Below are 106,220 nucleotides of genomic sequence, written 5' to 3' on the forward strand. Positions count from 1 at the left end.
GTTACTGTGACAACAGTCCCTAAGGCAGGGACTTGGCCTGAGACAATCAGCACTTTGTGAGGCACCTTCCCTGCCTGGTGTGAGGACTCCTTCTAAGGTCAGTTCTCAAGCAGTTTCTTTCCTACTGCCTTGTTTTGGAAGATAAGAGAATTTACTAGCAGACATGGGGGCTATTTCATGCCAGTTGCTCTTTGTGCCCAAGAAGATTTCCAGATATGTTTAATTTACAAGTATAAACACAGCCTTACAGTGGAGAAAGCCTGCCAAGAAATTTGGCAGAGGGAAAAGCTATTTAGGCAGGCAGGGACATTCTAATGCTATCTTCCAACTGACAATCAATGTGTGTTGTCTTATTCTCTTTTCATCTCCCCAGCTTTCATACTTGTTTCTGTTAAAAAAAATCCCAAACAACAAAAAAGTGCTTTCTTTCCTTGTGAGACAGATGCTTGTATTTTAATTTGTAGAAACCTTCCTCTTGCAACCTTTCTTCAATACAGTGGCAGTTTTCTGATCATTATTGATCATGCTGCATCATTAACTAATTAGGCCATCTAAATTTGAAAAATTGGAAATAGCACAGTAATTTAAAATAAATCACACCTAATACACTCAATATAGACAATTTATATAGAGCTATTTTAAAAGTAGAAACTGAATTTGAAAATCATTGTGGGTAAAGGAGGCAATCTCTAACAAAGACTCCAAAATGGGGAGGAGACCAAAGGACTGTTCAATTGCTTTGTCTGTTATTTGATAACTGGGCAGTTAGTGCTTCAAGCAAGCTGCTCCTCAGCCCTCGCTAGTTGAGACTGAGGAAATAACATCTTGTCAGGAAAAATCACCATGTTCTCTATCCCCACCTTAGGTTTTCATTTCCTGTCTAAATTGCTAAATATAAGATGGAGACTGTAAATTCAGACTACTTAATACTACTCTCACAGAATTCAGTGTAAATGGAGTTTTTTGGTAGCAACTGATACCCTCCAGCCAGTCAGAAACACACTGGCTGTGTTATATGTTCTTATAATGTCAGAGCCAGCCCTGGGGGCAAAACATCCCCAAGACAGACACCAAAAAAAGTTGGCTATTTGCTGATTTACTCTTTTATTCTAATAAATGGCCATCCTGTCTTTTTTTTTTTTTTTTTTTAATACAAGTAATTGATTCTCTAACATCAAAAAAAAAAATTCAAAATCATATGATCTGAAAATACGATCTTAATATCTATGGCATACCAGCCATAGTGTTAGTGAACCAAAGTTCTGAGGCAGATAAATGCAGGGAATGCATTACTGTACAAATTTATTGAAAGTATCTTCAGGTATTTAAAGAAGTGAGATAGTACATGTTTATACTATTTGGTTATGTTTATATATTTTCTTCTATAAATGTGTTTTACACATACAAGAGAAGCACAGATGACAGTGGAGAGCTCAAAACAACTTGAGTTAAATTTTAAATCACAGAATTCTAATACTGTACAAACACTTAATCCTTTACACATTTTAAAACATTCTTACAGCACTGAAGATCTATTCCATACAAGCCTGTAAAGTTTGTTATTGTAATTCTTTTACAACAGAGTGCTCTGTAGACAAAATAAATACCCCACACATAACCAACAACTGAAGCTTTAACCTGACACTTATGAGATCCATCCAGTGAAAAGAATGAAACAAAGGCCTGAATAATTTCAACTGACTGAATAAAAGCAAGAATCAGGAATGAAAATTGCATTATTTGAAAAGTCTCTTTGATGAATAAAGTCAGTGTGTAAACTCTGAACAAAACAGGTCACTAATATAAGAGGGATTTTCTCCTAGGGACAAAATTATAACGATCACATGACAAGTTAGTTATTGTTTAATCAGCAGCTGGAAGAAAATCAGGCATTGTAAGAATAACAGCATGGAAGTTTTTATATAATAAGAAGATATAAAACTTAGATTTCAGGTGTACTAACAAATTTTAATTTTGCATTCACAAGCCAAGATTTCTGGCGATTCTTAAAAATCCACTTCAGCACCATCCTAATCATGTGATCACATCATGAGAGTGACCAGACAACAGAAAGAACCAAAAAAACCAGAAGACTTCAAACACATGCTGAACAAAAAAAAAACCAGGTTAGAGCCTGGCAACTTAAAGCTATGAAAATTTGTACAGCTACAAAACAAAACTTACTACCAGTTAGATTATCTGAATTTGTTGTAGTCAAAGATGACTGAAAGAAAGGTTAAAATTTTTATGAGCATTTTAAAACTGAAAGCTTCGAGGATAAGTTAAAGGAGGTGCTCTAATTATACTTGTACAGAACATTGAAGAATAAAAGAGACTTGATCACTGGGTAGAGTTCTTTCGTGCATCTGTAACAATAGATGTTATCTAACCTCTCCCCTCCCTCCACTGTGCTTCAGCACACACAGACGTTCAAGCTTAGAATCATTAGTGGAAAGGGAAATAAAGGCTGGGAAGAAAAACTTGTAGCAATATGAACTCATCCAACACCCCAAAAAAGTGGCCATGAATCATTCAACAGAGTAAGACTGAATGTGCAAGAGGCTAAAGAAGCCAGGAAATAAGGAATAATCTAAATATAAATTATAAGCAAGTGATGGAACTCGAAGACAACACCCAATCATTGTAACTAGAGAGTGTGGAAATTTAATAACAATTTAGAATAAAGAATCCAATACAAAATGGCACAAAAGACAGCACTACAGTAGTCAAAAAAGGGTATTATAAAAATCTGAAGCAGACACTTTGTTACAAAGATGCCAAGATACTGAGGAAGAAAAAGCTATGATGTTTAAGTATGACATTAATACACGTGGGGAGAGAGAAATAACCAAAGAAATGAAGGAAGAAGCAAGAAGTTGAGATTCAAAGACCACGGTACGTAATTATTGCACTCAGAGATAGCCAGATGTGCAGGGTGTGACACGAGATGATGTGAAGGATGCTATGCAATGGAAGGCAAGGCATGCCGAACCAGGAAAATTTAACAATTCCTGAGGAAGCACTTGGAGACACCCGCAGCCAGGGTGATGCCCCGCAGGAGCCGAGAGAAAGACCTGTTCGCACCCTTTTGCGGAGGACTGAGACGCAGAGACCAGCGCTGGCATGCGAGACCCAGGAGCTGCCCACGGGCTGCAGGGACGGCGTTTCCAGGGGCTACAGAAGCACCTACGGCGCCCTCAGCGCGGCTACTCCCTAAAACCACAGCCCCTTCGGTGACCGTCAGCCTCCCTGGAGGCTCCGGGCCCGCACCACCCCTCAGAAAGGGCCCGAGGCCTTCCCCCGTACCGCCTTACTGTGCCTCCCGCGCCGTCTCGCAGGTGCCGAGGTTGGCAGATGAGCGACCGGGCCCGACCCGGCCCCGTTCCCGGCGCTCCCCTCACGCCGCCATGTTGTGTTCCAGTCGCCCCGGCAACCGCGCAAGCGCCGGCCCCGCTGCGCACGGCACGGCCGGGGCGCGCATGCGCAGTGTGCGCGGGGTGCGAGCGAGCCCAGATGCGCGCCCAGGTGCGGGGGAATTGTGGATGTGGCACCCTCGGATAATCTTTTTTTAAGGAAAAGGAAAGACAATCCCAAGGTGAACGGGCAGTCTGGACGAGAGGCATCAGGACTGAAGTCAGGAGAAAGGAGCAGTAACTGAACGAAACGTAATTTCAGTAGTGCGAGATCGCAACCCATTGGCCACCTGCCCAAAACGGACCCCAGACTCAACTGGAAAAAAGAACTGCGCCTGCGGACTAATTAGCATGAGCAGCGAGATGCTGCTAGCAAATAGTGGTTTGAATACTAATTAATAAAAAGTTACGTAGTTGGTAACCAAGGAATGCTGATGCCTTTGTTTGTTAAAAGGTATAGCAAGTGAAAAGTTTTGATGATCGCTGAGCTAGACTTTTGTGGGTTACCATCCAGCTCCCTGCGTTGCGCAGACTAGAATAAAGCCCAGAAATACCTCATCTCGAGGTGTCAATTGGCGCTGCGCACGCGGTAACGAGCCCACGTTCGGGAAAACATCACGGTCCCGACTCCCCGGAGATGACGGGGCTGAGCCGCCCGTGGGTGAGGGGCTAAGGAGAGGATCCCTCAGGACAAGAGATGTGCTCCATAAATCCAGCGGCGGGCCCTGTCTGCTGTCAAGTCTCCCGTGGCCGCAGCAGCGCCTGGGCGGGCTCAGATTCATCCCCGGTGATGGCCTGATCCCTGGCGGATCCTGCGCGCCACTGCGGGATGGGGGGAACAGCCGAACCGCCAGCCCCGCAGAGAGAAGAGCGCGGAAAGAGACCAAGGGGATGTTCTCCTCACCGAGCTGTCTCCAAAATCCTGCATTTTGGAGAGCTGCGTCATCCCCGCCCTATCCCCGCCCTTTGCCTCCCGGTAAACGGACATCCCGTGCCTTAACGTAGCAGAAGAGTTGTCTTTTCTATGCAGCGTATGTAGTGAAAATCAAAATACTAGGAAAAGGTGACTTGTTTGTCCGTGCAAACCAAGATCCTAGTAGTGCGTTAAACAGAATAATAGATGCTTTTAAAGAATGTTCAAATATTTTAACTAAAAGAAACCGGAATCATAGCTTAGTAAACTTGAAGAAGTATTACCCTATTGACTTAGGGGCGAAGTTGTTCCCCATCCCGCGTTATGGTTCCCTACCAGGCACTGCATCTCTGTATAGGCAGGGAACAGTTTTTCGATTTGCTTTTTGGTATTGCTGAGGAGTTAAGAGTGTGTTTCCATGTGCACGGACCCGCCTCCGGCGCTCCCGAGAGCAAGAAGGTTCCTTGCTCAATCTGTCACCCTCGCTCCTCCGGTGAAAGGGTGGAACATTGGCACCAGCCTATCTTTATTTATCCTAGATGGAAGGACGTATTCAGGTGGCCGGTTAGCTCAGTTGGTTAGAGCGTGGTGCTAATAACGCCAAGGTCGCGGGTTCGATCCCCGTACGGGCCACAGGATTTCGCTTTTTCCTTCTCTTCCTTTTCAGTATTTTTTTTCGTTTGTCCGATTTGTCCCAGCGATTCCCACCCACCTCACGCGGTTCTGCTGAGACGCGGTGTGGCCTTTGCACAAGGGCACGGCCGCAGGGCGGGGTGTGTGCTTGTCTGTCTGTCTGTGCGGAGCTCGAGCACCCAGAGCGGCTGCAGCCCGGACCGAGCTTCATCGCCTCCTGCGGCTCATGGAGCCCAGCCGGCCCAGTCAGAGCGCCGACTTCTGTTTCTGCCCGGGCGGCTGCAACGTGCTCGGGTGACGCCTTGGGGCTCTTTCCTGCCGTGTGGGTTTGCCCTTCCCGCGCTCCCCGGCCCGAAACCCCGCCGCTTGAGAGCGAGTGGCGGAGCACACACATGAACGGGTCACGCTGGAGGAGACCGCAACTCGTCCGACGTCCCTGCTAAAGCAGACTTGTCCTACAGCACACGGCACAGGGTTGCGTCCAGATCTTTCTGAGATATCTCCAGCTGAGGGAGACTCCACAATCTCTCTGAGCAACCTGTTCCAGTGCTCAGTAACCTGCACAGTTAAGTTCCTCCGCATGTACAAGTGGAACTTTCTGTTCATCACTTTCTCCCACTTGTCTCATATCCTAGAGATTTGCATCTCCGAGAAGAGCATGAATCCATTCTCTTGGCAGAAGCCCCTTTATTTATACACAGACATGAGTTGTCTCTTCTGAAGGCTGGAAAGGCGCGACTGCTCATCCTTTCCTCGTAAGACAGACGCTCCAGTCCCGCAACCATCCCCCTTTGCCCTCCACTGTCCCCGCTCTAGGAGCCCCTTGTCCCTCTTGTACTGAGACTCGGTACAGACTCGGCCTGAACAGCGGGGAAACCCAACTCACGGTAACTCCGCCCGCGGGTCCCACCTCCAGCCCCACCCGGGGCCAGGAGCTCCGGGCGCACCTCCGCCGGCTTTTGCCCGCGCGAGCCGCCGTCGGCGCCGGGCGGCCCCGCCCTGGGGGGGCGCGGCGGGCGCTGCCGGGGGCGCCATTGGCCCCGCCGCCGGTGCCCCGCGCATCTCCCGCGCCGCCGACACCGCCGGGGGCAGCCGCCGATGCGGCGCCCGCCCGCCCGCGCCTGCCAAGATGGCGGCTCCCGGGGCGGGGGGCGCCGGGGCGCTGCCGCCCCCTCCGCCCGCTGAGGACGAGCCCCCCGGGACCCGCGGGACTCCTCCGGGCGCGACGGCAGCGGGGCGAGAGGAGGGCGGCGGCAGCGGCGCGGAGCTGCTGGCGGTGACGGAGGAGCTGGTGCAGAGCTTGGCCACCCTGGAAGCCGGCGCGGGGGCGGCGAGCGGCACCGTGCTGTACCTGCAGGCGGACGGGAGCGCGGCGGGGGGCGCGGGGCCGAGCGCCGGCGAGCAGCGGCGGCTGCTGGAGAGCCTGGGGCCGCCCTCGCCGCCCCGTCCCGCCGCCGCGCCGCTGGCCCCCGCGGAGCTCCGGCGGGTCATCGAGCAAGTGAGCAAGGCCCAGGAACAGCTGAAGCCGGCGGCGACCGCCGCGCCCCCGCCGCAGCCCTGCCCCGCGGGCGGCATCATGCAGAACGCCGCCCGGCAGCTGCAGAGCGTGGCCCAGCAGGTCGCCCTACAGCAGGGCAGGGCCGCGGCGGCCGCCCGCCTCCTCCCGCAGAAGGTAACCCCGGGGGCTGGCGGGGAGGGAGGTTGCGGCGCTCCGTTGGTGATGAAAGACATGGCTCTGGCGAGTCTAATCCTTTTTAATTGTTTTTATTTTTTTTTTCTTTTTTTTATTTTTTTTTTCTTTTTTCTGTTCTCCTCAGTCACACCTGCCCTTGGGTGTAGACTCCAGTCCCATAGCTCAAAGGCACAGCTTTCAATGTGGTTTAGGAAAACGCGTGGTTGAATGTAGCTAATAGCTGCTGTGGTCAGTGTTTTGGTGTGACAACACGTGCAGCCAAGAGCAGCTTAGAAGAGCTGTTTCATACTGGTTAAGTAGTGATGCACAGGAAGTTAGTGCATGTCTCTTGCAGGTCAGAGTACCTGGATTTTCAACCACGTTTGGGGTGCAGGTTGTGAAGTGATTCATTTGAACTGAGGCAGAAATTTGGATGAGGCAGAGAAACTGTGAGGGAGATGAACAGTAACATCTGATTCTGTGAATCATCACCACAAAGTTTTTGTGAATTGAACACATATTTTAGTATGTCCTGGATGGGGTATTTGTCCTGTTTCATGTAGCAGACAGTTTTTCTGTGTGTGGGGTTTGCTGAAGGGTTATCAATGTGCTTTGGTGATGGCATTGACCCTGCTATTCTAGACAGGCCTGCTGGCAGGAAACAAAACTCTGACATGGCCTCAGAGCAAACTTAATATGCTTTAGCTGAACAGCACTCATACCAGAAAATGCGCAGGAAAGCCCTGCCTTGAAGGAACGGAACCTTTGCTTTGATGCATTAAAATGGAAAGCTAATGATATGCGTCGGTTTTGTCATGTTTTGCTTTAAGGGCATGTGTGTATTATCTTGATAAGTATTGTATTTATTTATTAATACTGTATTTGTGTAACTGCAACTCTTCCTTTTTTCCACAAAAGCAGCTGGAAGCCATTTGCGTCCAAGTTCAGCCAGGACAGATGAAGGAAACTGAAGGGCCAGTGACATCATTGGCACCAATCCAGTCCAAAACTATAACACTGAGTCAGCCAGTTGGTAGGAACTCTAGCATACCAGGACTTGGCATTATTAATCCCCAGATAATTAGGATACAGCCTGTTTCAGGAACTGAGCAGCAGCAGCTATTCCTGCATAGTTCTTCTGAGTCTCTGGTTCAGTTGCTTATGCAGAGGCCTTTGCCATCTCATGGATCAGTGTCTGTGGACAAGATTTCCCCATCTAAGATGGTGAATGGGCAGAGGGCTGCTTGTGCCACAGCATCAGCTTCAAGGTCTTCAAATCCTACTGTGGCTGCAGCCAGTTCAGCAAGTACACTATGCCTTGAAAAAAAGCAAAAAGATGACAAGTTAAAGAAATCCTTGAAGGTGAAAACTCGTTCTGGACGGATTTCACGCCCCCCCAAATACAAAGCTAAAGATTATAAATTCATTAAAATGGAGGATTTGGCTGATGGTCATCAGTCTGATTCTGATGACTACTCTGAGCTGAGTATAGAAGATGATGAAGAAGGAAAAGTGAAGGGAAAGGATGTGTTATTTAGTTCTTCAAATTATAATCTGAAACCCAAAACATTTAAATGTCAGACTTGTGAAAAATCTTACATAGGAAAAGGAGGATTAGCAAGACATTATAAACTTAACCCAGACCATGGACAGCTGGAGACTTCACCTCAGAAAATACCTCTAAATAAGCCTAATGGAAGTGTATTTGTGGAAGAGGAAATGATGAGTCCAGCACATTTGGATTCAATTGCTGTCACTTTAAATCATGAAAAAGCACTAGCTACCAGTCTGGAAGAAACTGTTGATTCAAAGGCTGGAGAACAGGTAAAGTGTTACTCAGAAAAACTGTCAGTTCTGTGGGAAGTAGAATGGCACTTCTGTGGCTGCACAGTCTTGTACTGCTCAGAAATATCCACTGATAGACTACATTAGGCAAATTTTCCATTGAAGTCCTTTAAAAATCAAATTGTCTTTTGCAGTGCTGCAGCAATAGTACTCTTGCACAGACACATACAGCTAAGTGTTTACTGAATGTTCATTTCTTACTGGGTTTCTGACATACAGTTTTTACCTTGTCTGCATAAATTACATTCTTCTCTGCATTTGGATAAGAACACTGTTGTTCAGTTACAGCCTTTAGCATGACAGCAACACATCATCTGCTCTCTCATTTTCTGTTGCTGAAATAATGTCATTGCAGAAAAATCTCTTACTTGGAACCCAACAGTGAACTGCAGCTATTCCTAGAGCAGGTTTTCAAAGTGAGGCTTTGAAACCCTGCACACCAAACATGTGAAATTGGAGTCTCTGGGGTAGAAGCTGCCTCAGGTGAAATTTTTTTCCTGTGATGTTCTAAGCTGGTCACTTCAAAGAAAAGTTTCTCTTTTAATATTGAAATTACTCTTAACATTTTGTAGGAAGAGTTGATGCAGCTGCTGGCTAGGAAAAGGTATTCGTTTAGGCACAGAGGTGTCACATTTATTACTTGTCTTTGTCATTGCTCTCAGGAAAGTAAAAATTTACAGCTTAAAGTGTCAGTACAGCAAACAAACCTTCCCTCATCCTCTAAACTCAGTTATCTCTGGAAAAAGAATCGTAGCATACTGAAGTCTGCTCTCTGAATTACTGTAGTTGTTTGATACAGATAGGAAGCCAATCAAGATCCCCATGCTCAACCCCTAGTCCTATATCAAATTTAGAACTAATTTAGTAATTTAATCCCTGGATAGAACTGACATAAATTTGCCATTTATAGAGCTTTCCTAATCAGTAGAATAGTAGGGAGTTACTGAATGTTGGGATGCAAATGTACAGATTATGCAAAGAAGCCTGATGTACCTCAGCACCTCATTTCTTAAAAGATGCTGGAACATTCTTAGAAATTCCATCTTAGAAGAGAAGATGTTTAAGTAAGAAATCACTGCTTTGAACAGTTAAAAAGTTTTACACTGAAATTATCATGATAAATTAAACATATAAAAGATACTTTGACTTTCTGTGTGATCTTATAACAGAAGCTGCTTCCTAGCTGTGTTCCCAGGGAAGACAGGATTTTGAAATGTGGTAACTGGGCAGTACATTTTGATATCTAATTACTGGGCTTGTCACTGTTCATTGTGTCAAGAGTTTTTGTCTTTCTTACAAAGTCTTCAAGCTTTGACATGGTTACAATGAAACCTAAATTATTATTTGAATATGTTTTACTTGAGTAAAATATGAATATGTTTTAATTAAGTTTTATTTCTACAACCACTTTATTTAAAGAGGATATTTTTTACTTCAAAAATATTAAATGTATTTAACCCACTTAAAACACCTCTTTTATTGTTTATTTAATCTTTTTATTTTGTAAGACATCTTGGGGTTCAAAAATACTAACTTTGCAAATAATGGCATATATGTGTTGCAGAAGTAGCAGTCTTACTAATGTAAGTTATTCCACAACTTTTTTGCAAGTTATGATTGTATCCAGCTTTGCATTTTTTTAATATGCTATTTATTGTTTGTGTAGATGACAATTTTAAAAGTGTCTTCCTCAAAACTGTTTAAAATGTTGAATGAATACTCTTCCTTTTAATTAAGGCTTCAGAATCTGAGGAAAGCAGACACTTGCTGGCAGAACAACCAGATGAAACCAGTTCAGGACATCGGGGACCTGTAAAACCAAAAGGACCTGGAAGACCCAGACGACCAAAGAGACGTGGTCGACCCAGGATGGGTGGAAGATCCAGGTGTTCTGGAAGGCTTAGCAGACCTGGTCAGTCCCCTTCAAAGTCACTTAGTAGTGTGTCAGCAGAACACAATGTATTCAGAAGAAAAGCTAGGTTAAAAGAGGTATGGTTCTCTTCTGCAATTACTTCACAAGTATTTTTCCCCTGCCCTATTTTTCCCCCCTCCTTTTTTTTTTAAAATCACTTATTTTCAATGAATCATTTTCAAAAAATATTTTTTTTTTTCATCCTCATGTATGGATAAGATGAAAGCCTTAGATGGCTTCTAAGAAGAAAACATTGTCTTTTAAGAAAAAAATACTTCCAACAGAACACTGGGAAAAGGGAAAATGGGAACTCAGTTTGGAAAGGGATTTTTGACATGTAGTTATATTATTGCTACCCTTTTTCTGGAGAAGAAGGGTTACTAGCTACTACTACATATCTCCTCCAATACAGAAAAGTAAATAATAACTAAAAAAAAACCCAAAAAAACAAAACAAACCCACAAATAAGGTCTTGGGGTAGGATAGAAGGTGGATTAAAATCCAAGTAACACAATTTGTTCTTTGTTTTCTGTGTGTTGTAGATCCTTTATGGCTAGTAAAGCTACTGAGGTTGCTGTTCTTTCTATGAATTAGCAACATTTGTGGGACTGAGTTTTGTCTGTACATGAATAGTAACTATTCTCAGGTTTTGTAACTTATCCCATTTTGGAGTTAGTTTGCATCTATTCTTAAAGCTGCCTAAACATACAGCATATCTTTCAAAAAAATGTAGTGATATTTTATGTTCTGAAAATGGGGTGCAGAATGTGTGGGCTGCTTTTTCCTAATAATCTCATTCTGGCTTTTGACAGCTAATACAACAATGTGATAATGAAGACTTAATGGAGCTGGCTCTCCCACGTCTTGCAAAGCTTGTTACAGTGTATGAATTTCTGTTGATGAAGGTGAGCTTTTACTTAAAAATATTAAATTATTTGAGGGATACGTCCATTAGTATACACAAAAAGGTTCCTTTAGAGACATAATTGAATTTCCAAGTTAGCATAGTGCACCGTGTAGATGTTCCACACATCACTTCAGTCTTACACAGGCAAAACTCTGGTAGGTCTCAACTCAAAGCCTTGTTTTTTGCTGTCTGATCAGTGGCATTTTCAATATTCCCTAGTCTTTTGACTTGAATGTTTCTATCCTAAAATGTTGAACAGAACAAAATTGACAGATCTTAATTTCATCTTAAAGTATAGCCCTTTTTTTATTCCCCTCTTTTTCCTAGGTGGAAAAAGGATATCCAGCCAAAGCTTACTTTCCAGATGTGTATAGGGAATTTGAAGATTTGCATAACATGGTAAAGAAAATGGCTTATGATCACCTCAGTAATTCTGATTCTGTGCATTGCCAACAGCCTGTTGAAATAAAAGATGCTAAGGTAATAAAGCACTCTGTTTGGAACTATGATTGGTTTGTTTGTTTGCTTGATTTATTTTAGATGCTTTGCATTTTTAATTTTCTCCGATAAGCTTTCTCGTGCAGGTAAATTTATTTGAAAACAACACGATTTTTAATTAGCAAAAATAGGCATTATTGTGAAAGATCCAACAACTTACCAAGAAGAAAAAGAAATACATAAGAGAAGTACAATTCTAATTTGTCAATGGATACAACTAGAAATATAAAAAACAATTCTAGCTGGTACCTGCCTTTCATATCTAGAGTAGTATGAAGCTGCATGTTATTGCAAGCTTTATTTAGCATTAACCACTAATAAAAGTACATCCTGATGTTTGATCAAGGGGGGGTGTGTGTGTCTATATTTAAAATGAGCAACCTTGATTTAAAGAGATAAGTAATTTCATTGCAAAATGAGGGCAAAATGAATACATCCATGCAGTTCACAGTCACAATAACAAATGTGAAAGGTAGTGACTACATTAATAAAATTGCAAACTATTATTCCAGATTCATTGTTAATGGAGCTGTATCTGGAAAGACAGATGGAACCTCTTTCTTGCTTCTCTTCTATGTTCACGTGCATTCTTAATATAGAATGATGCTCTTTAAAAAATAAAAACAAGACCAAACCAAACCCCAAAACAACCTAGCCTTGAGAAGCTGGATAGTAGCACACCCATGTAAGGATGAAGCACAGGAATGGAATTTGAGGAAGGGGGAAAATCCTTAACTGTGCAGAGATACTTAAACAGGAAGACTTAAATGTTTTTAATATGATTGAGAACCTCAATAATCTTTATTAAACACTGCTCTAACTGTCCCTGGATTCTATATATAAGCATAATTTTTTCAAGTTTGCCTCTTTACAGTCACCTTCAGATGAAGGTCATGTGTCAGTGTGAAGGCTAGTAGAAAACATATGAGTCTAAATACTTGCATTGAGCTGAGGTGATTGTCAGGCTAGACATGATGGAGTTCCAGTTCAGTTTTAAGAAAACTAATTTGTATTTCAGCATTTATGTATTCAGATCTGAGAGGCTAACTTTTACTTTTTTCCTTATATCTGTTTTTGAAGGTTGCTGAATCTCTAGGAATCACAGAAATACTCAGTGGAGAACAGAAGATGCAAGGGGCAGGCTTTCATTCCCAATGTGTAATTAAAATGGTTAGTGAGCAAGTGCCTGCAGACGTACTGGGACAAAAACGGTTAGCTGAGGTATGGAACACCTTTGTGAAAATTAACAATGGAGCTAAGACAAATTAAAACTTTCAAAAGTACATAATTATTCCTTATAAAATCATGCTGGTATTATCTGAGTCATGTTAAAGTAAGGCTTTTTTGGTGTTCAGAAATACTGAAAGTACTCTCTGCTGTGGTATTATATAGCAGGGCATATGAACTAAGCACACTAAGTATGTGCTTTGGGATGACACTTGGTGGCATTCAGGACAGAGTATCAAAGACTTACAGGTCTTTGATACAGAGACAAAAGAACTTCTTGAGGTGCTGGTAACTGGGGGCTCCACAGATTCAAACCTGTGTTAGAGGAAATGGCCTAACCTACAGCAGGTTCAGACATTGGAGAAGTGCTAATTGGTGGTGGATAGAGGGGCATGAAAATGGTTTCTTTCTTTCTGACAAATCAGTCAATGAGCTTCATTCTGTTTATAGCTGTAGCAGAGAGCTGTGTTTCATCTCCCTAGAGTTTTGGTGAAATGTGAGGGCTGTGTTTAAAATCTTTACCTCTTAGGAAGACCTTTAGTGCAAATCCTGTTTTCAAGGATTATGAGTTCACTGTCATGATGTTTCCACAGTTATCTTTTCCAATATTGTCAACTGTTACACAGGCAGCAGTTAATCATCTTTTGTATTGACAGAGCTCAGGGGAAGAACTGTTGCCACCAGCCAAAAGGAGCAAGTTAGAAGATGTAACAGAGAATGTGAACAATGCTTATGACAGTCAAGATGAAGTGAAAGAAAAGAGTGAGAATTTGTGTACACTGTTTGAAAAAGATGGTAACCTCTTCAGATTTTCCAGTTCTGTCCATGGAGGAGCTGAACATATCTTGTTCTTCAGGCTACTATGTTTTTTTTCCTTACAGTTTAATTTCTTAACTTGCTTCCCAGGTCCTTCAAAAGCAGCTGTTTAACTGGAAAGGCCTCATGAGGAGGGAGAAGTTACAGATGATGCAGACAGCAGTAGCTCAATCCTGGATGCATGATAATCAGTTATTGATCCTACTTATGAGCATAGTACTGTCCTCTGCTGTGTGCTTCCTGTCTGTCCTCTCCCTCATAACCATTGTGTCAGCTGGGGGAGAGCAGAGGAAGAGGAAGCAGAGTGCACATCCTTCCTCTTGGCCCCAGCCAGCTACAATAGCAGAATTACCAGAACTTTGTGGAACCTGGGGGAAAGGGAGAGCTGGTGTAGGCTGTCCAGTATCCATCACTGGCATACATCTTGTATTGGAATTGAGGCACCATTGTGCACCACAGTCTTAAGGTGGTTGCCTTTCTTTTTATTCCTTCATGTTTCATCCTGCTGCTCTTCAGATTAGCATGGTAACATTATCTAGTAAGTTAACGTCTATCAGTACCATCCACTTTATAAATACATTATTTTGGTATTGCTGTAAGTGGCCTTTGCATGTCTTTCAGTCAATTGTTTTTTCCCTCCCTTTGATTTTCTTTCTCTTAAAAAGCTCTTTGCATGACCATGCTTACTTCTTTCTGCACTGATTTTCTTCTGGGCTATGAATTTTTAAAATTGTTTTGCTTGTGCCTGCTAATAGGGTGTTTGCTAGTCTACATTGCAAAATGTTAAAAATAGTTCTCTCTGCAGTGTTAGGTCTCCTTCTTTTGTGCAGTGGTATCTTTCATAGCAAAAAAAAAAAATCCAAAACCAAACCAACTTACTTGTTCCTTCTGACCTTTAATAATAAAGACTGACTGCTCATAATGCTGCAGCTTAGTAATTATTGTTCACCTACTTTCAGGGTTTGGGACCCTGGTCAGGTCCAGGTCAAGTAACTGGTAGAACACTGCATTTCATGTGGTTTTTATTTTTTCTGGCACAGGACAAAAGTGCTGCTGGGGCTCAGCACAGCTAATTAGTATGTAGTAACCTGATGATATGTCTGAATCCAGCATGAGCTTGATTAGGAATAGAAATTTAAACAGAAATTTAAATGCTTCAATCAACTTACTAAGTAAGTGATAAGGATGAGCAGCTGACAAGTTTGTGGTAAAGTCTTTATCTTTTAATGTTACTGGCTGCATGACAGATGGAAGAGAATTGAGTTTGCCTTTCAGCCCAGGTTGTTTTCAGGATGAACAGAAAAATGCTGCCTCTTAATGTAAGCTTTCTTAATATAAAATACTTGATAAAATACCACTATTCAAAAATTCCTTAAATATTTTTATAGTAACTTTCTCATTGGGAAGTTGTATGAAATTCCTGTAAGGTGCTTCAGGTTGGCTAATTTGGGAAGCAAAGCAATGAAGTAGTCTAGCTTTTCCTCCAAAATTATTGCTGAAAAATAATTTTTATGGCATGTAATATTAGATCACCCAACAAAATAATACTTCTCTCCCCTTTTCAGGTTTTAATCCATTAAATGGAGAAATCCTGCTTTCAGAAGATAGGCATATCACTTGCTGTACAACTGGAAGTACATTACAGGCAACAGAGGAACATAATTCACTTTCTGATTCAGGAGTTAGAATTGATGGTGAAAATTCAGGTACCTTCTCCCAAACTGTGGAAATGAGGATAGAGTATCCCCAGCCTGTGAGCATACAGGGACCAGACGTGGCAGGTGAAGCTTCTGTGCTGCACACTGAAGTCGTGCTGCCTGTCGGAGCAGGCAGCTCGGCTGGGCTGGTTCAGGCACGCTTTGTGAGCAGGAGTGCGGCGGGGGCACCAGCAGCTCCTGAACTCCACAGCTCCATGTCGGAGCCAGCAGTGGCCAGGCACAGCACTGGCCTACCAATGAGTGAAGAAAAGGGTCACAGTCAAAAATACGAACTGCAAGAAGAAAACCCTAATTTTGCAATTAAAGAACATTCTGGGCAACTCCATAATGCTGACATGACTGATGAGATACAGGAACTTGAAAAAGCTTTTTCAACAAATGTAGTGCCAATAAACTACCCCCACAGTGCTCAGGCTGAGTCGCACCAGAACGTTGTCCAGGGAGCCTCCCTGCCCACTCATGGGAACCAGGAAAATACTTTCAAAAACCAGAGTGAATATTCTGGTGTGACAGAGGAAGCACACAAGCTGGCAAATACAGTTACTGTAGATGAAACTGTAGCTTTTGAGATTTCTGATGAGAGCCATGATTTTTTGTCTCAGGGACAGGAACAGATTTTTATTCAGACTTCAGATGGGCTTATCTTGTCTCATCCAGACACCGCTGTTTTGTCTCAGGCGGAAGGCATTGTTATTGTGACTGATTCCAATGGTACTACAATGCACATTCGTACACCCGAAGGGATACCTCTGGAAACAGTGGAAGCACTACTGGCAATGGAAGCAGGTGGCCAAAGTGAAAATATTTTACTCTCGCAAAGTGAATTTGAGCCATAAATTAGAAAACCCTATAAGCTTTCTTCTGGAAAAGACTGATTATAAAATGTATATTTTTCTAATGTGAATACTGAGATAATGGAAATTTAACTTATTTGTAAACTGTTTCTATGCCCTGTACTTTTTATAACTTATGTTTATATAAATCTAGCAGCATTGCAACCAAAAATTCTAGAATTAACATTGTTCTATTTGCTTTATATGTTGGGGATGGGTGGAAAGTGGAAATTTTGTCAACCCTAAAACTTGCACTGTTCCCTTTTGTTACGTAATTCCTTTTCTCTATAGCCATCTAAAAATGCAGTTGTACTGCTGTTCAGCAGTGATGTGCTGTGTACTGGCAAGCTGTATATGGGTAAAATAAAAGCTGTATTAAAAATGTGCATTTTCTGTGCCGCTGAGATTACAAAACACTGTTGTTGCACTTTTGAAAAGCTATCTTGAATATTCATTAGCATCTAGACTTGATGCACATAAATCTGCCTGGAATAATGGGCAGGTTTAAGTATAATCCATAATAAACTTGTGCATTCTGGGAACAATGTGACAGCCTAGCTGATCCTTACTGAAATAATTCACTGAGTTAAGAGACAGAAATAGTTTCAAAGAAGATCTGGTTTTTACTGAACAATTGGAAGTACAATTGAAAGTCTTTAAGTTGCTTGTCTAATGTTCAGCCACACCTTTAAAAATTGCTGTTGACTAGACATAAAAGGGAAGATGCATAAGTAGTGATCTAATTTTCCCTAATGTGGTACCAAATTCTTTTTTCGCTTTAGTCTATCATGGCCTATTTTTGTTAGACTAGTATTACACTTTTCAGATGATGCATCCTTTATCAGTTCTGCACTTCAACCTTCCCAGTAAATCCACAGTGCCTTGTACTGTTTAATCATAATGCAAAGGGACTGTTGCTCTAGGCAGGGAGAAAGCTTGGCAAATTACTTGAATTTTTGTCATACTTTCAGGTGATCCTTGGATCAAGTTATATTTTTGTGGAGACATCCTACCAGCATCTTATCCAAGGCATTGTCTTCTTTCAAGAAGTTTAGCAGGTGAAAAAGAACAGCATTAAATGAGCAGACATTACTGAAAGGTGGTAACAGTTCCTTAAAATGTGTGTCACCTCATTACTGAAGAAATGCAACTACTGGGACAATTGGACAAATCTGCCACGGACAGGAGAGTTGTTCTTAAATCAAGTATCAACACTGATTTTTTTCATAGTATTTATAGTTACTGAAGAAAAACAATAAAATTTAATCTAAACAGAATACAATTAACAGATTAAAAACTGCTCTACTATGTCCCTTTAAGCATAATTGGGTAAGGCTTTTTTATTTGGTGGTTTTTTCTTGGTTGCCTAAGTAGAAGCTGAATTCAGTTACCCAGAATGTTGCCCTTTATGAGTAGTTACAGTGAAAGATACTGTCCATTAATGAGTTATTAATGAGCTACTTGTTCTGGGTTTTTGTCTCTCTTTCTTTAGGAGGTGGTAATTGCCAGAGGATACAGACCTACTTTGTAAGTGAAGGCAGCATTCAAGCAAAGTTCTGCTGGTCTTTCAAAGTCTTTGCAGTGAGCATTTCTTTATGATACTCTTTTGTACTGACTATCTAATAATTATATTTGAGGCTACAAATACAGCAATCAACTGCTTAGAGGCAGAATCAGAAAACGTCTCTGCAATGATTTTGCAGTAATCTTCCAGTGCCCAACAATAATCAATAAGCAAGAGGGTCTGTGATTATGAAGACCCCTTCCTGAAGAGCTCTTTTCCTCTTAAGGAATGACAGCAAACCACAATTTCCACCTGTGCAGAAAATGAAAACTTGCTTCAATTTTGCCTTCCCTATCAATTTGCACATGCTGGGAAATAGAATACACCTACTCTCATCTTAAAAGAACGATTCTATATGTGAACTGATCTCTTCTCCTTGAAAAATATTTTTGAAGTACTGAGATGTTTCCATAGTGACACAGGTCTGGCCCAACTCAGGTGAATTAAGGTGTCTGTTAAACTAAGTGAAACACTTCCACTGAAAAAAAATAACCCAACAAAGCTGTTCCTAACTTTATTCTCCTTGAGTTACAGCAGAATTTCTTTTTAGATGCTGGAATCGTGGACTAAGAATAGACTCTTATTAACTACTAGAAACAACCTCATTGTTCAACAGAGCAACATCTCAAGAAAACTTGCCAATTCATGTCTGTCTGTGCTGTTACTGCAAGAAACAGATATAGTTCCCTTACTAAGCTTATGAGGTTTCAGCTTGGGACTAATTAGGTAACTGACCCTGCTTTTCCTATCAGTACAGAGGGAAGGACACACCTTCAAACCAAAACCATTTGACATCAGTAAGAGTAACCCAAAAACTCACTGAGCCCTATGACAGGGAGCAAACAAGATGGGATACAGCCTTGACTAAAGCAGGTTTTGTTTTATTCAACAGATGCCTTAATGAAACATCTCTTGAAAAAAAAAAATAATTCAAGGGGACAAGATCTTATTATATAATTTCTGTATAATGCTGACTTGTTCTAAACCTTCCCCAGGTGCTGGCTCAGGCACTCAGTGACTCAGGATCACTCTTTTGAGTGTTTTGATGTACCCAACAACACCAGAATCAAAACCAAGCCAGAATTTGCACTGTTGTGTGCAACAACAGCATTTCAAAATCACATACCAAACTATGTGGATCTTTTTGGATTCTTCTTTTTGTGCTTTCCTTTCCTCCACATATAAAGCAACTACAAAACCATTTGCCCTGTTAATTCATGCAAAAAATACCCCATGAAAGATCAAGAAGTGCTGAATTTCTATGGTAAAAGGGACCATACAGGTATTTTAGGCTGTGCAGATTTGGGAGGAAATAACATTTTTTTGCTGTAGCTTCTATATGCATTGAATTCCCCAGACTTACCTCTTTCTGAATATAGAGGACTTAGCCTCTTACCTGTAGCCTCTGTGTTGCCTTTAAAATAGATAAAAACAACCAGAACTAGATTGCCCCAAGCAGAAAAAGGAATATCAGCTGAGACAAAGTAAGGAATATGAATAGAGAAAAATATTTTTAATAAGTTTTACAAAAAAAAATCAACTTACTTGGTAAGCCTTGCAATATGCCAATTCGGTTTTATGTAAGCACCACTAGAAGCCAGCCATGTAACCTTTGGAATTCTAGCACTGCCTGTGTCCTGTTTCCAGCAGCATGGCTTCAAGCAGCAGCATGCTGCTGTTCTCAATGTAAGGCTGGTACAACCATGAGGATAAATACACCATCATCAGATCCTGGTCAGCAGAATGAGCTATGTCTTGTACAATTGTTTGCTTGAGTTGTAGCTCCTTCTTGTACATTTCAGACAGCTTCAGAGAAACCTCATCTGAAATGGATTTAAAAACCAAACACATTGACCAGAACATTTCAGCAATTCTGTAAAAGCTAAATTATACTTGTAATATATGGATCATAAACACCCCCTACCTTACATAAGCTATTCCCCAAATTTAGCTTTTTTTTACAGCATTAATGATGTTTTTACATTAGCTTTGGGATGTATTTTACACACTGCTGATTATGAGTCCACATTTAATAATAGAATAAGCAGTGGTATTGGTTCTCAGGACCCACTGTAAAATTATCAGTTACAGCTATTCCTCAAGTAACTGAAATTTGATTTCAAAATTTGGTAATGCAATACAAGCTTCACATTTTAGAGTCACTCTTGATTTTAGCTAATCTTAAGGATGCCCTCACATGCTGTGATGCACTTCAGCAATGCATGATCACCAATGAGTAATAACAATAGTGGAAAGCAACAGTAAAAAAACCCCAACAGACCAAAACCAAAGTGTTTATTGCAAAAACTGTTACTAGTTATGTTAGTAAAACTGGTAGGGGGGTTAAAATGCATCTGTAATCTTTCACTGTTTGAATTCCTAAAAAATAACCACACAAAGTATTTTAAAAGAGAGACTGATCTTGTGCTTCCAACTTAGCCTGAACTATCATTGCCTTCAGAAGGATTTAGTCTTTCATGGAATAGACAGCATCACTAAATGATTCAGTCACAATGGGTGTTTTGACAGCAGCTGTCTTTGTCATTCTTACTCTTTTAAGCTGGCAGAAACTAATACATAAGATTCCTGCTTAACTGTGGTAGTGAAGTAAGAAGCCGAGCTTCACAGAAGTATGTTTTTCACTTCACAAAGAAGGCAGTTGGTTTGCATGCAATCAGGCTTCCCTTGAATTCTGACAGTTTTAGAACTGGGGTAATACCAGTTGGGAGGCAGTACCTTTTGCCATCAAGTGAACGCTAAAATAATTAATATTAACAGTAGAGTGTAACATTTCTTTACTTGTCTTGATTGACACTGAGATCAGAGGTATTTTTCTTTGGCTGCTTGAGAATTAACTGAGGTATAGCTTGCTATTTGCATTCAAGGATTTAATTTCAGTGTCAAGTAACAAGTCGAGTAGTTAAGCCTGCAGCTTAACACCAGCAAGTTGCAAATACGTCTCTGCCTGCAGAGGATGTGGCTGTTGCTGCTTGGACACTGTATGATGCTGACCAATTTAGTTCTATGCTGTAATTGTTGCATGTCAGACAATGCTTGGCAGTCATCAGCAGTAACCCTTTATAACCAAGTAGTGCTTTTGTGTGTTTATTGATTAGTCACTTGTAAAGGAGACAGCACTCTCTCCCTCTCAGGCAAGACATCCAGATAAGAGGGCTTATTTTTCAGTCATAAATTAGATGACACTGATGACACAATGTAATTAGCTAAGACAATCAATATTTTACTTACAGAAGTATGGTGTGGGCCATGTATGAAAGAAGGGTGCCGTGCAATTCCCAGCTCCGTGGTGGAATGTTTCCAAGTCACAGATTCCTTTAGTAGTCGAAGTAAGCTTTTCCATTTTCATTTGTATTTTTGTCTGAAAATGATGAACATGGAACATTAATGAATATCTCAGGAATATTAGGCTACTATAATCTTAAGCATTTTTTAAAACACACTATTTATGAAGGCTATTTAATATTAACATTTCTAACTCACATTTTTTAACTCCAGACAGGAATCAAAACTGGAATCTATATAAAAACTTAATATGAGATACCCTGAAATTTTGAACACTGTTATGTATGACTCTGTTTTGGACATTCTTTTGTTTCCCCACATGTAGAAATATACTAAAGCCCTCTCATTTTTTCACCTCCCTAATTTTTCCTATAGCAATTTAGCACTGGGGAAAAACATCACACTGGTATAGCACAAGCCCTATCAAGATATTTTCTTACATTACTATATTGAGATGACTTTAATTTCCAAAGATCAGCAGCAGGTGAGAAAAGCAGCTCAAGCTACTTCAGCTGATCTAACAGCTTACTTCAAAAAATAGGTCATTCCATCCATTTCCCTCATGTTCATCTGAGTTCATGAATTCAGGTATGAATATTTACACCAAAATGAAGCTTGCAGGCAGTATCTTTACATCAAGCAGCTAAACCACAGATACACAGATACATCTATGAGCCTGTAAGCTCATGTATAAACTCCTAAGGAATGAAAAATAAATTAGGTCATAGTAGTTATGTTTAGTATCCAATCTAACACTGGCTGCTTAGACTCCTGTTACTCAGGAAGACTAAAAACTTTCATCAATGCATTTGTAGTGTGAACACAAAAGTACACCAAGGGAAAAAAACAGAAAAGAAAATCCCCACATGTTTTCCCCACAGAACAAAATCTGAGGGAAATCTAGCCAGTTTCCTGCTTTTTCTAAATACTGGAAGACTGTATCCTGTCTATATAAAAAACAAGATCTACCATCCTTTTAATGGGCCTCCACTTTGGCAAAGGCTATAAAAGTTATTTTTAATAAGAACTTTAAATTACAGTATCTGGCAGAAAAAAAATTGTTTGCTTCCTGTCAAACTGACAGGTGACATTAATTCCTAGCAAGGTATTCAGAAAAAAAGGTGAGTTACATAATAATTATCTTACTCCACTCTCCAGAGAAAGAGATGTGCACAGCAAATACAGGTAGGCAGGCTAAAAATATGACTGCATTACGTCTTATCAAGACAGCTGCAAGGATATGATGGCAGGTAAAGGACTGCTTTATGCTTTGCTATTTCTTTTGTTTTAAACAGAGGGAATATCCAGGATGAGAAACAGAAAACAGGTGCAGTTTTGGAATGCATTCTTTGTATGATTTGTTTTCAGATCACTTTATAAAAGGGGGAGTAGAACTATAAGCCAAAAGAAGATGTAAAACCAACTTTTAAATTTACCAATCAATCAAATAAATGGTGCACTCTGGATTTATAGTCATTTAGGTTTGAAGCCAAAGAACTATTAATGAAAGCCCCAATTTTCTGTCTACAATAAATACTTCAGGACATTTCCTTGTTACCTGAGCACACCTGGAATTATTTCATATTGACTAAGTCTGAAAAAGGCATATTACCATATGCTTTAAAGTCTCAAGTAATTCTGCACAGCACTTGTCCAGCTCTTCATTGTATTTTGGGGTTGGCTTTTCAGGTTCTGTGGCATTGTTATCACATGTTATCTCCAGTTTATTGTCTTGAAACCTAAAATAGAAACATAAGGTAGCATATAAAACTACATGTAGGTTTACTTGAGCAGATCCTTGTGGTCTGATCCTACAAAATCCCTCATTCACAGGCTGTTCATGAGAATTCCTACATAAAAATAGCACAAAGCATAGCTGGCCATGTGAGCAAATGGGGCTAGTACCATAATAATCAGAGAAAAACAGAACTACTCTACCTTAGAACATGTGCTTAAAAAAACATTTGCATGTGTTAAGATAACTCCTTTTTCCTCTTTACCTTGCCCTGTGCTGGAGGTTATTCTCTCGTGACCAACAAGGTAAGCCCAGGCTCCAGCTGCTCCACAGGACAATCTGGTGTCCCACCACAAACTCACCTTTGTGCAAATTTAAGACAAGATATTTATCTGTGACCCCAGAGCAGCCAATATACAGACACCTGCCCTATCTGGCAGACTTTCCCACACCAGCTGTAAACTCAGAGAGAGAGCTGCTAAAGAGCAAAAGCAACATCTGGCACCATTACAGCAAAATACTCCTCAGCTTGTACCTGTCAGAACTCTGTCAGAAAAACCCTCTTCAGCTGTCAGGGCTCTGGAGAAGCTGCTCAAAGGTTTTTCATTACAGCATTAAAATAAAAGCTCTACCAAAGTGGGTTTTATTTCAGTTTTTCTCTGTTTTTATTTTTTTTATGGTGGTTGTGGTGCGTTATTTTTGTTGGCTCTGTGTTGGTTTTGTTTTAAATGATCACCATTGAAACTTTTGTCTGTCCAAATCACTGATTATTTCTTAAAACCTTCTGAACTTTGAACTTGAGTTTTTTACGCCTCACTGTAAAATATGAAAGAGAATAAGGGAACTCACATGGGCTGAGATTTATGGAATTAGGTTTTAATTTGGTACATTATGTAAGTATTTAAAATATGTTATGTTTGATTATGTAAAATAAACATTTCCCATTTCCTGCAAATATCATTATTATAAGAGTCATTATTTGAATGTAAATAGTTTATGTAACCAAAAAATGCAACTGCTGAGTTTGATCTGAGAGCTAGCTTATCCACTGTGACATGTTCTTTCCCCATCTCCCAAAAGAACTTTCCAGTGAAGAAAGCAGATTAATCTCTCAATAAAAGCAGTATTTATGCTATATTTATTAGTATTAGCATACTTACTGCTCACTGATCCTCATGTTGACTATTTTGTTTGCTGTAGTAAATCCATTATCATTCAGTCTTTCCCATTTCATCATTAAATTATGCCAGTCTGCTGCATTATCTTTAATTTTTCTTGCACTGACAGATAAAACAGGCCTTCTTGGAGTACTATCAGGAGGACTTTTTGCTGTATGAGAAAATAAAGATATTGAAGCCATTTAAAGCATACAGAAACAAATCAGTGCCCAGCATTTGTGTGAAGGATTTCCTGATTTACTGGTAAATATTGGTTAAGTTAAAATGGAATTTACATTAACTGTCTTTGCTCACAAAATCTAATTCCTCTTCTATTGCTATTTGCAAGAAAACCAGGTTATTAAACAAATGCAAGCACATTCTGAGATGTGAAGTTGAAACATGGACAGCAGTGGCTTTGTAGTGCTGGCAGACCTAGTAGTCTTCAGGCATCAAAGGACAGCCAGATGCTGATGCAATGTATGAGAGAGAAATCATGGCAACAATTACTGTGCATGCATGCAGCACTCATGCCATGAACATCAGAATTAATTCACAGCAACACGTGAGCTGCAAGAGCTTGGGGAAAGGCTGGCTCCTGGTGAAGGTGGTGGGTGCTTTACTGCTGAGCACAAAGTCCTCGTTTCATGGTGTCTCCCTGGAAGGCAGACAGCTGTAGGAACCCGCTGCATGTCCTCTGATCACACAAAACAGCCCCACCTTTGCACCGCAGGCCCTGCCCTGGCAGCCAAAGCAGGGCTCAAACCCAAGCCAAATACCCTGCCTGAATGTTTGCTGGCTTCAACTTTTATCCACATAGATGCCTGAAAAGAGTTCATCAAATCAAAAGACGTTAAGTCCACACAAAATCACAGACTGGCTCGGGTTGGGAGGGGCCACAGTGGGTCAGCCGGCCCAACCTTCCTGCAAGCAGGCCCATGCCACAGCACATGGCACAGGATTGCGTCCGGACGGGTCTCGGCTATCTCCAGTGAAGAAGACTCCACAACCTCTCTGGCTCATCTGTTTCAGGGCTCGGTCACTGCATAGTAACGAAGTTCTTCCTCATGTTCGGGTGGAACTCCCTGTGCATCAGTTTCTGCCCGTTGCCTCTGGTCCGGTTGGTTGGCAGAAGAAGTGCCTGGATCGATTCTCTTGACACCCACCCTTTACATATTTATACAGAGATGTGGTAAAACACATGGGGGTCCCCGCTCCACCCGGGGCATCAGCGAGGTACTGCACACGGCGCACATCGGCCTGTGGCAGTAGCTGCCCGGCGGGCTCGCAGAGCACCACGGGCACGTTAAACCCCCTTAATTTGCTGAAAAAACGCCGGGACCCCACCGGTGGCTGCTCTCTGCTACTCTCCCATCCGCCTCCTCCGGCTCCCCCCCTCACTCACCCGCCATGGCGACCCCGCCGCCCCGCGGAAGTTCGCTCACGTCCGGCCCCGCCCAGCCCGGCCCCCGAGCGGCGCAGGCACCGGGGCAGCCGCCGCTCCGCCGCCTCGGGGCTCGGCGACGCCGCTCCCCGCCGCCCTCCCTGAGCCGCCGCCCGCGCCCCGGAGCGGTGAGTGCAGCTGCGGCCCCGCGGAGCCGGCGGGGACCCCTCAGGGCCGGCCCAGTCCCGCTCCCCTCCCCGGGCGCCGCCAGCGGGGCCTGCCGCGGGCGGCGCTCCCGGCCGGTTCCCGGGGCGCGGGTGCTCTCGCTGAGGGGGCTCGGGGCGGGCTCTGGCGGGGGTCGGCGGCTGTCACCGCCCGCGGAGCGGCTGGAGGGGCTGCGTCGCCCTCCCCTGGCCGGGGCTCTGCGTCTGGGCGGTAAATCCGGCATAAGCCGAGGTAAAGCCGGCGGGAAGGCGAGGCAGCCCCGTGGGTGTCCTGCCGGGAGCCCCTGGCTCTGTCCCTCTCTGGCAGGGGCTGCAGCCACACGGGTGTGTAGAAGGCACCTGTTGGGAAGGAGTTTTGAAACACCTGAGTATGTTTCAATAAAATATGCTTAAGAAATACGTATGAGGGAGGGAGGTTAAAGCAAGGGGGAATGGCGTCAAAGTGAAAGAAGGACAGGTTTATGTTAGATACTAGGAATAAATTCTTCGCTGTGATAGTAGCGAGGCGCTGAAACAGGTTGCCCAGAGAAGCTGTGGATTCTCCATCCTTGGAAGTGTTTGTGGTGCACTTGGATGGGGCTCAAAGCAGTCTGGTCTAGTGGAAGGTATCTCTGTCCATGGCAAGAGTGTTGGAATTGATTGATCTTTAGGGTCCCTTCCAACCCAAACCATTCTAGAATTCCGTGAAGATTTCATAGGGTGTCACAAGACCATCAGGATGAATACAGCTGAGTTTTCCCCTCCCTTTAAGGATGTGCAGTGACTGTAGCTTCTCCTTTTCTACCCTTTCCGCCTCTTTCATCTAGATTTTTTGTTTTGTTTTGTTAATTTTTTTTTATTATGTCACAGAGAAACAAAACAAACATCATTTGAACCAAAAATGTAACATTTAATGAATTGTGTAAAGCCAAGTGTTTGTTAATCAGGTCACCATGACCTGTGTGCCAGCTGGTCATTTGCCTGTGTGCAGGACACGTGAAATCAGAGCTCCTTTGGCGGGGTGTGTGTTTGTGTTCTCTGCTCTGCTTGGCAGTATTCTGCTGTGAAAAGCTCTGGAGATGTGACAGTGGGGCAGCCTGCTCTAGGGCTGAATGTGTGAGAAGTATTAGAAAAGAAAACCGCTTTCCTTTTTAGTTGGCAGGATCTAGCTGAGAACAGGGACTGTTGTGTTTAGCTGTGGTCATATGGGAGTTTGTGCTCTGAAGAACTTAAATGCAAGTTTTAATGTCAAAGATTAAAAAAAAACCAAACTGGAGCTGTTGTCCCTCTAGTACAAACAGGACCCTGGGGCTCACAGAAATGCAGTGACAGCTTTAGTTTCCTGCAGTCTATCTGTGGCATATCCTGGCACTGAACCTTTAGCCACTGCCTGTCTGTTGAACCACAGGATTATCTCTCACTTTAGTTGCTTCTGTTATACAGCATTGAGCCTTATTCCTGTTCCTAACACCAGAAAAAAAATAAATTTAGAACTATTTTTTCAAAGCATGGCCTTGAACGCGGTATTTAAGAACTTGTGAAGTCTAAGAGCTGAGTAGGAAGGACTCTGGTGACTGTTTTTGATGTGGTATTTTTCTCCACTTTATCTCTACTGCAGGACAGCTGCTGAGCACAGGCTAATTTTCCCTATACGACTGTTACGTACTTCAGAATAACTGTGGCTGATACAGACTGAACACATGCATCCAGTTCCAAAATCTGCATGAGAAAATAGATTATATCCACTGTTTGCCTTAGATTAATGAGGTAGGAAAAACAGATAACAATTAATCCTAAAGCTGTTACAGACTACATGTGATACATAACTATCATTAGAGAGATTAAATTAAAGACTTTAGGCTCAAAAACAGAGAATTGTGGCATTTGTGCAGATGTTTTGACTGTATAGGCCATATGGGAGATCTTCTAGTCCCTTATACATTTGGTTAGTATAGATAAAATTCCTTAATTAGTAGTATTTTTAATAAAAATATGGTTTTGAGTTTTCACTTATATGTTTCTTTCACAAGCAGTAGAAGTATTTTGTTACTCTATAAACCACTCAGGATGAAACTAATTTGTGTACAGTGTCAAGAAATTAGTGTTCATTGATAAATTTTTCCCTTTTTTTGATTGTACGGGGTGAATAGGTTATAGAGAACAAAATCTTAATTTGTTTTTTTTGACTACTTTGCCATCAGAGATTGTATATAAATTTTACAAAGAGTAAGAACCCTTACCTAACAGCAGTTTTAAATTTACCTTGTATGTGACAAGAAATAATTCCTTCCTCTTTTTTTTTTTTTTTTTTTTTTTGTGGGTGGGAAGAAAAAAAACCTTATTAAACTTTCCTTTTTGCTTCTTTTTAAAATTAAATGTAAACTTCCAAAATATACATCAGGTAGCAGATAGGGTTATTGTAGAGGAAAGAGGAAAAGTCTTTTTCTGCATTATATAAATCTGCATATTTCCATAGCTGGTTATCAGTTACTCTGTTTTTAATGGTTTAGTTGAGCTGGAGAATAAGTGGTGGAAACTAAGAAAGGATGAATTCCAAGGGCTTGGAAGGTTCTCTAGTATCTGTGAGGAGTGTGAGGTGGTTCCAGCTACAAGAGAAGCTTTGGATGGTGACAGGTATAAATTGCAACAAAGGGGACTTAAAAACCAAAATATGTGAAATTCATGAGGCAGTAGCTGGCTAGTGGTAGAAGCTGAGGTTAGACAGAGGTAGATTAGTAAATGTGAGACTCAGGACAAAGACTGGATTTTGTTTTATTAGAGAAAAGAAAGGAAGACCCTTGACTAGTAAAATTACTAAAGTGGCAAAACAGCACATTTAGAACAGCAGAAGAGACTTCAGCAATAGATTCTTTTTATATTTAGTTGACTGTAGATAGAAGGTAGTAAATGCTGAAGGAAGGGGTCGGAGACCTAAAATACAGGATAGGAAGTAGGGGATTTATGAAAATATTGTGGAAGTGTCATGATGCACTAAGGTTATCTGTTAACTTAGTGAATATCTCTGAAAGGAACTCTTCATTCAGAAATAGTTTGGACACATACTAGCTGGTCTTTATGATATTTCATTAAATACACCATGACAGGTTGTAAACATAGGAGAAGAGTGGAATTAATTTCTAAACTCTATCAAGCAGTAAAATTTACCAAAATTAGAAGCATCTAACAACTGGTGCTAATGTAGTTATTGGCAATTTTTGTAGCAGACAAAATATAAGCCTAGTAACAAGTCTTTATTCTTGTGTGCTTGTCTATGATATGCATAGGCAATGTCATGCAAACAGTCCCTTTGGACTTAGTGGAATTTTATATTGACAGCAAGTGTTGCAGGGCCCAAAGTGTGTGTGCTGAATGCTCTTGCACAATAACTGAAATAGTTGGAAAACTGAGGTGCCAGAGCTTTTCACAATAATGGAGATACTAAACTAGAGCAGATTTTTCATTTTTTTTTTAATTTGGTTGATACATACTGCGAGCAGTTTATGAAGCTGCCAAACAAAAAACATTTCCATCCTTAGAGAATGAAAAACTAGATGCAATAGGACATATCACAAATTGCAGTAGGAGTACTTCACAGAATAACTGTGAGCATTTAGAAGCATTTCTGACTTTAATTGGCAGATTTCTGTTTTTTATTTCTCTAAGGAGGTTCTAACTCTGCTGACTCTCAAGAAAATCTTGAATGTTAAGATCTTAAACAACCATAAGAAACTTTCCTGTCTACAGATATCCAAAATTCTTGTCTTGGAAAACTGCAAGACTCCATACCATTCTGTTAATCAGACTTGCTCATGGCAAAATAAAATTCAAGAAGTGAAAGCTTCTTTTCTTTTCCATGTTTCAAAGTCACCCATGAGGAGAAGCAGCAGCTACTGCTGCAAAATGTTCTTGTCAAGGGTGTAGTGATGAGAAAAATTACTGGGTTTAATTAAACTTTTTGAATAGTTTTACATTCCTCATGATCAGCTTTTTCTGAAGGTGCCAGTATGTTTTTATTGTGATGATCTCTGACTATGTTGTAGAAGGCAAACAGACTCTTTGTTTCTGTTATTCTTAGATATTGTCCTCTAAGTATATTTACAGTATTGCTCACAAGCATGAAATTATTTTCTTATCCATTAAAAGAAACCTGGACATATGGTACTTTTTTCCTGTTTTCTCCTTATCTTTCTAAATTCAGTTGCTACATGGATATTTTCCTGTGTCTGTCAAAATAGGAGTTCTTTAGTTTTTACTCTCCCCTTTCTTCCCACATTATTCTAATTTTTTGGTTGTTATTTGAATGTATAGCAGATGTAGCTCCAGCTGAACAGTTTCTCAACTGTGTTTTTTCTTGGGCTATGGGGCATTAAGGAGTGGAGCACAAATGCCAGTCTGTTGCTTTGATCTTGCAGCACTGTCTGACTCAGTGAATATCCCATGCTCTTGGGCACTGGTTGGATTGAGGGTGGAGGCTGCAGAAAGATGAAGAAATACATCACATGGATTGTTCCATGTCAGAGTCCTTATGGCTTATTCACTAGGCAGATGTAAAGAATCACTGCATTTCAACTCTACTTTGACAAGCTTACAGATGCAAGAAAAAGTGGTTATCCCATATTTAGTGGTTATCTTGCATCCTTATGTTAGTTGAATTTAAGGAATACACTTTTTGGTAAGAAAAAGTTTCTTCTAAGAATAGGTTACATTCATTACAAGAGTTTAATTTGCTCTTTCTTTATGCAGAGCAAAATCTGAGAATTTTTTCTTCTTTTTTGCTGAATTGTGGCTGTTAACCTTTTACTCTTTCCACACAAATTAATGACACATGTTTTGCTTTTGTTTTTCAGATTTCCTTACGTGGTCATGTAGATGTGTTTATTTCAGCCTTAAAATTGCTGATGCAAATCCTTGCTATGGCATCTGTGGCTTCACCAGTTATATTTAAGGAATTTTGTCCCTTGTATTATCTCCTCAATGCTATTCCTACAAAGATCCAGAAAGGCTTTCGCTCTATTGTGGTTTACCTCACAGCACTTGATACCAATGGAGACTACATTGCTGTGGGGAGCAGCATTGGAATGCTTTATCTCTACTGCAGACATTTAAACCAGATGAAAAAATATAATTTTGAGGTAAATACTAACTTTTACTGTTGTCTCTTCCAATGAAGCTGTGTTGCTCAGAATTGAGTTCTCTGTTGGTGTCTCATTAACCTGTGAGTTCTTTGTATGGTTTGTTTCAACAGGGGAGGTGTGAATCTATAACTTTTGTAAAGCTATTGAGTTGTTTTGATGATCTGGTTGCTGTTGGTACAGCCTCAGGTCGGGTTGCAGTTTTCCAGCTTGTGTCTTCATTACCTGGAAGGAACAAACAGGTAAATATTTTCATTTGCCTAAATCTCTGGGAGGTCTAGTATGGCCAGCTCTAGTAGAGTGTTACCGTGATTCTTTATAAGAGTGAAACCCAGCCAGTCTTGCCTGATGAAATAGCTGTGAATATGTTTCAGGCTTCGTATGTTAAGCTGATAAAACAATAATATTAAAGCATACTTTGCATTACAAAAGATGTATTTAATCAAATATGTTTCTGAGAGATTTCTCGTGAGTACTAATTGGCTAATCTCTTTGGTGGAGTGGGGTGTGGATTGTTACATGTTTCTGTGCAAAATAAACTTTAGAAGGTCCCGCACTTTTGTACTTCATCTCCAGTTAAACCAGTTAGGAGTCACTGAATAGGCTTTATGCGTCCATTTTCTCTTCAGCTCATTCTTCTCTTGTTTTCTTATTGTTTCACAGCTTCGCAGATTTGATGTTGCTGGCATCCACAAAAGTAGCATTACAGCTTTAGCTTGGAGTCCCAACGGAATGAAATTATTCTCTGGAGATGACAAAGGAAAAATTGTCTACTCTGCATTAGACCTAGACCAGGTGAGCATTTGTTATGGGGACCTTAATTCACATTTGTGCTTTCTGAAAGGATGCTTGTGTGTTTAAATATTTAGCAGTTACTTAATTGCTCAGTGTTATGTGTTTAGTTGGATGACTTTATTGGTATGTGTACACTTGGCCCAGTGTGTGCACACCCTGCAAGGCAACCACTGGATATCCTTCACAACTGCCTTATCTTTTTTAAAAAGTAATGCATTTTAAAAGAAGTAGTGATCTTTCTCATTTTTCATGAAATAACTATCAAATCTTTCTTCAGCTTTCAGCCAGTACCTTCTCTTTTGTTTGGAAGGGGTATTTTTGACTGATGTGGCTCTGTTGGTGAAGTACTTCTCCCAGAATTGTTCAGCATCTCAATCAAGAGTGAAGAATGAAAGTAACATTTAGGTGCTGCTGGCTGACTAGCATGTTACCAGTAAATGGAATTTTTCTCACATCTTGTCAGTTAATAGAGACCTCAGATGTCAACAAAATTAATGCTAACTTGAATTTCTAAATGGGAGAGAAGTTTAAATCACATCTGTCCTGATTTATCTGTGACTGTCTCTCAATTTGATTTGGCAGAAATCGCCAAAAGTAATGATTGTCTTATAAATGTATGAGATGGCAATAGGGAAGAAGGAAGAAAATGTATCCTAAAGTTCCTAAAGTTTCTATTGATTTAAAGAGAAATGTATTAGCTAATATTCCAAGAGAAATTACATTTCATAGTGTGTCACACACAATTTAACTCCTCTCTTGCCTATGTAAATTAAGTCCATATTCATTAAGTGAATTTCATGCAACAGGAGTTCAGAAGCTTTTTGTTTGCTTTGTTTTTTCTCTTGGGTTTATAAATTCCTTTAAAATGTTAGTTACTGCCTTGTATTTTTAGGAGGGTTTGACTCTTGTGAATTATGTATGTCTTTGAAAGGGTATTTGCAACTCCAGCCTTGTATTGGAAGAGCCATCTTCGATTGTCCAGTTGGATTACAACCAGAAGGTGCTGCTTGTCTCTACTTTACAGCGGACTCTGCTTTTTTACACAGAAGAGAAATCCGTCAACCAAGTTGGAACACAGCCCAGAAAAAAGTAACCCTCATAAAATCCTGATGCAGGCTCATCTATTAATTCTTGTGTTTCAAAGTGAATTACAGACAGAGTGATCTAGGCAGTAAAAATTAATACAACACAGCAGTCTGCTCATAAAAAGCTAATTACAATAGCTCTGTGTGATCGAACATGAAATGACAATTATACCTATTTAGAAAGTATATGGTTGCAAGTATCTCACAATCATATTTTCAACACTCTATTAGGCAAAAGTATTTAAGGTGTTTTCTCATTGTTTAAACTGAAAACACTGTCAAACTTCCTCTGCAGTCCCTCTTTGTTTACTGTGACTTGGAGTGAGCAAGCATTGTAATCAAGTCTGGGTGATGGGTGATGCAGTATTTGATATTTGAAAAAGCTTTTGATATTGAAAATTATTTGATACTGAAAAAGCAAGTCATTACCTCTGTTTTTCTTATTCACTGAAGTGAGTTAATTGGGAGAATGTAAGCACTTAAATTTGTGTTGAAGACTAGGAACCTATTGTGTGGCTTTGGCATCTTCTCTTACGTAACCCCTCTTGGGTGAGGAAGAGAGAACCTGGTCATAGAACAGCATGACTGACTCTATCTCTAAGGAGAGGAAATTCACCCTTGAAAGAGGATTTATGATGTATCTTCCAGGGATATGAATAGTAAGAGGAATAGCAAGAGGAATAGTCTTATATGTGAAGGATTTTCTTGGATGATAGTAATGGTGTTCTGTGTATGAGAAATGAAGGGTTTAACAGCTGAGGTCTGTTCCATGCTTCTTGCAAGTAAAGGATGTCAGTTTCTTAGCATTAGTTTGTAGTGTTTTGCTTGTTTTTTATTAATTCTGGGAGAAGGAAGAGTGCATAGTAGGATCTTTTTGAGATGGACAGAGTGGCATTAAGGCTGTGTAGCTTATTAGGAGGAGTCATTTAACTTGCTTAATTTATGTAGTGTCTGACATTGAAAGCTGCGGGGAAACTTGTTATTTGGAATTACTGCTCTTGTCTTACTGTAACTAAATTTGTGCTTCAGACATTTGACTGAATATTTTAATCAAAGACTTTTGATAATTTGTGGTTGTAAATTTGAGCCATTCGTTTTTAAATTGTTTCTAAGTTGAGTATATAGCTTCTAAAAGAAATTCATTTGCATTTTAGCACTGGCAAATTTGGAGCATGTTTTATACCTGGCCTGTGTAAACAAAGTGACTTGACACTATTTGCTGCCAGACCTGGGCTTCGTCTGTGGAAGTCTGATGTTCATGGGACTGTTCAGGCCACATTCATATTAAAAGATGTATTTGCTGGAGGAATAAAAACTTTTGAACTGTATCCTCGTTTGGAACCACCTGACAGAGGAAGTTACAGCTCTCCAGAGAAACACCTTGGGCTTGTCTCATGCTTTTTCCAAGAAGGATGGGTGCTGACCTGGAACGAATACAGCATCTATTTGCTAGACACTGTGAACCAGGTAGATAAATCTTGGGGCTGCATATTTTGTTTCTTCCATGTTGTTGTTCATGCTATGCCATGAGACTGTTTTGGTTATGCATTTTATGGCTGTGATTTAAATCCCTATTTAAAACGAAAAAATGAATATTTATTTTCTCCCTTCTCAAGTTGTCATTGCAATGATATACTCACCAAGTAGCTCAGTATGTTGTCTGTGAAAATTACATATATTTAAAGCTTTCAGTTGAGGTGTTAACATCATAACTAATTCTGATGCTTAGTGAAACATACAGAAACTACAGTCTAGGAATTAATGCAAAAAGATATTTTAGGCCTATAAAATGTGCCTGAAACTATTTATTCTTCTACTACTCTTGGTGTCTGAAAGAGATGTATTATCTTTTATTTGGTATACAGTGAAGTGTTAGCTATTTTGTTGTCTTAAAAATGCATATGAACATGGATGCAAGGTAGTATATTTTTGTCTAAATGGTATTATATGGCACTCTTCTGCCACCAAATTATATATTGCCTAAGGTGTTATATTTAGTTGCCTTTAGTTGAACAAAGAATAGATCTGTTGAATTTAAATTAGTATAAAAATTGAGCTGCATCATGGTTAAAGGGTTCCTTCCTGTTTCTTTTTTTCTATTTTTTTTTATGAAATAAAAATCTTTTACTTGTAACTGTTTATGTTGATTAAAATCCAGCAAATGCTTTTGTTAAGAGTACCATGGTGTGCGAACACTGTGTTAATCTGAAGCTAATTATTTCTTCCTCTCTTGACTCTTAACAGGCTTTGCTTGGTGGCTTGGAGGGATATGGTGATATTGTGTCTGTGTCCTGTACCAACAATGAGATTTTTCTCTTAAAGGGAGATAGAGACATAATAAGAATTTCAAACAGACCTGAAGGACTGTCATCCATAGGTTTGTATAGATTAGTAAGCTTAGTATGTAGAAATTAGTTAATTTAGTATGTATAAAGTAATGTGCACCTCATGGAACGTGGTGCCTGTTGTACTTTTTTAATTTAAAAAACCCCAACAAAACTGAAACAAACCAAACCTCAGACAAAATCCTTCAGATTATTGCAAAAATTTGCCAGGTTCTGTAGAATTACTCATTTGTTCTGATAGGTTATATTTAGAGATCTGTTTTATCTGCTTATCTGAGCTTCTCATTTGGCTGCGGTGAGAATGGGGGCATTAAGAAATTAAATATGCTTGCCTTTTTTGAGAGTGGATCAGCATTAACCTTAGGAGGCATCTCTAATCTGTGCATTTGAGAGCTCATTCTGAACCATGATGCTGAAAGCAGTCTGGATTCCTGATCATGGTTATCCCTTTCGGATCATTCTCAATACCTGAATATGTTGATTCTGTGCCACCTGTCACCAGCCACATTCCAGGGGAAATCTCAGCCTTCCTAGAAAATAAATTGGCAAATAAATCCAAAGAATGCTCACTAAAATTCCAAAAATAATTAAACTGTTTCATACTTGTTGTTATCTGAGTTAAACATTTATGTTACTAGAACTCCTTAAAATGGACTAATGATGCATTTAAATACTCCATCTTAGCTTTGTATTAGCAAAATGCTAATAAATATGCTATGAAGTCTCATTGAATGCTGAAGAACTTAACTTTCTTGTTATTGCATATTGGCAGTAGCTGTAGTCATTTAGGCAGTTCTTTACTCACAAACTTTTTGAGACTGTTTATTATTTTAATCTCGACTTTCTAGTACAGTTTGAAAGGAGCCTTTAGAAGAAGTATATTTTCTTCTGATCACTACAGTGATTTATCTGGTATTTTTCCTTGAATTTTTTTTCAAGCTACTGAATATTTGAATGAAGACACTAAAGATACAGGATGGCACTTCAGTGTGTGATACAATTGGATCTTCCAAGCTGCAGACCTGTGCTGTTCTTTTTACATACATATAAATTCAGAATTTTGCTGATAGAAGCTTGATACAGGGTTTGGGGGAAGTGCTTTCATGTAGATTAATTTGCAGGAAGTTTATAGTGTGTGTGTGTGTGAGCGCACAAGTATTTATTTTTAAATGTTGTTAGCTTAGAATTTATTTATTTATAAATATTCTTTCAATACTCTCTAAAATTATGCTCCTGCTCACTTGATGCTAGTATTTATACTTGAGCTAGTATTTATATTTTTATTTTTCTTTTGGACAATTTCAGATGCGAATTCAAAATTGTCAAATCCTTTAACAGATACGAGTCCTAAATTGCTGACCCCATCATCAGTAGTTTCATCTGTATCATCCAGCCCTTCAGTGGAAACAGAAAAAAAAATGGTTACTTCCCCTTCAGTTACTGGTGATAAAAATGGCACTGCTTCTTCAGTCAAAGATGATCTGGAAACTCCAACACTATCAGAGAAAAGTTCTGATAGAGTGGGAGACTTGAGCAATGAAACCAGGAAAAGGGGCTGCTCTGTAGTAAGTGAATCACGAAGCAGGAGCAGCTCTGTGAACTCTGTGGACAGTGGCTCGAGCTTTATGATGTGTACAGACCAACTTCCAGAAGCTCAGAGAGAAGGTCAACTTTCTTCACAACGGTTCAGCACCATCAGCTCTGAAGATTTTGATCAAGAACTTATTGTAAAGCCAATTAAGGTGAAAAAGAAAAAAAAGAAGAAACAGGGTAGGTCAGGCAGAGCTTTCCCTAACTGCTCATTTGTTAGAGCATGTTACATGAAAGAGTGTGTTCGTCAGGCTTCATGTATACTGTGCTGTTGTGCTTCTGAAATGGTTGAGGGCTTGTGGTGGGCCATTTCTGTTTAAGATTAAAATCTCTTTTTAAAGTGATAAATTGATGAAGTTATTTTAGATCTGTTTGGAGTTTATTTCTTTTGTTTTGCTTTATGTAAACATGCGTTGAGTTCTCATGGGAGCATACAGTGGACTCTGTCCAGTTTTATGTTGGAATTGTGTAATTCCTATTCAGAATATCTGGCAGTGCCTTTCTTAGCCATCCTCTTTAGTCTGATGAAGTAGTTTGAGTACTCAATAATTTTCATTGTTTACTGTATTAAGACTTTTGGGGGCTTTATATGTATCATTTATTATTAAAGTTTTAAAAAATTCAGTATGGTTAAAATATAGATTTAGCTTTGTTCTTCCTCCAGTTCTAAAAATATTTCTTTGGTACTGGGATTGAACAGATTTTATTAAGATTACTTTTCTCCTTTTTTTTCACGTGTGTGTGTGTGATAACAGAAAGTGGGACAAGGAGAAACCACAGCTCTCTGGAAGGCACACCAATTTATGAGCGTCAGCTTTCTGGTGACAGTCCACATTCCTTGAATGCAGACTCCTTTTCCGTGACTTCCAGCATAATGAGTGGCAGCATTGATCATTTGAGTACTGGATCTCCAGATCAGGAAAGTATGTTCAGTATGGAGTCCCATACAATCCTGCAAGAAGATAATGGTTCAGAAACTTTCAGTGTCCTACAGTCTCCTGAGTCAGCAAATGTATTAATTAATGAAGAAAATGGAGATTTGGTTGATTTACAGAAACTTCCAAACAGTGACAGTGGCATGGGTACTTCAGCTATTATAGATACTTTGACATCTGCATCTCCTCTGATGCTCCCAGAAGACTTGACAAGCAGTGTTGGTGGTGAATGTAATGGTGCTGTGGTTTCTGCAAGCAATGAATGCTGTCCAGGAAAGCTGAGCCAGGAGGAGGAGGAGGAGCAGGATTTTCCTACATTGTGTAAAATAGATGAAGACTTGGATAAAATGAAGATGCAGGATACTGAAAAATCTTCTGAAGATCCAGACCTTACAGACCAGATGTTTTTGGAATGTGATAGTATACTTGGTCTCCAGACATCCCTGACACCAAAGGAAAGTGGTGAAGCTGGTGGGGAAGACGAACAGAAGCTCTCTCTAATCCACAGTGCTCTTTCAGACCCTTCTGTGCTCCAGTGTGACATCTCTGACAATGTTCATTCAGATAACTGTTCCATTTCTGGGTGGAATTTTGAAAGTGCAATCAATGCTAAATGTAGTACTAGCACTGCTGAAAGGGTTGCAGACACTCATGAAAGTAAGACTGAAAAATCTGCCTCAAGTGATGAAGAGGATATTTATGGACATGGATTACCATATTCATCCTCGGAGACCAGCATGCCTGAAGTTGGTGCTGTGCCTGGTGCACAGGATGTAGCCAAGATAAGCCTAGATGAAATGGTGCTGTTAAAATCTGATCAGGTATTTCTTTTCTGTTTAATTAAAGTACCTTTAACCTTAAAAAGAAACAGCTTTTCAAAAGAAGCATTCCTGCAATTACTGTCCTTTACATCTTTAGGAGAGAATTTTTTTTTTCACTTGGCAATACACAAGTATAAAGCCAAACAACAGTATGTGTTGTAACTCTTAAAAAATGTGATGTATCTGACTTCAGAATGGGTGATGTGTGCTTGCAATGCAAAGAAGCTGTTCTGGCTGTATTATTCCCAGCTCAACAAAAATGCTGTTAGAAACCCATCCATTAAAGAGTGAACAGTAAAACCCAGTCACGCTCAAATGCTGCTGCTAGTTTGGATCTCCAGTAGTCCAAATTCTACGTGAAGCTGTTCCCAAATTCAGCTGACTTCATGGAGAATTAATGCTAATTATCTCACATGGCTGGCTTCTGCTTAAGGATTGTTTTACCTGTAAATACTCAGAATAAGGATTAGTCTTTGCCCCCTAGCCAGCAGTAAGTACTGTTTAGAACGTTGGCAGTTTCCTTTTTCTTTCCTTCATCGTTATTTTGTGGGTAATCCTCATAGACACTATAAAAAAGAAGTGCTAAAGTTAATTGTAAAATGTGAAAACATTCCAGAATTGCTGTGACTTTTAGCAGAAGTCTTAAGAAGGAAATGCAGTTCTTGTAGGGTGGGAATTTTGTTTCTTTTAGATTTGTAACAGCCTTGTATTGAGATCAACCAAATATTCAATCATAAAGGTTGAGTTATAAGTTGATGGTGTCCCAGCTGCAGCCCAAAGTGCAGAAGGTTTTAGTTTCAGGTTATAGTATTCTTATACTCTGTCATGTCCAGAAAAGCCCCCTGGTAATGTATGCAGTGCTTGAGTTCACCTCATGCAAGTAATCAAAATTTAAGAGGGCAGGCTGAAAACCAAATTTCTGCAAGATGTGGCTCCTCTACCATGCAAGGAGTATTGGAGTTGGATATTCAGCTGTCTCTGCCCTTCAGCTGTCTTGTTCCCTTGGCTCATCACTTCCTAGACAGTGAATAATTTCCTGGACTACCAGCAGACTGTACATTTCTTTGTATTCCTTCTTTGGAGATGGATGGCAGGGTGGAGGAGTTTATTTTTTTGCTAAAACTGTTGTTCTAGCAGTCTCATTGTGCACATACTCCTTAGAGAAAGAACAGTGACAGATGTAGTTTTATTTTACACGAGGCAAATTTATTCATTGTTTAAAGTACTTAAGTTTAGCTTTTTTTTTAAATCAAACCGTGGGAGCTGATCTTATATACCCATTTTCTTATGCAATTTGAAGACACCTGACACTGTTCTGACTCTACAGTTTTTAGTTTGCAGAGAGCTGGATGGGATACTCTGGTCCTGGTTATGGCATCCTGAGCCTGGTTGTCTCAGAAAAATATATTTGGTGCTTGGACTACCGAGGCAGCCTGTACTGCAGTGCCCTTCCTGCAGCTGGGCTGCGCTGGCAGAAGTTTGAGGATGGAGTCCAGCAAGTGGCAGTTTCCCCCTCAGGTGGGTTGGCTTCTGCTTCACTGTTGCCTTGTAAATAGAAAACTTGGATAAACTTGGGCATTTTTCCTTGTTTTTGCTATTTGGTTGTTTATTTCTTGTGTTTGTTGCTTTCTTTTAATATCAGTTATTATTTAATTAGATGAAACTTGTCATTTTTATGGGATTGTAGATACAGTTGAGTGCATATGTAATTTCCACATAGGCAGTTTATTATTTGGTTTTTTTTTCAAATCAATTTCTTCAAGAAACTTAGTTGTTTAGGGCTTGTTTCACATAAAAGTAGTGTGTTGGTTTGGATTTCTTTTTTGCTTTTTTTAAGTGATCACAGTTATATGACTGCATCTTCATTACCTCTGCACCCCATGTTCTAGTTTAAGTGACTGTCTTTTTGACAAGTTCACATTGCATTTTGGGAGGTTTTCAACATTCGTTTGCCTGATTAAAGTTAACTTCAGAAGCAGCAGTTGAGTGGTAGGCAGAGAAGGGCTCCTTGTCTATACAAAACCTTGATTTTTGTTACAGAGCTATAGAAGTTCTTGGCTGTGAGGGTGGTGAGGCACAGGAAGAAGTTGCCCAGAGAAACATGGATTCCCCATCCATGGAAGTGTTCAAGGCCAGGCTGGATGAGGCCTTCAGCAATCTGGTCCAGTGAGAGGTGTCCCTGCCCTGGGAGTGGAGTTGGAACTAGATGATCTTTAAGATCCCTTCCCACCCAAACCATTCTGTGATTCACGGTTTTGAAGTTCCTTTTCTTGCAAATGTAGAATCGGCTTTGTGTATGCGTGGGTTGGTTGATTTGATTTCTTTTTAAATACTGAAGAAAAAAACTTTGAAGTTTTAGTACATTTGAATATGCATTTGTTCTGGATGATTGTGAATGAGGATTATGTTGGATTAAAAATAAGCAGGTTTTGGTTATAAACTTGCGTCACTTTTGGCCTTACAGATTGTTCCAGGACTGGAGTGAAAATACAAAGTTTCTCAGCCATTTTAATTTCTTTGTCTCCTGCCTTGCCACTACTTTTCTTCCCTGTGATCTCTAAAAGCACGTCAATCTTCCCTAATCTCTGTAGGGGAAGACTTTCTGTTATTTTAAGAAGAAAGAAATTTTATTTGATCTGTAGCTGAGCTTTGCTATAGCCAAAACAATTTGAGAGTACTTGTAGTAGGTGAGAGTGTGGGTTCATCCAGCTCAGTATCTTACCCTTTAGAGTGGTCCAACAGCAAGTCCCTGCAGAAGAGTGAAAGGCATGAGCATCTGTCATGTTTGCCCTTGGTAGTTTCAGGCTGCAGTTGTTGGTGGCTCAGATTGCCTGAGCAAAAGGTTGTTTCTCTGCATTTCTTATCCTTCAGTTCCAGGAATTCATCCAGTTTTTCACTGAATCTGTGGAAGTTTCTAGCATCCACAGTTTTCCATGGGTGTATTAATACGGGAGCATGTTAACCACAACATGTCAAAATGGAATTGAATGCAACTTTGTGGAATCATTCAAAGGAAATTAATATGACTGTACAGTTCTGGTAGAAGCCAGCAGTTAAGCTTGGGGTTCCATTTGGTTTTCTTTTTTAAGATATTATTATATATTAGAAGTCAGTTACTGTTCTGGTCTTGCTTTTTTAAAAAAAATTGTAAGAGCTTTTTAAACTTGCATTTTTGTTTAATACTACTGGTTTCTATTAATTTGGGTGTTGCTAGGACATCACCTGTGCCTGTTGCAGTAATTGCTGAGCCCTACTATGTTCTTTCTTTCTCATACAGGGACACTTCTCTGGAAGATTGAACAGAAGACTAACAAAGCTTTTGCTTGTGGAAAAGTAACTATAAAAGGAAAACGGCACTGGTATGAGGCTTTACCCCAGGCTGTATTTGTAGCTCTAAGTGATGACACTGCCTGGATTATCAGAACAAATGGAGATCTGTATCTGCAAACAGGTACCTGAATTAATTGCAGGCTCTTTGAATTTTTGTGGGCTGAGATTATTAGATTTCATGTCTATAGAATGATGGCAATTTTCTATAAACTTTTATCCACAGCCAGGGCACAAGGAAACCTTTTTATCTTGAGAAACACTTGGAAACGGTTGTGAGATTTTGTGTGTTTAAGGGAATGGAAAAGCCAGTTCATGGCCACTTGTTTTGTGTATGCCAAGTGGAGTACATACAGTACAGAGAATACATGGCATGGGGAAAATATGAGATGGATGGAGATAAATGGAGAGGGATTGTGGAAAATATCAGAATAATATCCTTGCTTTGAAAGTGGTATGGTGCACTGAAACAATTCAGTCTTAAGTGGGCAGAATAGGGAAAAGTAGAAGCTTTGTGTTTGGAAAAGCACAGATCTCTAGAAGGTAAGAGTTACCACTTGATAATGACAGGAAGGTATTCTGAGGCAGAAGACTGTGAAGTGCTTTGGAAGTATAGACAAGTGGTATGTGTTTTATGTGACAGAGAAAGCAAAGCCATGGGGGAATGGAATGGGCTGTGGAGCAGGAATCTGGAGCTGCCTTCTTACTGGATGTGAATGAGGTACAAACTGGAAAAAGGGGTAGTGTAGTGGCAAATTTGATGTCATGCCTTAGTTTTGACTTCTTCAGTGAGTAGAAGAGGATGTATTTGGAAGGTGTTATGCAAACAGTGTTCAGGCTAAATGCAAGGAGCTAGGATGAAGGATGGCAGTACTAGTTTTAGAGTTAAGGGAGAGAAATATCAAGGACTCTCAGGTGTGTGGGGCTTGCACATAGAGTTGAATTACTAAGGAAAAATTACCAATAACATGATGAAGGAATTACTGGTGAATGAAGAAGAGGACTGGGTTAAAGGGAAACTATAAGGTGTGCAGAAACAGGACAGCATGTCTGAGTGGCTATCAAAATTCTTATTTACCATTCATTTGATTTTGGCAGTCTTGTATTTTCTCTTTTAGGTTTGGTTACTATAGCACCAGGCAAAAATTTTTTGTGATTAAGAAAACTGTTTCAAGTACACATCACTGTTTCAAAGATACGCTACTAAAATTATTTTTTTAGTTATGTGTAGTAGTCCCAGAGTGATCAAGTGGCTTGCCCATGGTCACATGCATACTGCCAACAGGCATGGGTAGTGGTAACGGAGAGTAAATTTTGGATGCTAATCATACAGGGCTCTGTGGAGGTTTGAATCAATGGTCTTCCCTTTGAGAGAGTGTTTTGATTACATCAGCATACATTCTGCTGTTCTTAGGCTTCCAAATTTGTCTTTTGATGCAAAAAATAAATTCTCAGTATATCTATCTTTCTAATGAGAGGCAGCCAGTGAAAATTGTTTCTCCAAGATCTTTTCATTCCCTTCACTGTCTAGTGTAACATTTGTAACAAAAGTGTGTGCTCACAGTTTTAGAAATGACTGTTCTTGTTAGTCTAGAATATATCATACATGTGAGTCTGTACATACTGGCTTTGGCAGCATGAGGAGGTGAAGCAAAAGCTGTATCTCCTGAGATGCTTCACGTGCAGTTTCATACATGTAAATCAAGCTTCAGTGTAATTATAAAGAAGACATGTTCCTGTAGATTAGATGTAGAAATGTGTGCAAACTGCCTGTAAATCTACCAGAACCTCTCTGTTCCTTTCAGTACTACACACTGTGGCATGCTCTTTTGTAATTGCTCTGCTGTCACAATTCAGATCGGGTTGCTTCTCTCCCTGGCATGTTTTGGGTAAAAGTTCTTCCATTACTGGCTTTTTCTTTGATGCTCTGTCAGCTCTGGTAGAGGTTTTATAAATGGAGATTCCTGGTGCTGACACTAGAGGGAGAAAAGGAACAGAAATGACAGGACAGGACATGCACTGTGGAGGATGTTGAAGGATGTAGTGTCTTATTTTTTAAAATGTAAGGTCAGCAATCTTAGAGGAAATTATTAATAGTTTATAGAAAGAAAAGTCACTCAAGGAAGCTGTGATCAAATGTCAAATGCTAGGATGTCAAGGAGATTCCCTTCTGCATTTTCCTTTATTAAGTTGCTTTATCTCTTTCCTTTTGTTGCAAAAAGCCAAAATTTGTAAAGCAAATTTCCTCATTTTCTGATTTCTAGGCCTGAGTGTGGATCGTCCTTGTGCCCGAGCAGTAAAGGTTGACTGCCCTTATCCACTGTCACAGGTCGCATCCAGAAACAATGTGGTGTGGGCTCTGAGCGAGCAGCGGGCCCTGCTGTACCGGGAGGGAGTGCGCAGCTTTTGTCCTGAAGGAGAGCAGTGGAAGAGTGATATTGTCAGGTAATAACTCCCATGGGACATGACACAAATAATTGTGCTGGAACTCCTCGATGCTTGAAAAAGTATTACCTGAACTCGTGTGTCTATATGCCGCTCTGTGTGTGTGTACATATATCTATTTTAGCTGTCCTTCCTTCCGAGTGAGAAAAAATTTTAAAACGTCTTTATAATGTCTGTTGATGTGACTTTTTTATTAAATATTGCTTCTTTAATCTTTGCCATAATGGTTTTAAGGAGCTCTCTGTTTTTTTTGAGAGGTTTTTTTGTTTGTTTTTTCTTTTCCCTGAGTTAAATGTATGCATTTTCTTGGTCATCCGCACAGCTGGATAACACTTCTGCACTTCCAGCCACAGATTTTTATAAGTATTTTGTGTAGTTGGTATTTAGCTTTGTAGTTGATCCTATGCTCACGGTAGCTCCTTTGTGATAAAGTTAAAAGCACTGAGTCTCTACTGCTGGCTTTGAAAATGTAGAGTTTAGTGTCTCTTGTGACATCAGCCTGGTGCAAGTTTAGGAAGAAATTCAAGTTCGTGTGGTCAGGTGATTTTATCTACTGAATATCCTATTGTGAAACCTCAACTTGTGCTACCTCCCAGCCTGGTATTTGGCTATTGAACAGTCTGAGAAACTACTGTGTCTTTGTTCAAATGTGAAATTTGCTTGTACGTTAATGAGTTCGTTTAATGAAAATACCTGCTTGACCTACACCTTAGGTACATTTCATGTTCTTGAGCTTTGTGTTAAAATTGCAGAAAGCAGTCACTATTTGTTCTTAAATTATCAAGAAAGGTTATCTGAAAGAACTAGCATTGTTTGCTATCTTTTCAGTGTCTGATATGATCACCTAACCCTGCTGACTTTCTGAGCTTGAAAATTGTTTACTTATGCAGGAAACTTACAGTCCTAAATTCAGCATTTATCTTTGTCATATAGTTGAGTTTTCTATTTGTGGTCCCTGAACTGCAGGTATTGTTCTCAGAATGGGTCTGAAGTTGAAGAGATACATTTATGAAGCTGTTTTATCAAAAGCTTAAAGAACACTGCTCTTGATTGGTTATTTACTGAACAAAATGGGGCTTGTTTAGTTTTATTGTTATGTATCCAAGTTTCAAATCTTGAGTGATCTTTGAAGGACTCATGGTTTTTGTTGTAGTTGTTGTTGAATGTTTTTTACTTAAACAAAATATAAAGTACTGAATAACTGAAAATGTAATGTCAAATGTGTCTTTTAGCTCTGCCCCACTGGATTTCAACCGTGTTAAACTATCAGTGTTTTAATACTTTCCTTAAAATACCATTAACATAAATTTGAATTCAGGTTTTTAACATTTTTACTTGTTTGCATTTCCAGTGAAATGCAAGCTTTGGAACCAGTGTGCATAACCCTTGGTGATCAGCAGACATTATGGGCTTTGGATATCCATGGCAATCTCTGGTTCAGGACTGGTATAGTTTCAAAGAAACCACAAGGAGATGATAACCATTGGTGGCAAGTAGGCATTTTTTTATTTTGCTTTCAGTTTAGTCTTTTGCCTTGGGTTCATTATTTTGTTGTTTTCCCACAAGATGCTAAAAAAAAAATAAAATCCATTAATTGCTTGATATTTTATAGTACACCTGCTTCAGTATATTTAAAACTTCCGTGTGGCTATGGCTGAAATCTTCTTTTTGTGTCTGCTATAAAGAGGGGATGAAAACCATCCCATGGTCATCCAGAGCAGCATTGCAGAAGCTTTCAAGAACACAAGAAATGCTCTGCCAGGTCATAGGACATGCTGTTGAGTCAGAGCATCTAGTCTGGCGGCTGAATGCAACCTCTTCTCTTCCAGTGCCCATCTTTTTACTTAGCTAGAGAAAATAAATAATAAGTCACCATGAAAAATAATTGTGTTTCACATTTTTCCATTCAGTTGAGGTTTCTTTGAACCATGTGGAGCTGCTTGCTTCAGCCACAGTTCATGTGGGTGAAGCCAACTCGGTTACTTCAAGTACTGTCTGGTATTGATTGGGAATTCCTTACTCTTGTTTCTCCAGCTTTTCTTGTTTTCTTCAGAGACAGAAGTGGGGAAGAAGAGACTACAAAAACAGTCTTACAGAAAATTTGTCTATATGCCTACCTTCGTTACCTTGGAGTTTTGGTCCATGTGCATGTATAATCCCTTTTTGCATGTGGGCATCATGAGTAGCTTGGCTTTGAGGTTATTGGCAAACTGCTGCTCTTTTTGTGCTCTTAGGCATTTCATCCCATTCTAGGTGTTGCCAACCTAGATGGCAATTGCTTATTTAGATGCAGTTGCTTATTTAGACCTCCTTCTGCACTGTGAATTAAAGTGTCCATGAGGTAGTTGCAAATGAGTATTGCATTCAAGTTTTTTTGTCATGTGGTTTGAATTGCTGCACTATGCAAGTTTCTCTTTTCCTTTGGGAAACTGAAAATTCACCTCCTCGATTGTAGAGCTTGGCATGTTTTTAGAGGGAGACATCCTAAAAAAAAGGGCTGTCTTAAAATGCAGGTTTCTAAATGGATTGTTGGATAGAAGGAAGTTGTAAGGTGGCGTTTAATACTGATTGTGGCTTATTAGCAAGACAATTACTCTAAATGTACTATTTTTATTTTTCCCTTCCTACACTTTGAATATTTCTAAAAAAGCTTCTGGAGAAAGATTGTGCAGATCACTCCACAGCTTAACTAATTATCAAGAGCACTTTTTTTCTTTTTCCCCCAGGTAAGCATCACTGATTATGTAGTGTTTGACCAGTGCAGCCTGTTCCAGACCATAATCCAGGCAACTCACACTGTGGCAACAGCAGCTCAGGCACCTGTGGAGAAGGTGGCTGACAAACTTCGAATGGCATTTTGGTCACAGCAGCTTCAGTGTCAACCCAGCCTCCTTGGAGTTAATGGCAGTGGAGTCTGGATCTCTTCAGGCAAAAACGAATTCCATGTAGCAAAGGGAAACTTAATAGGTTGGTGTGCTTTTGCATCTTAATTTTTTAAAGTTAAGAATATTAAACAGAAGGAAATAACTAACTTCAGCTCTATCACCATAGAAATTACCCATGTCAAGTCAGGGCAGCTTTAACTTTTTTAAAAATTAAATTAAATGATTCATTAGCATTTGGTCTTAAATACTTTCTCATTTAAAGGGAAATATTTTTCATGGAAAAGTCATTGTCAACCAGTGAACTGTGCAAAAGTTACTGCTTTTAACACCTACATGTGTCTCTTCTCTGGGATATGAAGACAAGCTTAAGATGCTGATCCTGTTTATCTTGCACAGTGGAGTTTGGCTCACGATCAGTGTGACAATCTATGTTATGGTTTTACAGTGCTAATAGAGGGATTGCTTTATTTCGCTTACTACAGTTCTCAAAATAGAATTCTGATTTTCTAATTTCTGATAAACACTAACAATACATCTAGGATATTGTTTCACCTCATCACCAAATTGGTCCTTTGTTGAAGACCATTAATATTCTCCTTTATCCTCTTCTGCATTCCCAGTTTTCTCTCTGTGTGTTTACATAGGTGTCAGGAGGAGGCTCCCACTCCCCACAACAGTTTCTTGAAAGATTTTCATAGAAAATCTTGTCTAAAATATATTTAATAATTAATTGATGGCAATATAATTTCTTTTAAATTTTAAATAACAAATTTTAACAGAAAACTAAGTTTCTTATTAATACCACTCGTTCTTTCTTTGAAGGCACGTATTGGAATAATATTGTGCCTCGTGGTACTGCTTCTGCCACAAAATGGATTTTTGTGTTGGCTTCCCCAGCTTCATCTAAAGAAGGTTGGTAAAACAACAGTGCAGGCATATAATATCTGATTTTTAAACAGAACAGAGTGTAAGTAATTAAATAGGCTGCATTACTTCAGATTTTGGTTGTCTTTTCTGTTTGCAGGGATCTAAAGTAGTTGAAGTAGGATGGAAATACATCTATAAAACTACTGGAGATTAAAATAATGTATTATTCATTCTTAACTATGGTGGGGAGTGGCATATGACAGAGAAATGGGTGATCCTCAGGAGCAGCAACTTCCTAAACTGCCAGAACATGAATTGCCAGAATTTGTAATTGAAGGTTTCAGAGCATGCTTTGCTGAAATGCCTGTACTAACCAAGTGCTTCTCCTGTCAGTGCAGTTACTGCAGCAAAATTGCCCATTATTGGTAAAAGTGAGACCCTGTCAGGGAATTGAACTGCTGGTTACAATAGCTAACAATTGCATTTTCCAAGTACACTGGCATTAGTAGCAAAAATGTGTTTTAGAGCTGAAAAAGAATGCTGCTTTTCAAAGGCTATTATCAAGGATAAAAAAGAGCAGAATAATAAAGAGAGGTGATAGTGCACTGTTGCATGTGTCTTCTCTCTATTAGTTCCTTCAAATGAAACATTTCTTCAAATGAGATCACTTACTACTTCCTTTATTTGAGAAATGGAGTATTTCAGTGCCTAAATAAGGGCTTAGGATGTGTATTTGTACTTCAAAGCCTTATCCTATGAACATAGCCAAGAAGCTTTAGTTTTGCCTTCAAATGTAGTGATCATTTTTTTCAGAAAAAGTAGATGTGTAAGCTTTCTCAGAGTGGATTAGGAATTATTTTAATAACAGAAGTGTCCTTTCCATAGGAAGCTTTTTGTGGCTGTGCCAAAGCAACAAGGATCTGTTTTGTGTCAGTGATCAGAATCCTCATTTTCGTCCTTCTACGGTGCAGCTGCCACCGGAGGCTGAAATGGTGCACTACTCTGCCTGCCAGGATGCCATTTGGGGCTTGGATAGTCTCGGGCAGATATTTATCAGAACACTTTCCTCCAGCTGCCCAACAGGGATGCATTGGACCAAACTGGATCTCTCCCAGCTAGGTATGACATTTCTATTGAGTAGACAGTCTCTTAGCACACCATGTTTTCCAGAAATATCTTCCGTTTACTGATGCAGAATGTAACATTTACTGGATTAAATAGTACCTATTGGCAGGTGATTGTTAAACAACAGGAACAGATGTGGCTTTCAAAGAGTGTTCTGTTTAGCCTTTTCCTGGAGACAACAAGTTTCCTGTTTGCAAGATACTTTGTGTGTGTTCAGTGCATTTTGCAGTTGGTCAGTCTGAGGTGGTTCAGCCTGACACGGTGCTGTGCAGGAGCTCCAGAAACTTTAACTGGTCTGGCTCTTGTACCTCAGTGCAGCTGTAATCACCTGGTCTAGGGCACAAAGGTCTGAATTCTATGGTTAAACTCATTTATAGCAAAGTCATCAAAGCATCCTGTCAAGGAATAATTACGCTCCAAGAATTGCACCATTCATGAGTGATGCAGCTGATAACACTCATGTTCATATTGATTGTGATGTAATAATTAAGTGTAATGCTTAGAATGTGATGCTGGTTAGCTACTCTTTTCGTTTGCTTAGGTGGTTGACCATGATTTGATCATTGAAATGTAGTTACAGTTTGGAGTTTGGCTCTGGGGTATTTATAAATCAGGTTATTTTCCAGCTTCATGAGTAATATTCTAATCAAATTTATTTAATAGTCTGACAGTTAGAACATTCTTACCTTTGTGCTAATCTGCATTCCTGTTTCAGGTGAAGATAAAAGAAATTGAGATTATGCACCATTCTCTCACTATTTTAAAAATAATTCAACTGGTTTGCAGTTTTCCCATTTTTTATGGCAATGTTCATAACTGGTCTGAGAACCAGCAATTTTAACTTAAGGTTTAAGGAAAGGCAAACACAGCTGACAGAGTTTAAGCCTCATGTACAATTTTATTGTATAGTTTATAATACTTGATAGAAAAATTCTAAAATGTGTCTTTTAAAATTAACCTGTTTGTCAGTTGTATGCCAGTTATTTTTCAGACCTGATGAATTGGTTCCAAATCACTCATCGTACCATTATTTAAACACTGATTGATGCCTTTTACTGACCTCCAGGATAGATTTGGCCACTTCGTCCTTCTCATGTTCCTTAGTGTCATTTGAAACTCTTCTCATGAACCACTGCTTTCCAGCAGTTTAGACAGTAACTGTTTAACTGAAAATATAAATAACTTCTAGCCATTGTCTGAAAATCTCAAAAGAATTCATACAGGAAATCAGTGTAATTGGTGTTAGCTGACTGTAATACCTGGCCTGTAGCTGACTGTAATACCTTCAGCAGTTCAGAAATTCGGCCTTTACAGTATTCAGCTGTTCCTGTCAGCTCTGTGGCCCATGGTGGCATAGAAGAGATTTGGGGTCAGGAAATACTCAAACACTCCGCTGTACCTGTCACTGTGGATTAACACTGAAATGTGAAAATGTTTTAGGCATTTTCTCTCCATTAATTGCATGTGGTACATCACTGCTTAACAAGTGCATATCCATGGCTATAATAGAAAAGCCTTTATTTGTTTTAATGGGGCTGAAGAATTTGGAGACCTATTGTTACTGTTCAAGTATATGTTTAAGTTTACTCCAGAAACATTAGGACTATAAGTGCGGAGAGCAGGAAGGGTGGGAGCAATTTTCTGTAAAATGCAGTTCAGAATTCTGTATGGAAGTGGTGGGGTTTACCAGCATTAAGATTGAAATATTATATAGATCTTGCCTTTTACGTTATGTACTGGGAATAGCACCCAGTAGATTATTTTGATTAGTGTTCCAGTATCACCATCAAGATTTCTAAACACAGTAGGAATGACCTTTAGGCTTTAACAATAAACAATGCTGCTGGTTCATGCTACTTGCTCTAAAACAGTTAGTGAATGTGGTTAACATGACCTTCTCCTAAGATACAAACAGTAAGTGGGAGGAGGGAGAAACCCCAAAACATTTACATAAGGTCTGTGTTTTTGAATATCAAATTGTACTGTAGACGTAAATAATACCAGCTATGCCGAGTAGGTGATATGTGATTCCGTGTTTGAGTGCCTGATACTTGTCTGGATCAGAACACTTCAACAGCTGAGGTATCATGTGACAAAGCCATTACTTTGAGTCATACTTCATTAGAAGGAATAATGAGGTTTTAAGTAAGATTTTGGCTTTGCAGCTCAAAGTCAAGCCTCTGTCTACAAAAGAAAGTTGCTATAGATGTTCTCATCCCAAGGAGTAGAAGTTTTTGTTTGTCATTTTGATTTTTATATGAAGCTGTCTGGTTAAAGGAAATTTTGGGATGAAATAGGTTGATTTCTGTTCCTGTGATTCAGGAGGCTAAATAATTTTGGTTAATGAGTTCTGTTTACCACTACAGATGATTAAAAGATAAAGCTATGTTGTCCTGTTGTTTCCTGTTCTTTTCCCCAGCAAGCCCTAACAATTGGGAATATTGCATTCTGCAGAAATAAATACTTGGTATTTGCACTCTGTGGGATAAAATTCCATGCCTCTCTTTAAGGAATGCTGTGTCTGATGCACTTTACAAGGATTAGTTGCCAAATTTCACATCCCTGAAAACAGAACTATTACCAAGAATGGGATATCCCAAGCAGCACTGGCATGTTCAGTTAACCAGCAAGGCCTATTTTTAGAGTCTTCAGTTTGGAGTCTGACCAAAGTAGTCCTTCTGTAGTGGATCTGTACAGCTTGAGTCCTGCTTTCTTTGGAACTTGTTTTCCATTAATTACATAGCTTTGTTTTGTGCAACATGAGGTTAAAAAAGGAAATCAAATGTTAGATATATTACATCACATGGCTATTTTAAAATGAATGTGAAAGAGTAAGAGTTTCAGTGGACAGTTAACTAGCAGTTCTTTTTTAAGTCTAAAATACCAGGTGTGCATCTCTACTGTCTTTGCAGGAATCTAGACTAAACTCAAACACAAACCATACTAAAATTCCAACACACACTAATTTAGCAGCTTTGTTTTTATAGTGCTGACAGGGTTAAAATACTGCTGCCACATTTGAGACTGGTGTAATAAATATGTACAGTGGTGAATATAAATCCATTTGAAAATTAGTTCCTTTATTTACAGATGTGACACTGGTATGTTAACACTGAAATGCATAACCCATATGCTCCCGTATTTTTGAAATGCTGGCGTTAGGAATGTTCTTTGCTGACTGTATTAGCAGATCAACACCTTTATAAGTCTCCAGGCATGGCCAGCTACAGAGAAGAGTTCATGTTAGGTCATGTGAAAGTTTGTCTAGGCGCTGATAACAATTGTCACAGAATGGTTCCCTGCTTGAATTTGGGTATTGTAATAGTGTATTTATAACATGCTTTAGAAATTGCACTCTCCTATGAATCCTATGACTAAAACATTTATTTTTAGATTTGGAAGAGAAATTTCTCACATATGCACTACCTGTTAGTTTTGTTCATTGTATCCAGCAATTTTTTTTATTCTCTCACAAGTTGTATTAACTTCTAATCATTTCTATGCAACTGTGTTTAAAGCTTGTTTAATACAATGAAGTCTAAATACGAGTTCTGATTATTAGCTGAATTTGAAAGGAATATGCCAGGTTGCTAATAATCTCTTTGTTATTAGGTGGTGTAAAGCTGATCAGTTTGACCTGTGGAAATCAGCATGTTTGGGCCTGTGACACCAATGGTGGCATTTATTTCCGCGTAGGAACTCAACCTCTTAACCCAAGTTTGATGCTTCCCGCGTGGATAATGATTGAGCCACCTATACAGGTAAAATGTTGATTACAATTCTTGTAACCCGGTGGTTTAGCTCTATGCTAAACAGTAAAACAGTAATTTTAGAATTCATGGAAAACAGTAGAGCCAGGTTTTATAGTAGAGTGTAGCACTGAGCTATGCCCTGAGTACCTTCTGTGTGCTGAGCAAGAGGCTGGATGGGCAAACAGCACAGAGCAGAGGGTGTGGGAAGGCTCTGCTTAAGTGGCATGGTGCTGAAGTGCCTGCCTCCCTCTTCCTCTGTCCTCACCCTTCTGAGTCTGGGATGCTTGCTAAGGTGCTCTGCCTGAATTCAGGGACTTTCCCTGTCATGCAGTGCTTTGTAACCATGCAGTAGAAATGCAGCTCTTCTCCCTTGTTACCAGAATGGGCAAACTTTATATCCTTTCTGTGTGCCAGCTGGGAGGATTGGAGTTGAAGGAAGCTGTCTAAAGTAACCTGGAAGCATATTTGGAAAATACAGAAAACTGTCAAAATCTGTTTCTCTAGGGTCTATTTGTTGTTTGGTTTTTGGTTGTTTTCTTTTTTAATCTCTCCTTAAACCATGGTGTTTGCTTTCATTGCTGCTCTAATACTTTTCAAGTTAATCCATGAAATGGGAGTAATTTCTGTTGTGGGTTGGGACTGCTCTAATGGAGCTGACCTCTGACTACTGATTTCATTCTTTACTCCTTGGCATGAAATCACTTGAACTGAACTGTCTGCTGGTCTAGCACAGTAGCACTGTATATGCTTGCATACTTGATTGACATTTTATGATGTCACAGCACTTCTCTTAAAGATTTTGAAATGCATGATACTTTCAAATGTATACATTAAGAAATAGAAGTAAATCTGTAGCAGTAGATTTGCAATAATTTATTTGGTTTTTACATAATTCGCTTTTAGTTCTACTTATCTCTCATCAGCCAGTTGTTGGCTCATGTGTATCTCTGGGTGTAACAGCAAAGAAGGGCAGGGGAGCAGAGAAATGAAAACTGCAGATATGCATCCCAGCAATTAACACAGCACTGGTTGAATGACTAATTCTGTACTGGGAATGTGGTTTTGGAGAAATGGTACCTTGTTTTGCAGAAATAGGTGCCGATACCACTTGCAAAAAGGACTTGATTATGGTCCTCGTTCTAGATGTGCTGCAGGTGGGTCTTTGTGATGTAATCTCTAACACATTGTCACTGCTAACAAAGGGGGCAGGGCAGCCTGGAAGAGGAGACTGAAGGTGTCAGTAAAGGCAGTATTCCTAAAAAAAAGAGGAAGAAACATTCTATTTAAACTGAGTTTACCAAGAGACAGAGAATTGAACTTGTGTAGTATCTTCTTACCAAAGGTCTATCCAGGATAATAGCCCAAAAAGCTGTTTCTCTATGCTATTTTCTCTGTACTAAGTGATTCTCTACTTCTCCACTGAAGTTGATTAAACTACTCAATACAGAGCTGTTTACAGGAGTTGGGATTTGCTGTGGCTCATGATTTGGCAATGACTTCATTATGTAGAAAGTGAACAAGGTTGAAAATCAAATTATTTCCCATTATCTTATCAACAGACCTGGGTGATGTTGCCTTCCAAAAATTATAACCTGATACCCAGAGCAGTGTCATTCCCTTTCCTGTTATCTTGCCAACTCCTGACATGGCAAATTTAATGAGTCAATATGAAAGGGCAAGAATTCAGACACTGCTTGCAGAGAAGATGAAAATATATGCATTACATGCTTGTTTTGAGACAATTCCAGCATGTTGAAACAAGTCATTAAAGGAGCAACCTTTCATGTTTTTGCAGAGGCTTAATGCAAAATAAGAAAATATGTGAATTTTAAAAGTATTTCCAAATGCTAATTTAGTGTTTGGAAAACAAATATAACATGATGTCTGAAGAGTGAATTGTTAAGTGAATAATATTTGCTTATTAGGAACACCTTACTGTTATCTGTCCCTTAATTTACTTTGACACAGTTCATGCTGCTTTGCTCTTATGTTCAGAACAACAGAAATATTGTAAGAAGTATTTGCGAATGATTCAGCCATTTTCTGTTTGAAGAAGGAAATCAAAATTGCTTTTCACTTGCTTCAAGTACAGGAGCACCCTCAAATAATGTAATTTAAAACCAACTATGGATATTTCATTCCCTAGTAAATGTCAGAGCCAGTATGACTTGCCTCTCCCAGATCTCATGACTCAGGAGCAGCTTGTGAGCAGCTGTGGACTCTGCTTGTATGGTGTCACTTCTCCTTAAAGGAGTGCTACAGTTGCACAGCATTCGTCTTTGCATAACTTCACAAAGGTATTCAGAGACTGCAGTTTTGATGAGATTTTGCTCATGCTAAAATGAGTGAATATAATTTAAGTTCAGTCTCTGGCTCTGTGATGCTGTATTTTTTCTTAAATCAAGACTAAATCCATTCTTGTTTATTACTTTTCCCTCTGTACCTCCCTACTAAAGCATCTCTTGAAATGAAGAATAACATTTAATGTTTTCTGCCCTTTTTTATTTTATCCAGTACTTCAGAAGTGGTTGATAACATCATTAGAGTATCTTGAGCAGTAGTAGTTTATATATAGCTGTTTTCTGTGATTCATCAATTTGGTTCTGCAGTCTTAGAAGTAAAATAATTACGACGTTAAGAAGCTTTTTGGAAGCTGCTTCAAGAACATTGGCAAAACTGATCAAAATGCTTTGATGAAATTATTTTATACCAGGAAATACAAAATGTTTTTCCATTGTATTGTTAACATGAAGGATAAAACTATCATCTATTGAAATATATCTCAAAATACATATATATTTTTACATATATAAAAAAATTATTTAAAAATTGGCAGGAAATACAAGTATTAATTATATAGATAATATAGAATATCTTTTTTATATGTGTATATCTTTGTTATGACTTAATGCTTTTCCAATTTCTGGCCTAAAGGAACAATAACTAAAAACAATAGAAAATTAATATAGATTATAATACTAATTTTGATTATGAAAGAGTAGAGCTTGATCAAAAGGTAAAAATCTTTAAATTGCTTTCAAAGGTCCCCCCCAAGTTGAACTGTTTGAAAATTGTTTTTTTTAACATTTTAATTTTGATTTCTGGTACCTTCTGAAAAAGATGCTGAGACAAAATACGATCTTGAGAAATTTTTATTTCCCACAGTTTAAAAACTGGCCTTAAAAAAACACTTTCTCAGATTTACATTAAGGCATCTATCAGATAAACAACTTTATCTGACAAAATTGAAGGAAACAGAACAAATATTTGTAATGAGTGTAATCATCTACTCATTGTAAACAGCCTTACTCTAAAAATAGATTGAGACATTTTATTTTCACTTTAATTGCTGCTCTTTGCTCATTTGTAACCAAATTTCATAGAGAGTAGAATTGAAAAAGTGATGTTATTAAATCCAGAGGTCTGTTTAAATATCCATGTAGCTTATCTGAACTATGAAGTACAAGGGGTTTGTTTAAGGAAATGTTTGGCTACTGCATAAAGCTTCAATTGATCATTTGTAGTTCCCAGGGTCTCAGCAGATGAGCACTGGTTGACTTAGTTTACCATAAAATTGTCATGTGTATTTCGTGTGTTTCAAGTTAGAAAAACTTTTGATTTGCTGTTCTTCCCATAAACAGCCTGGTAATTGTGTCTCTGTAAGCTTGATATCATAGGTGAGAGAAATTCTTATAGGTAGTAGAAATTCTTACTGATGTAGGAGGAGCTATTTTTTTCTTGTACACAGACTTCCAAAAAACTAAATCAAGGCTGAATGACTCTGAAAGCATATACAAAAATTATTAAAACTATGAAGCAAATGGTAGTCTAAAAATACCATTTAAAATTTAGGCAAATTATCTGTAATTCTGAAAAATCAATACAGGATAGATTTTACTTCTTTTCAATACCTTACACTGAACATATCTCAAGAAAAGGTAAGGAGTTGGTTGTACTTTACAGATGAGTGTTGACTTGGTAGAAATGGTTGTCATCATCTTTGTTTTATTTCCTTTATTTAGATAATATTGTGCTTATTACAGAACACTTAATGTGGATCTGGGGACTTTGTTCTTCCTCATCTGCCTTGCTTTTGCATTTCTCAGTGAGATTTCTGTTATTGTTAAGGCCAGTTCTGCATTAAGTGGTACTTAGAGGAGGAAGTGGTGAGCAGTCCTCAAGATTTTGCCATTAAGCTGAAATATTATTCAAGAATTGAATATTTAGAGGGGAAGGAAGTTTTTCTGTTGAAAATGCTTTATAACTTTTACTTTAGAATCACCTATGCTACTTTTGAGCATCCTTGTCATGGAAGTCTCTGTTTTTTCCAATGCAATATCCACATGCCTGTTCTTTCCAAGTCCAGTGGTTTTCACTAGCACAGACCAGCTTGCATTACTCAGCCATTGCACAGACACCTTCTGAGTTACCATGAGTTCTGCTTTGGGGTGCTAAGATGAGATTCAGAGGTAGTATCTTTAATTATCCTAAGTCTGCTAAGGTTGGAAAAGTAATACACTCATTAGGCCTGGTTCTCTCTAGACCAGACTAACTAGTCTGTTGTTCTATATATCTTCACTCGTGTGAAGCCTCTGAAGACATTAATAGGGAGAAGATTTTCCTGGAGGACTGCACTTTTCAAGATGATGTAGAGAAAAGCTGTTTGCCAGTAGTAAGAGCAGCTGTCTCAAGGTGGGTTGCAAATAAGTATAGGAGATCAAAGCTTCTGCAGCTGTGTCTTTTGTTTAGCTGATTTAGAATGCCATAATGTTTAAGTTCAAGTCTGCGCTATTCTTCACAGGCATGCCTATCTTAAGTAATTGTAAGTTACATAAAAGGTGCTTTTAGAGGCTGAAAAAATGTAATTTCAGCATTTGTTCTGAAGTTGCCTCATGCTGATTCCATTGCTGAGCATAGTGCTTATTATCTTCCTCCTTGTTGCCATTTAAGAAAACTGCTGTCACTATATTTCACTGTATTTTGCTGCTTTGGAGTTTTAGACTTCTGATACTTGTTTTAAGGCACTGCTATCACCATGTTCAGAAAAGTGTGTGTGTGGCCTGTCATGGGAGATAGCAATTGTTATCAGCACCAGAAGCTCCAGATCACAGACAGTGCTCAAAGTGGAGTACACCCAGAAAATTCAATGGGCAATCCTCCCATGTCTTTCTAAAATTTGATCTAAGGGTGGTGTATTTGCTTTTTCGTGAGACTGGCTTACATTTGAAACAACAGTTGTGGGAAAGAGAACCATCAGTTTTCATAGTACAGTTTGGTCATTACTTGGAACTTCCTCATACCTGCAACTCTTCTAATATTCCCATATTTTGGTTACTTAACACAGAGTTAGATATTTAATTATTCTTCAGAGAGATGAAGAAATATATTTAACATTCAGTTAGACAAATAAAGTAACCACAACTATCATTCAGTTTTGAGAGTTTTTCAAGTCATTCTATTCAAAAATAAAAGCACCATGGTATAAAAATTCATGGGTAGAGAATGATCATCATGATTTAGCAAGTATGAGCTGTGGTTGCACAGAGTAAGGAGACACCCTATCTGCTGGACACATCAGATCCTTTGAGCTTGAGTTAGGAGCTTGAAGGCTCCTCCCTATAACCCCCCAAAAATGCTGTCTCTCCTTGGTAAGATATTTAAGTTTTAAAACTAAAGAGGGGCATTTTAGAGGCATAGACTGTGTGAGAGGTTGTTTTGCTGATGCTCATTAAAGGTGTGTTTATGAAAAAAATAAAAGCCTTGGTTACTCAGAGCTTTGCTTATACAAGGTTTTTACTACATAGTGTTAAATTATGTTCTGTTTCCTGGGAATTTGCACTTAGTGTTTATTTAACACACATTTCTGTAAATAATTAATTCTTATTCTCCTAACAGTTTGGTTCTTCAGTATGTTATCAAAAATACCTGTAGTGGTAATTACAGAGGGCTTATCTCCTACATTACAGTTTATAATCTTAGTTATAAAACAATGTGACCAGAAAACCGTTGGGAAAACCTGAGTAGGCCTGAAGTTTGTACAGTCTCTAAATTATATATATATATATATATAGTCTCTAAATTTAAATTATATATTTTTTTAATTGCATCTAAGGAAAGTTGTACTAAGTATTTTTAAAATATTTTATGGTTCTGTTAAGAACATGTTGAGATGTTGCACGGGTTTGATCTTTTCTGTGATTTGGTACCGTATGTTGTTGTCTTTCCCATGTTTCTGCAAAAAAACCAACATTGGAATAAAAAATTTAGAGCTAACAGAAGGGAGAGTCAAAGATTTGCTCCTTGGCTTTGCTTTGTCTTCCAGATTGTGCTAGTCATAGACAGCACAGTAGATATCTGCTTAGTTGGAAATACCCAGCTAAGGCCTTTGTCCCTTTTATTCACTAAAGGCAGAAAGTGGGGCAAAGGGTCCTGTTGTTGTTTTAAGGCTTCTGGGGAAAAGAATGCTCCAGTTACAGACAATAAATAATAATTAATTTTTTTTTTTTACACTTTAATGTCAGCTTTACTGAAGAACACGTGGCATCAAGGAAGACCAAACACACCAAACACAGATTCATCTTTCCTGTTCCTATATATTGTCTTGAACTTCTCTGCAGAGAAGAAAACAGCACTTAATTTAGCTGGCTAATGCTGAAAGGGCTTTATAACCTTCATTTAAATGGACCTCAGAAAATAATATATAAATAGGCCTATGTAATAATATGTAAATATGTATTGGGGGAGAGTCTCTCTGAGTTGCATTCTTTGTTTGTTATCCTCATTAGGAGGGTCTGGATGCTGTTAGTCATTAAAACAGTCAGATTAGTCTGATACACTCATAATTCTCAAGAGTGTGAGAAGTAATCCCTGATGTGACCTTCTTACAGCCTGGCCTGGACCAGCTGAAGGTGTTTCTGATTTGCCTTTTGAAGGCAAGGAGAACTTTTGTGCTGAATGTAGCCACCAACCTGTTACAAAAATGATTCGGCTGGGACAGATTGATAATGTTATGTTTAGTCTTCCTTATCCTGGATATTTGCAGCAGAACAGAGATAATGGAAGTTTGCTGGTACATGGACTCTGTGCTCCTGAAAAGTGACGTGGAAAATGTTCTCATGCCTTTTTTGTGTGTGCATGTGTTTGCCCTTTCTTCCTTGACAAGGAACTTTAACCATTTGGGTTCAGCTGTGACCAATAAGACAAAACTTGAGCAGTATGTAGGGGAGAGCGGGTGGGGGAATATGGTAGTTTTTACTTTGGATTTTGTTTGATACTATTGTTTAAGTTAAATTCTTACACTGAAATGTCTCTGTGGCTTGCAGAAAGAAAGGAAGTAACTCACAGAATTATAAAGCTAATGCACAACTTGATAACTTTAGTATGTTTAGCATAGATATTATTTCTTGATATCATTTACAGTTTGCCTATTATGTGATTCCTTCAAGTTTATTTCATTTTATCAATACTGTTTTCACAACAGACATGTGGCAAGTTGGTTTTCATTGTTTTTGTTTGTAGTGGACAACAAATATATCCACAACTCTTAGTATATTCCTTTAATGTTGAAAAGGACATAGTTGATAGTGCTGCAGTCCATGGTCCTGGAGGGAAATTCATCATATCAAAAGACAGGGAGTGACTGGGGTGTTTGTAGCCAAGGCACAAGACCAGAGGATGGGGCATCTGCATTCAGATCTGACTGGCTAAAAGAGTCAGACTTCTGACGTTTTTAGTTTAGAAATGTTTTCCACCCCAAGTAAAAGAAAAACAATGTTCTGCAATTTTTTATCAAATCACGCTGGATGCATGAGTGATCCATAACAGGTTGATCTCTCACAGTGGTGACTATATTGTAGATAACTGTATAAATGGAGTTTGGTGCATCAGAGCAGGAAGGCTGAGAGACTGCTGCAAGGTTCTTTAAAATTCCAGATTCTCTGGTAAATTACAAATAGAACATGTTTCACAGTCAATGTATATAAATCTCATGAATGCTGTTGGAAGTTAAATCAGCTGAGTAAAGGCTATGCTAAAGTAATTTATCAATTTTCATAGTTATCAGTCTCTGAAATGTTATCAGCAGATTTATGAATTTGCAGAGATATGTTTCTTTAGTGCTGTGAGAGAACTCTATTTAACCTTTAACTACAGCTGTAGAGATTTTCTTGTTACATAACTTACAAAAATACTTAAAGCATGCTTCTGGTAATTAGAACTTAGTGAAAATGGGAGATATCTGAGATAGTATCAGCATGACTGTTCTAAGAAAATAGTCAAGAAAATTTAAAATTCATTTTATCCACTTTGCTGTGGTAGCCATAAGAGTACCTTCTTATTGTAGATGGCTGCTTCCTGGGTAAAAAATAATCCAGTAGTCAAACCTTTGCAACAGGCTCTAGGAATTGCCTGTATTTGTTTCCAGTGGCTTGTCCCTGGTTTGTGCCAAAAGCTGCTGTATATCATGATGTCACTATGTGTCTTGTCGTTTGGGTTCTTTACTGGCTGTTCCATAGCAGAAAGCTGGGGGGTAGAGGAATTGCCTGGACCCTTTGCAGCAGGAGCAAGAGAATTGTTTTATTGATGTGAGATTATCAGAAAGAGCTGAGTAGCCTGAAGAAGGAAGAGAAGTTGGAAGTGAAATACCCAGGGAGGTAGGGAAACTTAAGTACAAAATGAACTCACTTAGAAAAGCAAAGAATGAGAAGACTATTTAGCTAAGCTTTTAAACACGGTATTTTGAATTTGATGATTGCCATTTGTTTCTTAGATGTGTTGGTGGTGCAGAATAGGGTAGAAGTAATTGCTTTGGTTACACTTGAGTCTGCAGTGGTATCAGGAGCAATTTAGCTGAGATTCATGCAGCTCCTTTTGTGGCTTTTCTTTTGGGTGTTTCCTCTGCTTTTCTTAGTTTTACTACCTGTAAATATGTAATAATGCACAGGCTTAGGTAGTAGGTTTCAGCACTCAGTAAGTCTTCTTGGATGAAAATACTCCTCCAGCTCTTTCTCAGAGAATTCTCTTCTAGACAAATGACAGTAGAAGAGAGGCATGGGATCCTGACATACGAGAGTGGGGAGCAAGGTGCACAAATCCCAACAGTTCAGCAACAATGTCCCACCAAGGTGTCAGACACAGTTTGGGATGGACCCTGGTTGGAACATGAAGTGTATTGCAGAGCATAGACAGACTCCCTGTCAGTTTGTGGTGTGGAGGACATGGGGGGAAGGTGACAGAGAGTCACCTTTCAAATCTGGGAAAGGAGTGGCTATTTAGAAGAACATGGTAAGAAGGAGATAAGTGGATTGTAAAAAATAAAATATAAAAAAAAGATGAAAGGCAAAAGTCTCCTGTTCATGCAGTACTTCAGCCTGCACAAGCTAATAACTGCTCAGCTCCCTTGTATGAAAACATGGCACTGCAAGAGCAGAGGTGTGGCGAGGGATGTGACAGAGCAGGAAGCTGCACAGGAGTGAGGCACTGCCCCATGGCAGCAGTGTGGGGAGGTGAGCAGCGACAAGTGGAGAATGAGAGCTGAGGTGGCTGTAGAAAGAAGCAAATAAAAAATGGAGGGTAGAAATGTAAACTGGGCCAGGATCACTTCCAGCAAAGGGGCAGAAAATCCAAATGGGAAAATGGTGTGGGGTTTGGGGGTGTTTTGGTTTTAGTGTGGTTTGGGTGTTTGATGGGTTGCTCGATTGGTTTTGGGTATGTTTGGAGGTGTTTTGGTGTGGATTGTTGTTTTGGGGTTGGGTTGGATTTTTTTGGTTGGTTGAGGTTTTTGTTCAGTAGTTTAATACCAGTCTGAAAGTAGCTGAGCAGCTATGTATTCTATATAGTCAGTGCTTTTCAAGACAATTAGTGGCTTTACTTTTAAATATTCAAACTGCAGCCACTTGTAAATTTACTGTGACCACAGATAAATACTTGAATAATACCAGCCTCAAGCTTCCAACAGAGGGCAAACAGCTAATGAGAGGAAAAACATGAAAAGACCTGTCAAGGGTCTTGAAACCTGAATAGACAGGATTGATTTGGTGATGCATGTGAGACTTGGTTGTAGCTTGGTCAGACCCAAGTCAGCACCAGAATTTTAAAAGCAAAACCAAAGCAGGTGACTGTTATGTACACAGAAGGCTCATCTGGGACTGGGTTGTGTAGTGCACATCATGCTTCTGTATCCCTTGGTTTATACATACAGAGAGTATTTGCTCTTCTGTTTAGCAGTCTGGAATTTCTGCTTATGCTATGAGGCAAAAGCAGGGAATGCAGTGCTGCTTTGTGAGGAGATGATATATTTCAGGCATCATACTGTCTTCTGCCTTTACTAGGCTGGTGTGGAGAAAAAGTTTTTTATTTATTATCCATGTTGTATTCACAGTACATGTTTTGCAGGATACGTGAAATCATCCAACCTGATTGGATGACATATTTTGCTACAAAATCATGATGTTATGTTAGTACCACTGATTTTGAGCAGTAGTTAAAGCAAATCTCTGTAGAAGCAGGTGGAGTGCCTGGGAGTAGAATGGGAAGTGTATTTCACTCGTGTTTACCAGTGGGTAGTGTTGTGGTTCCTCTCCTGCAGGTGTGGCTGCTCTAGTACTGCTCTGCTGTGAGCTCCATGGCTGTATTCCTGTAGAATGGACTACAGGCAAGAAGACAGATCTCATTTCATTGCAAAGAGGAGACATGCAGACTGTAGAAATGTACTGCTTTAGAATATACTTAAAAATAAAGTGCAGATTTAATAGTATTAGAAAAACTTTCTGTCAGGCAAGAGGAAAATACTGCATTTTACGCATTTCATTGGAAGAGTTCCCTCTTCCAACTTGCAGTTGAAACTCTGATTGGAATAGCAGTGGTTAAGCAAATACTAACATTATTAGACCTGAATACTGAACATTAAATATTAATATCATTATCAGTAATGATACATTCATTCATGTTCCTTTTGTACTTACAAAGGCCTTAAGTTCTTGGAAAATGGATAATTCTGTACAATAGCACGTAAAATATCAGTTACATTTCTCCCTGTCTTTAGTATCTGGTAAATATTTTACTTCTCTTGTGTACTTCTGTGAAAAACAAATGCTACAATAGTACAAAGATACAGTAGTACAAAGTTTAAATACTGTGCTTAATTTTTATAGCCAGTAGGAATCAACTTGGTCAGCATTCATTCAAGTCCAAATGATCAGATGTTGTGGGCAATTGATAGCAAATGGAATGTCCACGTACGAGTTGGAATTACAGATGAAATGCCTGTAGGCACTGACTGGGAACATGTACCAGGTAAAAATTAATGCATCAGTTCCTTGTTGTTTCTGTCATTTTCTCAGTGTTTTCATTTTGTTTATTTTTTTTTCTTGTTGCTTTTTAAATTGGAGAGTAATGTTTAAATTTATTTTTTTTTTGCAATCAAGTGGTTGATAAGGGCTATCTTTTAAAGAGGACCTTGTTTTTATTTAAAAACATTGAGTAGTTGGCTGGGAGAAATACGATTTTTTTAAAATGAATTTCTGTTGTATTATTTCAGGCTGATGCCACTCCGTAAGTGGTAGAGTTCCCTTTCAGTTAAAACTAAAGCAGAATTCTGAAGCAGTAGGGAGACTCTTGTGCTGTGGGGTTTTGTATTTAATTGTGATAACACATGAGGTTTCAACCTAGATGTGGGTAACAAAAACCTTACACTATTTTGCACATCTTTCTACTAATCCTGTGTGCTGGATATGCTGTGGATTAGGTAATTACACTTTTTCCTTGCCTTTAAATAAAACTAAATTTTATTTGTTTCCTTCTAAATAACTGTGCATTGATGCTTTCTGCTTTTTAAATAATTTGTCATTGCATTAACTCATGGCACTTGGTTGCAGAGTACTCTTGTGAAGAGGGGGCAAGAGTCCACGATGTCTGTAATATTTACCATTTTTAGACAAATTAAGATGGTAATTGTTATCTTATTCCCCATGTGCTAGTCACATACAGTGGGGGCTCCAAAAGCATGTTATGAAGGTCCTCGGATTGGATGTTGCTTGTGGTTGTGGCCACATAACAAATTCTACCCATGTTGGGATAACCCTTATGGTCAGGAGATGCAGGGAGTATAAAATCTGCAGTTCAAAAGCTTTTTTGTTCACCAGTGCTTCATGTAAGAATATATAAAAACTATTATAGTCTTGATGTCTGCTCTCAAAGTACTTTCTGCAAGTGTATTTAGTGTCTAGGAAAGCCTGATTATTCCCTCCTCATGTCCAATTCCCTGTAGGTTTGCAGGCCTGCCAGCTGGCTCTAAGTACCAGGACTGTGTGGGCACGCTGCCCCAATGGAGATGTCGCTCGCCGATACGGCGTCACTGACAAGAATCCTGCAGGAGACTACTGGAAGAAGATTCCTGGGAATGTCTCACGTTTAACAGGCAAGTTGGTTCTGCATCACAGTCTGTCCAAAACATTGGGATGTCTGCTTTGAGTTCCACCTGATGGTGCTCAAGCTGACCGTACAGGGTCATAGCAGGGAGAGCGGCACACGGTGTTTCACCAAGGGTGTTTTTGTCACATTAGTAAAAACCTTCTCTAGGTATAATTGGGAAAACAGATCCAAATATTGTTTATTCAATGTTTAGAATTGGAACCTGCTACTGTAATTAAAAGATGGATAATTTGTGCTTTGCAGTGACCCCTCTAGATGAATTGTGGGCAATCAGTACTTCAGGATCTTTGCTCCAGCGCCTCACTAAGACCTTTAGCCATTCCCATAGTTCACAGAAAAATAATGGCACCTCTGTTCTGCTTCACCCTGATGATTTGGAAGATGAATGGGAAGTGATATGAAGTCTGTCAAGCTTATGAAGCAGTGAAAAAAACCAGGAGGACAGAATTTCTGTAATGTATGTACAGAATATTGGATCTAAAAGCCACTCATATTGGACCTGTGATATTAGCACTTTTGTATTGGAAAACTGACCTGTTAAATAGCCCCAAGCTGTGAGTTCTGATGTTTGTTACATAATCTTTTGGGAGACTCTTTAGGTGTGGCATACTGCAATTGTTATACCATACTACTGTAGAAGCTCCTTTGGAAATACAACTCTTAAGTTAATCTTACTAGCAATGAAAGTGAGTACTTCACAACAGCATGCAACTAATGTACTGATTTTGAGAAGGAATTCTGTTGCATTAAATATTTCTCTACAGTGGAAACATTAAGCATTTCTCAATTTCTTCTTGTATTTGGAACTCCATACCATACTGATGGGATCACTCTGACTCTTGTACATATATTTAGAATTATTTTTCCTTGCAGCATGGAAGAAAATATGGTGAAGTATTTCTTAGTGAGATCTGAGATCATCATGATTACGCAGTATTGTTAGAATGAACTTAGTTTGATCCATTTCCATATAAATAATTGCAAGGCTATACTAACCTTCCATTCCCAGAAATTTTGTTCATAATTCGGCTTCATTCACAAGGTAGAGTTTTAGATTACACCTAATATCAGGGGGACTTTTTCCCATTTCCATAGCCATCAGGAAGCTGACAGAGTTTTGGGGGTGGGTCCCAGTTTGGAATAGGAAGAGGTCGCTTGTTGGGTTTGTAGTACAAAGCAGGAATGTACAAGGCAGCTTTCATAATTCCTGTTGTGCTGTATTTGTGCCTCCAGCCAGTGCTTTAACATTTGGACTCATATTGTTTTGAGTACCAAACTTAGATGTATTAAGAATAAAATGGTAATTTATAGAATTACCTATATATCCCATTAAAAATTGTGATATTGTGAGAAAATACTTAACAATATTCTGATTTTTAGCTATGTTAGCTAAATTTTGAAGTGTCTTATACTTAACAGATGTTGCAACAGGAGTATGTGATGAACTGGGAAGTAACCTAAGTTAATCATTGCAGTTTATTTTTCTTTACACTAAATCTTCTTTGAAAGATACCTCATCTTTTTTAAGCAATAGAACTATAGATGAGAGAACTGAGTTCATTATGTAGGCGGAGGAGTTATTTTGTGTTTGTTCTAAGCTGATAAATCATCAGAATGTTTTAAGCAGCTGCTAACCAATACTGTAAAAGAGCCAGCTTCAGAAAAGGCCAAGAGTTGAAAAGTGGGGATGTTTCTGTTTTCAGAACTTAACACAAATGGAAAAGGATGTGTTTTCTTTTCAACCTCTGTTCTCTTTCAGAATAGCTCATGCACGTACTGCACTAAACTTGGAACAAACATGGTGCAAGGTGAGAATGTGAATTGTTGGAGAGAGAACCAAGTTATGTAATTTTTTTTTTGAAGCACTTGTGGTATTGGCTGTCAGTTCTCAGTCAAATCTCAGTCTTACAGGAAGGACAGATTTATTTCCCTTTTACAGATTATACGTTTGCTTCTCTGCTGTCTCATCTCTATACAGAGATTACCCCAGATGCTGAAAGTGGATGGTAATGGAATCAGCTTGTGAAGTAACCCAGTCTGTTTTATGCAAGCATAGCTTGGTGTCTTGAGGACCCCAAAGGAGCTGAAATTCAGCTTAAAAGTATCTTAAGGCAACTCCCAAGTCAATCACTTTGGAGAAAGGACATGAGAAAGAGCAACTTCTCTGTGCCCTCCAAGCACCAGATGCTCAAATAGAATATTACTGTTTATTTAATAGTGACACTTTTGTATTACATTTTTCAAAGTCATCTTAGTAATGGTTTGAGCTTGCTAGTTGTTTATTTACTGTATAATACTGTTCTTGCTATGGTCGTTAATATTCAATTGGTGTCAAGAGCTCTTACAGACTACTTTTTAGGGTAGTTTCAACAAAATTAGGATGGGTTTTTTTACTTTTATTTCTGTATTTGGGTTTTTGGTTTTGTTTGTGCTTTAAGACAAGTGCAATAAATTAGATTTTTAAGAAATAAATTGCTTTGGCAAGACTGATCTTTTGTGTGAATTTACAAGAGAATTCTCTGTGTCTGGCAATTGTCTTGTTGTGAAAGACTGTGCTTATGAAATCCTTCCCTAATGTTGCCCCAGACAACATGGTAATGACAATGTAAGTACCTGGATAGTGAAGTTTATTTTTATATATTTTTTAAATTGTGACAGGTGTGACAGGTTTTTTAAATTGTGACAAGCTGGCAAAATGTTCATCATTCAAGCAAAGACAATGAAACACATCTCATATTTGAATATTGAGCTTGTTGCCTCCATATGAAGATAGTTCTGCTCTAATAGAAGTAAACAAATTTCTTTCCTTACATGCTGAACAAAAATTTCATGTTGTATATTTTAGCTCTCAGTGAAAAATATGCATTTGTGGTTCCAGTTAGAAAGTGGTCCAGCAGAAAATGGTGATTGTACCACGTGTGCTCTAACTGCACCCTTCCTTGAATTATTCATTATCTGAGGGCTTCCTGTGTTTTTGGCATTTTACTGGAACTGCAGCTGGGGCTTAAAAGAGAGCACCTTGGCTTTGCTTCCCAAAGGAGAGAGCTGTTTCCTGACTGAGTCGGGACCTGGGTAACTTCACACAAGGGAAGTAACAGTGATTAATGAGGCTTCTGACTCTTAAACACACTTCCAGCCCCAGGAATCCTGCTCAGATTCAGATGGCAGTGTCCTTGCTAATTATCATAGCTTTTATCTTGACAAACTGGTTCAGCTGCTTCTCTGACTCCTGCAGGGAAATAGTAGTCTCCTTACAGCACTGGCTCCTTACTATTATGCAGGAGTGATCCTGATGTCACAGCTTAAGGAAGATGAGTATGATGAGTTGTTGTGAAACCAGCCATCTTAGATAGATGAGAAACTCCTGGTTTTCTTTGTCTTGCAGCAATAAAAATAAATAGGATCACGTTAAATGGTACAGAGAAAATCTTTCACTAACAAGTGTCAAAGAAAATATACTAATTCCTTAGGTAAGATATTAGAACTGTTTATATGAACAGTGCTACTACTAGAAAGATTACAATGAGAAACAATTGTGAACTTAGGTCATTGTCTAAACAGCTCTATTTGTGCAGGTACAAAGTTTCACGTGTCTTCAGCCTCCATTACCTGTTCAAAGAGTGTCTGATGGAATAGACCAGATCCACCTTCTTCCCACACACTTGTGACCATCAGAACTCCACAGCTCCCCTATATAACTTTCCAATAGATGAATTCTGCCAAGCATTTCAAAGTCACCTGTGGGCTATTTCAGACTTGTGTGACATTATGGTTTATATTTTTGTTCTTGAAATTCCCTTTAATCAGTGAGCTTTTGCTTGTTGTTTCAGCCAGTTCTGGGTAGATTTCAAGGAACAACCTTGATACACCTTTTCAATACATTCTGTTCTGAGTATAAAGGCTTGAAATTCAAGCGCTTGTATGTCTATGGCTTTGCCTGGTTAATTAGCAATTAGTGAAGCCTAAATTGTTTATGAAGGTACGGAGTTCTCCTCATTACTTTGGTGTAAATTCTCAGGTCTCCAGATTTTACACTGGCACTGTCTACATCCCATCCCTACTGTCAGGAGTAGAGAGACTGGATTGAGGATTTCCAGCTGTAAAATGTGAGATGCAAGCTTTATTCCTCTTGCAGCTTTCCTGAAAGCTAAAGTTACATGTTGGAAACAGTATTATGGTGGCAAGTAGACAGCACAGAAAGCTGATGGATCCTGTGCCAAACAAAGTAGATCACCCTGATTTTTTGATATTGTTACTGTAGTTAACCACTCTGACATCAGCAGGACAGAAGAGAACTTAAAATATATAGGACTAGCTTTTAATTACTGGAAAGTGAAAGTTGGGTTGCAGTCATTACCTTTTGTGAATTACTACAGCCAGAGCTCCACCAATAAAAATTAAAATGTCTGGATGAATGAAATTATCTCCCCAGTCTGCTGACTAGCAATATCTAGGTTTATTAGTTACAGATTTCTCACTGCTTGAAATTGAGATGGGAAGTGAGGTTCAAGTTCAATGCAGGAAATATTTTCGAATGTTCTGTGGCTGGTATCACACTAGAAGCTGGGTGAAATGACTTTGGATTTTGAGTCTACCTGACTTGAAATCTATTTAAGTATATCTATCAAATTATTATATTAGCCATAAGGTTAAAAGCCTGCTTGATACTGGTGGTATAAAAAAAGCATAGAAGAATACCTGTTTGAGGATCTTTGTGTTCTTATGGATGGTGGACTTTTTATATATGTTTATCTTCATATATAAAAGCTTTGATTTCTGTTCTGTAAAAACTAATAACAATGATAATAAAACACCAAAAAGTACTAAGTCTTCCAAATTGAAAAACGCCCTTTCCATTTTGGCCCTCAGAAATTGCTTCTAAATACAGGGATTTTTATAGCCTGTGATTCTGATAGAGGAGTTGAATAGTACACAGCTGAATATCATTGAATGAAGCTGCAGTTACAAATTAATCTTGCAAACATTATTCACTATTTCTGATACCGAAGAAACCAGTGACTTGTTTTCCATTTTAATATACTTTTCTTATAACCTCAGCTGAGATACACTTAGAGCAGATAAAGGAAGGAGACTTCCATTTACAACACATGTGCTTTGAATCTCATATCCAGAGAAAATGTACCTAAAGATGTGTACAGAATTTTATTAACATACTGTACTTACCATCTTGGGTTTGCACAAGTGACTGCTTTATTTGTATTCAGTGGACCTGCTGTCTAGTCAGTGTGGGGAGCCTTTGCTGAGAGCTCTCTGCTGTTAAGGGTGTGCAGAGGTATCTTGTGTGTGGAATGGAGAAGTGACACAGCTGTTAACATCTCTTAAAGCATGAAATGAGACTACTCAACAGATGACTCCTTCCTGAGGCTGTCACGCTGCTGTGTTTTTCCCTAAATGTGGGCTGGATGAATTTAGCTAAGCTCTGTTGGGTCAGGTGGAAGATCAAACTAACTAGATCTCTCCCAGAAAAAAAATATAAGGCTGGGAGGAAAGTTCCAGGGAAGCCCCCAGCAGAATTCCTGGCACGTGCGCCTGGCTACAGGGCAGGGGGTTGTACCATAGAGAATGAATTTGCTTGAGCTGCAGGGGAAAAACTGCAACTGCCAGCAAGAAACCCCACAATCCCTGGTTGTTCTAGGGAACAGACCAGCCAGCTGATCATGGGAAGTGCAAAGTAAGTAGGGTAATTGCTAGAATGACTGAGGTTTTACTTGCTCTGCTCCCACGCTTGTCTTGCTAAATCCGTTCTGTGCCTCAACAGATGGTCTAAGGTCTGTTCCCTCTGTGAGCCGCACCCAGCACTTCAAATTGGGGATAAAAACATGTGAAGCAATGGACCTGCACTTTGTTCCATGGTGCTGTGGTGAAAGTCAGACCTTTTAAGTTAAGGAGAACATGGTAAACGATCAGGGTAACACTTGGAAATAACATGTTTAGCACTGTTGGTTCTCTTTGTAATTGCTGTAATAATAATGCTGACCTTGTTAAATATTAGTATTGATGCCATAGGTACTTGTGTAGGAGATCTGTTTGGCTTCAGGTCTCATTAGCTGGTTACTTAAAATACTGCCAACATGAGGCCTGTTTAAAACAACAACAGAAATATCTGAAATGCGTGTTTGCCTCTACTTGGAATGGATGCATTGGGGAGCTGAATCTCCTTGCTTTTAAGGCCTGCTGATGGCTTTTCGTACTGTTCTTTGCTTAGTGGGGGGATCTTTCCCTTGTCCTTTTGTGCATTTACATGATTCACATATAGAGCAAATCCTTTGAGGGAAACACAAGCAATTGAGTGTTTTGTATGGCACTTTCTTTCCTTCCTCCCCATCTTGCCATTTCTAATTGCTGTAGGAGGGGAGTTGAGGTCCAGGGATGTAGTGAAGCAGCTCCTTCTACTTTAACTTCAGTTTTAATAACAAAACACAGCTTAAACGAGCAGGGTTTTGTGTCAACTGTAACCTTGTTCTTAGTCCTTTGCAGCATGTTTTTCACCATTGCTGGCTGTTTGCAATATAGGGACTTCTTAAACCTGATTTTAATAGAAGACTTTCGAGATGAAAGGTAACAGTTGTTTGGGGTTTTGTTTTTTTTTAATTGGTGAGAGATGCCATATTTTTCCAGCTGAGTTTTCAAAGCATACCAAGCAAGGTGAGCTTGGCTTTCATTTAAAAGGCCATGCTTCATTCAATCCCTGAGTGTCGCAATCATACAGCCAGTGATTTCTCAGAGCCACTTTTAGAAGCAGGTTGGCATCTATCTTGCTGTCAGCTTCAGGGACCTTAAGAATAACATTGTCTCTGCAGAACTGTACTGCCAAGAGCCCAGACTTCAGTTTCTCCCTCAGCACATTTGTTCTGGGCAGCATGGCAGGCTCATCACCTCCATAGGATTCCCTGCCTGGTGAGTTTTGCCAGCCTCAGTGGGGGATAAGAGGAATCTTTTGCAGATCTGGACAAATGGGTGGTTTCTTAAGTCTGTCTCTAAGGATTCTTGCTTTAAGTCTAGGGTTCCCTGCTAGAGTTCCCAAAGTCAGCCAGGGTGGAACACATCAGCACAAGAGACACAAATTGCATCCTTGATCAGTTGTTATTACAAATACAACTTTTTTCATGCTCTTCAGGGTGAATTTCACCAAATTTCACATAGTTTTTAATCTTAAAAGTTCAATGTTATGGGGAGCAGCACAGCCCATATTGTATCTACCATCTTCAGTTATTTTAGGATATTGAGTGACAGTGATTTTCCAAAAGTACCCACCTCTGACCTTGAAATGGGTACGTTTAAAATCTAGTGTTTAACAGACCCAACAATTAGGCCTCTCACCCAGATGATTTGCATATTATTACCCTGTTTGCATTTTGCATTCGGGATTCACGCTTTTTGTTACTCTTAGTTTTGCAAGTACAGCTTGATCGGAGTGAGTAGATTTAAAATAGCTATTCCCAAATTCTTGATTGGGTTGACCTGGGTCACCACTATAACTTCCTTGTAGATTTTCCTGCACTTTTTCCATCTAGTTTTTAATAGAAAGCACCATAGAAGCTGTATACTTCTGTAAACAAATGTGGTTCCACTTGGCAGTGCCTGATGAAGCATCTTGGAGAATCACTGCTCCAGAAACACTGCTGCAGTGGGAATATGAACATTACTTTCACCCCAGAAAACAAAAGAAAATCTGAGTTTATTTTTATTAGCACTGGTATTGTTGATCTCTTGACTTATATTTAGCTGTTTTCCCAATAGCAGATTAAGAGTATCTGAATTCAGTTGTCATGTAAAGCTCAGGAAATACTGACCACAGCTATAACCCCGCTGACTAGGGGAAAAACAAAAACATTTTTTTTTATATTTTGAAAAAAATATTTTGTGAAAACACCAGGCAAGTGGGGAATACTGGAATGCTTGTCTTTCATATTTAGTCCTATTCATGGCAAAGCTTTCACTACAATGGACCCTATATAGGCTTCAGGAATATTATTAGTAGGCTTTGCTTATAAGGCTTTCCCATATAACATCTCTGGAGGCAACTCTGCTTATGTTCAGCCAAGTAAGATGTTTTTGGAAGCTATCCCAAGCAAGTGATTTTGCAAAATAAATGGAACTTCCTTCTATAATGTGATAGTCTTCTTTGGCAGTGGCTCATAAAATTTTAACATGGATGACACTTGGGGATGGAACCATCTTTTATTTTTCCCTCTCTTTATCCCAATGTCTCTGATGTAAGGAGTATCTTTGGAAGCCATTTTATGCCACTGGGAAATAGGAGCATATCTTGTCAAAAGATAGTCAAGTCACAGGAGGCCTGTGGTAGTGGTTTTGTGTAATATTTGCAGTTTTGTTCCTGGTTTGGGGTGAAGTCTTTTGCATTGCATTGCATAGTGCTAATGTATCTTTGTTTCCTCCTGATATTGATGTGTTCACATCAAGGTTACTGCAAACAGCTGGAAGCAGTAATTTCAGAAAAGACATTCTGAGAAAACCAGTATGAGCAGAGATAATGCTCCCCATTGGGAAGCAGGGCAGTGGTGGGAGTGAAAGGGCCTTGAAAGAATACCACCCTTAATCCATGGTTGCCAGGGTGAGTAGAAGTAAAATGATGGTTTCAGGGAATGCAGAAGAGAGTAATTCTGACCTGTGGAGGATGAATGAGGAAAGAAGAAACAGGCTTAATGGCAGGAAGCATTTCCTTATCATAAGACCTATTAGGTTGTGCTGTTGTCAGGAAATGGTGGCAGCTTCATTCCAAAAAGCATTAACATTGGACAAAAGGGAACAAACCCTGTAATTATATAAAGGAATAAGAACATCTATCTGTCAGAGCCATTTAATGTTCTGTTGCTTTGCTTGGTTCTTTTATGTAGGTGGTATCACCTTGTTTTCACTTCTTAAAGTACTCTTATGTCCTTTTGTGTTCTGCCTGGTAGACCTGAATGACATTAGCAGAAAGCCAGGAATTTTGAAGGTGAAGAATGAGTGCATCTTCCTTTTACATAATTTTCACAAAATCACAGAATATTATGAGTTGGAAGGGACCTACAAGGATCATCAAGTCCAACTCATGAATGAATGTCCTGTACAGTCATTTGGTGAGCACACAGCAGTTTTGCACATCAGTCCTCCAGCACTTCTCTTATCCATGAGAACATTCAGGGCTTATTGATGACTTTTGTGAGAAAAGTGCTTTTTATTGTAGAACAGGCAAAAAAGCAATGCCACTAGCAGACTTGTAACATGTGACATCACCTGTAATAGCTGTAACATACCTGAGGGTTGGTTTGGTTTTTTTTGTTTTAAGAATCAGTATCTCATGAGCATAAATTGACCTTTGACCACTGATGATTTGTCATTACAACAATATGGGACACTTGTAGAAGGCAAATGGTTAGATTTGTGTAGAAAATCTATTTATGTTAAGCTTTAGGTGCTGGTTCAAACAGTCTTTCTTCACAGAGGTGATCCCTCCACAAGTGGATGCTCATGTATAGCATCAGTCTTTGACTTCAACAGGCCTGAGCTGTCCTTTTTATTTATTACCTGGTCACTTTCCCCAAACCCAGCCATCTCATGTATTTATTGTGGTAAATCAGTAGTAAAATTATCTTTACCTAAAGGCAGTTTGAGAAGGAGAGCAGGCAAACAGGAAAAGAGGAATTGAAGGTTTGCTGCTGACAGACTGACTGGTCGGGCAGTTCCCAAAGGCTGCTCAGAAAGGAGCAAACCAGAGTGGTCAGCAGAGTGAGGTGACCCTCACTGCCCAGTTCAGCAGGATGTCAAGCATTGAGCTTACACTGAGGGTGTGGGCTTGAGAGTAGCATGATGGGCAGATACATCCTACAGCAATAGGAAAATGAGCTACAAACCAGTAGAGTTATGTTTTCCCATTAACCCATGAAGAACTATGTGGCAGAGGCTTGGGAACTAGGAAGGCAGGTAGAAATCCCAGGAGCACTGTGTTAGTTTCATGTTTTGACACCACAAACAACGTGGGTTTTCTGTAGGGTCAGAGCTCAAGACCTGCTGTCACAGGGGGTGCAGGCCTTCTGCCAGCTGAGCTAAAATTCATCAGCTTGGATAGCCAAACCTGCTTTTTCCTTCACAGACAGTAGCTAACAGAGAGTGGTAGGACAGGTCTTTCTGCCACGCTGTATTTAATGTCAAGGTCACCTGTGGTCAATGTAGGATTAAAACAGCATGTTTGGTATGTGTTCCATTAGCAAGGGTGTCTCCTTCAGAGTAGGACACTGCATCAGTGTCAGGTTTGGATCTGAGTAAAGCTTCAGTGTCACCTAATTAATGAATAGGGCCTGGTAGGGTCACAGTCCAAGGCAGGGATTTGGTTATATAAAGTTCTATGCTTTTGTTTTAACAGGGAGTCTACACAAGATTTGTTTGGTATCTGAGCAACCAGTTTCTAAAGCATCAAATCCCAAGTAGGAGGCAGGAAAGGCTTCTTTTGATTCTGGAACAAAAGGCTTCCGAATACCCTCACAGCTCTGTGTCCTTGGTTTGGTACAGTACAGTGCCACTTCCCATGCATGAACTGCAGAAGCTGAAAAGGTGAATAGATACAGATCCAGACTACCAGCTGGGACCTGTTACCTCCCAGAGTGAGTACTCAGTGCTGCTTAGCACCCTCTGAAAGGCACAGCATTTGCTCAGCAGAGCTTTTCTTTCTGAGTTGGAGGTGGGCAGAGCCAAGCTCTGTGTCACTGCTTCCTTCTTCTGCTTGGGTCTAGCTTGGAAAATTACTCCCTCACTGTCAGGGCTAGCAAAGTAACTTACTCCCCCCTTTTCCTCCCCCATCATTCAGCTAAAGTGGAAAGAGGATGGGAACACATGAGAGTCCTGCTGTTTGAGCAGAGCACTGTGCTTCTGTCTTTAGCCCCATGGGGCTCCGCTGTGTAGAAACACCTGTGTGACAACCCCCAGGCTGGTACCAGCAAAAATGCTGTTTGCAGGTGCAGCATGGACTACTGCAGGACAAGGTCTGCTGCTATCAGGCTTGTGTTGTGGGTGCCTGTGAGACCTGAGGAGTTAAAGGCTGCTGTGGTGGCCACTGCAGGACAATACTGAGCCAGAGACTTCTGGTGATAAGAATGTTTGCTGATGTTACTCAGGAAAAGCTTGACCTCAGAAGCTGCGATTAAACTGCTCTGTGTCTAAACTGGCAAAAGGAGATGTGCTGTGAGTTGGCTGTTCATCGTGTGGGCAGTGGCTCAGTACCACAGGCATATCCTTACCAGTCATGTCTAAGCCTGTGTGTAAGCACAGCTGATACCATGTGGTACCAAAGGAACTCAGGTTCTCACTGCATTCATGATACAAGTGTTGTGGTGCTTGGCCCCAGTGGCTGCCTGGCCACGCTGTCTTCCCAAAGCCCCAGGTGCCTCCTACTCTGTGCTTCCACAGGGGCCTGCTGTCACTGAGGAGCTGGGGCTTACCCAGTCTCTTGAACAGTGAAGGATAGCTTGGATGCTCTTTGCCCATCACCGTACTGGTAGTATGCTTCCCATGCATCCTGAGAGCAGGGGTGTAAGTGCTGGAAGGGATCAGTGTCAGACCAGTCTTGGGACATGCTGTGCTGGAGAGAGGACTTAATTGCTGACAGAAAGAACAGGGTGGAGTGCCTCTCTGCACACCGAGTCTGGGGTGGTGACTCGCAGAAAGAATTACGGTCTCAGAGAGACCAGACTGACTGGAGCAAAGGATTATGAGGAAATACACCTTGAATCTTTCACCTAGAGCTTGATACTACCGCCCTGGCTGATGGGATGGTAGCTTGCTGACCTGTCATGAAGGTTGGGAGGATGATGCTGGATGTTATTTGCTTGTCACTGGCCAGGATGTTGTACAGGGCTCCAACACCTCAGCTGATGTTCTCCATAGTGAAGGCAGACTGGGTGATGTGTAGCTGGCATTTCACTTTGAAGGAAATGACCTGGTTTTATCCCTCAAGATATTCTACCTGCTGAGTGATTCAGTGAGTGACTCACCTGCTCTGCCCTCCCGGCAGCTCTTACCTCAGGGCTGTCTCAGAAGGTGTTTTTCTGCCAGGGCATTCATGGTCTATCCACAGCCCTGATGCTGCTGCTGACAGGGAAAATGAGGCAGCAGCAAAGCTGAGTCAAACCTTGGGCATCTGAAGGAGGAGACAAACCCAAGGAAGTGCCACATTCTTCCCACTGGCATGTGAGTGTTTTTCCAAGAGCACTGAGAGCTCTGCAGTGGTTCTCTGGCTCTATGGTGCTTTCAGCAGTTTTCCTAAGCTCTGGGGCCCTTAAGGTCCCAGCCCCACTCCTGCTGGGAGAGCCTGCAGATGTATTATCAGAAGTGATATGCCTCTCTCCTCACAGAAAAAGTGGACAAGCCGTTGTTTAGATAAACTCCTTTGCTAGTTGGGGAATTTCATCCAGCCTGCCTTTGGCCACAGCCCTGACTGGACATGGCATTAACAAGGGACTGAAATCAGTGTGAGAGCCTGCATCCCTCTGTCTTGTCTTCGAGTCACTAACCATCAATAGCTTTCCCTATTGCAGGAGTGGGAGAGGAGAGCACTTGCAGATGGTTTTAGAGGAAAGCATGTACAGAAACTCAGCTCCTCAAGGCATTTCATTCTCTCTCTTACTGTGAGTTAGAAATTAGTTATTCTTTTAGGCTTTGCTCTAAAATGCTCCTCAAACATTGTCAGGAAAATGACATCACATTAAAAATATGAGTGTGATGTAGTACGTGTTTACTGCAATTTACTTGCACTATTAAAAAGAAAAACTCCTAATGATTATAAAATAAAGCCCGACTATTAAGAGCATGATGACAAAAAACACCCCTTGCATCAAAACAGTAATTACCACTGGGACTGGAACAAAGGAGCAGAGGGACAAATTTGGGCAAAGTTGCTTTGCTGGCTGAGACAGAAGATGGGGCTGCCCAGTCTTCCAAACAGAGTCAAGGTCTGTTTACACTGTCTGGTCACTGCTGGGAGGACAGACAATTTGCCCTCAGAGCCATGAGACTGTGGGAGAGGAAGTGTGGCACTCACAGCAAACCATGCAAGAATCAGGGGACCAAGAGGCGGAGAGGGTGCTGCCCTCCCCAGAGCTGGAAGCTGCTCCCTGTCCTGGCTGAGCCAAGTCCTTCCTGCCTGAATTCTCTCTCCCCTCCCCTGGCCTCCTTCCACTGCTTGTCTCACATTAATTGTTCATCTCCCTGTTGAGGTCTGTGGAGCATATTGCCCTTGTGTTTGCCTTAGCTGGGGAGCACAGGGAAGGGGAGGCTGGTCCATGGTCACCCCTCATATCCCAGGCATGCAGGTGTCTTGCCACAGCTCCTGATGAACTGGGGAATTGAGGTTTTCAGGCCTTATTTGCTTTCCTGAAGGAGAAGTGTTGATTTGTTCTGCTTCCCATTAGATTTGCAGTACAGAGAACAGAATGTTACAATGGCTGGAGGGTCTGGAGCTCACACAGGATCCTGAGTTACGGGCTGAGACTTGCTAAAACTTTACTCAGAAAGCTGAAGTATGGGACAGATCAAAGTCCCTCTCTGCCTTCCTTGCTTCTCTGAATTGTCTCTGCCTCTCTCCCTGCTGATTTAGATCCATTTTGGTCAACTCTCACATTTGTATCAGGAAAAGAATATTTTTTCCTGGAGAAAAAGGAGGCAAGGTTGATGGTAGGGGATGTTTTGGTGTTTAGGGATAGAGAGATTAAGGTTAGTTGGATGCGACTTTGTTTGGCTCAGCTACAGGTTCCTCATAGAGCCTTGGATGTGCCACAGTTTAAAAATCAATAAAGTAAGGTTGGATTTAAAGCAGATGCTGTAAATCAATCAGATGTAATAAGCTCAACATGAGAACTGCTGGCGTGGGTCATACACAGTTTAGACTTAGATGGCCTGACTTTAGCAATAATTCCTAAACATGATGAACTTCTCTTTGTTTGAAGTTTCTGAAATTTGCTTTGTTGATTTATGTGATTTTTTTTCATTTATCAACTAAATCACTGGGCAAACAGATACTGGTCATTTCAGAGGTCATCAGGGCAAGTGGGGGCAATCTTTGTACCTCAGCTGAACTTGGTTCCATTTCTTGTAGCAGCAGAAGAGGGATCTCTGATGTTTTTGCAAACTGTATTTGTGTTTTCTGCTGAGTTACATTTTGTGGGGGAGCTCAGCTCCTTCCACTCCTGTGCTACACATGCACCTGTACCTGCATGGTGGGAAGAGCAGGAGTAAATCAGTGCAAGCAGCAGCCTTGCAGCACCATAAATGAGATTCTTGGTAATAGAGGACAGTTTGATGTGGTCTGAGCAAGTCATAAGCAGAACTTCCTTTTCACTTATTACAGGTGGAGGAGGAGAGACCACTGAAGCCAGCCTGGGAATTAATGGTTATGTAGCCTCAGACACGTGCTGACACCAAGCAGGGATGGAAGTACTGTTATTAACTTAGATCTTATGAAACTGGGTTTGCAAGGATTTACAGTGCTCTTTAAATATTAAGCACATGGCATGAGTGCCTTGTTTGCCTGGATGGGATGATGCAATGTACAAGGATCTGCTGATGTCAGTAAATTTCTTATATTGCAAATCAAAAACCCATATGGTTTGAACACCAGCCATAGGACAAATAGGAAATTAGGAAACAAACCTGGCACCCGGGCCCCTTTCTAGTCTCTGTCTTTCCTTGGCTCTGTGCCAGGGTAAAAGAAGACTCTTAAAGAGCACAAACCCATCTTTTAAACAAGTTACTCATAATTACAATACACTTTATCTCCTTCAGCGGACTCTAGGCAGGCTAAACTTTGGGAGCTGCAGAGAGGAGTCAGTTGCAGAGTCAAAACTAACTCAGTACTTCCTTGTCTTGCTTTCTGAATGAGAATGTTTCAGGCCTTTTTTACCTGTCACAGCAAATAAAACTGCTTTGTACTACAAGGTGGGTAGTATATGAATATTTTGGTTTGAAAGTTCTTGAGCAACCCATATTTATTAGATTTCATCACTGTTTCCTGAGAGAAAGTAGCTTTTTAGGGGACTGACTGTAACCAAGCTTTTCATGAATGCTGGTTCTATCTACTGTCTTGCATGCTTTTGGAAAGCATTTCCTATGGATGAGTGATTTGCCATGTGTGACATTAACCTGAGCAGGTAAGACAGAAGCTTTTATCCCCTTACCCCTGTGCTCCCATGGTGTTAGGACTTGGTGAATCTTCTTTTCCACACCTTTGTGGCCAGCTTCCAGGCTCTAGCACCACAGTTCTCTTCTGCAGTGACATAATCACTGTCCATGTTTGCTTTATTAAGCTTGTCAGTGGTGATGCACCTGGCAGTCCTTGGTACTTTTGTTGGTAGCCTTCTCCAAGAGATGGAAAACAGAATGGGCTGTGGAGCCCGCACTCCACTGTGCCCTAAAGGTGGCAGAAGACAGAGATGTGCTGGCAGGTCAGTCTGAGGAAAGATGATGCTGCTATTGCCTGGTCTATAAACAAAAGACTTCTGTTTCCAATGCCAAGAATACCCCAGCCTTTTTGCAAGCTGTGACTGTCTGAAAAACAAACCTGGACCCAGCTGGGGGAGTGATCCCCGGTGTATTTTGCCCATGGTTCCTCTCCAGGTGAAGCATGGCAGACATCAACGAGCCACACGCAGCGAGGGCTCTCGGTGACCTTCGGCAGAGCCATCCCAGCGTGGGCTCAGCCCCACGTCTGACTCCTGCCCCAGAATAACAGGAAGGGCACAGCAGTCAGCTGGCTTTGCACCCATCACATGTTGAGGGGATCCATTCTGTTTGTTGAAATTAATTACCCCAGAGCTGGTGGGAGGGCTCCAGGGCAGCCTTTGCGTTTGTGTTTTGTTAAAGGGCTCATTTGAAGGTGTAGGATATCCTGCCCAGCCTGTTGTGCTGTTCCAGTGTGTAATTACTCTCACAGCTTGGGAGCAGGAGCGTCTTCCAGCACTCTGTTCAACCAACAGACCAACTCCCTCCTGCTGCTGAATCTCATTATGTCTTTGTCAGCAAGGCTGATAAACATTCTGTCCCGCTCCCTGCTCTGTCTCTTCCCTCACCTCACCACACTTTGCCACCTACAAGTTAGACCTGAGTGCTTTACTACTTGTCTGGATGCTTCCACAGCATTTCTACAGAAGCAATGGGGAACAGTTACTCTAATAAAGAACGTAGCAACATAGATAATTTTTTTTAAATGGCTAGATTTAGAAGATTAGGATTAGTTCTCTGGATTTCTGTATTTTTATAATCAACAAGGTAGCTGAAGAGAATAGTTAAAATTTTTCCATGTTTTCCAGCAAGGGATTTGAATTTCTCATGGTAATGGGTTTGAGCATGTATCAGCTTGGTTTCTTAGGAAAAAGGAACATTTTCTCTTCTAGGAAACATTTTCAGTGCTATCAGGCTAAGAATAGCAATCTTCTTTCTGTTTCTTCTCAAATTTCAGAAGCATGGTTTATCTTTTATTGTGCATGCAGTACGGAGATTATTTTAGATGAAGCACCACTCTGTTCTGCTGAAACATGAACAGCTTATAGTGCCTAATTCTGTGGGTTTTTTGTTCCTTAACCAAAATTAATTAATGAATAAAGAAATGTGTGCCTTGAACATAGCTCTTCTCTCCTAAGCACATCAGTTCCTTGATGGCCCTAGAGTGAACAGCAGTCCTGAAATAGTTCAAGTGGCAAACAACTCCCTGGCTATGAATTTAAGCTCTGAAACAAAACCCTACAGTTTCAATGACAACTTCCAAGAACAGAGCCAAGGCTTCAGTGCTGTGTCCTAGGAGATCACTATCATTGCAGGGCTAGTGCAGCCAGCACAACTCTCTGCAGAGCACACAGGGAATGCCCAGAATGCTGAAGAGTAAAGGCTGCAGAGCAAGGAACTGAAGCTGTACCCTTTGCTCAGTCAAAACAGAAGTGTTGGAAGCAGGACATTACCTGAAAGCACTTTTTGATCTGGAGCAGCTGTGAGGATGTTTGTACCTGGGAGCAGAGTTGGGGAAAGGCTGGATATCCAAGCTACTCCTCTGGCACGCAGCATGGACACCACGATTGTCATGGTGCTCTCCACTGAACTGAGCCATCACACACTGATGGGGAGTGGCCAGAATCCACTGAAAAAAAGCCATTATCTAGGATCCTGGGCCATTGCCATACCCCCTTACATCCCTCTGGGAACAGCAGGCTGGTCTTCCTGCTCTGTGCTACCCTCCTCACCCTGCAGCAGTCACACAGAGGGGCTGCAGGGTCCAGCCCAGCCAGGGCACGTACATTTTTGGCCACAGCAACACGTGTGCTTCATCTCTCTCTGCCAGACAACAAACACCTTGGCCCTCCAAGGGGAACAGAGACAACTTTACAAAGAAGCCAACTGTTACTTATGCATATTTTAAAATACATTTTGTTCAGATGCACATCCTTGCCAGCCTTGTTTAGGGAAGTTGTAACAGTATCTGGCTTCTCTTTGGTCTTGTGTACAAGATGAGGAAGTTTTCATCTGTGCCTTTAAAAAAACCCCGCATCTCTGCCAAGATGTATTAGGAGAGCTGTAAAAAAAGGAGTCATCCTGTTCCAGGACGGCGAGGCTTATGTAACAGGGAAATCCTAACAAAAAGATACTCCCCCACCCTGCACATGCTTTTCCAAGGCACATGCCACTCCAGGGTTTTCAGTTGCTTGATTTGTATTTTGATCACATCTGCCACTGTTTTATTCGGATGTATTTACAAATATGTTCTTCCCCATACCCTCATTTGTACATGCTATGGAACATGTTTATAAAATGCAGCATGGCCCTCACCTCACCACAAGGATCTTTAAATAAAATATATTGTAAAGTGCTGGATACAATTCTTTTACAAAATACTGTTCTCAATAAAACAGATACTTGGCCACTGCATTAGCAGCTTTGTATATTGATACATTTTTAGCACAAGTCTATTTCTGTCAGGTGAGCGGAAGGCTCTCATACCATCTCTCTAGCTCTCCAGTTTCAAGTCCAAAGGCTTTAGAAAATGAGGCAGAGGCAGATTATCCAGAGCCTCTGGGAAGTGCTCAGGTGAAATGGTCCTGATCAAGACACGCATGGCTCTGACAAACAGCGATGGGGGAGCTAAGCCCACCAGGCACTGGAACCTGTTATCCCCCAGGAGATCCTGCCACTGCTGCCTGTTGTCCAACAGCTGCTGTTTCATTGCAAACTTGAGGTCCTGAGGCACGAAGAAGAAGAGGCAGTCGAGGCAGAGGAGCTTGGCACGCATGTTAGCTGCCGGCATGTGGGAGATCTGCTGCAGCAGGGTGTCGAGGGGGGTGTTCCCAGCACTGTCCTGCAGGCAGGGCGATGCGCCGTGTCCCAGCAGCAGGAGCAGGCACTCGGGCCGCACCAGTTCGCAGGCCGTGTGCAAGGCTGTCTTGCCGCCCTCCACGCGGCTGCAGCCCTGGCGGTCCAGGTGAGCGGCTCTGTCACTCGGGGGCAAGGCTTGGATGGCCTTGAGGATTCGGAAGAGCACCCGGACGCGGTTGTAGCGGACGGCCATGGCCAGGTGCGGGGCTGACTGGCAGCAGCTGAAGCTTTGGCTGGGCACAGCCAGGGCGCTCTGGGGGAACTTAGTGAGCAGGTGCCGGGCGTAGGGCTGGTGGTCGTGCACCAGCGCGTAGAGCAGCGCCTCCGAGGGCGAGTACACGCTCACCTTGCCCCCGTCCTCCCAGTGGAAGGCCTCCATGGTCCGCATGTCCTCCAGGAACCAGACGGGCAGCAGGTCCCTCACCGCCTGGTAGAAGGCGAAGGAGGATTTCTTGCACTGCTTCTGGGACTGGGCGCCGCAGCCGCCGACCCAGCGGACGCTCCAGGGCATGGCGTGCGGCCGGGCTCCTCCGGGGGCTGCCTCCCACCATCGGCCCGGACCTGCGGGAGCGGACGGGCCGTCAGTGCCGGGCGGCCGGGGCTCCGCCGGCTGCTTCCGGGGCTCCCCGGCTTGGCCCGCCCGCCTCCCCGCCGGCACGGGTGACAGCGAGCCGGCGCGACATCCCGGTGCAGGAGACACCCGTACCCCGGAGCACAGGATAACCCTCCCTCCGTCCCTGCTTCCCGCTGCACGGGACACCCGTGTTCCCGGTACAAGGAAACGGCCTCTCCTCAGCGCACAGGACGCCCATGTCCCCGGCACACGGTACGGGGAAACGGCCTCCCCGTAGTGCACTGGACACCCTTATTCCCGTGCACCGAGACCCGTTATAGGGGAACGGCCTCCCGGCAGTGTGCAGGACGCCCATTTCCCTGGTGCACGGGGACCCGGTACACGGGAACAGCCAGCCGGCCGGCCTGCCTCTCTCCCTCCCCCAGCTCCCAGCGCTCACCTCCCCGCCGGTGCCGCCCGTGCCGTGTCCGCCGCAGTGGAGGGCCGGGAGGCGGGAGCGCCGCGCGCCGCCGCGGGGCCCTTTTATGGCCCCCCCGCCCGGGCGGTGAAGGTCGGTCAGGACCGGGGAACTGTCCGGCCAACGCCGATTGGCCGCCGCCCCGGCGCCCCGGCCGCCCATTGGCTGCGCCGGGAGGACGGGGCCCGGCGCCGGCGCGTGCGTCACGGGAGGCAAAGTTCCAAGAAACTTGGCTGAGGGCTCGGAGTCCCGCGGGGGCGGGGCGGGAATGCCGCGGGGCGGGGGCGGGGGCCGGGGCCACGGGGGTCCCGGGGGCGTAGGGATCGGGGCTTCCGGGAGCAGGGGGTCCCAGGGATATGGGGTCCCAGCAGTGCGGGGGTCTGGGATCCCAAAGGTTACGTGTCCAGGTAAATGGTGTCCCGGGGGTATGGGACCCTGCGGCTAAGGGATGCAGAGAGCAGAGGCCGGGGGCATGGGATCCTGAGTCTGGGGGATCTGGGGCACACCAGAGCCTGGGCACACGGGTCTAGGGCACACGGCGTCTGGGCCACAGCGGGCCTGTGCCCAGGGGCTGTGGGACACCCGGCCTCCTGGGCGTGGGAGGCTGCAGACGTGCAGCGCCCGGGTACACGGGTGCCGGGGCTGGCGGTGTCACACCCCCGTGCCCGCCCTGGCAGGGCCCAGCCTGGCCTATGCCAGTTCTTGGCTTGCCCCTTGCCCGCCCCGTGGGTGGCTCGGGCTGGGGCCTGGCACTGCCCTTGGGCCAGCGCACGTGTGTGCACACGTGCTTGTTGCTAAACTTGTGGCTCTCGGGTGTCTCCGGAGAGTGGCATTTGCGTGCAGCCGTTCCCTCTGACAGGCACCTGTCAGATTTGGGCTACAGAAGAGCGAGGAGATGGCCATGGTGAGCCCAGCAGTGCCCACAGCCCTGCACCAGGGGCTCCCCTTGGGCACCTGGAGTCCATTGGCCCTAAAATGCATGTGTACAGGTAAGAGTCACACACTGGGAAAGCAAGTGCTGGTGTTACTGGGATCTGCTTTCTCACAAGGCCTCCTTACTGATGACAAATACTTTGATCTGCTCCATCCCTGACCCCCTGAGACCATTTCCCTCTTCCTCTGTGTGTTTGGCCCCCGTCTTGCAGCCATTGTGCTCTTAATTAGGAAGATCAGGCTCTCTGGCATCTGCAGGTGGGCAATGCCAGTTGTTGAAGGGTTCACAGGCCACAGCTCTGATTTCTCTGTCCCTGGAGTTGTCCCACTGCTGCTGTTTGCTGCTGGAACGGGAGACATTTGTGCACACTGAGGGGGTCACCAGACAGGGGCTGAAATGCTCTGCTTCCCTGCAACCCCCTCTGTGAAGCTGCTCGGAGAGGCAGGAAGGGAGACCACATCACGCTACCAACTGTCCTGATGACTCCGATGAGTATGAAGCTGGCAAGGAACAGCCATCCCCCTTGTTGTGCTTCTTCTGAACCACCATTCAGCCAGGGAAACAATGCCTAAATTGTGCTTGGTTTGCTTTGTAGCTTCTTCCTTGCCACGTGATGCTCACAGCAAGCCCTGGGGATCCGTGTGAGGGAGTGCAGGCAGGTGGGGGAGCTGGGCAGGATACTGTGCTCCACTGTCACACTTAAAAACTCTTGCTGACCACATCTGAGGGAAGAGAATAAAAGAAGGATAACATCCACTGATCTGCTTTGCCGGAGAGAATTACGTCCAGTGTTTGTCAGCACGATTCGTCATCCGAGGATCCCCACAGATCCACCACAGCTCTTGGCGTCTTGGATGTCAGCCATGGCACAGAAAATCCTCTTTCACTGCTTGTTTCCGAGCCCAGGTGAAAACCCATTAAAGGCAGCCGCTTCACCACTCCCTGCTCCCACCAAGGCCCTCACTGACCTGTCAGTTGTGTCCTCTCACTGCAGCTGTGGGATAATTTGTACCAAAGTGCAGGACTGAAAGAAATGGTTTAAAAATAGCTGCTTCTACAGCCCTTTCTTTGTGTCTGCCCATGCCTTGCTGCCCATTGCTGATGGCAGTGGTACCCACCACATCTCTGTGTGCCCCCTGCTCTGGGGGATGCCCTGATGACAGTCCCAAATCCTTCTCTAGCTGTTGCTAGGACATTGCCATTGATTTGGATGTCCAGTGTGGTGATATCAGGTTGCCCAGCACTTTCTACTCATTCTCCACATATGCCTGAGCAAGCCAAGTGGTGTCAGAGCCCAAAGCCAAGGCATTAGCACAGTTGCAAAGCCAAACTGGCTTTTTTGTAGGAAATAAATGTCTTTGGTATAGAAGTGGGACTGTTCTTCACAGGCCAAGCTCTCCTATGGAGGTGGTGGGAATGGTTACAACCATAGTGTGCTTTGGGCCCCAGGACTGGCATAAAAATAGGCCAGGGCATGCCAAGTCCTTTTGGCCTCACAGCTGGTGGGTAACCCTTTGCAAATTGTATTTGTCACATACATTTGAAGTGGGAGCCTGTCTGTAGGAAAGGCAGCCTGTCTGTGGGCTGCACTGAATTCCATTTGGACCTAAAATTATTTATTGGGTGCAGTGCTCAGCACTAGTGATATAACAGGACAGTCCAGAAAAGTTTTACTTTTCTGATATGTATATTTTTTTGCACAGACCCATGAACATAGTTTATTTGCAGTCCAGCCTGGTTTTAATCACTTTGAATTAAGTAACTGATCTTATTACCAATCCGACTATGAGAGGGCTTATCACAGGTTCCTTGGCACATGACAGAGATTACTCTGTCGGTACAGCCACATCCAAGTAACGTGACGTATCCTCTCAGAGCTATTTTCATCTTTACCCGCTTCTGGGACCTTGATCCTTTGGTTTCTCCAGCCAGTGACCAACTAAAACCTTCTTAATACTACGGAAACCCCAACTACGTAATCAGACAAAGGGAAAAGCTCTGCTATTTCTTGTGGCAGACGTCATTTGCTTCCTAAGGCTTTCATTAAATTGAGGACAGGATAATTTTGGCTTAATGGACATGACTGTGTGTGTAATTAAAAGGAAAATAAAAATAGGCACTGTCAGGGAGTACACTGAACATGGTCTACTGCAGGGTTTGAGCATGAGATTGAAGATGGGCAAAGAGTACATCCCTCATTCTTGAACAGAGCTGAAGGATGCAGGGTTTACTTCAGTCCTTGCAAAGAATTTGTGCATGGGTTTGACTTGAGTCAGGCTCAGGACCAAAGGTCAGCAGAGTTTGGACAACAGCTCCAGATCCCTGGTGGGCTGGAGCAGCACAGCTGCCACTTCACCTTTAGCCTCGTTGACAAGTCAGAGAGAAATGCCTAATGTCCTGTTTAGCTAAAACTGCACATCTTCAGAGTGAAGTAAGGAATGAGCAGAGTTAGGGGTTTTATGGGAGGGGCGCTGGGCTGGAATATACACACTGCATGTCCTCCTCTCACCACAGGTACATCACTTATCTTCAGTTTAAGTGCCACCAGCATCCCACCTGCACACGGGATGCAGTAATGCTGCTTTGGCCATCCTGTTTCAGCTGGCGAGTTCTTTAGGTCAGGAATCATATGCAAGTATATTGTTCTGATCCTTGGGGTCTGGGCTCTGCATGGGGAGCCCTATGCTCTGCTGTGTTAGACAGGGGACAGAGACTGATCCTCCTGCACAGAGACACAGCAGCAGAGCTGCTGGCAGTCACTAGACAGGATTTGTTCTCCTTTGGTGAGGACATGCCATGTGAGGAGGTGGATGGCAGCCCCAGGCACTCTGTTCAGCTCTGATGAATAATAGCTGTTGCTGACACCTCGTGGAAGCCTCACACAAACATTTCCTCAGAAATCTTTCGGTTTCATTTCTTCTGCTGCTTGTTCCCCCGATAAGCTCGTCCTTTGTTTCTGTCGTCACAGGGCCCTTGGCTGCCTGCAGCACCAGGGATGGGAAGGCAGCAAGGGAAGCTGCCTGGGGCTACCTGGTTAGAAGGAGTTCACATCTTCTTCCTGTGTGGTGGTGAGTGAGGGCTGTTCACCATAGATGGCTGTTGCACATCAGATGCAGAGATGAGAGCCTTCCCTGCTCTGTCACAGACCTACCTGTGTCTGTAACACCTGCATCATGTACATGCCTTTTGTGTGTCCCTTTGCCCACCTCCATTTCTCAGGGGAGAATTTTGGCAAATGGCTGTCCTTCCATTTCAGAATATCGAATCAGTTTGGAAAAGATACAGAAGTCTTCCTGGGAAGTGCAAGAATATTTTCATTTGAGAAACAAGACAGCTGATTAGAGAGTCAGCAGTGATCTGGGTTGGGGCAGTGCTCCTGGCTCCCTTGCTGGAATCAACAGACATCATCATCCTGTCCAGGGGAGAAGTTGTGGCCTTGAACCTCACCCTGTTCTCATGGCTCACCATTGCACTGTCTTCCTCAGCATCCACCTCTTCTTCCTCTTCAGTCTTCATTTGCATTACAGTTGGTGTCTGCTTTCTTGACTTTGTGTGAATCACCATTTCACACTGAGCCGGGGCTACCCATAACCTTGGCTGCTTTGCTTTCTCTGCTGCATTATAGGATCAGCTCCATCCTGATCCCTGACATGAAGTGAGCAAATCTCCTCTTGTGGCTCTTGCTTCCTGATTGTTGTGAGCAAATTCCAAAAATCTGCGTACAATATGGTTCTTGGTGGAGTAGGCTGCCCAGAGACCTTGAGGAGTCTACTTCCTTGAAGATATTAAAAAGCTGCCTTGACACAATCCAGAGTAATGTGCTCCTGGGGACTCTGCTTGAGCAGGGGGTGTGGACTAGATGGCCTCCAGTGGTCCCTTCCAACCTTACCTGGTTTTGATTCTTGAGAGCCCAGGTGAAGCTGATAGATTTTGTTTTGGAAAGGAGATCTCTCCAGTGGCTCTGTAGGAAGTCTATAATATAAGGGTTGACTGCTGTCAGACATCAGTCCCAGCTGATGAGAGGCTGAATAAATGGCTCAGCTGTGTGTCACAGATTTGTTGATGTTGCCCACCGGAGGGATTACCCAGTTTTTAAGGCTTTGAGACTTATTTTTTTTTCTGGTTCCTTGATAAAGTGGTCTGGCAGAGTGAGGTGGGCAGCAAGGTGATGAGCTCCAGCTGCAGCTGCTTTGCAAACCCTCAGGGATGCTCACAGGCTGTCATCGGTGTCCTCTTCATCTTGGCTGAGTTCACAGCCCACCTCTCATTAAGCCTTGGCTTCGGCACCTATCATAAAAGAGCCACGTTCAGCCTTATGGAAACTTAGGGAAATTCCCAGAGCTGCAGCAGAGATTAAATTTCATCCAGCATATTACAGAGGGAAGCTGAAAAGCGTGCTTGGCCCTTAAAAGTCTACAGATTACCTTTTGGGGAGCCTTTCTGTTTCATAAGCAAGCGGTCAAGAGGGGTCAGAGAGCTCCTGGTGCCTGTGGATGATTTTGGCCTTCAGCTTGATGTTGGTTGTTAAAAATATTTTCCCAGATGTATTAATATGACCAGACTGGATTGCATCTGAGCTGAACATTGTGAGCCTCAGGCAGGACATAAATATAGAAGCAAAACAGGCTGACATAAGAGTCATCTGTCCTCTTCTACACAAGAAGTGAAGGGGAAAGAGAGGGAACTTATTCTGTTGCAATTTTTAGACACTTCCAGGAACTAGCCTGAGCCTCAGAGAGTGCCTGCATGGGGTCCTGAGGCACAGAAACCCCACGTATCCCTCTCTCAGGCCCTGTGCTGAGTGTGCTGTGTCAGAGGACTGCACACTCAGCACATTTTTAACCCAGGCTTAGATCTGCTTAGACAAGGTCTGCAATCAGGAGTGACTATTTGTTTGATGTGTTTGCCTAACAGGATTACCCTTATCATAATGATATAGCAACCTGGCCTTGGCAGAGCAATCCCCAAGGGCACAAGGGGTCAAACCCTTGCCTCCATTGCCCCAAATATGCTCAGCATAGCTTGTCTCTTATTGTGCAATATCCAGCCATGCTTCAGTTGGCATTCAGTGCTCTGCTTTGGGAAAGAGCAACTGTGCCAGGTACTGCTGCCTGCTGACATCACACTTGGCATTTCTCTCTGCCCACCTAAAAAAAAATCAATAATACTCAAAAGTTAGAAAAATTATGCAGTGTTTTATAATTAGAGAACAGGATGGCTTCCCCAGTGGGAATTGCTCTGAGCAGGTGCCTGATTGAATTCAATGTGAATTTGTTGCCCTGGCTCCCTAAGAGCCAATGAAATGCCTGCCTTTTGTATTATGTATCATGAACATGCTTTAAAATCATTACAAAATCATCTGTTTGTCTATAAAAATATATCTGCAATTATTAAATTTTTCTACTTAAAACATTCAAGGAAAGTTCAGGATGAAAGCTCGGTTTTCCTGTAGGTAAGTAGGATAAAGGTTTTGCTAAAGCACAGCCTGGCCCCATAGGGGATCAGTACTCAGACTTACTCACTTCAGTCTCTGGCAGGCTGGGGACACCTCCTTGTTCCCTGTTGGTGTCATTTTAACCCCAGCACTTTTCAGGCTGGTGGATGTGAGCCTGTCCTCACCAGCTCCTGGGCTATTTGTGGAAGCAGAACCTGCCGCTCGCTACGTGCTGGCTCCAAAACAAGCAGGATCCTCTGTTTATAATGTGCTATAATTGGCCTGAATGAAACCTGTGGTTCAGGCTGTAGGGCCCAGGACTGCTGATGCATCAGCACCCTAATTCCAAGCAGTGCTGCTGGGAATGCCGAAATGGCATTGCATAAAGCTGAGGGATGTGTAGGTACATAGTGTTAGCAGTATGTTCACAAGCTCCTGGTTTCTGGAGCAGGCTGTACTTGTCAGGGCTGTGTAGATCCCCTTTGCTAGATGAGGTTTGGGGGGATGGAGCCTCCTTGGAGCAAAGCAGAGATATCCTCTTTCTGCAGCAGCTTCACTGTGTAGATGCTTGGGTTGCCATGGGGAGCATTACCATAACCATCCTTTTTTCTTTTCCCCAAGGTATTTGTAGCTGGCATGTGAATAGGGCTCTGTGACTCAGAAATTACCTATCCAACCATTGGGCCTAAATGGTTTGAGTTCACCTGTGATTAGTGTCTATTTAATTTTGGTGGCATGTGTGACTGTTCAGATCCTGCTGTTCAGCATGGAACTGTTCTGACCTTGTAGCTCATTGCAGGACAAACTCCTGTCTACAATAAAGCAAAGCAGCCCCCTCACTTTTGTTTAGAGGCTGGTACATACTGTATAACGCTCACCCAAAAGTTGTATTTGATCTGGCTTTGCTGTAAGAAACCCCTCTGCTATTTCAGCTCTAAAACACAATAGATATATGACCAAGCAGAAAGATTAAAAAAAGAACTGGCTAATGCTTTGCGTGTCTTAGAGGACTTATTTTTATTCCCATTTGTTCATTCTCTCTGCTCTTGGCTGCTGCTGGGTCTGTTGAAATAACAAACAGGAATGAAGAAAGAGGGCAGCTCTGTCATGAGCTTCCTTCGGTGGGAAGCGGCTGCGGTGCAGCAGTTAACTCCAACAGTGACTGCAGCCTCCGCAGCTCTGCCGCCAACAACCCAACAGGAAACCTGTCCTGTTTTTCTGAAAAAAGATTGGATTATCAGTCAAAAGCCTTTTTGCTGCAGAGTGGTGTTTAGAAAGAGTCTGTCTTTTGCTTTGTAAGAAAATGGTCAGAAATCTTCTAGTGCTGCATGCAGCTGCTCTGCTGCCAAGAAAACCCCCCGGGCCGGGTGGTGAGGCCTCTGCGATATTTCCAGCTTCTCTTTAATTACTTTCTAATTAAATTTTCAAATCCAAGTACAATCAGGAGGTTAAACCATAGCAAGTTCATAGCAGGGTCTTTCCATTTGCTTTTTCTAAGTCAGTAGCTATCCCCTATGTAGAGGTGATAGATAATTTTGTGTTTATATAAAGGTGCTTAAAATCAGTGTAGCAATGCCTTTTACCTGATGGATTCAGCACTGGCATAATTTTATGCACTCTCCATTTGGAAGCACTGCCAGATATGTCCATCGGTATGTCTACTCATGGCTTATTCAGTGGCTGAGGCATTAGGGTCCAAGCTTCCCTTGCCACTATTTTCCTCTACTCCTCCACATACAATTTAGGGAAATAGGAGGACTGATGTTTCCAAAGTGTTGTAAGAGTTTTGTGATGCCTCCACACCAGAAAACAGAAATAAAAAAGGTCTCAAAAGATAATGTAAATAACTAGGACATTAGATAAATGACAAAAACTAGCCACATGTAAATAGTGAAGCTGAGAAACAACTGAACTCAGCTGCTAAGCAGTGCACAAAGGTCAGTTTGCTCCCTGCCACCACCTGAGCCATGCAGGGGCCCCAGTGGTCTCCTCCCCTTTGGCTCTGCTCCCTGGACCTCTCTTATAGCCCTGCTTGGATACCAGGACCAGGACAGACTAACTGAGCTCACCATTGCCTTCCATCTCCAGAGCAGGGCTGCCCACAGTGGAGCAGCCACCATTGAGATGAACAGTGTCTGGAGCACAAGCAGAAAGGTGTGAAGCACACTTGGACAAAGGTCTTGGGCTCGCTCAGACCTTTTTGCAGCACTGTGGGCAGAGCCCATCCTGGCCACCCATCCCATATGCGTACCCCACACTTGCCAACACGGTCTGTCACCAATGGGGGCTGTTCTATGGCTCTTGGGAGTGCTGGTGTTTGGCAGCTCACTCAGAGCTGGGTACAGCAGTACCTGCTGAAGCCCCCTACAGTCCGAGTGGGAATTTCAGCCATGCTGAGAAGCTCTGTAGGAGACAGACAAAATTACTCAGACTCACCTCTTCACATCTCTGCTTTGTTGCTGTCAACCTCTAGCCCTGCTCTCCTGCCCCCAAACTGGGGATGGCAGAATAAGAAGTGCCTGTGTCCTGGTTTGCAGCCAGGTGTTTCAGCTTAAACCACTGAAGAAAGTGGGTCTGGGATAATATATCAGTGTGATAAAGGGAGGTAAGCCTTGGAGTAAGGTCTGTGCTAGGGAGAGGTAATACTGTGGTGTTGTGTTTTTAAAATGATGTCAGCATTTGAGATCCTTTAGACTTGTGTTTGTCATCTTACAAGAGATGTAAGAGTTCATTTGAGTTTACCCTGGAAACCTGGCTGCTGTCTCTGAGGCACAAATGCTCCTGGAGACAGCCTGCTCTTGTAATTCATGTATTCCATGAAGCAGAAAGAAAAACATATTGGCTAGGGTTCAAGCACTTTTCTTGGTTGTCTTGGTGATAAGTGCCTGATAAAAGTTCAAGGTCTTTGCTTGCTTGTATAGAAAAAAGCAGCTTTGCTTAAGTTACTGCTGGCATCCACGGTCTTCCAGAGGGTGCTGATCTGTTGTTCTCAGTGCACGGGCTGTTCTTGGTGAGTGAGACAAGGCTGTGTTTTGTGAGTTGTAGTTTGTCCTGTGTCAGAGGTGACCTTTCATTCTACGGCATGCAACAGTCGCTGTGTCATGGCAAACATTTGCAGTAAGCTGGATGCTCCCTCTGAGGGGCTGGGGCTTTGTGGAAGGATTTTGGGATGGTGGCACAAGCCCACTGCAGTTGGCAGCCTGCTGCAGTAGACCCTGGAAGCAAGCCAAAAGTAGCTGCTGTGTTAGCTCAATCATTAGGTTTCAGAATTGACAGCATGTGGAGATGTAAAGACAAGGGGAGCCTCCTTGGTGCTGCCACTTCCAGCATTTTGTTGTCTGGGGAAGAAGGGACAGGTTCTGTGATGCTTGGTTTGTGCTCTGAGTGACTTAGGTGTGTTTGAGGGCAGGATATTTTTAGCAGAAGTGTGAGTAATGGTGGTGGGGGGAGAGGTGAGGCGAAGTCAGAGCAGTGGGATGTGACATTCAGGTTTCCTCTCAGGGCTCCACAGGGCTGAAGAAGGTGTCAGAAGCTGAACTCCTTGGGTCACCTGCAGAGGTGAGGATGGAGCTCCATTCCTTCTGCTGCCTTCAGCCCCTGCTGTCATGGGGCTTCCCCAGCCCTGTGTGCCTGACACCATGGGCAACTTCCCAAAGCTGGAACCTCAACTGCCTTCATTTCTGCACAGGCCAGTTAGTCATTTCCCACTTATAAACAAACATTTTGGAGACACCAGAGAAACTGAGCCACCAAGAGGACAAAGTTCTGTTGTTTTTAAAGTAGCTCATTCACCAGTGAGTTTTACTGTACAGCAGCTCAGCCACTGCTGAACTGAAACCACCCTCTGCTTCTCATACAGGGAAGAGGAAAATGTGCTTCTGGAGCAGGCCAGTCTTTCAATCAGCTGGACTTCCATTTAAAGTGTTGTAGTTAGGTGGCTTTGTCCTGAGATTCTTTTAATCTGCCTTGAGACATCTCCTTCCTTTTGTGCACAGGTGTTCCTGGGTTCCTCTGAGGATGCTTGCATTGGCAGTGCAATAGAGATCCAAAGCATGGTTGTTGCTGCAAACTAAAGTCAAATAATTCCCCTCAGTCCTTGAAAAATGAGAAATCTGCTCACTCGTGTTTAACTGCTGCCTGGCTTCTGCACTTTTCTAACCTTCATTTCTACTTGTGACCTGCCCATAGGTGTGTGCTCACACTTTCCTCCTGCTGCCCCGGGCAGGCCATTGTACGCCTGGCGTGTGGTTCCACACTGATGTGGTTCTTGAAAACCCAGAGTGACTGAGGGCACACACAGCTTGGGGGTGAATTATTGCCAGGTCTCCTGGAGCATTACCCAGCAGCGCTGGAAACGGCCCCAGGGATCAACACTCTTGCAAATGATCAGCCAGCCCCTGACGTTCCTCACAGATGTCCTTATAGGAAAATGTTTGCGGGGTCTAAAGTGGAAAATTGTTTATTAAAAAAAATCTCAGAGGGATAAGTAATCAAACAGCAGTGGGAAGTGTTTAAATCAAATTTTAAACAGCACAGTAGCACAGTAGTCATTTTAGCTGAGAGACTTATCCTTGTCTCATTAAAAAAAAAAAAAAAAAAAAAATCCAAACTTAATTATTTACCTAAAAGCTGTATCACGAGGGGCAGATGCTGCCAGCATGTGGGGCTGAGCCAGTGCTGCAGGTCCCACTGCTCCTGCTCTGTCCACAGGCTTTGGGCTGGCACAGGCACAGTGCCCCTTCCTGCCTGCCACCAGCCTGGTAAACACGGCTGGCTTGTGCTCAAGCTTAGCACAAGCTCGGTCAGGCACCTGATAAATCCAAGCCAAAACCGGAGCGCGTTTGGCTGCTGAGGATGGAGTTGCTGTCAATTTGTTTTTCTCGGCTCAGCAGCTTCCTCTGAGATCTCCGGCAACAAATCGATGCTCGGTGTCGCACTGTCCTGCCTGAGCTCCTCCTGCCGGGAGCTGTGTGTGTCCTCGGGCTGGCCCCGAGGGACGTGTGGCACCCTCGGCGGCTCAGAGCAGCTGCCTGGGGCAGCCTCAGCGCTGAGCCAAACTCCCCTCGGAGCTGCTGGGATTCATTTCAGAGCTCAGCGAGTGCCAAGTGCTCCCTACACTGGGACACACACCTGGCTGCCGTCACAGGGGTGTGCCACTGTTACATAAGCCTTTTGGGTTGCCTCTGGTTTGCTGCACTTCATTAGGAGCCAGAATTTTACGTCTTCTGCTGGACTTCCCCCTCTGCAGTGGCAGCCTGACTCTTTGTCTATGAGGCTGAGTCAGGTTTTCCGTTTGGGTATTTCCAGTGGCATTGGTCAGGCACAAAAATCATGTGATCTGAAGGAACAATTTTAGCTATCTTACTCCAAATGCCAGATTCTGTCTTTTTAAAAATTATTTCAATTTTTAGGGCTCTTTTTCCTAAATTCTTTAAAGCTACGAAAAAAACCCAGAGAAGCTGTAATAAAGTTGGGAACACGATACAAATCACCAGGGCTCTTCCGACGGGCATTTCGGCCAAAGTTGACTCGCGGTGCTGTTCCAACTTGCAGCAGCCGCGAGTGCATCAGCAGCCAAAGGTTCCCCCCTGCAGCACAGTGACAGCTACTGCAGGTGCCCCATCAGCTGGAGCTCATTTGTCCATGACGATTTTTCCTGTTTAAAAAAAAAAAAAAAGGGGAAAAGAAAAAAAAGCTGCTAAAATCCGGAGAAAATTCTACTGACTTTAGCAAAAGCAGATGGGATTGTTAAGGTCATGATGGAATTGGCAGTTATTGGCACTACTTTTCCTTTGTGAGACCCGATCTGGGGAGTTTCCCAGGGAGATATGTTGGGTCACGGGTTATCATATAACGCAACATCCACGGGTTATAATTTTGCTCCTCACCCATGATGAGGCATGAAGAAAAAATGGGCTAAAACTTTATGTGGTTCAAGGGACAAGTGAAAAAAAAGTCATAGTGAAACATACTGAGGCAACACCACAGCCCAAGGACAGGGCTAAGAATCAAACTGTTGGAGGTGGTGGGGTTTTGTGGGGGAGAATTTTGGTTGATTCTCTGTTCTGGTAATACCCCCTCTTCCGGGTGCATCAGGGACTGATGGACCTTCACATGATCCAGCCCCACCACTCTTGTTATCTCATGGCTGTCTCTGCCAGTGCTTGCCAAAGCATTTGAGCTTGCTGTTGCTTCAGGCTCTAGCCAAATTTAGGCAAATGTAACTAAAACTACACACTAACCTCTGCACTACACAGAGGTCACAGATGAAATGCACTTTCCAACTTCACCTTTTTCTAAAGGAAAACTGAACTCCTGAAAAACGTGGTGGCCTTGTGCACCTTGTGACCTACACCAAGAGCATCTACATGAGTATATATCAACCTGCCCCATTTTAGGGATGCAGTGGGGCTTGGCCAGCAGTTGGAAGAGGCTCATAAAGCAGTTGGGGTGCTTTGTTCCCCTCTTACATGCACATACAGACCCCCTGGGCTCTTAGCTGGCTGCTAGCACAGCCCTCAGTGTAGTACAGACTGTGTTTTCTCATGTGAAATTCAATAAATTGAGCATTTTCAGGACCTCGGCATAATCAGCGTTTTCAATCTTCTCCTTCATTGCCTTCTAATATACCCTCCTAACAATTAACTCTGTGTGTTGGGAGAACGCCAAATGCAGGGTAAAAGACTTGGTTTTTCTTTCCCATAATTAAATGTCGTGTTTGCTGCTGTCTTTCCCACTCGATTAAGTGTCCGTGTATGGTCTAAAATGCTCTTTGGTGAATTAGCATAAAGTCTGTCAGGATTTTAACCAACATTCTCCCTCCCGCTGCATCTGTGCAGCTCACAAAGGGCAGCATTGGCTGGCAGCAGGGGCTTGGAGATAGGTTTACTGCAACTCTGAAAAAAACACTTGCAAACCTCTCCCTGGTCTCCCTCTGTGCTGCAGGCCAACTGGGGCAGCTAGCTGATGAGAGGTTTGGTTTTTTTTAATTACATCTAAACACATATTGGAGAAATATTCCCAAAGCTGAACTCTGGCAACATCTACAGCAGTCCATTGTAAATATAATATAATATAATATACAAAAATTATAATCGGTTGTCAGTGACTAACAGATGTGTGGGTTATGGGCTGGGAGGTGAAAGATCAACTTTCTACCAGTTCAGGATGAGCCTGAAGTGAGGTGATGACTGGGGATCTCAGCACAAGATGAGCAGTGTGGTTATCCTGGCTGGCAGCCCTGTCCTGGGGAATGGCCATTTTCCCCAAAAAAACATTCCCTGGAGCCAGTGCACTTTTTGCCACATCCCCCAGGGCTGCTCTGTGCCACCCAATTCCAGAGTCTGTTAACCCAGCACTAAACCGTGTCCCAAGTGCCACATCTGCACATCTTTTAAATACCTCCAGGAACAGTGACTCCACCACTTCCCTGGGCAGCCTGTTCTGTGCATCACCTTCCCTGGGCAGCTTGACCACCAGTCAAGAAATTTTTCTTCATATCCAATCTAAACCTCCTGGCACAACTTGAAGCTGTTTTCTCTTGTCCTATTGCTTATTTCTTTAATTTTCATAATTCTTCAATCTTCACAACTTCAGGTTTGTTACCAAGTCCAGAAGCAGTCTCTGATATGGGAGGATGGGTCATTATAAGCTGTGAGAAGACTTAGTGGTGAGGTGAACAGAGATGGCAGATAAACTTGGAATGTGACTGAGTCCCAAACCCTCCTTGTCCAGAGATACCTCTGCTCCCTGAGAAGGGATTACACGGGGTGGGATCTCATACTCCTGCTGTTTCCCCAACTCCTCCTGCAGCTCTGTCCGTGTCCTTTGGATAAACAGCTGCAGAAAGGGAGCCTTTGTTTCCAGAAGCGTTGGGGGAATGGCTCGTGGTGGTACAGATAACCCTGCCTGTTGAGGAGAGGCTGCAATACAACTGGGAGGGTACACAATGAATTATTCACCAGCTGTTTCCTCTCCTTTCAAGACATTTTCTGTAAAAACAGGGGCTGGAAGTGGTGCATGTGAGATGTGCAATCAACAACACAGAAGGAGCTTGAGCTTTTGCCTTGCTGGGTACTCAGACCAACAGTCACAAGGAACTGGTTTGTGCAAATCTGTGTCTGGACCTCCACGGTATTTAACTGCAGGTGGCTCATAAATGTGTTTTCTTTTTCTCTGAATGCCCGCTGAAGACCTGAAAATCTGATTTACAGAAGTGCCAGGTGCCCACAGCTTTGACAGATGTTGGTAGGAGTGATGCTTAAATGTACAGAGAGAGGCACAGTGCCATGCATCTCCATGACTGGACTCTTGGGGCTTTCTGCTTAGGCCTCTGGCTGTTTGCAGCCTCTCCTTTGCCTGGCCCAGTCCCTAAGGAGGGGACAGTGACAGCCCCTCCCTCCTCAGGCTGCAGATAGAGATGCTCTCACCTTGGTGAGCACTGGGCTGCAGTGGAGAGGTGCAGTGGAAAAAAACCCATGAGAAAAAAATACAGCACCCCATGTCTGAGTCCAGCACTGGGAAAAAGCAATTGCCTAAGATGTGAATAAAAGGCATTGCTGGTTTTTTTTTTTCCCTTCAACCTGGCTATTCAAACTGTCATGAAAAATATGTCCATTCTTTTATAACCTCTTACAAGCTCTCAATTTTAGCCTTCACTCCCCAGAGCTCATAAAATAAATGGGTAGAAACACTATAAAAACGAACAAAATCCCAAACCATAGCTACTTCATATTCTGAGTGTCTCATTAAATGCATATTAAGGAAAATCCCTCATCTTACATAGATATGTAATTGTTTATAAATCTGTAACTAATTTGAAGCTATTTGAAACAGCCTTATAGTAGAATGACCTTCTAGAAATTGAAGGGGGTGCCAGCTGACTGCACTAAAGGACAAGAACAGATTAGATGTGAAATACCTGTATTTTAATATATCTGAAAAATCTTCCCAGAAGAATTACAGGTTAAAAAAAAAGGTAAAATTGCTCATTTATTTCATTTTTTTGCTTTAAATAATAAGAATATCCCTAGGAGCTCAGCACCCTGGCACACCCAGCAACAGAGGACCTAACCAGGAATCAGCTGGTCAGGCCACCTAGCTCTCCTGCTGTCACTTTTTAGCAGTGGCTACTCAGCCTGCTTTCTGCCATCACATCAACCTCTACAGGGCAGCAGCACAGATGTGAGAGAGGTTATTGGGAAAGGACACTATCTCCTTGTACTGCACTGCCCATTTGCATAAGAGCTATCTCAGAGCTGGAAAACAGTCTAATGTGCCTGCAGTTCCAAGGGGAACTCATGGCAGGAGGAACAGAGGAGTAGACACAAAACAATGGACACACACATTACATTTCTGTTCCTCATGCTGAATATTGATGCACAGTGCATTGAACACCTGGCCTGTGCAGCCAAATCCTACCTAATCCCCTGGGCCTGGATGCAGGGGATGAGAAGTGCTTCCCAGTCTGCCATGTCACATACTGACAAGGTCTAGACATCAAGTTGAGACTTGCCCAACCATTTCCTTACCCTAACCAGATCGTATTCCAAGAAAATAACTGCAAGGTTAATGCATCCTCCTTCAGTGTTGCCCCCAGCTGAGGAGCATCCTTCACAGGTGCCCAAAGTTTGCCTTTGTCATGAAACCAGAGGATGGCCCCAGGCTTTCCTCCAATCTGCCTGGGGAGAGAGGAAATGGGATACTGTCTCCTAAGGGAAGGTGGAAACAGCTGAATTGATAAGAAGAAAATACATCCCTGCCCTAGCTGTGCTTGGGCTCCAGCACTGACTCCTTCCCTAAGTGCTTTGAGGGGAGTTAAAATGCTGCTGTCCCTTTGGTGGAGACTGAGCTGGCCCCAGAGCGGGGCTGAGCCTGTGCTGCTGCTGCGGGTGGGTGCACGATGACAACCCACATGATTACGTTCCCAGCAGTGGGTACAGTGAAGTGCTGCCAGATGATGACACCTCACACAGTCCCAGGGATGCTTTTAGATTCATCTATTAATAGCTCCCTGTGTTTTCATTTCTGGAAACATAAATATGTATCCCCAAATGCTCCTGATTGTCACATGCCTGGAAGCTGGTAAATTGGTGACTGATACCAGATCTGTCCAATGTAAGGCTCTGTGATTGATCAGTGTGTCCGAAACTGTCCTCGCCTCACTCCTACGCCAAAATCCTGGGAGCGTGTGCTCATCACAGTGGCAGGCTGGGAACAATCTGAGGAGGAAAGCTGCAGGAGCTGGGTCAGTCCTGGGGAAGGCTAGCGTAACTTCAGCTTATTTGAATGTGAATTACACACATTTAGGCCAGGCCTGGAATTTGCCCCTGGCATGGGCTGGCTCTCTGCAGCTTCACTAAACCAGCTGTTTTTGACCCAAAATACTGTCTGTGGGAAAAGAGCTGATCGAAAGCAAATCATGGTGCCAGCCTCAGCTGTGACTTTGCCTATGAAAAATGCAACTAATACGAACAATCCTTACTTCTTGTGATCTTAGATTTTAACTTTTTTTAGAAATTGCAGTAGTTAATGAGTGCATACAAATGTGTGTGCATGGGATACAAACACATAAACTCCCACCCATGAACACACACTCTAAATACTGGCTGATTCAAGTAGAAGTGTTTTGTTTCTGGATTTAAACTTCCTCCAGATTCAGTAATTTTGGAGTGGAGATTTTGTCACGCTGTACTGCTGAGATGCTCAGTGCAAATGCTGGGTTTGATCTGGCTGCTGATAGTTTCTTGGGTGATTTGCGTTCTGAGCTTTGTCACGGTTCTCTCTCTGAACCCTAAAGTCTCTCTGGGTTCTGACCTAGCTGAGCTGCTGGTTTTGGGATAAAGGGGTATGTTAGCAGGGCTCCTCTCAGATCAGAGATCAGCATTTCCACCTTCCCAAAAGGTCACTTTGTAGCATCTTTTAGCGTTGAGTGACTAAATTAAAGTGTTCAACCTGGTGGCAGCAGAGGAGGGACACCAGTGACCCCACTGATGGGAACATGTGCACATGTGTGTTTAAGACCAAGTACAGTGAAATGTCTATCAGAAAGATATTCCAAGTGATGACAAATTCAATCTGCTGAGACAAGAGCCACCCTGAACCATCCACAGCTGGTGGGACTATGCCCCTGTGCCCAGCACTGCCTCTCCATCCTCTGGCAACATGAAAATCACCCAGGGCGAGCTGCTGCCTCCAGCCAGATCAGCATAGACCCACCAGCTTCAAATATCACCCTGTGCCATTATCTGATACAAATGCAAATCTTCCTGGGATCAAAGAAAACCACCTGCATTGAAAAAGACTCATCAGAGCTTTAACTCTGTGCCCCTTGCTCCAGGCAGGACAGGCACCCTCAGGAGTGACAGAGGACACAGCCATGCCCTGCAGAGGTCATGCTTCACTCCAGGTGGAAATAGCATTTTTGAGCACCCTCTGTGGCCTCTTTTAAAAGTCCTAATAATTTTAAGTCACACATTTGGATAAGGTAAAACAATTTGCAATTCTAGTCACTCACATGAGAATTATTTTAGGATAAAGAGCAGAGGCATTTGCAGTCTGGTGAGACACTCCTCACAAGTATTAATTTGGTCTTGTTGCTGGGGGGGACTTTCTGGAGAAAGGAATGGTGAGAAGAAAAATAAAAGAAAAAAAAAAAAGCAGAGTAGGAAACTGGAAAGTGAAGGTCACGTCTTCCCTGTCTGAAGATGGTCTTTACCAATGGTGGTGAACTGTCCTTGTCCACATCTCTGTGCCTGGGCACAGAAGGGGAGAGAACACCAGATTTGGCCCTCAAAATGCAGAAATAGGAGGGATATTTTGCCTTCTTGCTGCTCACAAGGAGTCACTCAAAAACCTACTGCAGTGCAGAGCAAAATATGACCATAGTGATCCAACTGCTTATTGAGCTGGGGAAGGCCTGAAGTCAACTAATTTGGTAGCAGCCTGTTTGTGTAGTGTAATCCCATGCTAGCCTTGAAAATGCTAAATCAGGAGTGAAATCAAGATTTTTCTCACCACTGGATTTAGTTTAGCCTTTCCAAATGGGATAATGCAGCAGAATGCTGCCTTTATTGAAGCTGTTATATTTCATCCCATTTTATTTCCTTGTTTTTTTTGAGTAGCCAAGGACTTTCAATAGAATATCTTTGTGCTCTGCAGGCTGCTCAGAGCAGGTCATATTAACGAGCTGTGGATAATGTTTCAGAGAGCATCTCAGAAACCAGAAGCTGTGCCTCAAACCCAGGCTGCAAGCCCCTGGGCTATCCAACATCAGGCTTCCCGTTCCAACACAGGCTTTCCCCAGCATGACCGAGGCTGTGTGAAACAAGCTATCAGTGAGATTACTGCGTGGCTGGGCTCTGCTTCTAAGGGACAGGAACCTCCATTAAAGAATCAGTGCAAGTTGCAGGGCACAATGTGCACTGTGCTGAACTGAGTGGCACTGGTTTGGAGGCTACTGGTACACAGAAACAGTGGGAGATGGTGTATCCTAGTGTTTAGTCCCTGTGTGCAAAGGCTGTCACAGGATGCATGACTCATTCCTCATGGCCTTAAACTGCTTTTGTTAATGTTGCTGGCCCAGATGGCCTGGGAAAGGCTGGCCAGGAGAGGTCCCATGGCAGGCAGTCCATGCACAGCCTCCTCTGCCGCCGCAGCGGTGTTGGAGGCAGCTCCTGGGGGAGGGCAACAGGCTCAGGGGCCACAGCCTCCCTTGCCTGCCTCAGTCCAGAAGCACCTTCTTCCCGTGGTGGGAGAAAAGCATGTGAGCACTGGGAGGACTTTTTTGGGAATCCTTTGCTATAGGGTGTGCCATGCCTTACCCCCGGTTTCCACCAGCAGGGTGTGGGATAGGCTTGGTAACAAACGAGGACTTCCCAGCCGTGTTCCTTAGGACTGGTCTGACAGGCATCCTGTGGGCAGTGTTGTGAAATCCAATCTGGTTTTTTTAACCTGTGACACAGATCTCACTTTACCTGCTCTTTTCCTGCCTACCAGCAGCTCAAGCCAGCTGAGTCTTACACTGAACCCTTGCTTGAAGTCTTTGAATTTTCCACAACCTTCAGTCACAGATCTGAGCATGCTGATAACTGATTACAGCTTCCAAGGACTCTTCCATGCAGTCTTCTCTCCATTGTGAAACAAAGAGGTATGACAGAGAAGGAAATCAAGGAAGTGATGACAGAGTTGGTCACAAATGAATCAATCAGCAAACACCCAGTTTTCAGTTACTTACTTTCAATAGACCAAATCTTTAGGGCTGAATTTTTCTCTTTCAGTTCCTCTTGGGTGCTTAAATCACATGCAATACTTTGCAAATATAGATTTCTACCTCATGTGTAAAAACAATGAGATGAATAATTTTAGCACAGATGGCTCTTGTAATACTGTTTTGGTTCCAAATATTCAAGGATCCTTTTAGAGCCCTGGGTCCTCATTCCTTGTATTTGAAAGCTAATGTTTGACTCTTTTTATCTTAAATTCTGTTCCATCTCTCAACTTCAAGGTTATAATTTTGCCCTAGAAAGGCTGAGGAAGATGAAGAAATTAAAAGGCACTCTCAAACACATAGTTTTTGAGATCATTGGTGATTTTTACATTAGATAATTTGAGCCTCTCTAAGTTGAAGAATCACAGCTGATAATGTCAAAAAAGGGTATTTCAGATAAGGCCCTTTTTAAACAAATAGTATGTAAGGAGCTGACCAATATTAAAACCTCTTGGAAAAAAACCCTGTGACACAAAGAAAAGTAGATGGTGTGAATGCAACCCAGCATGATTTCTGCCTGGTTCCACATGATGCTGGGTGGAGAGACCCAACCCCAGAGCGGCTCACTTGCCTCTGACCCCTTGTTCACCATGGCTACCCAAATACCCACAAAACCCCCCTTGGCTGATAAACTCCTCACCAGGTGGGTGGTTAAAGCTTTCATTTAGACATCAAAAAACCCCAACAGCGCCTAAGGATTTGCCTTCAGCTGGTTGCTGTTAGCTACTCATGCTGGATATAGAGGGCACTTAGAAGCTGGAAGGCTTGGATTGGGAATCTCAAAGAGGAGGAGCTGGTTTTGGGTATTGATCTTTGCTGGTATGTTCAGTAACAGTCCTGGGATTTGGGCTGGAGGGAAGCTTGTTTTGTTAAGCTTTATGCTGGGGGCTGAGTGGTGCCTGCAGGGAACCCTTCTCTTCCTTGGAAGATGAAGGTGGGCTCTGGCTTTCCTGGAGGATGTAAGAGCTGGGCTGGAGGCCAGTGAGGCTTGTGTGTGTTTTGGAGGATGGAGAATTGCAGAGCCTGTGCAGTACATTAGGGTTGGAAAGCTCTGTGAACCTGAGCAAGTTCAGTGTGGGCTGCTCTCAATAGGGAGAACAGACTTGTCCATGTTATTCAGAACTGGGGCTTAAGGAGCAGAAGAGGCCAGGGTGGGCAGTTTGCAGTTGAGGCTGGAAGAAGGCACGGCTGCAGACAGATGCCCTTGGGGAACACATCCCAGAGGTCTCTCACAATGTCTAGTCAGTGCTTTTAGGAGTTGTTGCTGTGCTGATTCAGAGACTCCCTGGACAAAGTAATTATTAGCTTCAGAAGTATCATCTTGCTGCTTCAGATGTGTCGCTTTTAGGCTGATCCGTGGATGGGTCTGACCCTTCCAACAGCAACTGAACACTAGCAGCTGAAGGCTTAACAGTAATATGCTTAGTGTAATAAGATCAATTATATTAAATGCCCAATTAAGAGCCCCAGGGAGTGGAATCCTTCCTCTGCAGAGGCACCAGTGAGTGCCCTAGCACCAGTGGGTGAAGCTTCCCCTCTTCTAGAAGCTGTGTGTTCTGCACTTCACTCTCATATCCAGCCTGCTTTTAGGTGTAAATAGACATTTTTTCCTCTCCCCACCACTCTTCACTCCTGGTGCAGGTTGCATCAGGGACTCCTGTGATGTGGGTTTCTGCCCTTTGAGCTGGATGGCCATCACTAAGTTGCTTGATCCTGGCTAGGAAACAGGATGTATGTGAGGGCACTTCTAAAGTGGGACTTAGGGGCACAGACCTTGGCACTTGCACAGGTTCACATGGGGAGCAGTGTTGCAGAACACATGGCATGGCAAAATTAGCTTTACATGTAATGGTGCTGTGTGCAAAGTGCTTCAGAAAGGGGGAACTGGCTCAGAGCAAGTTGGGGACGAATATGCTTCT

At 42.0% G+C, this 106,220-nt stretch overlaps 4 protein-coding genes and 1 non-coding gene across 13 annotated transcripts; 3 read left to right on the top strand and 2 right to left on the bottom strand.

Annotated features, from left to right (window-relative positions):
- The first annotated feature begins 4,885 nt into the window (after window positions 1-4,885).
- TRNAI-AAU (transfer RNA isoleucine (anticodon AAU)) lies at window positions 4,886-4,959 on the top strand. Its single transcript has one exon. It is a non-coding gene; the product is annotated as a tRNA-Ile (tRNA).
- A 706-nt stretch (window positions 4,960-5,665) lies between these two features.
- ZNF839 (zinc finger protein 839) lies at window positions 5,666-17,588 on the top strand. 4 transcript variants are annotated; one of them, XM_058829130.1, is made up of 8 exons: window positions 5,667-6,631; window positions 7,550-8,455; window positions 10,214-10,465; window positions 11,201-11,293; window positions 11,623-11,775; window positions 12,874-13,014; window positions 13,677-13,815; window positions 15,402-17,587. In XM_058829130.1, exons 1-8 carry the CDS (start codon window positions 6,089-6,091, stop codon window positions 16,388-16,390), a joined length of 3,216 nt encoding a protein of 1,071 aa, XP_058685113.1. In that variant the 5' UTR covers window positions 5,667-6,088; the 3' UTR covers window positions 16,391-17,587. The 4 variants fall into 4 exon arrangements, with proteins under 4 accessions (XP_058685116.1, XP_058685113.1, XP_058685114.1 ...); XM_058829131.1 differs by having other exon boundaries at window positions 7,553-8,455; XM_058829132.1 differs by having other exon boundaries at window positions 5,668-6,631; window positions 13,677-13,782.
- On the bottom strand, window positions 7,820-25,657 carry CINP (cyclin dependent kinase 2 interacting protein). 2 transcript variants are annotated; one of them, XR_009276545.1, is made up of 6 exons: window positions 25,552-25,641; window positions 24,150-24,318; window positions 22,867-22,993; window positions 21,201-21,330; window positions 19,497-19,774; window positions 7,820-7,948 (listed from the first exon to the last, which is right to left on the bottom strand). XR_009276545.1 is itself a non-coding variant. In XM_058829136.1 (5 exons), exons 1-5 carry the CDS (start codon window positions 25,556-25,558, stop codon window positions 19,572-19,574), a joined length of 636 nt encoding a protein of 211 aa, XP_058685119.1. In that variant the 5' UTR covers window positions 25,559-25,657; the 3' UTR covers window positions 19,437-19,571. The 2 variants fall into 2 exon arrangements, 1 of the variants encoding a protein (XP_058685119.1); XM_058829136.1 differs by lacking the exon at window positions 7,820-7,948 and having other exon boundaries at window positions 19,437-19,774; window positions 25,552-25,657.
- Window positions 25,610-68,091, top strand: TECPR2 (tectonin beta-propeller repeat containing 2). Of its 4 annotated transcripts, none has more exons than XM_058829125.1 (21): window positions 25,610-25,718; window positions 27,352-27,500; window positions 30,581-30,865; window positions 30,979-31,107; window positions 31,529-31,660; window positions 32,592-32,749; window positions 33,900-34,212; window positions 34,990-35,122; window positions 36,396-36,860; window positions 37,436-38,436; window positions 39,771-39,954; window positions 41,714-41,887; window positions 44,028-44,208; window positions 45,560-45,701; window positions 46,935-47,175; window positions 47,916-48,005; window positions 48,846-49,079; window positions 52,698-52,846; window positions 63,988-64,129; window positions 65,103-65,252; window positions 65,510-68,091. In XM_058829125.1, the coding sequence occupies exons 3-21, from the start codon at window positions 30,632-30,634 to the stop codon at window positions 65,665-65,667; spliced, it is 4,410 nt and encodes a 1,469-aa protein (XP_058685108.1). In that variant the 5' UTR covers window positions 25,610-25,718; window positions 27,352-27,500; window positions 30,581-30,631; the 3' UTR covers window positions 65,668-68,091. The 4 variants fall into 4 exon arrangements, with proteins under 4 accessions (XP_058685108.1, XP_058685110.1, XP_058685109.1 ...); XM_058829126.1 differs by lacking the exon at window positions 25,610-25,718 and adding an exon at window positions 25,809-25,986; XM_058829127.1 differs by lacking the exon at window positions 27,352-27,500 and having other exon boundaries at window positions 25,621-25,718.
- A 14,866-nt stretch (window positions 68,092-82,957) lies between these two features.
- ANKRD9 (ankyrin repeat domain 9) lies at window positions 82,958-84,802 on the bottom strand. 2 transcript variants are annotated; one of them, XM_058829134.1, is made up of 2 exons: window positions 84,649-84,802; window positions 82,958-84,196 (listed from the first exon to the last, which is right to left on the bottom strand). In XM_058829134.1, exon 2 carries the CDS (start codon window positions 84,144-84,146, stop codon window positions 83,271-83,273), a length of 876 nt encoding a protein of 291 aa, XP_058685117.1. In that variant the 5' UTR covers window positions 84,147-84,196; window positions 84,649-84,802; the 3' UTR covers window positions 82,958-83,270. The 2 variants fall into 2 exon arrangements, with proteins under 2 accessions (XP_058685117.1, XP_058685118.1); XM_058829135.1 differs by lacking the exon at window positions 84,649-84,802 and adding an exon at window positions 84,280-84,301.
- Between the last annotated feature and the right edge of the window lie 21,418 nt (window positions 84,803-106,220).

Source organism: Poecile atricapillus, chromosome 1 (genome assembly GCF_030490865.1).
Source record: "Poecile atricapillus isolate bPoeAtr1 chromosome 1, bPoeAtr1.hap1, whole genome shotgun sequence".
Taxonomy (NCBI): Eukaryota; Metazoa; Chordata; class Aves; order Passeriformes; family Paridae; genus Poecile; species Poecile atricapillus.

Bases quoted from the DNA above. Each gene is read 5' to 3' on its own strand.
- ZNF839 (XM_058829130.1), top strand. From the start codon at position 6,089: ATGGCGGCTCCCGGGGCGGGGGGCGCCGGGGCGCTGCCGCCCCCTCCG. The intron at 11,294-11,622 runs GTGAGCTTTTAC...TCTTTTTCCTAG, and splicing joins ATGAATTTCTGTTGATGAAG to GTGGAAAAAGGATATCCAGC. The intron at 13,816-15,401 runs GTAACCTCTTCA...TCCCCTTTTCAG, and splicing joins TACACTGTTTGAAAAAGATG to GTTTTAATCCATTAAATGGA.
- CINP (XM_058829136.1), bottom strand. The intron at 21,331-22,866 runs GTAATATGCCTT...CATCATTTTCAG, and splicing joins TTGAGACTTTAAAGCATATG to ACAAAAATACAAATGAAAAT. The intron at 19,775-21,200 runs GTAAGTAAAATA...AATCCATTTCAG, and splicing joins ATGGCCCACACCATACTTCT to ATGAGGTTTCTCTGAAGCTG.
- TECPR2 (XM_058829125.1), top strand. From the start codon at position 30,632: ATGCAAATCCTTGCTATGGCATCTGTGGCTTCACCAGTTATATTTAAG. The intron at 36,861-37,435 runs GTAGGTCAGGCA...GTGTGATAACAG, and splicing joins GAAAAAAAAGAAGAAACAGG to AAAGTGGGACAAGGAGAAAC. The intron at 41,888-44,027 runs GTACCTGAATTA...TCTGATTTCTAG, and splicing joins AGATCTGTATCTGCAAACAG to GCCTGAGTGTGGATCGTCCT.
- ANKRD9 (XM_058829134.1), bottom strand. From the start codon at position 84,146: ATGCCCTGGAGCGTCCGCTGGGTCGGCGGCTGCGGCGCCCAGTCCCAG.